Genomic DNA, 143,573 nt, shown 5'->3' with positions numbered 1-143,573 from the left:
TCCATGGTATAGATAAACCACATCTTCTTGATCCATTCGTCCGTTGATGGACACTTAGGCTCTTTCCATGTTTTGAGCTGACTTGACTTTTAAGCCTCCTCCCCACTCTCTCTTCTGGATGAATGGGTACGTAGATCGATTTCATTGTATTGAAAAGTATCTCTGTATGTTTCTAGCTAGCTGAGGGTATCACAGCTCCTGCCATCTGCCTGCTTACAAAAAAACATGGCAAGATTTTAAAAGATATTTCAGAGAATAAACCATGGGTGATGCCTTCTTAGCTATAGATCAAAATAGTTATATCAGCTTTTTTGCTGTACTTCGATGTTGATGCTCTCTACTGTCAAAATGGAGGCTTGTTGGATCTCAATTCTATAGAGTCCAAAAATGAGCAGCAAGGACACAGGCAGAGTCAGCCAGACCTAACTCGAGCTGCTTTCCTCCAGCTCAATACCGTGAGGGTTTGGGGAGGTGTCTCCCCACAGGGAGACCCAAGCTTAGGCTGATAGGCCACAGATGGACCCCGTGAGACATATGCCAGGACAAGAGATCAGAAACAGTCACTTGCGCCCAAGGACGCCCTCTCATTGTGCCGCCGTCCAGAAAACAAGGCCGAGTGTCAGGGCGAACCGTCCAGAGAACATTCCCAAGAACCCAGCATCCAGATCTGGGGATCTCAGAGTCAGAGAGAGACTGCCGCCTGTGTGGCTCGGCCGCAGCACGGGACGCACAAAGAAGGGAAGGTGCCACCTGGCGCCTGGCTCAGGAAGGCTCAGGGCAGACTCGGGAAGTGAAAACCCCGAAGTTCCTGCACATGCCGGTGACCTCACCAGGAATGGCTCAGCTCTTGGCCCACTCTTCCTCTCGCGGTCTTGCAGGAGGGCGGGAGGCACCTTTCCTCGGGGGAGGAAGACAACCTGCCCCAGGTCCCACTCCGGAGGGGACAGGAGCAAGACGGACACAGAGACCTGCCTGGCGCCGGAGCCCGGTTCGGCCAGCCCCTCTCTCTTCTTTCCCCCACAGTTCTCGGGAGGCCTCCAGGACCTCCTGCTCCCCCAGAACCAGTTTGCCATGTTCCTGTACTGCTTCATCTTTATACACATAATCTATGTCACCAAGGAGATGGTCTTCTTCCTCTTCTCCAAGCACTACCTGTTCTGCATTGCGGCCATTTTGCTCTGTTTGATTAAAACTTTATGGTCCTATTTCCAGGTGCTTTTGCTCCCTCCGTCACTGGGAACCTCCATGCTGGACGGTAATTAGGACATGATCCAAGTTGGTCCGTGGCCTCCCCTCCTCCTCCTTCCCTCACAGGAGGCTCCCTCCAATCAGAACTGGCTGTTAGGAAAGGCTCTGCTATCAACCATTTACATGTTAGTGTGAAGAAATGTGTTCAGGCCTTGTTCTAAGCCTGAGTTCTCAGTCTGATTGAAGATACTTCATGTCCTAAGAGGAGGAGTTTAGAAGTTATCAAGCTAGGGAGGTATCTAGAGAGAGAAGGGGTTTAGAAAGCCTTTCCAGAATCACAGAAATCATACTATGACCAGGTTGGTTTGGGATCCACCACATCTACTCACTTGCATAGATCTTCTCCGAGGTGGGGGCTGCCGCAGCAGGCCCGGGATAAGGCCCCCAAAGATGCACATGTCCCAATCCCCAGAACCTGTGAATACTCACCTTACATAGCAAAAGAGACTCTGGGATGTGATTAAAAGGCCTTACCATGGGGAGATGAGCCTGGACTATTCCACGGGCCCAACGTAATCACAAGGGTTTTTTACAAGAGGGAGACAGGATGGTGAGCGTCAGAGAAGGAGATATGACCTCGGAGAAGGGGAGGTAGGAATGAGCCGAGGAACGCAGGCAGCCTTTTAGAAAAGGCACAGAAATGAATTTTCTCCGAGAGCCACCAGAAAGAACGTAGCTCTGCCAACCCATTTTAGACAGACCTGTAGACCACCAGCACTGTGAGGGAATAAATCTGAGTTGCTTTCAGCCACGAAGTGGGTAGTACTGCGTTACAGCAGCAGCAGGGAACTCATACGGGAGCCAAGACTCCTCAAGCTCTTTCCAGTTCTGCAAACATGTCAGGAGAGCAGCACAGGCCACGGGCTAGAGTCCGTTTAACACTGGGCATGAGGAGGACTGCTAGGGGCCTGCCCTCAGGCAACAGGCAGTCGGGAGAAAGCCTCTGAAGCCCCAGGGAGCCCAGGATGGGCCTATCCCTACCTTTGAGCAGTGCCTGCTCCCAGGGAACCGGGGAAGGGGGCTCAAACGCCTGACCCCGCCTGGAGCAAGTCTGCAGTGCTCCTGAGTGAAAAGTAAGAGGAGAAAAAAAACAAACAAAAAACAGGCCACACAGCTCAACCCTCAAATCCCAGACACACACGCACACACAGACACACACGCAGATGCACAGCAAATAAACAGAGACACACATAATCCCCCACCCCCAAATAAACAGGCGGCAGCAATGGAAAGGAGCGGACCTTGAACATTAGAGGGTCCAGAATAGGCACAAGATGGAGTTCCCAGTATGTATATAACAAAGAGTTTAACTCCCCCATCGCCAACACCCTACCCATCCTCTAACACACACCACACACACATACACACACCACACACCCACACCACATACCACACACACATACACACACCCCAAACACACCACTAGTAGCCATCAGCTGCTCCGGCCGCACCAGCCCCACGGGGGAGGACTGGGACCTGGCTAAGGCACAGGACGCCCTCGGGAAAATGCAGCAAACGGAACGAGGGTGGACAGAGTTCTGTTATCAGTCAAGTCTGTCATAACCCCTCCTCTTCTGGAGCACAGAGCTCGGCCCGAAGAAGGACGAAAGAGTAGGTTCTGTCTCATTGGGCTCCGTGATTGATACTCAGTGGAGACACAGGAAAAAAAGAGCAGTGCCCTGGGATTCGGTGTCAGTACACATTATCGTGCCATCTAAGTCTGTGGTGACTCCTCACCCCCCACCCAGGTCAGGGCACCCACTCCCATTCACAGCTGCATGTGCCGGTTATTTACCTGAAAGTCAGAAAAGTCTCGTTTCTCATCAAACCCTGAATGATAGGCTATGGGCCCTCTCTCAGTCATCTTATTTGATCTGGGCTTCTGGGTGGGGGGTGGGGGAGACTGAGGTAGGAGGAGAAGGAAGTCAGGATAGCAGAAAGTCTAAGACCCGGGTATTTGTTATAGCAGATGGAACTGGGAGTTTGTGAAATATACCAAGTGCTGCAAAGCCGTTTAGTTCATCGCCCTATTGCCAGGTAAACGGGACTTAAATACATCCATTTTCCTTACAGATCTTCAGAGGAAGACTTAATTATTTCCCTTGATCAGTTAAGTTAGCATCTCATAAGGTAGCATCCCATCTTTACCAAGGGGCATAATATCTTCCTTCTATTCCTCCTCCTATGGCTGAAGACTGAAGCCCATAGTGTCAGATATGCCCTCTGGGAAAATGAGAACAGCTCATGGTCACTCCTCAAACTTGGTAACGTTCCCCTGGTTCAAATTCAGAGCAGAACATCAGAAGGGAGAGAGATGAAGGTGAAGAGAGTCGCACAGGATAGGAAGAAGGCACAGCCGCGGCGTTACCAAGCAGACAAGTCAACATCCAAGCATATCTTGAACACCTCCAATGTGCCAGGCACTTGGCTAAATGTTTTATGGAGACGATCTTCACCAAAACCCTGGGAGGAACACATGCATACTATCTCCATTTCACAGATAAGGATACTGAGGCTCAGGGAGGCTAAATGACTTACCTCAAATCATCTTAGATCTCAAGTCTGACTCCCAAGCACATGGCCTTTCTACACAACCATGCTCCCATGACCCTGCCTTGAAGGATTTCACAGCCTTGCTGGCAAGATGAGGTTAACATACACGAAAATGTAAGGACACTGTCAGCACACAGACCTCAGTGATGAAGGACATCAAAGGAGAGCTCCCTGGAGCCCAGGATGACAGGAAGACTCCTCAAAAGAGCAGCCCACAAGAGCAGGGAAGCCTGGGACAGGCAGAAAGGAGGAGAGGGAAACCACAGAAACCTAGGTCAGGGCGGAAGTGTATACAGTGTGCAGAAGAAAGAGAAGGCTCATCCTGCTCCAATACATGGTGTGAGGGGTAAGAGGCCTGGAAAATTGATAGAAGACCAAATGTTATGGTCTTGAATGTTGGTCTAAGGAATATGAATTTAATCCCTTGGGAAACAGGGAATCCTTCAAGATTATAGAGTGAGATAGAAACCTCCCTCCCTCTGCCAAATAAAGGGGAAAAAATATTTCCTTTCCCCCTCAGGACCATGTTCTTGCCTTGACCACCTGGAGGACTGCATTCAGCTGTAAAAGAAACTCAGCCATAACAGCTTAACCAGATAGAGATTTATGTTTATCACATACTAAGAAGCCCCCAGTAAAACAGTGTGTGACTGGTGAAATTGCTCTAGGAAATTAGAGGGGACCCAGGCTAAACACTCCACCATCCTTAGCACTCAGCTTTTTTCCTTCCCACCCCATGGCCTTCAGCCCCATGATCATAAAATGGTTGCTGCCGCTCCAGGTATCACATCCACAACTCCAGGTCAGAGAAGAGAGGAAAGAAAAGGGGCAGCTTTTAAAAGCTTTCTAGAAAGACTCACCTAGAGACTTCTGCTTACATCTCATTGGTCAGACTGGGTCATGTGGGGGCTCCTAGCTGCAGGTTATCTGAGGCGGTAAGTTTCTTACCTGGGCACTATTGCAGCCTTGAACAAAATTAGGATTCTGACAATGTGGGGGGAGGGCGAGATATGGATATTGAATAAGCAAATAACTATGTCTACCATACCCTGCTTTCTAAGACCCAGCTTCCATCTCAGCCCTGCGCTGGTCTTTGGTGGGGTTGAGACATGGGTTAGGGACACAGTCCGGGCCTGGCCGACTGCAGCACTACTGCCCTAAGGCCTCATTCACATACCACAGCAGGAAGGTCACAGACCTTTTCTCTGGACACATGACTAGAGCAGTTCTGCCTGCCTTCATCCTCCTGACCTCTGCTTGAGGTCCCACGGCCATACACATTCAGGACAGCAGCCCTGGCGGGGCGGGGGGGGGGGGCTAGGAGGGTACACCCCTCTGTGCTGAGTGCCCTCAGCAAAGCTGCAAGAGACAAGTTTGCTCTTAGAGTCCCTGCCCCTCCTGAGTCCCAGATTCCACAGAACTGAGCCCAATGCCTCCACCCCCCATCTCTCTGGTCAGCCCCCTCGCACGGAGCCGCTAAAGACAGGGTGTAACAGATCCTACACCTTACAAAGGTCCGCTCAGCTTTAGTCCAAGCAATCAGCACTAATAGTAAACTTTCAGGCAGGCTTGGGGAGGGAAAGATGGAAGAATGGGAGTCGCCACCCCAAACCCAAGGACAAAACCCGAATCCTGGAGACTGCTGGCGTCTGCAGGAGGGAAGAGGAAACAGGCTTGGTCCCAAAGGCCACTTCCTGGCGCTTTCTCTAACCCCACTTGAGCAGGTGACTGCAGGCAAATTGGTTAAGATTTCTAGGCTTCTTTCGGATGACCTGTAAATTACCGAAACTCTTACTCAGTTTGGGAGAGAAAGGACCAAAGTCTAGGGTCTGACTTCAGAATTCTGGTTTAATTGATCTGATCTGGGTTCAGTCGCTTCAAAAGTGCCCCAGTTGATTGCAATGTGCAGCCGTATTGTAAAACCTAACTCCTGGCTCCTCGACCTGTGATCTGAAGACCGGCAGCGTCAGCATTGCCTGGGGCATCACAGAAATGCAGCATCCCAGCCCCCGCTGGCCAGACCCCACTGTGACAGCGCCATTTAACAATATCCCTAGGGATTCTCAGGAGAAGTATTAGTCTAGGTGACGTGATTCAATTCGGCCTGTCCTCTGTTACGAAGATACAGCTCTTGGCCTGGAAGATCTTCCAGAAGGGGCTGTGGAGGCAAGATAGGTAGGAGAAAGAAGACAACCAAGGATGTAGCCCCTAGAAGTGCTGGAGGGGGAGGGGCCCGGGCCCGCAACATCTGGCACAGCCCAGGGTGGCCTTGCATCTGCCCCTCCTCCCCCTGTGCCTTTTCATGAACCGTGGCTCTGGGCTTCCGAGGAAACAAATGATTTCCCCCAGCACTCAGGGATTTACGAGAAACTTCCGGAATCCCCCCAGGCCTGTCTCTGCCTCTGTCCCTTTTTTGATCTAGCTTCTGTGTGTGGAGCTTGGGAAAATCTTGCTAATACACATTCATTCATTATTTAAAGGTCGCCACTGTTCCTTCAGGAAGGTTAAGCATGATTAAAAGTTGGGATTTTTCCACAGGGCACAGCAGCAAAGCTAGGGCTCCCGCATTTTTTCCGCTGTTTTAGCCAAGCCTTGTTGCATAATTTAAAGTCTGTGACTTATTTAGATTTAATTAGCCAAAGGAGCAGCAGCTGAGGCTCACTAGTCAGTATTTATTAAGCACCCTCAAAGGGCTTCGTAGCTCTTGAGAGCAAAGAGCAGGGTCAGCTTTGGACTTGCAAATTTCCCACACTTAAGCAGGCGGGGTCACAGATAGTGCCAGCAGGTAGCACTTTTGTTCCTCAAGGAGAACAGAGGGGTGACATCATAGAGCCTGTGGTCAAGGGACAAATGCCCACATAAGGCCTTTTCCTCAGCCTTGAGTCTTAGCTACCTCACGGGGCTGGAGTGACAGGGAAGTATGATGGGGCGGGGGGGGGGGGGGGGGGGGGGGGGGGGGGGGGGGAGGGGATGGTTAATGCAGAGCAATACAAATGAGAGGTGCTAGTGAGAGAGAAGCAGGGAATGTGTCGCGATCGCCACCTGACATGAAGAGCTAGGAGAAGTGGAGGGAACAGGCTCCCGATTTGTGACGCCCAGCATGAAAGACAGTGCCAGGTCCTTTGTTCAAAAGAGCCTGAAACCAAGTGTACCCTCCACCCCCCACAATGGCGGCGGTCCCCCTGAGCACAGCAGGGGCCACAGCCCTGCTGGCTGGCCCGTGAGGCCAGACCCAAGGTAGATGAGGAGACCCTCAGGGTACAGAGGCTATGTCCCTGGGCACCCCATCAGCCAGAGGGAGGGAGTGGGCTCCGTGCCTTCTGATAAAGATGCAGTGGGGGAGGGGGGACCCTGGGAGCAGACTCAAGAGGCTGAGTCTGGTGATCTGTGGGGAGGACAGGCATTCTCCCAGGCCAGGCAGGCCCCTGGTCCACCCACTGGCTGGAGAAGCAGAGTCCTGCAGGAGGAAGCTAGAGCTCGGCTCGGCTCGGGCTCCAGGCTCTTGCCCCAGGCTCCGCAGCTGCGAATCACAGGACCTCACCTCAGGCTCTCCAAGTCTTCCTGCGGGGCATTTCCCCCTCTTGGCCTCCGCCCCCAGCCCCACTCAACTAATCATTTTTCTCAGGACTCGAAAATCCCAAAACAGGAGAATAAAGCTCCACTTTTACCCCTATGAGCCTCACTTGTATCAAATGACACAGTCCGTTTCCCTCAAACTTTTCATCAAAGGAGCCATTGTAGGGTCCTGGGACAGAGAGCAGGCCTTGGAAGCTGGCCACCAGGAAGCCGTGCAGAAAGTGCTGAGCAAGGCGACCCTGGATGAGAAGGTGGAGGGGGAGGTGTTTCAGGAGCTGCTCCCCACCCCCAGGAAGGGCCCGGGCATGCAAGTGGGGGGTGGGGGGCGGGGCAGAGGGCCTCCCAAACACGGAGCAGCTCTTCTCCAAGTAACCCTGGCCAAGACCAAGTTGTGAGAGCAGTTAATACCTAATACCTGGGGACTTAACAGTGCTTAACAAATAAATGAACAATCCACTGAACAAAAGGGTGCAAGAGGCAATCTGAGACCAGCGGGGAGAGGTAAAGCATCATGTGGAAGGCGTCCGGGAGTGCCCTGTCCAGTGTGCTCCGTGTCTATTTCATCCCGGCCATACTCCAGGGAGCAAGCACTATTACCATCCCCACTCTGCATATGGGAAAACTCACTCAGGGAGGTTCGGGATTTGCCTGAGCTTACTCAGCCAGAGAAGGTGGCAGAGACAGCAAACACGGCAAGGGAGCTAAAAGCTGATTTTAAAAGAACAAATCAGGGTGCCTGGGTGGCTCAGTCGGTTAAGTGCTGACTTTGGCTCAGGTCGTGATCTCACAGTTGGTGGGTTTGAGCCCCGCATTGTGCTCTACGATGACAGCTCAGAACCTGGAGCCTGCTTTGGATTCTGTGTCTCCCTCTGTCTCCCTCTGGTGCTCTGTCTCTCAAAAATGAACATAAAAAATTTAAAATAAAAAATAAGAACAAATCTATGTCTTATCCATTCGGGTTTGTGAGTGAAGATTCAGAGCTTCTTTGATAACATATATAAAGAGCACCATTATTATATTTCCAGTCAACTTGTGCAGACCCACTGGGTCTCTCCAAATATGTATATCTAGGGGCAGCTTCAAAGCTATTGGCTTAAAAAGCTACCTTTCTGTTCCACCCAGTCTCTCCTTTCCTTCTGTGGAGGGCCATGTCTTTCTTTGAGAGGAGACAAGAATGTAAGTCTCCACTCACTGGCCCACCTGTTCCACACATACCCACCATTTTCTTGGGAGGTGAGTGGGAGCTCCATACTCAAAGTCCTGGAGAGCTTCCTCTGGACCCCACCCAACATCCTCTGCTGGGTCTCTCAAATCAGGTGAGGGTCTGTAGTTGGCCTGGGGGTCTTGAAGACCCTCTTGAATCAGTCATGCCTGGCTCTGTTAAGAACCGGGTACTATGACAGGTGTATAAAAGAAGAGGGAGGTGGTCAGACCCAGCGAGAAATCTTAGGGTTCACTCTCACCGACTTTCACTTCTGGGTGATTTCTATATCCTCACAAACACAAAGAACAACCACCCGCCCCCCCTCCCCCAACCAGCTCCATCAGCTGACATCAGAACTTGCCTGAGTGGCTTCCCAGAAAATGATGAGCTTTGACTGGAAGACCCCGGAAGCACAGCAAAGTGTAGAAAGCTGACATCAGGCTTCCTCCAGAGAACTCCAGATAAGTGCCCTAAGCAAACCACCCAGTGAGGAACAATCCTGATTCTCAAAACAGATCAGCTGGGGCAGGAATCAAAGACTGGGATGCCCAGAGGTCCCAGGTGGAGCCAGGAAACAGGAAAACCGGTCAGGTGTGTGGTCTGTGCAAGTGAGGTAGCTAGACCCGTGTCCAGATTAAGTACAGCCAGGAACCCAGGTCTTTTTTTTTTTTTTTAAAGTAATACCTGCTGATTTTGAACTGTTTTTGAACTGTTGGTTTTTTCCCCCTCCCACCCCATACTATGGACCTAACAGAAGTCTATGGGCTCAGTGGCTCACAATCTCTCAACTCGAGACATGATTTCCCTTATGATACAGTCTCTCACTCAGAGACCTGCTGGGGGATTTCTTTAAACAGAAAGCTTTCCTAGTACAAAAATAGAATGTGATTCACTCCAGCAGTGTTTAAGCACGGAAGCGGCAGTAAGGGATCCTTCTTCCCTCCACAATCGCCTCACCTTGAGGTGTTTCAAGAGACTGATTTCTTAATGCATTTCAAATCCAGTTAGAGTGGCAGAAATCTAATTTCCATACAACTTCTTGAAGGAAGATGGGAATTGGGGCTCCAGCCTGGATCAGGATTAAAGCAGGGGCAGGCCCCTGGAAGCAGGTAAGTGAGACAGGAGAGCGTGTCGAGGGTGGAGGGCTGGGCTGAGTACCAGGCTGAGTGATGTACAGGGAGGGTGGCAACGGCTCTGTGAGGTTGGTCAGACAGAGTGGTGGGGCCTGGGGACCAGAGCTAGCTGGAGAGGGGATGAGGAGGAGGGAGCATCATTAGTTGCCATGGTAACAGAGGAATAAGGAAAGGGGGAGTAAGAGTGGGGGGTGGATCTCAGAGAAGAGCTATGTTGTGCTGCTGCCTACAACCAGCTCTCCCCTCTCCACCCAGGCACCTCTCTATGACTCCTTGCCTACGGCTCTCCTCTCATCCCTCCCCCACCCGACTCTGCTCATTCCTGGCACAGATAAATTACTATGAAGTTACATGAAGGACATTTAGATTTGAAACATGGGTAGGATGGATGGGTATCTACTTACTGTGCCTCTGGGTCTCCAAAAGCCCTCTTGAATTAAAATGTGTTCTCCACACGAGATGCTGGCGAGGATGTGGAGAAACGGGCACCCTCTTACACTGTTGGTGGGAATGTAAACTGGTACAGCCCCTCTGGAAAACAGTGTGGAGGTTCCTCAAAAAATTAACAATAGAACTCCCCTATGACCCAGCAATAGCACTGCTAGGAATTGACTCAAGGGATATAGAAATGCTGAGACATAGGAGCACATGTACCCCAATGTTCATAGCAGCACTCTCAACAATAGCCAACACATGGAAAGAGCCTAAGTGTCCATCAATGAACGAATGGATCAAGAAGATGTGGTTTATCTATACCATGGAATACTACATGGCAATGAGAAACAATGAAATCTGGCCATGTGTAGCAACATGGATGGACCTTGAGGGTGTTATGCTGAGCGAAATAAGTCAGGCAGAGAAGGACAAATATCATATGTTTGCACGTATAGGAAGATTAGGAGGAACTTGACGGAGGAACAAGGGGGAGAAGAAGGGGGGAAATGGTGGGGGAAAGGGAGAGAGGCAAACCATGAGAGACTCTTGAATGCTGACCAAAACAGAACTGATGGATGGAGGAGGGAGGGGGGAGGGGCATGGAGGAGGGCACTCGTGGGGATGAGCACTGGGTGTTATGTGCGAACTAATTTGACAATAAACTATTTGTAAAAAAAAAAAAAAAAGTGTTCTCCATTGTCCCGCCATAAAGCCTATAATTCCACCAACAGGGCAACATTTCTTGGATAAGAATTTGTTCATGGTCAATTACAAGCCCTTTTTAGGAAGGAATATCAATTTCTAGAATCTCATAAGGAATTAGTCTATCACATGGAGCAGAGATCTCCACCTCAGCCTAGGTTTGTCTACCAGCAGGGTTTAGACATATCTGAACTTGTATGATAAACTCATGTGGCCGACCCCAGACAGGCCAGTTCGTGGGATGGTTCCAGTGATATCTGCTGTGCATGTCCAGCATTTATTTCCCCTTTTCTTATGGGGAGCTCCCTATTCCCTAATCTTAGTCCATGAGGTACGGGTGCACTGATTTCCAGTCAAGGGTGGGCCCAAGACCCAGACCAGCCAATCAGAACATTCCATCTCCTGGTCCAAATGATTAGTTCACGTGTGAACATGTGACCCAAGCCTGACCCGGGACTTTTGCTAGAGGTCTAGGAAGATGAGCTCTGACTGAGTAGACAGTATGCCCAGAGCAGCTGGTGGCCATCTTATTCCATTAGGGGAAAGCCTGCCTGAGATTAAAGACTACAAAGAGGAGAGTAGAACCAAGAAAGAGATAAGGAGACACTGACAGGGAAAGACAGGTGGGAAGGAGGAGGAGGAGAGAGAATGAAATGAGTCCTTGTTGGCAAGACTTGAGCTCCTGGATCCACCAAAAACGAGGGACATCCCTAAGCTTTTCAGATGCTTTTAACACTGAATTGAATGAAGGAAATATGGCATCTCTTGCCAGCCTGTCCTGTGGAGAAAGATGTGGAGAAGAACCTGAACCAGGGAGCCTGGGAGACATGGAGAGGGATGGAATTCTCATGTGCGCAACCTCAGCAGGAAAGGGAGCCACCTCCCCACTTCTTGTGGGAAGACAGCCCTGCTCTGGCACTATGAGGGGTTGAGGGGCTCATAACAGGGCCAGGGGAAATGGTGGCGGAGCCTCACTACGAGAGGACCTCCTGGGGGAAGCTCCCCTGAGCGAACATAGGCTCTGTATTACCAACACACAGAGCCCCGTGCTCACAAGTGGGCCCAGGAAAAGACTGTGAAAGGTGTGGTGCAACCCAAATGTCCATCAACTGGTGGGTGGATAACTAAAACCCGGAATATCTGTAAAACGGAATATTATCTGGTGATATAAAGGAATAAAGCACTGACACATGCTATGACATGAAGGAACCTTGAAAATACTATGCTAAGTGACTGAAGCCAATCACGAAGGAGCACATATTGTATGATTCTATTTATATGAAATGTCCAGAACAGGCAAATCTATAGAAAGAAAGCAGCTCAGGGGTGGGGGAATAAGAGGATTTGAGGGTGACATGCAGGCTCTCTTTGGGGGTGATGGAATGTTCTAAAATGGATTGTGGTGATGGTCACCCAACTCTGAATGTACTGAAAGTCATTGAACTCTACACTTTAAGTGGCTGAATTGTATGGTATATGAATTACAGCTCATTAAAGCTGTTACCCAGAAAAGGTCTTGAAATTCCCACCCAGTGTATGGTGGGGGTGAGAGTAGGGGGTCAGCCTCCAGAAGGCCCAGGACACATCTTGCAGCTGCTGCTGCTTGGGGAGTCAGTTCTGCCCTTAGACCCAGAGTACTCTGGACTGGGACCTTAAGAGGGCTCCATTCTGGCTCATCTCCTCCCCCATGGGGTAAGGAGCCTGTGGGGTCGAGTGGACACATCCACCACACTCACACCATATTCCTAGACCATACTCTGAGTACACAGGACCCAGAAACTCCTTGCCCAAAAGACCCCAAACCTTTTTTTTTTTTTTTTTAGAACCTGCAGTCTTATTCCCCAGGTCCATCTTCCCAGGGTAGACTGAACTGGGGGTGAGCATACCACCCATGGTGAGGTGAGAGGTATGATTTGAACATGGATACGTAGGCTGCAATGCCCATATCAGGCCCCTCAAATGGTGAGACAAGCTAGGGGTGAGAAGAGAAGTAGGGCAGGCCATGGGCCATGAGCGGGGGTGGGGGGGTGGGGGGGGGTCCTGTTCTAGTCTGGTGATCCGAGGAGTCTGAGAGTTCTCAACTCAAACTTGACCTTCCAGCTCAGTATGAAGACATATTTTTCAAGACAATTTTCCAATTGAACATTTAACAATTGTTGGCTTCCTTTATTGTTATAAGAGATGTAAATACATGGTTTGTGTACCTCCATTTGTCCTCTGGCAGCGGACCCCACAAATAGAAAGATCCGGCCTGCTAGGAGGTGCTAGTTTAAGGGGCCAAAAAAATCTTTCAGAGCTTTTCTTTCTCATGAATCCTGGTGTGGGCTATTCCCTGCATTTATGAATTTGGGAAACACAGTTGGTAGACCCCTCGCTTCAGGCTGAAGAGAAAGCTGACATGTGCCCGCCCACAGCCTGCAAGTTTAAGGACTCCTCTCAAAGTCTTTCACCTGAGCCACGGCTTTCACCTGAGGCTCGGGCTAGTAGCAAGGTGCCATCTGGAGCTGGGGAGGCTCCATGAGTCTATGTCTAAGTCCGTGAGTCTAAGGGCTTCTGTGTCTGTCTGGCTCTCTCTTTTTGTTTGTTTTGTTTTTGATTTTTAGGATATGATGTAATAGGGTTCCACTGGCAAGGAAGAATGGCGGAAGCTCACGAGAAACATCAGAGGGCAGGGCTGGGGCAGGCCGGAGGGTGTTCATTCATCTTCTTTCTGTATCTTTCTCATGGCCAAAATCCCCTAGCTAGAAGGACAGCGTTGCCCCACGTAGGGGCAACAGTGTGCTCAGAGGCAAGAGCGTACCCCACATGGCCATGCAGGTGCGTGTGCAACGCCCAGAGTGCCCAGCTGAGGCGACAAGTGAGAGCTGAAACGCAGCGCGCCCTCCCCCAGCCACGCCCGGCCCCCCGCGCTGGCTGCGTCAGCCCAGAGCAAGGGGAGCCTTTTCCCTGGTCCAGAGGTATTTTGTGTTCCCCACCTCATGAGCTCATGACGCTGGCTCTGTCCAGAGGGGGGCTTTTTCTAATGACACACGGGCGCCACAGAGGCCAGCCAAGGCCCCGTGACTGAGCACGCCCTGGGACGGAGAGGAGAGGCAAGCCAGTGAAGTAGCCCCCGCTCCCTCCTCAGCAACTCCAGCTTTCCCCGGCCCTGGTTGACCCACGGCACTTCTCCACTCCGGCCTGTGGGGAACCCCCCCAACCCTGTCCTGCTGGGGCCCTGCCCAGAAGAATGACAAGGAAGTTCTTTCAAGAGCTCAAAGTAGGCTGGACCCAAAGGAGAAGGAAAGCTCTGAGAGGAGAGCCTGGACCTGGAGTCGGACCACAGCCAGCGTGCGTGGGTTGGCATCACTGCCGCTACTGCCCCTCCGTGGAAAGGCCCTGCAGTTAGGCAACCGCCCCTCAGGAAGGAACCTCTGCCCACAAGCACCTCCCCTCCTGCAAAGAGACATTCAGAACCTCCAGGAACTGCTTGCCCCATTGCTTCCCTTTCTCTGCCCACCCATCCAGCAGTGGGCCAGTAGAAACCAGGGTGCGGGGGCTCTCGGAGGTACACGAAGACCATCACAGCGCACATATTTTGGCGTGGGTCACTGTAAGAGCCTCACAAGATGAGCCCTCAACTCCCACACTCTCTTTCCCCTCATGTGTCCTGCCTGGGCGCAGGGAGGTCACTGAGGTCACGGTCCAGGGATGCTGCTGGTTCCCCTCCCACTTCCCATTTCATAATCACCCTTCTGCCACTTCTTGAAAGAAAGGCACTCTTCTCACCCATCCCAAATATTACCATGGGGCATGGACTTGGGAAAAAATGGATGGTGCAAGGAAGCCGCAATCTGAATCCTGGTGTCCATATTGAGGAAAGGAATGACTAATGACTAGGCAAATCAACAAAGACTTCCATTTCTTCATTCAAAGCGAAGGAGAATCACTTCTCGTTGTCAGCTGACAGATTTTTAATGAACCACCCACATGATCTTTGACATATAACTCAAAAGGAATTTATAAAATTGATTGACATCGCTGTGACAAAACTCCTCATATTCCTTTGTACTTATGTATGTGAAAAGGTTTCTGAGCTCAGCACTTGTATCTATTAACACACACACACACACACACGCATAGAATTAACACTGAACCCTGACCTCATCAGCAATGAGTAATATTCATTCATGGATATATGAACTAATTGGGGCAGGAAAAAAAGCTTCATCTCTTTAAGAAATGTAGTTTCAATTAAGCTTTTTTTTTAATGCTTCCTTAGAATCTATTAAAATTCCTAATAGCATTTGTTTTGATTAGTTGTACACCAGTTGTCATGGTACAAACCCAGACAGAATATTCTCTAACATTTAGAATCTATGGTCCCAGAAAAGTTAAAAAATTAATTCATTTTATATACATGGTTTTAGGGGAGAAGAATGATGAGGCAATATATAGGAGTCATTCAATCATAAAAATATATGAGGATAAAATTCTGGAGGGGAAGTAGAATGAAAATATAAACTCAAGGGGAATAAAGAAAGATGACATTTTCCCTACAGTTAAGAACTTCACAAAATTTTTTTAAAAGGATGGTGGTGGACATTCAATCACTGCAGTATTTCATCTGGAAATATTTTTCAGAGTTCTAAAATAGTTTTATTTTTCAGTGCACACATCAGAGAGCACACCCTATATAACTATACTATGAAAAAGAAAATTGAATGTTTGCTCCCACAAATGGGCAAGGGGTAGATTTTCACAATCTTTTTAGGAGTCTGCCAGAAAAACCTTTAGAGCCCCCGGGGCCCCCAAGCTGGCTCTTGCCTGCAAGGAATGGGTGCCTAGAAAGAATGAAAACCCACAAGTTTGAATATGCTCCTAAATCTTGGGGACCTTGAGGCACCCTCAAAGCCGGGGGACTCTCTCTGGTGCTCGGTTGGTGGGAAATGGACCAAGGACATCTCCCTTCATCCAGTCAATACTTTCCTCCTGTCTTTTTTGTTTTCTTCTTCTTCTTCTTCTTCTCCTTCTCCTTCTCCTTCTCCTTCTCCTTCTCCTTCTCCTTCTCCTTCTTCTTCTTCTTCTTCTTCTTCTTCTTCTCCCTTCATCCAATCAATACTTTCCTCCTGTCTTTTTTGTTTTCTTCTTCTTCTTCTTCTTCTTCTTCTTCTTCTTCTTCTTCTTCTTCTCCCTTCATCCAATCAATACTTTCCTCCTGTCTTTTTTGTTTTCTTCTTCTTCTCCTCCCCCTCCTCCTCCTCCCCCTCCCCCTCCTCCCCCTCCTCCTCCTCCTCCTCCTTCTCCTTCTTCTTTCTTCTTCTTCTTCCCCTTCCCATTCTCCTTCTTTTTTTAAGCATTCCTCTAAAATCCCAGTCTCTCCACTACAGATGTCCTGTTAGGTCGGTGAGAGCTGTGCCCTGGTTTGCCCCCGCGGCCTCCACCTCTGCTCTCCCTTAGGAGCTGGAGAACCCCCAGCGCCGCCCCCCGCTGCCCCCCCGCAGCCACGCCCACGTTGGCTGGGCTCCCCGGGCGCGCATGCCACCCGCCGCTTGCTCCAGGTCTCCGTGACTCTGGGCTCGTCCCCACTCCCAGCTCCGCTGTGAGTTTTCTCAGCTGGGTCTCCAGGAACATGGGGATAATAAGAACTAAACGAGGGGAAATGTGTACCGCCCCTGCCACCGAGCCTTGCCCGCAGCCAGAACTGGGCACCCAGGTGCTTTGAGCGAAATGTGCGGTGACGGCTTCTCACTGATCAATGATTACAGAAGCCTGGGCTTCCTAGCGGCCCTCTTCTTCGCGCCCAGGGAACCCAGGAGGGTTCCCAAATCCCCAGGGCTCCTTTAGGTAACCCGCCAAGTAGGGGTGATAAGAACGCCCTCCCCCTCCTGCCACTGCAGGTTCTTTCCGGGTGGGCGGGTGGGATCTGGGAGCTATGAGGTCACGCTCAGGTCACGTGACCGCCGCCGGTTCCACCACTTTTGTACACTTACAAGGACCGTCGGGGCGTGTGACTTTCAAACCAGCTCTGTCTCCCTCCTCCCTCTCGCTAGCGCTGTCCCCTTTCACACCAAGGGACCGTGTCAAAAGTCTAGGATCCTGAAGGGTACCGCTTCAAATGCTAAGATTTAAGGGCTGGGAAAGAAAGAAAGGAGGGAAGTGGGAAAAAAGAATCCAAGACTACGCTTCTTGCTGCTGCAGTTTGAAAACCAGGCTTAAGCCCTGTTTTTTAACATCTTTCCTGCCAAAGCAATTTGGCATACGTATTAAAGAGTCATTTAAAAATCATCGTACTCTTAACCCATTAATTCCAGGTCTAGGATGCTTGCCTAAGGAAATAATCTAAACTGGGCAAAGGTTTAGGTACATAAATGTCACCGCCTTGTTATAGAAACAAAGAAATATATATGATGACTAGATTAGGGTAGAAAAGAACAATAACCAGGCAGGTGTTTAAAATGGTGATTTTTCAAGAATTTTTCATGACATGGAATATGCATGAAAAAAATGACCAGAGAATATTTGTTGCATTTATACTTGCCGGATGTTTCTGCTAAATGGTTTATATAGATTGATTCTTACAAGCACAGGAGACAGATTTTGTTATCATCCTTCTTGTAAAAACTGGCCTGCTGGAGGAACTTACGTAAGGTTGACTAGCAAATAAAGTGTGAAACTTGAAGCTTAGAGTTTATCCAAAGGGCTTAACTGAGTAAGTGGCAGAAACAGGATTTGAACTCGGAATCTGAACCCTGCGTCCAGCCTCTTAACTCCCATGCTCTTAACTACCTTCCACGGCAATAAGGAATCAGGATGAAACACTGCACTTGCACCAATAGACCACACACATACACACAAGCTATGCATAGAAAAACAATGTACGGCAGACTCCACGTTTTCACAATGTGGTACAATTACCTGTGCACAATCTCTCAGTGGACAGTTACCTGTGATTTAAATTTCTTTATACTACCCTTGATCTTTAAATTTTTCTACAGCGGGTGTATTAATTTAACAAGGAGACAAAATGTTACATACAGATTGATCCACTAAAAAGCCATGTGCTAATTACAGCACCATTTATTATAATGAAAACTTAAAGTAACTCAAACATAAATTACTGTTTAACTAGATAAAACCAATTATAAAACATATTAGGTGCAATAATTTGTAGGCATTGAAGGTGAAGTTTACAAAGGCCAAATGATTCCATATGGGAGGCGCAAAATGGTAGGCATCATGTATAATTACTTGAAATATCACTGTGAAATCTGAAAATAAAACAATAACTGTATCAAGATGGTAAAATTACATGTGCTTTATAAAACGGTTTTGACTTCCATAATGTTTTTCTATTTCTTGTATAATCAAAATTTTCATTGAGTTACGGTTCTTTTATCAAATTTAGCATGGACCACATATGTGGGCATCTCTTTTGCCTTTCTGTTTTATTGCATTTCATTGCCAAAACACCCCAATGAGAATAGGCATTTTCCCTCCCATTTTACTGATAAGAAAATTAAGGCATAGAGAAGGTGAGTTACTTTGCTAACCTAGCAAATGAATGGAACTAGACCCCAGGCCTGTAATCTCCCTCCCGAGGGCTCTAGCCTATAAACAACGCAGATTCGCTTGTGTAAGGACTGCAGAGTGTTGCCTAGAGAATAGAAACCACACTTATTAAAACCCCAAACTGAGATCTAAGTCTGGATTCTTTCCAATGGGCGAGAGCCTGGGGGCAGGAAACATGGCCTGTTGATGTTCTGGGGGTCCCGAGTGGGACTGCCTGAGACCTAAGGCTTTCTCCCACCACTCTCCAAACTCCTCCACCCACACCTCCACCCACACCTGGCCAGCCTTGTCCCAAATACGGACTCCTTGGAAACATGCCTTGCCATTGGCTGGAGAGAGGCCAGCGGATTTGTAGGTTACCCTCCCCCATGCCCTGTAGGGGACAGCCCTCCCCACGGCCCCCGTAAGAGGGGCAGAGACCCCAGAGGCTAGCATGTGTTGAACAAGGTAGGCATGAGAAGAAAGCCTGGAAAAAGATCAGAGGGGGTCAAGAGTCAGCAGCAGTGGGTTAAGCCAGCAGTGGGAAGCTGGGGGCTTCAGGGGTCCCAGGGAACCGGCTCGTCAGGCCTTTGTTTGTCACTTAACAGACAGAGATATAATCTGCCAGGGTCACACAATTGCCAGAGAGAGTAGGGGTGAGTCCAGTCCAAAGCCCAAGGGAATCAGTGGAAGACCAGCCTACGATTCTGCAGAGCCAGGCTTCATTCATTCAAGATATGCCCAGTGCCATCCCTGCTTACCAGATCTTTCTGTTCTTATGTGGCCAGAGTCAGGACCCAATCCCCAATTCCACCCTCCCCCGCGCCCTCCCGGGGTTAGGGGTCAGTAACGCTCAAGGCTCAAGGTGGGAAAAAATCTGGGAAGTCACAGGGGTGGGGGCAGCTCCCTCTCCATGAAAACAAACCCAAACTCCAAAATACATGAAACAAACCAATGGACTGAGAGTCCGGGGGTGTGTCCAAGTCCAAGAATTCCAGAGCCCGGTAAGGAAAAGTTCTAGAAGGCAGAAAGAGGCAGGGTTTGAGTAGTCCAGACACAGCATAAAGAGCTAAGAGAAAACCGGGTGATCCGTATGCATGCTAAGGGCACAAAGTGCTAAGAAGCAGTGCAGCTAAGCCCAGGTTGAGCAGTCCCAATGGCAGAAAAGTGTCCCTAATAAGGAAAAAAGGAGATGGGAGATTGGATAGGATGACTTGTACAAACAGTGTGTGTAAGTTCTGGCTACTGAAGAGAAAGGTGATGTTAAAGGTACTTTCTGTAAGTCACTGACCCCAAATGGTAAAGGGGAGTTTTCAGGGGGAAAAAAAAAAGCATTGCCTAGAAAGAGTCCTGTCCATCTGTCTGAGCTGGCTAATGACTGGATATTTGCTTTCCTATTTCTACAGGGTCTGCGTGGTTTCTTCTGAGCAGAGGAGGAGGGGCAAGTGCAATTCTGGGAGTCTAACAGAGAAGCGGGTACACCTTACACCGTAAAATGAGCTCATGTCCTGCTTCCGCCACTTCTGGGGCTGCTTGTGTGCTCCTTCACTGTAACCCTGGTACGTCTTCTGTGAAACAGCAGCTGAGGATGCTCCAGCCTCCCCACGGCTGAGGCAAAGCCAAAGGAAGGAGTCAAGACTGAGGGCAACCATCGCATTTGAAGGTGGCGGGCAGGATGGTTCTGTGGTGCTCTATAGGGTTCAGAGGCATCCAGCACTTAATACACCAATGAAAGCTTATCGTGAATGACACGGTTTGTCAATAAGACAGGTCAGATTGCAATTTGACAGGCAACCAATCAGTGAAACGTACAGGCCTGTACGTTTCCAATTCCACCCTTGGAAACCGAGGATGGGAATACAGTTGATGTGTCCCCGCAGCAGACAGGAGGTGTCTACTAAAAAGGGAAACTGCCACTTTACTCCAGAACTCTGTCCCTCCAGACCAAAAAGACATTCTCAGTGAAAACCTGCAGTTTGGATCCACCACATCCTGACTACTACAGTATAGTTTTCTCTATTCTTCCATTTTCCTCTCTCCATTCCTTTATTGTACATAAAGTGCATATGTACACGAGCAGATTGCATTTAAAAAAATTTTTTTAACGTTAATTTATTTATTTAATTTTTTAAAATGTTTATTTATTTTTGAGGGAGAGACGGACTGCAAGCAGGGGAGGGGCAGAGAGAGAGGGAGACACTCAAATCAGGCTCCAGGCTCTGAGCTGTTAGCACAGAGCCAGTGTGGGGCTCTAACTCACAAATGGTGAGATCATGACCTGAGCCAAAGTCGGACGCTCAACCAACTGAGCCACCCAGGTGCCCCATAATGTTTACTTATTTTTGAGAGACAAAGAGCATGAAGAGAGGAGGGGCAGAGATAAGAAGACACAAGATTCAAAGCAGGCTCCTGGCTCTGAGCTATCAGCACAGAGCCCATCACGGGGCTCAAACTCATGAACCGCAAAACATAACCTGAACCAAAGTCAGACACTTAACCGACTGAACCACTCAGGCACCCCAAGCATACTGTGTTTTTTTTTTAACTGAACGGCCCGTGGAATGTTTTGAGTGACATCAAATGGTGATGAGATGCGGAAAAATACTAATTTTATGAAAATAGCCCCCTTTTCCATTACTGGCATGCTCATTCAGCTCTTACCTTTACATCCTAGGAAGTTATTTTGTTCTCATTGTTTAACAATGAAGGAACAACATAAGAATTCTTTGACTGGAGAATTTTAATGTTTTTCACTTGTCACTGTAAAACCAAATTTTCTGAATTTCATAAATTATCATTTTTTTGCATGTAGCCATTACATCTGGGGCAACCCATCTTTAAGTAGGACTAAATTGGGGTGCCTGGGTGGCTCAGGTGGTTAAGCATCTGACTTCAGGTCAGGTCATGATCTCGCAGTTGCTGAGTTCAAGCCCCACATCAGGATCTATGCTGATGGCTCAGAGCCTGGAGCCTGCTTCTGATTCTGTGTCTCCCTCTCTTTCTTTTCCTCCCCTACTTGTACTCTGTGCGTCTGTCTGTCTGTCTCTCTCTCAAAGATAAATAAACATTTAAAAAAAATTTTTTTAAGTAGGACTAAATTATTCTAAAAGAAATAAATCCTGGGTAGTTTCCCTTCAAGTGTCTTGCTGTTTAAATAAATGTCTTGTTTATTAAAAATAATGGGGACGTGTGTCTTCCATGCTTGCAAGCCCTGAATAACTTCCAATTATACTTAGTTCAAATTCCTTACATGCCACCCACAAGAGCCTGTATGATGGGACACCGACCCTTCTCTCCCGCCATCACTCACTTAGTAAAGCCCCACTGGCCTCCTCTCTGCTCTGTGCCTGGCGCCTTATACTTGTAGCTCCGTCTGCTCATAATGTCCTTCCCTTCTGCCCACCCTCCCCGCATGTACAGGCACGGCTGGCCCCTTCCCATGCTCCAGGGACCCGGGGCCCTGCCTGAACAGGGGTCACTGAGGGCCTCACTGTCCAATACCTTTGACTTCTTTATGGCACTTAGCTCACCCCAAAACCACCAGTTGTCTGCTTGTTTGGGGTCCCCTTCCTAGCCCTGACCCCTCCCACTGCCGGCCAGGCCACCCACATTAGAATGTTCCTTTGTGAAAGCTGGGGCGTTAACTGCAAGGGACGCGCTGCCTGGCACGGCGCCTGACATTTGGTAGCCATTCAGTAAATATTTGTGGAATGAATAAATGAATGAATAAGTCTGCTGATTTGAATTCAACTGACTGAAGGAAAACCCAAGACTCAAATTCCAAATGGGGAAAGACGAGAATCTTCAAATATTCACTTTCGTTCCCGTTTTGCAGTTGAGTGACAACGCACAGTGCTTCTACTTTTTCGTCTCTTCCCTCCTCCCTCTCTCCTTCCCCTCCTTGCCTCCACGGAGGTCCACTAACACCTGATCTGTGCCAGGTCTGGGCTAAGTGCTGTGTGACGGCACCCCCTTCCCCCCACTCTGATCCCCAACATGTGCCCCCCAGCCTCCAGTCTTTCCCTGGGTCCCCCTCAAGTCATACCCCTTGTGCAGTCACCCACAGGCACCCCTTCTCTGTGGGCCTTCACTGTGACTGAGCCCTGAGGTCAGGAGACCCTGGGGAGGAGAAATGAAGGATTCTCCAAGGAACCAGCCATGGCCATGTGTTTGCTAACATGTTTGTCCAGAGTCAAAGTTCTGGGGGCTCTGTACAGCAAGTCTTTTATAAAATGAATGACAACAACCTTGGCTTTTCAGGTGTTCTCTTTGTAGTCCCAGGAGTCTTATCAGCTGATCATGACCCTGGGCTGCCTCCTTGATTCCTCTGAGCTTCAGATTCAAAGGGGCATTTGGCTCTCTCGATCCCTTCAAGTTCTAAATCTTCTGTAAGCACCAGGACACGCATCCATCCGTTCAGGCTTGGTAGCAGCCAGGATGAGTCAAACCCTCTATGGGCTCATCTCCCGGTCACAAAACATCATCCCAGAGTGTGGGGGAAGGTGTGGCGAGCTGGGCTGAGGGTCTGCCAGGACCCTCTCTCGGATCTGGGTCCCCTCTAGCTGTGCCTGCAGCGAGAAGTCTTCCAGGGTTCTGGATGCTGTCCTTCAGAAGAGGCCGCTGGACGAGCCGTGGGATCCTATGGGGAGGCATGGGGTGCTCTGACAGCAAGGGTTTATCACGCTTTGGAATCGAGTTTAGGGAGGTGGGGTGGGAGGCATGATTTCAGAGATGAGGTAATGGACTGAGAGGGCACAGGGAAGGGTACAGAGGAGCGCAGAGGAGGGAGGCAAAGCCCTGCGCGGTGTCCCCAGGAGCTCAGCAAAGGGCTGCACCTGCTCCCCAGAGGTCCGGGGAGTTGTGGTTGGCCCAGAATAGATCTACTGGCCCAGGGGTCCTGGGACCCCAGAAACAGGAAGCCCTGCAGCATTTTCTTTTTATTTTTTTAAGTTTATTTAGTCTGGAAGACAGAGAGAGAGAGAGAGAGAGAGGGAGAGAGAGAGAATGAGCAGGGGAGGGGTAGAGAGAGAGGGGTAGAGAGAGAGAGAGAGAGAGGGAGTCCCAGGCAGGCTCTACACTGTCAGTGTGGAGCCCGAGGCGGGAGCTCGATCTCATGAACTGTGAGATCATAACCCGAGCCTAAACCAGGAGTCTGATGCTTAGCTGGCTGAGCCACCCAGGCGTTCCCAACCCCCGCCCTCCCCCCCCCGCCCCCCCCCATCTTCCAATCTGCTGGTCTGCTTTTCCAGCTTCCTCTGAGATTCCAGCACATGCTCAAACATCCCCTCCATTTCTGCCTTTCCAGAAAACTCAGGATTGGAAAATTAAGTCTATGTTCTCCCTCCACCGAGCTGTCCCTGCCAACAGGATTCCGGGGTCCCTGGGGCAGAGGCCATAGTGAGGAGCTCTGGTGGGGTGTTCAGATTTCCCTAGCCGGCCCCCAGCAGGGAAGGAGCCCGCAGAGGCAGCCTCCCCATAAGCACGGCCTCTGTCTGCATCAGCAGCTAACAGCTTCCCTTGCACCTCGGGGAGGAAGTGTTAATGAAGAGAGCGGTGGGGAAGGGTTGCGCCTGCCTGTGGTTGTAACAGTTTGCTCCTTTTGGCTCACAGGGACTGAGGAGCTTACACACGCCTTCTTGAGGGTAGGACAGTCACTGCTAATAAAGAATGAGTGTGCATTTATACCAATCAACTAACCCAAAGTCCCCGGGACAAGCATTTCTAAACCAAAGACCCCTACAAGAGCGCAGCTGTCAGAAAGGTGGCAAGCGGCCCACGCCACAGGTCACGGCTAGTGTTGAAGGCTAAGGTCTGCCTCTCCCATGGCCGAGGCCCCCTGAGGAGGACCCAGCCTCTACCTCTCACCCAGGTCCAGAGCAAGACTCCTCCCATCCGGGACGGAAGGGATGCAATAAACCCACACACCCACCTGCAGCCTCCCCCGCCCCCCCCCCCCCGACGGGGTGGGGCACAGCACAGAAGGATGCTCCTGACAAGCCCTGTTCCTGGCACTCTTCCCTGGCCCCCATCTCACAGGCTTGCCTCTTTCTATGGCACAATCTAGGGGTCAAGAAAGGCTCTGGTGGCCTCCGTCCAGAGACCAGAGCCGGGCCAGGAAAGAGCGTTAACAACCACAAACATCAGTTCAGAACCTACCACGCGCGCACCCGAGGCCAGCACCGACATAACAAGGCAGCAGGAAGCGGGAAGAAGAAAGAATTAAGACACTGCCCCTGCCCCTACGTCTAAAACAGATGGAAGAAAAAGCAGCTAAGAGTAAATAAAGGTGGTGCGTGAAAAGCCCTCAATCAAGACCCGCACAGCCCTTGCAGCCAGGGACGGTGGCGGCGCGGTGCTCCTTAGACACCAGGTTTTGTTCCCCTGAGGGGACATTATAAGGGAGGAGACCGGAGCCCAAGGGTTGAGGCTGAGGAGGAGAAGGCTGGGGAGAACGAGAAAGTATTTGGCAGCCTTGGGAGACAGAAAGGTTTGGAGAAACAGAGATGTTTTAAGTGGGACTTGGGGCGATTGTGCCTCACAGGCACCGTGTAAAGCTCTCCTCAACTTCACACAAAACCTTCATAAAATCCACCTGTCAGTTGTTTTGGAGATGAAGTAACGTCAGGGGCCCCGGTGATGGACTGAAGGATGGCCAGAGCTGGGGCAGGCAAAGGGGGTTCAGACACTCCTGGATTACAGCAGGAAGTGGGGTCTGGGTTTCCAGGAGGGGAGGCGGCTGAGGGCTGGGGCAGGGAAGGGAAGGGAATCTTGCTGGGCCTGCCTGGCATGATGGCTAAGACAGGAGGGGGAGGGATCTGAGGAGCAGAACACTCTTATAAGAAAACGTTGTAAGATGATGCAAAACTGACAGAAAGCCGCAAGCCTGAACCAGTGAAAGAATTTTCTGGGGGGCAGAGGGAAGTGGTAAGACATAAGTCACTAATTCTAGTCTCTTCCAGCCTGTGTGTCAGTGAGTGTGGCCTATCTCACAAAAGAGCTGCAAAGATTATTTATCATCTTTCACTTGGGTTGGTGAATAACCCCCAACAGGGCTCCTGCCTCCAGCCTCTCCGTCCCTCCAATGTATTTTCCACACACGGTGACACTAGCATAAGCTTTTAAAAGTCCAGCTCTCATGATTTCACTCCTGTTTAAGTCCTTTACTGGGCACCTGGGTGGCTCAGTTGGTTAAGCGTCTGACTTCAGCTCAGGTCATGAACTCACGGTTGGTGAGTTCGAGCCCCACGAGAGGCTCTGTGCTGAGAGCTCGGATCCTGGGGCCTGCTTCAGATTCTGTGTCTCCTTCTCTCTCTTCCCCTTCCCCTCTCATGCTCTGTCTCTTGGGAAAAAATAAATAAATAAATAAACATAAAAAAAATTAAAGTCCTTCAATAACCACTCATCACCCAGCTACAGGAATTAACCTAACTCCTGAGTGAGGCACACGGCACCTCATAATCAGGCTTTGTCCATCTTTCCAGCCTCGTCCGTGGTCACTTCGCCCTCATCCCTCAAACTTCACCACAGCCGAACTACACACAGTTCCTCTAACACAATTTTTTTTTCACACCTCAGGGCCTTTGCATATGCTTCCCTCACCCTCCGCCGCCTTTTGCCTGAAATACTTACTTCAACTCAACCACCATCACCCCAGAACCCTCTCTTCCCATCCCCGTATTCTCACAGCACCTCTTATACAACTCTAGGCCGGCACTCACACATTGTATTCTTCGTAGCCAGCACCTAGCACAGGGCCTACCTCATTGCTGGCATTCAGAAAATGTTCAATCAACGACTGAACTCACAACCCAAAAAGACCCACACAGTAGACGCCCTTGGCAGAGTCTGTCTCGCTAACAAATACCCCCTTTTCTCCTTTTCTCTGAGAACTGCCCCCAGGTGTCCAGTGGACCAAAGGTGGGCATTTGACCGGAGCTGGGCCAGATTCCCTCTCAGGAAAGTGGAATTGGCCCCAAGGGAAGTAAATTTGTTTCTGGAATGACAAGATGTAAACTTTGGAATGTAAACTTTCTGAGGCCTCTCTACCCCGCCGTCCAAACCTTGCAGTAGGGAAGGTTACTCCTAAAAGAAAGAAAATGAAGTGGCCAGCTGGAGGAGTTTAGTAAATGAATAGTAAAATTTTAAATCATTAACATGCATTTTATCATTTATCTTTATATTGCATATAACATGTATAGAGAATCACCAAAATTATGCCATCTGTGTTTCTTGGTCTCTCCTGGAAGATATGCCAAACTGGCCAAAGAGATGAGTCTAAGTCTCCCGCAGGCACTGAGCTGTCTGATGGAGAATTCCATCAGGTACTGGGAGACTTTCCGGGGCAAGTGCAGACCCCGAAAGCTCCTGCAGTTCCCAATCTGAGACTCAGCTTCAGCACACTTGAACAGCAGCTGGGTCCTTTTTCCCATCAGCCCCCAGATCCATGTGCCATGTCCTGGCTGGAGTCACAGAGGGTAAGCCAGACATCTCCCATTACAGTAGACTGGCCAACCCAACCCACAGCAGACAGGTGAATCCCGGGGTCTTTAAGCCTCCACACCCGAATGTGCTTAGCATCTGGTGGGTAAGAGACTCACCCTCACCACGTCACGTGCTGAATGTGCCAGGGACCTGCCATTCTGGGGCAGAAATGGCAACCATTGGCCACCCTTGGCCCTCCCTGCATGCACACCGGCCCTCACCAAAGGCAGAAAGCAGCACTGTTCACTGGGTGAGGGAGGGGAGGCAGGGTCTCAGGGCACCAACAAGCTGGGAAGTGAGTGGTCAAGAACCCATCCCAGGGAGGAGGGTGGGCTTCGGGAGTTGGTACCAGTCATGAGCCAAAGCTCCAAGCCCCTGGCACGTGCACCAGAGTCCCATCAGGTTTCACTTGCAATATACACTCTCAAAGATAAAACTAAGTATTTCAAGGCGTCGGCTACAGAGCACTAAACTCTAAGTGCCGGGCTCTTCTGTGCATGGAACTGTGTATGACAATGACGCTCATATGCCCATGAAGTTGGCCCTGGACACACGAAAAAGATCACTAAGCCCCGTTCAATAACATAAGCACAGAAAGCTGAAGGAAAAGAAGGAAAACACACTTCAGGTAATAAAGAAATTTAGAGCACTCAGACCCACAAGCCATTAATATCAGTCCCATCTCGCCTGAAGGACAAGCTATAGAGCAGGTGTCTTTACTCCCTTCGACCTAGACTGTTGAATTGACCAGAAGACGTGGTGTGTGTGGATAAACCAGAAGGAGATTTCCAAGCCTTTTCAGGTTTTATTCCAAAATGTAATGCCGCTAGCCATTCAAAGGGTATTTAGTGAAAGTAGGCAGAATCCCATCAAAGCAACAAAGAGGAGCAAACATTACTAGTTTCCCTCCGCCCTAATAACCTAGGCTTTTAAGGCCTGACAATTCAGCATGAGCTTCCCTTCTCGGAGGCTTATACAAAAAACTTTCTGTTGGCATTGGCTCCAAACAGAGCCTTTCGTATTTCAGGCATCTTTTGCTGGGCTAAGAGATCCAGGCGACTTTCTAGGGTATTCGAAACCTTTATTCTCTGATTGCCACTGTAGACCTCCACTCCTCCAGCTGCATTGGTAGCCAGGTGCACCTCTTGATCCACTTGAACTTCCACACATTTTTGGGAGACCATCATGTATTCAGGGATGGCTCTTTGCACTGCAGCCGCCACCAGGAGGAGATCCTGTGGCCTGCAGCGTACGATCACCACGGGCTCCAGCAGTCGGAGCAGCCCCTGAAGCACTAACTTACCCAGCAGCCCCTGGTAGATTTCTGGGTCTGCCACAATCCTGCTAAGTCTCAGCTTTGCATCGCTCAGCAGCTCTGAGATGAGGTCATCTCGGGCTCTCAGGACTTTCAGCCTTGCCTGATTCCTCATGGTGGACATCTGGATCTTCTTCTGCTGCTCTATCTGCTTCTCCTTTTTCTCATAATACTCCATGATCTTTAATCGTTGGGTTTGCACAAGACGTCCTTTCTCAATGTTGAACTCTTCCTCAGCCTTGGCATCTATTTCTTCTGCCTTCTCATTGGCTTCCTGCTCAATGAAAGCCATCATGTGCTTAATCTGCTTCTGCACATCGACATCACTCAGAGCCATGGTTGATCGTGGGAAGGGAGGTAGAGGGAGAACTGGCAGGCCCTCTGGTTCCTTTGATTCGGGGCTGAGTTTGGGGAATGACTTCGGAGTTTCACTTCCTTAGCTCTGGAGTGCATAAAGGAAGGAAGGAGAGAGTCAGAGGCCAAAAGGAAGGATCGTAAAGACCATCTATTACTGCTCGTTTCACAGATGAGGAAACTGAGGCCCAGGAAGGAAAAGCAACTTGTCCGAGATCATACCCTATAAGTAAAGAGATGTGAACCCAGTTCCCAGAGTTCTACCTCTACTACACTCAACGCCTTTGCATCATAAAATAATAAGAAAGTTAGTCCAGAAGTTTTTTAGACAGTGATGGCTTAAGACTCAGATAGCAAACTGAAGGGATGAAATGCCAAATTAATAAAGAAATGGGACATGTTTGTCCATTTTGGTCTGGAGCGGGCTGGGGAGAAGTATATGAAACTCACTGTCAGACAGGATTCAATGCAGGAAGGCTGCCTAGAGGCAGAAGGGTTTCCAGATCCCTCAAATAATACAGAGTCAGAATACCGGTAGACAGATGGTGACATCTTGGAGAGAACTGGGAGGTGGGAGGGGTTGGAGGTATTCTTTTCCCTGGAAGTGTTTTCCAAACCTAGATGTACATCTGAATCACCTAGGGAAACTTTCAGAAATACAGATTTTCATGCCCCCCTACAGACTACTGAATTAGAGTCCCTACCAATAGGGTCTGAGAATCCACATCTTAAAAAGCCTTTCTGGGACGCTTAATGAGCTCAGAAAAAAGATACATGAACAGACTAAGAGTAGCCACAAAGAGAAAATATTTGAAAGAACCAAACAAATTTTGGGGCTAAAGAATATAACCAAATTGGGGGCACCTGGGTGGCTTAGTCGGTTAAGCGTCCGACTTTCGCTTAGGTCATGATCTCACAGTTCGTGGGTTCGAGCCCCGCGTCGGGCTCTGTGCTGACTGCCAGCTCAGAGCCTGGAGCCTGTTTCAGTCTGTGACTCCCTCTCTCTCTGACTCTCCCCTGCTCACGCTCTCTCTCTCTCTAGAAATAAATTAAAAAAACCTTAAAAAAAAATTAAAAAAAAAAAAAGAATATAACCAAATTGAAAATTCACTACAGGAATTAACAACAACCTTTATGTAGAGAAGAATGAACCAACAGATTCAAAGTCTGTTTGAAATTATCCAGCCGGAGAGATATACATTAAAAAAAAAAAAAAGGTTAAGAAAGCCTAAGGGACACATGGGATATTGTTAACTGGACAATATATGCAATATGGGAGTGCCAGTGACAGAAAACTTATCTGAAGAAACACTCCCCATGTTGGAGGAAGGAGATGGACATCCACATTCACAAATGAAAATGAGAAAGGAATCAAATCACGTCACTAGAACCAGTAAACAAAAACAAAGGAAGGCAGCAGGAGAGGAAGAGAGGCAAAAAAGCTGCAAGACATACAGAAAACAACGAACAAAATGGCAGTAGCATGTCCTTCCCTATCCGTCATGACTTCAGATGTAAATGGATTAAAGTCCCTGGAGTGGCTGAATAGGTACACTTCCTTTAAAAAGATTCAAATATATGTAAGACACTCACTTTAGATTTAAGGACACACACAGGCTGAAAGTGAAAGAATGGAAGGAGATATTCTATGCCACCAATAACCAAAAGAGAGCAGGAGTGGACATACTTATGTCATATAAAATAGATTTTAAGTCAAAAGCTGTTACAAGGGTCAGAGAAGGACATTATATATGATGAAAGATCAATTTACTAGGAAGATATAATGATTATAAATATATACATATATACATATATATACCCAATATCAGAGCACCCAAATATATGAAGCAAAAGTTGTCAGAACTGAAGGGAGTAATAGCAACACAATACTATTAGAAGATTCTAATATCCCACTTTCAATAATGGGTAGAATATCCAGACAGAAGATCAACAAGGAAACAGAGGGCTTGGAACAAAAATATAGACCAAATGGTCCTAACAGGCATATAGACATATACAGAACGGTTCACCCAACCACAGCAGAATCCACATTCTTCTCAAGTGCACACGGAATATTTTTCAGCATAGATCATGTTAGGCTATAAAAATAAGTCTTAACAAATTTAAGAAGACTGAAATCATAGCAAGTATCTTTTCTAACCACAATGGAATGAAACTAGAAATCAAGAGCAGAAAGAAAATTGGGGAATTCACAAATATATAGAAATTAAACAACACACTCTTGAGCAACCCATGGGTCAAAGAAGAAATCAAAAGAGGAATTAGGAAATATCTTGAGATAAAAATTAAAATACAATATATCAAAACTGATGGTAGCAACAAAAGCAGTACTAAGACGGAAGTTTATAGCAGTAAATGCCTACATTAAAAAAAGATAGTCAAGGGACACCTGGGTGGCTCAGTGGGTTAAGTGTTCGACTTCAGCTCAGGTCATGATCTCGGAGTTCACAAGTTCGGACTCTGCTTCCGGCCCTATGCTGACAGTTCAGAGCCTAGAGCTTGCTTCAGATCCTGTGTTTCCCTCGCTCTCTTCTCCTGTCCCACTGTCTCTCTCTCTCGAAGGTAAATAAACATTAAAAAAAGTTTTTAAAGATGGGCAAACAAGCTAACTCTACACTTCAAAGATCTAGAAAAAGAAGAATAAATTAAGCCCAGAATGAACAAAATAAAGGAAATAAAGCAATGAAACTAAAAGTTGGTTTTTGAAAAGATAAACAAAATTGACGCAACTTTAGCTAGACTAAAAAAAAGAGAAAGAAGACTCAAAATCAAAATGAAAACAGAGTACTACTGTAGCCACAGAACTACAGAAATAAAAAAGATTATAAGAGACTACTATAAACAGTTATACACTAACAAACTGAAGAAACTAGGAGAAATAGATAAATTCCTGGAAATATACAACCCACCAAGACCAAATTATGAAGAAACTGAAAATCTGAACATATCTATATAGCAAAGGGATTGAATCAGTAATCAAAAGTGTCTCAAAAAACAAAAGCCCAGGACCAGATGGCTTCACTGGAGAATTCTACCTAAAATTTAAAGATTCATGCTAATCCTTCTCAAACCCTTCCAAAAAACTGAAGAATGGGGAACACTTCCAAAGTCATAGATGAGGCTGGTATTACCCTCATACCAAAGCCAAAGACACTCCGAGGAAAGACAACTAAAGGCCAATATTCCAATAAACATTGATGCAAAATCCTCAACAAATACTAGCAAACCCAACCCACCAGAACACTGAAAGAATCATACACTATAACCAAGTGGTATTTATCCCTACAGTGCAAAGATGCTTCAACATACAAAAATCTCTCCGTGTGATACACCGCAGTAACAGAATGAAGGATAAAATCACATGACCATTTCAATAGATTCAGAAAAATATTTAACAAAATTCAACACCCTTTCATGATAAAAACAGTCAAACAACTGGGAATAGAAGGAAATTACCTCAGTATAATACAGGCCACCTATGAAAAGCCTACAACCTACATACTCAATAGTGAAAAGATCTGAGTCTTTCCTCTACAATCAGGAACAAAACAAGGAACAAAAAAAGTTGCCACTTTTGCTCAACGTGTTGTTGGAAGTCTCGGCTATAAGCAACGAGACAAGAGAAAAAAGTAAAAGGTTTACAAATAAGAAAAAAAAGAGGTAAAATGATCTCAGTTGACATAATTTTATATCTAGAAAACCCCAATTATTCCACAAAAACTTGTTGGAACTAATAAAATAATTCAGTAAGTTTGCAGGATACAAAATCAACATACAAAAATCAGTTTCTATACACTAATGATGAATAATGCAAAAAGGAAATTACAAAAACAATCATATTCAGTATAATGCTAAGTGAAACAAATCAGTCAGAGAAAGACAAATACCATGTGATTTCACTCACATATGGAACTTAAGAAATAAAACAAATGAATAAACAGGTAAAGAGAGAGAGAGAAAGAGAGAGAGAGAGACACAAAAACCAAGACTCTTAAATACAGAGAACAAACTGGTTGCTAGAGGAGAAGTTGGTGGGGGGGTGGGTAAAATAGATAAAGGGAATTAAGAGTAATGAGCACTGAGACATGTACAGAATTGGTTTTTTTTTTTTAATGTTTTTATAGTTTATTTATTTTTGAGACAGGGAGCGACAGAACATGAGCGGGGGAGGGGCAGAGAGAGAGGGAGACACAGAATCTGAAACAGGCTCCAGGCTCTGAGCTGCCAGCACAGAACCCAATGCAGGGCTTGAACCCATGGACCACGAGATCATGACCTGAGCTGAAGTCGGATGCTTAACTGACTGAGCCACCCAGGCGCCCCTAGAATTGCTGAATCATTATATTGTACATCTGAAGCTAGTATAACACTGTGTAACATACTGGAAGAAAAAAAAAAAGCCAGTTGATAGTGTATGTTTAGAACAATGCCTTGGTACATAAGAAATGCTATTATTATTTCTACTAATAAAAGACAGACAGGAAGGAAGGAAGGAAGGAAAGAATCGCATTTAAAATATTGTCAGAAAAGAACAAAAATACTGGGAATGAACTTAACCAAGGACACCAGATGCTTGTACACTCAAAACTACAAAACACTTCTAATAGAAACTAAATAAGACACAGATAAATGGAAAGACATCCTATGTTCACGGATTAGAAGACTTCATATCAAGATGTTCATACTAACCTAAGTGATTTACAAATTCAATACAATCTCTATCAAAGTCCTGATGACATTTTTTTGAAGAAAGAAAAAAATTATAAAATTCATATGGAACCACAAAGGACCCTGAATAGCCAAATAGTCTTGAAAGAAAAGAAAGCCAGGGGCCTCACTCAAAACATATTACAATACTACAGTAATTAAACCAGTATGGTACTGGCATAAAGACAGAAATATAGACCAGTGGGGCAGAATAGAGAGCCTAGAAATAAACCTACACATATACAATACATGATCTTTGACCGGTGTGTCAAGACTGCACAATGGGGAAAGGACAGTCTCTTCCACTAATGATGCTACAGAAACTGGAAATCCACATGCAAAAAAATAAAACTGGACCTTTATCTTACACTATACACAAACATTTAAAGACTTAAACATAAGACCTAAAAGTAGAAAACTCCCAGAAGAAAGCATAGGGAAAATCTTCATAATATTGTTCTTAGCAATGATTCTTGGCATGATACCAAGGCAACAGACAATAAAAGCAAAATAGACAAATGTGACTACATCAAACTCAAAATACGCACAGCAAAGAAAAACAATACGGCAACCTATGCAATAGGAGAAGATATTTTGCAAACTGTGTATCTGATCAGGGGTTAATATCTGTAATATATGAAAAGCTCCTACAACTCAATAGTAAAGAAAAAGAAAAAAAGAAAACAATTAATGAGCAAAGGATTAGATATTTCTCCAAAAACATATGAATGCCCCCAAGGAATGTGAAAAAATGCTCAGCATCACAAACATTAGGGAACTGCAAATAGAAACCAGAATGAGATATTATCTTATACCTGTTAGGATGGCCATTATCAAGAAGGAGAAGGAAGGAAGGAAGGAAGGAAGGAAGGAAGGAAGGAAGGAAGGAAGGAAGGAAGGAAGGAAGGAAGGAAGGAAGGAAGGAAGGAGAGAGAGAGAAAGAGAAAGAGAGAGAAAGAGAGAGGGGGGCAGGAGGAGGAAAGGAAGGAAGGGAGGGAGAAAGGAAGGAAGAAAAAGAAAGAAAAGAAGAAAAAACAACAAGTGCTGGTAAAGATGTGGAGAGATTAGAACCTCTGTGCACTATTGGTGGGAATATAAAATGGTATAGCAGCTATGAAAAAGAGCATGGAGTTTCTTCAAACAATTAAAAACAGGACTACCGTATGATCCAGCAACCCCACTTCTGGGTATTTAACCAGAATTAAAATCAGGATCTTGAGGAGATATTAGTCCCATCTGCATTGCAACACTACTCACAACAGCCAGGATATGGAAACAATGTAAATGTGCTTCCTCCACCAATGAATGGATAAAGAAAATGTGGTATATACATAGAACAGAATATTAGTCAAGCTTAAAAAAAAAAAAGAAAATCTTCTGATATGTTACAACATGGTTGAATCTTGAGGATATTATGCTGAGTGAAGTAAGTCAAGCACAGAAGGACAAATACTGCATAACTCTATTGACATGAGGTATCTAAAGTGGTCAAACTCAGAAGCAGAAAGTAGTAGGATGGTGGTGGTCCCGGACTGGGGATAAAGAAAATGGGCAATTGCTGTTTAATGGGTATAAAGTTTCAGTCATGCAAGATGAAAATGTTCTAGAGATCTGTGTAACAACATAGATACAGTTAACAATACTGTACTGTACACTTAAAAATGTATTAAGAGGGTAGATTTCATGTTATGTGTATTTCACCACAATTAAAAAAAAAAAAAAAAAAGATGCCCCAAAAAGATGCACCACTCACCGAGTTTGGTGGTAAAACAACCTAGTAAGACTATACTTTCAGGGATCATTTCTATAGTCTGTAAAACAACCTAGTGTTTGTGACAAATACCAAAATTTTGGGTTCAAAGTCTTACAAGCCGTCCCATTATTTCAGGATGTAATTTTGTAAGAACTGCACTTTTGTAAACAAAGCAAAACATTCTCTGCTCCTAAATAAGATGATGAAACGGGTTTTTTTAAGTCTTCCTGAAAAGCCCTCTTGGTCACTAGCTCCGGGAGCCACTAGGAATGAAAGCAGAGAGGGTGGGAGATCCAGGAAGCCCCAGGTTACGTTGTAGAGGAAAAAGTGTACCAGACGGGCCCTTACCAGCTTCCTGCTGAGGGTCAGCCTCTGCTCTGGCGCCGGGAGTCTGTGCACGGAATGTGGAACTTGGAACGCTCCCTGGAACCTGGCATTGTCGCCTCCTTCTTTCTGCAAAAGACCCTCACAGTTTGACCAGGCAACCCGAATCCAAGGAGCCAGGCTGTCACTGGGAAAGGCTGGCCAAGCCTGCCAAAAGGGCGCCAAGAGGGATTTCCTTGGCACACAGGCCAGGCTGGGGGCTACCCTCACACACTTGGAACTGCAATTAAGTTGGCACATGGTGGGCTTCGGCTCTGGGGTGGGCTCACTTTATCCAAGCCCGCAGAAACAGCTATGTGTGTGAACCAGGCAGCCGGCTTGTTAACTGACTAATGAAAACTACAGCTGTCATGTTGGCAGATCACAACCTCTTTCTCTGTGACTCACATGGGAAGCCAGATCCCAAGGTTATTGAATAAGAAACCGGAGTAAGCAAAATTTGCCAGATGGTCTTTAAGGGTGCCACACCCACCCCGGGGGCTGCTGGGCTCCACTCTGGTCCATGAGGGGGATGCCCTCTCCAAGACCAGACAGGGCTTAAGTGGGCATCGCCGGCTTCCATGGCGTGGGTGCTGGAGTTGGGCTTCTGGAATTCAGATCCCAGCTCTGAGTTGACCATTTATTTCCATGACTTTGGGAAGGGAGCTCACACCCCAAAGCCTCAGTTTCCTCATCTGTCTAATGGAAATACCAATAGCATCCACATCCTAGGATCATGGTGAGGATCAAACAGAAGAAGGGGGTGTTTCACATCATGCAAGGTGCAGGGTTCGTCTTCGTGCTTGGTAGTTGCTGTTACCATTACTACTACTGCTACTATTAGCTCTTCTCTGCTTTATTGTGCCCTTCTGCTATCTCATGCCTATCAAAATCCCTCTTTGTGTATGTACAGTGCTTATGAGGGATTTGACTTCTGCTCCCTAAAGTAAGTGGAAACACACCTGAGTATTGCCTCCTTGTATTAAACTCAGTAGCTCTGCCTGGAGCTTGGGAACCTCCCAACACTGTGTGGCCCCCTTACCCATAGTCTCTGGTGACCAGGCACATCCTTGGCGATGGAGAGTGAAGTCCCGAATCCCAGGGCCCTTGGGCAGCGGGTGTGTGAAGTCACCTCACACACTGGCACACAGGACCGTCCCTGAATCAGCCATCCTGAGCACCTGCCTCCTCCAGTACTCCCACCTCGCAACAGCTTATCGGGACCGAACAGCAGCTGCAGGGTGGGGATCAGGGCTAGAAGTCAGGGATTGAGCAAGCATCTCTGCAAGAATGTGGGTGCTGTGTAATGTGTCTGGCAGATAGAACTTCCAGCCTGTCTGGGATGGGGATTATGAGCCCACATGCGCCTGTGGCTTGAGCAAAAGCACAAAACAAAACAAGAAATGTGAGACGCACATGTCTGCTCTCGCTGAGGGCACGGCTTGCACTGGCACGGTGTCCACCATGCCCATGTCTGGGGCTGGGGGCAGCGCCCAAGGCTCCCTAAGGAGTTCTGACTCTCATGAACTATTCAGCACTGGGGTCTCTTCATTGCCCACTCCTGCCCAACACATCAGGCTCAGTCTCACCTAACAGCATTTTTTTAAGTTTATTTATTTATTTTTGAGAGAGAGAGAGAGATTGGGGGAGGGGCAGAGAGAGAGAGAGAGAGAGAGAGAGAGAGGGAAAGACAGAATCCCAAGCAGGCTCTGGCAGCATGGAGCCCAACTCAGAGCCCGAACACATGAACCGTGAGACCATGACCCAAGAGCAAGTCAAGAGTCAGACCTTCAACTGACTGAGCCACCCAGGCACCCCCTGCCCACTCCCCCACCCACCTAACAGCTTTTGATCACACCATTCTCTTGGCGAAAAGGCCCTCCTCTGCTTCTCGCCACTTACCTAAATCCCACCCCTATCTTCAGGCCCAGTTCGAGCCCCACCACCCCCTTGACCTCTGGACTCCTCAAAAATAATGACAGCATGGCCTATTTTCCAGATATAATTCAGAGCAGAGTTAGTGTCTTTTTTCTTGCTCCAGTTATTTTGCTTCCTCCAGGAAATTCCTTGAGGACAAGAAGCTCCTTCTCCAGTAGGGGCGGGATGAAAAGAGGCACTGGGTACACAGGGATGGATGGGACCAAGCGCTTGGGAGTGGAGCACAGGGCGGAGGAGCGGGGTAACTTCCTGTGTGTGTGTGTGTGTGTGTGTGTGTGTGTGTGTGTCTCTTATTGTGAAATATAGCACACCAAAAAAGCATATAAAACATAAATGCATGGCTTAATGAGTTATTATGAGGCAAATATCCTGTAACCATAATCCAGGTTGAGCACTAGAACCTTGTGAACACCCCAAAAGCCCCTCCTTATGACCGTGGGGAAGGAGACTTTTTTGAAACTGCTGATTTTGCATCCACAGGCAAAGGAGGGGTCCTTAGCGGAAGTGTCAGCTTGGACCTCTCGTCTCTGGCCCTCAGCTACGCAGCCTGTGCCCACCCTAGCAAGTGCAGCACCCCCAGAAACGACAGGGAGGCGGCGGGGGAGTGGGGGCAGGAGGGCTGGGTGGGCAAAGCGTGTCTGTCAGCCTGGGGCCGTCGCAGACGCCAGAGCAATTGTTCTTCCTTCCAGGGGCTTTTGTGAGCAAGTCTGAGGGCAGACGGCGTCTGGGTGTGGGCTCCCTACCCTAGCCAAAAGAGAGGAAGCACCAGACTTGGGGCTCCAGACACTTAGAGATGACAGAGTGAGGGAGAAAAGGGGCTTTCCAGAGCCTGGAGCATGGGGCAACTTGCAGCGCCCAGGAAGTGGATGAGGAAATTTAGAAGAATAATGACTCCTTTGGGGAATTTCAAATACTAAATCTGCAGCGAGGGGGCATCCCTGTGTTTTGTTCTCTTTTTCGTTCAACAGATGTGTGTTGAACATCTACGATGTGCCAGGCACTGGAGCTAGAGAACAAGGCAGACACCAGCTGTTCTGCCAAGCCCACGAGGTAATGGGGGAAAGGAACAAGCAAGCAGATCCTCACATTACAGTCTGGTATATTAGGAATGAGCACTTGCAAGAAAGCTAAGTGAATGAAGTTAAGGGCATCAAGGTTCTAAGCCTGCCTTCCAAGCTCATCATGCATTCTTCTACAACGTATGGCCCTTCAGGCAGGTCGACTGTGCAGTGGGTGCTTTGAGACATATCATCCGTGACAACAGATACCTCACTTTGGAGGCAGGTCCCCTGGAAAAGGTAGCGAGTTGGTAGTATTCCTTAAGGAGAATGTATCCAACTAGACAAGAATCATTCAAGTCTACATGGACATCCTATTCCAGGCAACACCCTGGAGTTTCCAGAGAGGACCTTCTTGGCTCAGAAGTGTAGAGAGGAGCCTGGGAGCCAAAATGGGTTGGGATGACGGCAGGCTGCAGGCTCCAGCTGGAGGAGTGGTCCCTGAGCAAGGGGCCATCTGGGAGGGAGGAGTCAAGACGGGCACGAAGGGTGGACAACTTCGACGCTCAGGAAGAGTGAGGTTGTCCAGAGAGGGAGAATGTTGTGGGCAAAGCCAAGATGCCGAGGATGTGAGTTTGGAGCAGCAGATAGACCCTCAGGGGCAGGGGGAGTGAGCAATGTCCAGAAAGAAGGTTGGAGTCCAGCTGCGGAAAGTGTGAAATGTCAGACTAAGAGCCGGGGCATTAGGTAAAGGCGACCCATCCGAGGTTACTGAGAAGGGTTGTAACTTGGCCAAATCTGGATGTAGGGAGGTTAGCCTGCTGCTGACAGAGGCAGGAGAGTCTGGCTATCAGCCAAATGCCAGGTCAAGACTGCGTGGATGAGCGCTCGGACAAGAGCACAGGAAGGGAGGCTGGGGACGGGAGGAGGTGTGGCAGAAGAGCCTGCAGCTTTGAGGACGCAAGGTCTGGCCCCGGGGGCACTTGCTGAAACTCCATGCAGGGGCCGAGCTGTTCAGCTCAGCGTAAAGATGTGGGAAAGCAGGCATTATACATTCTGCTCCCTCTGAAGCAAGCCGGGGAGACAGACAGCATGTGCCAGAGAGTTCATTTCATCAGAAAGTCAAAGGAGCCACCCAGAGAGAAAATCAGAAGTGGCCATGAAGCTTTATATCTGCTTCAGTGGCTGGGGAGGGATGGGCCTCCCATACCTTTATTCCAGGAACTCCGTCCCAGTGGCAAAGCAGGCTTTGGTTGGGGATGGTGAGAGCTGATGTCAACAGGAGCTGGGCAGGTTATATAAATGAGAGAACCGGGCAGGGCAAGAAATATCCCTCCCCAAATAATTTATATTAAGAATTCACAACTTAATGTGTCCTTTTCAAACATTGGCAGGAAGGTTTCTTCAAAGCAGTCAGGTTCTCCCCAAGAGCAGTTTGCTTCCAAGTTGCATAGCTAACAGGTTTTCAGTGATGGTCTCTCCCCAAAAGAAAAGCCCTGTGGCTCCATCCCTGACTAAAGGGCCCCTATCATCCTGTCCTTCCTAGACCCACACTCCTCGGGCTGCCTGGGGGGATGGAGGCACAGGATAGCAGTCTTAGCCCCAGAAAGTCCCCCAAAGGGCCAAGGGTGAGGGCTTAGTCAGCAAGAAGCCGGTGGCACAAGCACTTGGAGAGAGCTGACTGGCCAACCGTCCAGCCTGTGGGTCATGGTCAGGGACAGTCCCACGAGAGTGTAGGTGCCCTGCTTGCTCAGAAACACACAGGGGCAATGTTTGCTACCAGTCTTCAGCTCAGGGGACACATTCAGATGCCAAGTGCTGCTTCAGTATTGATTTAACTCTCACTGTTACAGGTCCTGACTGGCCTCAGCTCTGCTGAGAGACACAGCTCAACCCCTGCAGGAAGGTTCTGGTTTACAAGGAAGAGAACAGATCCATCCAACTCTGTCCCTCATGGTGCATAGGGACTTCCACGATGACCCTGTCAGAGAAGATGCTATTTCTGACCCCGCTATACTCATCTTAACACTTCCCACGGAGTCCAGTACACAGTGGTAGCTTAATAATAATCATTTGTTGGACCCATAGAGGAATGATGGGTGATGAGGAAATCATCTCCCCTGTAGACTGTCACAACCATAGGACTTGCAGCCCTCTTTCAGACAAAGGAGACAGGCATGTGAAGATGGGAAGAAGTTCTTCAGTGACCTGCCCTGGAGGGACACCTCCTTGTGTCCTGCCCGCATCCCTGGAACACAAAACTCAATAAGAACTCCTAAAATGTTAAGTTATTTAAATGAATTCACCCAGGGTCCTCTGGTTGACTTTATTCTACTCAGAGGGGTGACTGGGAGGCCCAAGCAGGCCTATCTCAACCCCCTAATCAGGGATGACACTCACTATATTTAACAGCTAACCAACCAGAGTGATCCTGCCTCAGTTGGGAGAGGGTCTTGAAAGACCTCTATTCTGCCAGGCATTAACTCCTTAGATGTTGAATCAAGAGGTCAGAGGGAGCCAGGAAAAGGCCTGGGATGATGGGGGCAAGGTGGGGGCATTCAGGGCAAGGGACATTTACCAACCAACGTGAAATTATTTCAGCACTTTTATAACCTGTTGGGCTACATGGTTGCAAAGGTTTTTTTTTTTTTTTTTTTTTTTTTAATTTTTAATTTTTAATTTATTTCTAGGAGAGAGAGAGAGACAGCATAAGCAGGGGAGGGTCAGAGAGACAGGGAGACACAGACTCTGAAATAGGCTCCAGGCTCCGAGCTGGCAGTCAGCACAGAGCCCGACGTGGGGCTCGAACCCACGAACCATGAGATCATGACCCAAGCGAAAGTCGGACACTTAACCGACTAAGCCACCCAGGTGCCCCTGCAAAGGGTTTGAAGGTTAGCCCTGCCCCTGTGGTATCTGCTGGAAATTCCCACCCTTAACTGAAGGTCTCAGGAACTGCAGTTTAGTACACAGCTACTGTGTTTCATGTTTTGTTTTATTTCTTCAGTCTTCTTGTCTCTGTGCTTTAGGCTGCATAGTTTCTATTGCCATGTCTTCAATGTCATAACTGTTTTCTTCTACAATGTTCAATCTCCTGTTAAGCCTAGCCAGTGAAATTTTCATTTCAGGTATTATATTCTTCAACTCTAGAAGTTCAGTATGGTAATCTCTCTCTCTCTCTCTCTCTCTCTATCTATCTATTTTTTTTTTTTTTTATCTATCTATCTATCTATCTATCTATCTATCTATCTATCTATCTAGAGAGATTCCCTTTTTCCCCATGTTCACATTTTCTTTTAAATCCTTATATAGATATAGGGGCAACTGGGTGGCTCAGTTGGTTAAGCATTGGACTCCTGATTTCAGCTAAGGTCATGATCTCACAGTTTGTGAGTTAAAGACCTACATCAGGCTCCATGCTAATGGCATGCTAATGGCATGGAGCCTGCTTGGGATTCTGTCTCCCTCTCTCTCTGTTCCTCCCCCTGCTTGCTGTGTACCTCTCTCTCGAGAATAAATAACTAAACATTATACACACACACACACACACACACACATATAATTCCTTTTTAAGTCCTCATCTGCTAATTTCATGATCTCTGTCATTTCTGGGTTTGCTGCTATTGACTGATTTTTCCTTGATTATATTTTCCTACCCTTTTGCATATTTGGCCACTTTTAACATTCTGAATTTTACGTTGTTGAATGTCTTTATTTTGTCATTGTCCTTTAAAAAATCATGAAATTGGTTTTGGCTGGCAGTCTTGGTCATTGTGGATGAACTTATTTTTTATGAGGCTTGTTTATAAGCTTTGTTGAGGGGACATCTAGAGGTACTTTTACTCTGGGGTTAATTTAGCCCTTCTACTAATATACAACTTTGCTGGAGTTTCTACTGAATTTTCTGGACATTCGACAAGGTCTCTTCACTTTGGCTGGTTGAAAGTCAAACATGTTCCAGCCTTGTGTGAGTCCTGGGAACCAGCCCATGCTTCCTGGCAGTTTAGCTTACAACGAGGAGTTTCACTGTATGTTTGTGCAACTTACTGTTAGCAACTCTCATGAGGATAGTGTTGGAGCCTGGTTGCTGTTACAGTTTTTCCCCTCCAATCCTCTGCCTTGAAAAGTCATAGAGGCACATATACCCCAATGTTTATAACAGCACTTTCAACAATAGCCAAATTATCAAAAGAGCCGAAATGCCCATCGACTGAATGGATAAAGCCTAAATGCCATCAACTGAAGAGTGGATAAAGAAGATGTGGTTTATATATACCATGGAATACTACTTGGCAATGAGAAAGAATGAAATCCTGCCATTTGCAGCAACGTGGATGGAACTGGAAGGTACTATGCTGAGTGAAATAAGTCATTCAGAGAAAGACATATATCATATGTTTTCACTCATATGTGGATCTTGAGAAACTTAACAGAAGGCCGTGGGGCAAGGGAAGGGGAAAAATAGTTACAAACAGAGAGGGATGGAGGCAAACCATAAAAGGCTCTTAAATACAGACAGTAAACTGAGGGTGGATGGGGGAGTGGGGGAGAGGGGAAAATGGGTGATGGGCACTGAGGAGGGCATTTGTTGGGATGAGTACTGAGTTTTGTATGTAAGCGATGAACCACAGGAATCTACCCCCAAAACCAAGAGCACACTTTACACACTGTATGTTAGCCAATTTGACGATAAATTATATTAAAACAACAACAACAAGTCTTCTAAGCTAACTCCTCAACTTAGCAAGGCCACTGTGCTCTGCTTAGTTTTCCCCTCACTGTGCAGCAATTCATAAGTACTTTCAGCAGAAATTTAAGGTGACAACAGAGCTTGCCTCATTTCTTTCTTCCTTTCAGGAATCACAGTTCTGTGGTATGTGCTGTCCGAAATCTGAAAATAGTGATTTCATGTATTTTGTGTAGATATTCAAGTAGCTTACATTAGGAAGGTATTACAGGCTAAATGGGTTACCCTCATCTCTAATGCCTAATGTGATGGTATTACTAAGTGGGGCGTTTAGGAAGTGATTAGCCATGAGGGCAGAGCCCTCATAAAAGAGGCCCAACAGAGCTCTCTCGCCCCTTCCTCCATGTGGGGGTACAACAGGAAGTCTGCAACCCAGAAGAGGGCCCTCACCCAACCGTGTTGGTATCCTGATCCCAGACTCCCAGGCTCTAGAACCATGAGAAATAAGTTACTGTTGTTTATAAGCTACCAAGTCTGTGGTATTTGGGTATAGCAGCATGAATAGACTAAGACAATAAAGTCTTGGAGCAGTTACTTGGGTATGGTAGAAGTGGGACTCTCCACTTCCTCTGTGGAAGTGCATACAATACAGTGATGTGCTCTTCCAGCCCTTTCTCAAGAGGCTAGGTTCTCAAGAAACAGAAGCTGTCTGTGGCTGACTGAACAGACAAGGAAGCTCAAAGGATCACGGTAGCTCACAGGATTGCGGAAGAGCCAGAGAAGCTGCTCAAGACTGTCTTTTTTGTTGGTGGTGGTTATGTTTTTGTTTTTGTTTTTGATGGAGAGAGAGAGAGAGAGAGAGAGAGAGCGTGAGCAGGGAGACAGGAAGAGAGGGAGAAAGAGAGAATCTTAAGTAAGTTCCATGCTTAGCATGGAGCCCAAGGCGGGGCTCAATTCCACAACCCTGGAATCATGACCTGAACCAAAATCAAGAGTTGGACACTCAACCTACTGAGCGACCCAGTCACCCCTCAAGACTGTATTTACAGGAACTATTCCCAACACGTGCCTCAGATGCTATCCTGATGAGAAAACCACTTCTGGTACCATTCTAGACAATCAATGTGTACAGCTGTCACTTCTGCACCAGGAACTCAATTATACCACAACCACCACTATTCTAGCCTACTGGTAGGTGCCACTTCCTGCGTCAGGAACTAGATTGTATACCCACCGCTAAAGCTGCAACCCCCACATGGAGTGTGCCCTGTGTTTAACTCGAGTTGCACTAGCTCTCAAGTCTGATGAAGAAAGCAAGAGTCTGTAATTTTCAGCCTCTATAAGGGATGATCTTTTCTTTGTGATGCTCAGCTAAAACACCCACCATGAAGGAACCACCATTAGTGAGTCTTGGATGGCTTTCTGGCACTCAGTACTGGAGCATGGCATAAAATCACTAATTTTGTTTCTGGAAAAGGGACCTGTGGTCCAGTCTCTTCTGGAGCTTGTGAGAGGGGGCCACTGCCAGATCATATGAGTGTTCCATACCAGCAGCCTCTAGAGAAGTGGCCTTTTATACAGTTCAGCAATTGGTAGCAACACTATCAGTTATAATGACTGGTCTTCTGACCTCAGGTTGCAGAAGAAGACAGGAATGAAGATGGCAAAACATTATGAATGGTTCTTGAGTCAGAATTCTCAGAGGCTGGGACACACTTCCGAGTTTTTGGTATGTAATGAACTGGGGTGGGGGAGGGATCTAGGTGCATTCTAGAGGCATAACAGGAAGTGAGCCAAGCCTATTGGATTTATTTATTGTTCTGATCGTTAAGGACCATTGACCAAATGGTGCAATGTTTAAGCCATTACTAACACTTAGGCTCAAAAAACAAACAAACAAAAAAAAACCCAAAAAATGTGCAGGGTGCATTATATCTGAATTCTAAGAAAAAAGGCTGTTGACAGGAGGTTTTAGGGATGGAAAGGAAAATAGGATTAGGTTTGGCAGATGAGGCAATGCTATGAAGTGGGCAACATGGTGCCTGGGAAGCAGGGGAGCCCTGGGGAGAGAGGAGGCTGCAGTCTAAAAATACTGGGCATGTGTGGAGGAAAGAAGAACAACAGAAGACAAGAGTGGCTCGGGTAAAAGAATGATAACCATTCTAACCCCTTGCCAATAATTCTAAGAAAGAAGTTCAGAGGGTGGAGAAGAGCACCTGCTATAAGCCAAGAATTAGGGATACAGAGGGAGCACAGATTCATGCATTGACAAACCAACTGGCTGAAACTTGGATCATATCATGGATTTGACTTGGATCCTTCTCACTCCCCTCTTCCCTTGAATTGTGCTTCTCCTAAAGTTCTTCAGACAAGCGAAGTGTCTTCTAGACAAGGGTAGCTTGGAGAGACCTGGGAACTTTCATGTGCAATAATCCTGATGGGATGGAATGGAACTGCTGGTTGCCTCCTCAGCACACATTCCCTCCATGGGCCTTGAGTGGGGCCTGATAGGTCCGATCAGGGTAGTCCCAACCCTTTGTCATAGCGATGGTTTCAGGGATGGGCAGCAGCCCAGGTGTAAGATAGCAACCATCTGACATCCTGTTGGTCACCATGCTGTTTAGGGATTAACTAAGCTGACCTGCTCAGAGGAAATCCAAGACTTTTGTGCAATGAGTGAGTCAAGAGAAGCTCTCTCTTCCTGGGCAGTGTGGTGTAATGAATGCCTGGACCTGGTACAGCCATTTGCCCTTCGGGGAAGAAGGCATCCTAAGTAGGAAATTGACCCAAAGAGAAGGGAAAAACTGAACGAAGTGTAGAAAAATGGAGCCAGAATTGTGATCAAGCCATGCCTGAAGCTCAAGCAACTTCTGAATGTCTTGACTAAAGAAGCCCATATGTTTCCTTTGCTGGTGAAGCCAATTGGGTTGACTTTCCTATTTCTTGAAACCAAAAGCATCCTAGACACAATACCAAATGATCTACTGGGATCCATTTTCCCATTTCTTGGGTAGATATGAGGGGACACAAACAAAATGACCAAAAACTGAAGATATTATACAGCCTTACTGTCCTTCTGGGGTTCTACTCTCAGCTTGGTTTGGGCAGGTGGTCACCTTGTTAGGAATAGGAGATGGGAAAGGTTTGAAAAGTGAGCAAGAAGCCCAAAGAAGGAGTAGAGAACATAAAAACAGGAGAGGCAGAAGGTCAATGGAAACAACAGAGAAGCCTCAGAATTATCTAATTCTCCCACATGATGTGTTAGCCAAGCCCAATGAATTCTGTCATCTGCATATCCCCAAACCCCACGGCCTCCTCTCTATTCTCACAGCAATGCTCGGTTCAGACCTTCATGACCTCTCTCCTTCTCGTGGTCTCTGTCTTTGCTCTCATCCCTTCCAAATTTATTTTCTACACCACGACCAGAGCGATCTTCTCAAAAGAGAGCTCTCAACATTTTCCTACTGAAAAACTTTTGATGCCTCCCTCATGTGGAACGTGGGAAAAGCTGAGCTTTGAAGACAGATCATTTTGAAATCTGTCTCTGCCACTTACCAGCTGTGTGACTTTGGGCAAATTTCTTCATTTCTCTACACATCACCTATCTCAACGATAGGCAGGATTCCTTTGATTACCAGTGACAGAAAATGACCCCATACTCATTAGGTAAAAGGGGAGGAGGAACTCATGAACTCAAGTGATCAGCTGAAGAACAATAGTACAACAGGGTCTCAGGAATAACTGGAAACAGAATTCACAAATACCCTGTCGTGTCTCTGCCTTTTTTGGGGGGGCGGGGTGGTAAGGGAGGATTTATATTCCTATTTTTGCTTGTCTCTGCATTTTAGCTTTATTTTCTTGGATTGGGTATTCTGTGAATGACTGGCACGTGAAACATAAATGGCCAACTTCCAGGCTCACATCTTCGAGTTTAGTTCACAGAACAAGGGAGACTCCTATTTTGAATCCCAAATCCAAGCTTTTGGAGAATGGCTCTGACTGTCCTATGTTGGATCAGGCACCCACCCAGGACTAATCAACCAGGGGCATGGGCAGGATGCGTAAGAAGACGGCAGCGGCTATTTAAACCACGTGATCACAGAGACTAAATCAGAAAGAACATCAGGCAGAAGCAAATGGTGCTGTTCTGGATAGACAACCCAGAAGATACTCTCCACAAATTTTATCTCGTGTGCTCATATAAATGAGCACCAAGTACCCAGACAGTACCTGGGCACAGGACACAGCTCTGCAAATTCTCAACTAAGTTCCCAATTTAATACAAACCAGTTCCCTTGCACCACTAATCCTATTCACCCGAGATGGCTCACCAGTCCCCAAAAGTTGTGTATGGTTTCTCCCTGCCCCGGTGCAGGGCTGTATTTCCCAGCCATTCTCATCTCACTCCTACTAGCCCCTAAAACCCAAGCCAATGGTACCCATCTGTGAATCCTTCCTCAGCACACCCAGAGCCAACAGCCTTCTCTGCACTTCAAGAAGCCTGTTCTTAGCCTCCAGCATAGCACCTGCGGCCTCACATGGTAATTACCTGTTCGCTCATCCGCTAGTTTCCTCCTCTCTCTCCAGAGATTGTGGCTTTCCAGCTCTTCGTCCCGCATCCAGGAATAAAGGCTGGCATCTAGCAGACCTCGGCAAGAGCTTGTTAAATGAAACACAGGATGAATCAATGAAGAGGAGGAAGCAGAGGGAAAAGAGGAGAAGGCTAAGTAGAGATTTCACTGTTCTCACACAAACCTGTGTGTGTTTTGACATTTGGAGTTTCAAAGCGAGAATAGCCAGCAGAGTCTGCGGGATGCTTAGAAACAAAGTTGCTTCCTGTCCCTCCAATCCCTGAAATTTGAAAGCTGTGTTTTTTGTTTTTGTTTTTTTTTTGCTTTGTTTTGACCACTTATATTATCTTCTTTTCTCCTGTAAGCTTTCTGTTGAGATCTATTTGGTCCTGCTGGCTAACCCATCCGTCCGTCCATCTGTCCATCCAGGTGCTGACCTGGGGCATCTGGGTTAGACCCCTACCCTTCCACACACACTGGTGGAATCAGCCCAGAGCTCTATGTATTCCTGGCAGTGAGTTTGGGTTTTTCTATGGGCCAAAGGGATGAGGTCACCATTGCCAGTAAAGTCACCACTGCATGATTCATCTGACACCAGCTCCCTACTTGGGGTCCCAGAGCTTCTCCCAGAGCACCCAGAACCGGGGTTCCCTGCTATTCTTCAAGGTTCTGGAGCTGATCCTCCAGTTTCTTGGATCCTTAGGGAACATCTGCCCCTCTGAGAAGTACTGGAAGAACTGAGAGGCTGGAGTGCTGAATGGGGGAAGCCTCAGAGAAGCCACGATCCTCCAATCCCAGGACAGACCTCGTCATCCCTCATAAAGGCTTCCCCATGTCTCCAGCAACGGCTTCCCCCCTTGTCTCAAAGCTTTTACCGGGGTCTCTAAGGACACATTCTGAAGGGCTCCAGAGTTCTCAAGGGGGAGACCTGATTCCATAGATGAGAAAGCTGAGGCCAGAAGAGAAGTGACATGCTCAAGGTAACACCGCTAACAAGTATCAGGGCTGGGACCAAATGTACTCCCCCTGCTGGAGGTACTCTGGTAGCTTCTTAACCTCTTCTGATAGACTTTCCTTTTAAAACACAAGTCTCTATAAATGCTGCCTGAAGAAATGGTAGGCAAAGGGGACAAGTCCTCCTTTCTTCCCCTCTCACAGGAAGTGGCAGACACTGGCCTTGAACCAAGGCCTGATTTCAGGGCACTGTCCTGCCTTCCTTACCCTGTCATTCAGAACTCAAAGCTAGCTTTCAGATTCACCGCATAATCTAGAGCAGTAGGGCAATGCCAAAACCCACACTTAGACCCAAATGTGGGGGGGGGGGGTTGTCTGGTGAGATTTTCGGTGTGATTCCCCAAGGACCTTCCAATAATCCAGGAAGTCTTTCTGGGACAGTGGAAATCAGATTGGGGGTTTGAGAGTTGAGTCCTGGGAAGTGAGGCATGGGGACATTCTCCAAAGAATGTTCCAGGTCTTTGAATGCTGGAATTAGCTCGAAGCCCTTGGGATAACCACTTTGCCTCTCTAGGTCTGTTTGCTCATCTACAACGTCAGGAGAGCTAAGGAGATGGTCCAGCTTCTCAACATAGCATAGACGGTCCAATGCACAGCTTCTCAACATGGCATTTTCCAACCTTGTGAACCAATGAAAGAAAGCACCTTCTCACATTCAGCAGGGGATGGGAGGCTGTGGGTCCGTGTCACTCTCCCCTGCCCTCTCCCCCACTGCCTAATGGTCAAAGCAGCACTGTAGGTCAGTGAAGAGAACCTGGGCAGATGGTGTTGCCAAGCCTTGCCCAGGGAGGGGTCAGGGGCTGCCCCCTGGATCAGGGGCCGAGTCTTAGAGCAAGGGTATCCTCAGGGATCACAATCCAACACCTTCGAAGGACACTCGGGACTGCAAGGGGACCTCAGAGAATGCTGCCTCCAGAAGACACACGGGTACATTTGCCTCATCCAGAGCCCACAGGGTCTCCCTTTACTGGCTGGCTGGAGGGATGCTTCGGAGGTTCAAGATGCTGTGACTCCCTTAGTCACCAGTGTCGAAATAAATGCTTCAAGCTCGTGCAGTGTTGGTGCTGGCGGTGGGGGGTTGGGGGGGGAACCAAGCAATAAGCCCAGAGTCCCTGCTTTCCAGCTATGGTGGTCCACCACAACCCCTCCTCCACCACCTCGCGCTCCTTAAAAAAAAAATTTTTTTTTAAACCTCTTGGCCTTTCTTCCTTCCCGATTTCTAGTTCTGTTGTGCACTTGGAGGCCGATAGATTGGATCCTGCCTTCCGGGTGGCGTTTAAACATCTATGTATAATTTTGCATGACTATTGCGTCATCGTTGAAGTCGTCGTGGTTCCCCAAGAGGCCTCCCAGGCTTCTTCCAGCACCGGGCCTTTGGACGCTTCCGGGCGCTGCGGGCACTTGCGCGAGGAGCCCTCGGCTCCTCCCGACCGCTTCCCTCTCGGCCTCCTCCCCCAGCCTCACCTTCCCCCCGCCACCGCACACCGCCCCAGCTCCGCGGCTCCTCCCCGTCACCCCCTCCCCAGCCCTCGCGGGGAGTCAAGCTAGGGTGAGCGGGCAGGGCCGAGCGGCGGGCGCGGGCGGGGGCCCGGGCGCGGGGCGCGGAGCCGGCGGGCGGGGGCGCGGGGCGGGCGGCCGGCTCCCGGGGAGGCGCCTGGGCCCGCCCTCCTCCGGGGCGCAGCTGGGAGGGGGCCCGGGCCCGCGCGGGGCGGGGAGAGCCGCCTGGCCCCTCCCCTCCGCCGCCCTCCCCAAAGTTGCCGTCTCCCCCGGGGCCGGCCAGTCTTATGATCCAGCGGATCCTCCTGGGGAGGCCGGGCCGGGGAGAGGGCGCGGGCGCCGAGCGGCGGGGGCAGCGGGCGGGCGCGGCGACCGGGGCCCGGGCGGGGATCCGGGCAGCGACCGAGGCGGCGGCAGCGCCCCGGGCCCGCCGCCCCCTCCCCTCGGGCGGGGGGAGCCGCTGCATGGGGCCGGGGGGGCGGCCCTGCTGCGCGGAGCGGCGGCGGAGGCGGACCCCCCAGGCGGGCTGGGGCTGAGCCCGGGGCCGGGGCGGGGGCTCCGGGGGGACCATGCCCGGAGGCCGGCCGGCCGCAGCATGGCTCACGGGCCCGGCGCGCTGATGCTCAAGTGCGTGGTGGTCGGCGACGGGGCGGTGGGCAAGACGTGCCTACTCATGAGCTATGCCAACGACGCCTTCCCGGAGGAGTACGTGCCCACCGTCTTCGACCACTACGCAGGTAAGCCTCGGAACTGCTGACTAAGGGGCCGCTCCCCGGGCCGGGAACTTTGGAGCAACTTTAGCGGAGCCCCCTCGCCGCCTCCCCCGAGCGCGCTCCCCACCCCTCCCCCGCCTTGCCCTCCGCCGGGCGCCCGGCCCCACCCCCTGACCTACCCTCCCGCCCTGCCAGTCGCGGGCTGGGGAGACCCCTCTCCCTACTCCTCCCCACCCCCCCGGCCCAGTCCCGGCTCACCGCACCTCCCAACCCCCGGACGCACGGGGCCGACCTCCTTGACCTTCCCACGGCCTCCTCCCGATTGCCCCAAACCCCCGGGGGAAATACTTAGGGCACCGGGTGAGAAGTGGCTACGGGACTTGGGAGAAGGGAGTGGGCAGCGGGGATCACATCACACCCCGGCCTCACGCCACTTAACAGTGAGTCGGGCACAAGAGAAAAGGGGTGACATCTCCCAGGGAGCGCCGCATGCTGCCGGCTGGGTTGGGTTAAACGAGGATGGGGAGCGGGATTGCCCCAGACCCTAGATAATTGAGCTTCTCTCCCCGCCCCCACTTCTGCCCTTGCAGTCAGCGTCACCGTAGGGGGCAAGCAGTACCTCCTGGGACTCTATGACACGGCGGGACAGGTGAGTGTCTTGGCCCCTGGCCGACACCCCCTTGCCTTTCCTCAATTCAGGGTGGCTGCAAATGGCCTTTGGAAACTGAGGTGTCTAAGAGGGAGGGTGTGTCTGCGAGGGGCCCCTCTGGATCAAGTCTTTATTTCTTTTCTCAAGTCCGCAAATTAGGAAAAGGAAAAACACACGCACACACAACCCATCAACAAACCTAGCCCAGCCCACCCCATGTGAGCCCCTGTGCTGTGAAAGTTTTTTTGCCTGTGTGTGCTTTCTGTATGGTGCCTGGTGTGTGGGTCCCAACTCCTGTTGCAAAGTGGCAGCGGCCAATCATGAAGCGCCCTTATTTTTAGTTGCAGATGACCAGGTCTCCCCCTCACAGCCTCTGTCTGGTCCCTCATTGGTGAGTGGTCTGCCTGTCCGAGGAACCTGATTGGTGCGAAATGGCATCATCTAATATGATGGGAAGGCATTTGGTCCTGGTTATGTTTATTACAACATCATTGCACTCTGGGACTCGAGTCCCTGCAAACGTAATTTGTGGTGTTACCAGAGGACCACAGGGAAAAAAAAAAAGAAAAGAAACAACAACCATCCAGCCACTCCCTGGGGTAGGGAGGAGGAAGAAGGGTTAGGAGTTCAGTATGAATCTTGGAGGAAGCTTTTTTTTTTTTCCCCCTTCCATTGGAAGGCCAGGTGACTTCGTCTGGGTTTTCTTTGGGAGAGATTATTGTGCAGAAAGAAAATGCACACTCCTCCTTAGCAAATCAGAGGTGGCTCCTGAAGGATTAGTCTCCTCCTCACCTCTGTCCCAGCCGCCCTCTTCCCAGACCCACTTTTGCTGCTGGGATGATTGTGTGTAATGAAGTTTTGCAGAACCCAGCCCTGTGATTAGACATGAAGCCCTGGGCAGAAATTTCCACGTGTCATGCAAACTTGAGTCTTTGCGGCCCTGTGAACAGCTGAGGGGCTTAGAGAGCGCTTTGGGGGATGTCTGATAGTACAGTTTCCTTTTCTAGAAAACGCCTTACAAAAATTCCCTGTTCATTTATATGCCAGATGCCTAGCACTGAGTCAGGCAACACAGGTGCTCGATAAAGGGGAGCTATTCGTTGTAGCTTTTCTAGATTTGGATTTCAGAACTGTGGTGCCAGGTTAGAATCTGGAAAACGTTTACTGAGAGTATCTCAGTGTGGCTTCTGGTTTCCAAACTGTTAAGTTAGAGGAGCATCCAAGGATAGAGAAACTGTTGGCAGTGCAAGGTGCCAGAGGCTGCCCCCTTTCACCAGACCGCCCCGAGTGGGTACAACCAGTTCTTAGCTTTCCAGGGCTCCTTTGGGAGGCCTGCCTTCTTCTATTATAGTTGTTACTTACTCTGTCAGAACATATGGAAGGCAAGAGACAGAACTCTGTCAGTTAAGTAGGACCAACTTTTGAGCCACACAATAGATAAATTACTGGTTGAAAGGGGAGAGGGTTTTAAACGTCGTCTCTAATTTTAACTTCTTTCACTAGCACCTCTTCCCTTTTCTCCTGTAACTTGTCACCATGACCATTTGTTTGACCACGAGCCCTGTTCAACAGGATGTGTATACATCAGACCTCTTCTGTGCACCTTCAGACCCAACTCATATTTAGTGAGTTCCTTCTGCATATCAGGCATGGGGCAGCCACATGCAAATACCTTTTTATTTTCTCCACAAAACAACCCCATGAGATAAGTGATATTCTATCTTTGCAGATGAGGAAAACGGGACTCCAAGAAGCTAGGTAGCTGACCTAAGGTCACACAGCTACTGACAGGCATTGCTGGGATTAGGACACATGTCTGAATTTGCCCCAGTCTGAGGTAGTGATAGCCACAGGAAGCAACAGGAGAGACTGGGTTGATGGGATTCCTTGGTGTGTCTATAGGGGACACGGACCTGGAATCTTGATAGCCATTCTCTGAGTTCGGGTCGTATGCAGCCATTACTGAGGAGGGAACCCAGATCCAAAGAATCATCCGAAGTTGGATCTACTCGTAAAACTGGGGCTTCCCATAAGTCATTATGATTGCTGTTTCCCATGGAGATTGTAAGATACAATACCAAGTGGGATCAAACTGTTAGTAAGGTTCAGGTATTACTGTTTTTACCCCGTGGTGGGACACCTGCTCTATTGGCCAAGATGTGTTTTAGGCCCCCGTGGTGTTTTTCCCCGTGTCTGGAACGTTTCCTTTTAGGTCAAAGTTAACGATAATTCACTTTTCAGCATTTAAGTGTTTATTACTAATAAGCCCTATCTTAGCAATGTAATCATCAACGAGATGAAGTGAGGAGTGCCCACTGGATCACTAACTAGCACTTGTACTAAGCACTGGGGACTACAAAAGAAAAAGTTGAAGGTAGGGCCCTGCCATGGCTGATGATAGGTAGAAGTACCTGAACCAGATATCCGTTCATGTTTGTTACATAGGAAATTCCTGTGTTGTCATAAGATCCCATGCCTCTATGAGGCTTTATCAGGTTACCTTCTTACAATAAAAATAACGATAAGCAAACACACAGACATGTGTACACAAACATACATACACTTTTAAGCCTTACGGACAGCAGAGGAAAGCCCACGGGCTTTAGAACCAAAGACACCTGAGCTCAGGTCTCTACCTTGCTGTAGTGGTCATGGCGATTCCAGCTTTATTTAACCTTTGTGAGTTAGTAAAATATGCGGACCGTTGGAATCCATGCTGCAGTGCTGTAGACTGGCTTAAACTGTTCAGTGGATGTAAAAACAGCTGACACTGTTCTTCCCTAACAGTAGATGGGTATAAATATTATAAGAAATTATTGTACTGCACTCTGGGCAGTTTTGTTAGGGCAACGGGGTCACAGGTGGAAGCGGAGAGTATGTTGTGTTGGGAGTCGGTGATAGAAACTCCACTAGATGCCAGATCCTAGGACCTTTTCACTGGCGGTGTGGAGTCAGCTTTGTACTTCCTGATTCCCACAGTCCCCATGGATGCTGTCCAGTGTTCCCTGCTCTGAATGCCCTGTCATATCAGATGGTTTCCTTTCTTGCTCAGAGCCTGCATCCCTAGTGATGTGAGAGAAACTTAGAAAAACTAAGAGCTCGGGACACGCTTTGAGAAACAAGTCGGGTGTGTAGGTTTCAGTTGATTCTACTTTGGGAGGTAAGAAGCGCTGAGGAGGAAGTGCATGGGACTGGAAAGTGTCGCTTTCTCTCCAAAATGTTCCCCCAGAATGTTCACTCGCTGTATTTGAATAACAGCCGTAGGGCCTCCCTTGGGTTGGAACTTAAAGTCTGTGTGCTTATTCTTGGTCTCCTCTTTGGCCGTAGTCAAGTTCAAAGCCATAGGCAACATTCACCCGGTTTATATATTGGGAACGTAAGAGATGACCATAGCAGATGACCTTTTTCGCCTTCCAGAGGAGGCTGCTTCCCCCTTGCCCTCTACCGCTATTGATAGGGAGTGGGGTAGTGGGGACAGGAATGAGTATGAATGTGAGTGTTTGGGGCAGCTTTGGTCCCTATCGTGGGCTCTGCCTGGGCACCTCCTCAACATCCCCAACACCAAAGGGGAAGCCCCCTCTCTTGGCCACGTACCCGGGTGGCCCAGGAGCAGCCCTGACATTGCGACTGCCCAGCAGTTCGGAGTGGAAGTTGAGGACAATGGTGCCTTCCTCCTCCTGGGGGCCTCGTAGAGGGGTCTGGCTTCCGGCCTGGGCCTCTGCGGAGCTTCTCCTTTCTTGCCCTGCTTTCAGAACTTCAGGGTAGGCTCCTTTGTCCGCTCAGGGAGGGCCTGGAGAGGCAGTATTTTCCCTCTCCTGCCTCTGTACTGCTTGGAGCGCAGGGGAGGTGGGAAGAGCTCTCACTCTCTGTGCAGACGAGCTGGCGGGGAGCTGCCTGGCGAGCTGCGGGCTCCAGGCTGATCTCTTAATCCTTGGCAGGAAGGCAGAACTCGATACCCTAAAGAGGGAAGGACCAGCGCCCAGTTTATCCCAGGTCTCAGAATACCCGCACTCAGGAGGGTGTGTGTTGGGGGTGCTTTGGGGTTCCCTTAAAGTTCCAGATGTAGCCACTGCCTCGGTGAGTGGAAGTCCATCTGTGTGCTTTCGGGTGTGCTGCTGCTACGTCTGTTCACTGCAACACACAGATTCAAGGATGCGTACATGAGAGCTATAAATACCCTTCACTTAGGTGTCCCTGGGGTTGGCTTTTCAGTGCCAAGGGAGATCTGTTTCTTACTTGACAGAGCCCAGCAGCTGTGGCTGACCTCCAAGCCCTCTGGGCAACCAGGGAAGTACTTTCCCTCCAGAAGGGAATATCCAGGGGAGGCAGCGTTGGAATGCCCCTGCCTTCTGTGTGTTTCGAGGGGCAGCACCTAAGGGCCTAATGGAATGGAAAGGGGCCACAGGGGTGGGGGGCGGGGCTGGCCACCTCAGGCTCCCCCTGCCTTCAGGCAGGCACCCTCCCAGTACCTGTGTAGGTACACGCTTGCCAGATGAAGAAGTTGAGAGTGAGTAGGTGAATGCAAAATAGACAGAGATGTAATTAAGACGAGGGTTTTCCTTACTTTGGAGGGGGACTGCGGGGAACCTCGGGAGGGCTCGGAAAACACCCTCAGGCTGCAGGTGTCAGAAGACCCCCACTGTGTCCCTGAGGGGCCCCCTCGGGAGAAGTCACAAGAGTTCCCCCCCAGCACAGCTTCAACAGGTGAGCTGCTGGCACCAAGCATCCTGCTTTCCCTTAGTAACCTACTGTAGATTTGTCGTCTGTGCATTTTTCCCTAACCTTTTTAGAAGCTATTTATATCCCCAGCCTGCACCGTATTACACTGAATGCTGGTTTCCTCCTCTGCGTTGGGAAGGTGGACGGCCTTTGTTGGCTCCAAAGCCTCTGCGGTGACTGAATGCCCTGTGCTCCCCTTCTTGTCGCTCTGATGTGGCTTTGGGATAGGTTAGCTCAGAGCCCAGTCCCACCAGCAGGAGCCTCAGGGTGGGGTGATGGGGGACAGCCTGCATCAGTTCCGAATGGTTGATCTGTGTGCCGAAGGGCCCTGTCCCCTTCCTGGCCGGCTGATCTGGCTGGCTCCTCCACTTCTGTCATGATTTTCTTGAGGCTTACCGCCATTTACACCCTGGGAACCAGAGCTTCCCAGCGGGTGTCTCAGAAGTGGGTGGCACAGGTGTGCTCGGACCCCCTCCTCTGGGCTCCGGGACGCGCCGAGTGGGGAGGGGCCGTGTGCAGCCTCAAGGGCCCCGAGCCTCTGTTGTCATTTGGGCGTGTGCCAGGATGCCAAACAGTGTTGTTTGACAGCTCATGGGTCAGGGGCCTGTGGCAAACTGGGTGTTTGTGGTTTTGTTGTGGAATTGGGGGCTTTAGGAGATGAGACCTCATGGCATTAAAATATGACAAAACAAAGCAGCTTTCCCCGGGGGTATCAGTTTCTAGCAGGGACGCATGTGTTGTCATGCGTGGGCACTACTGCCCAGAGGTCTCAGATACAGAAGAGCAAACTGCAAGTTGGAGGGAAGGGAAAAGCAGTTACGAAGGAAGAAAACCTAAGACCACACAGGTCTTTCGAAGCTAAAATTCTTGAGTCGCAGCTGGATGTCCATTCCCTTCGAGGGGCTTGGCTTGGCTTTGCCCTAATTTGGCAAGCCAGGATCCAGGAGCCGCTTTCCTTGCCCTCAGCACTTTGCTGTTCCTCTTTTAGTTTCTGGCAGGCAGCTGCTTTGTACGAGGAAGCGAGGGAGCGAGCATGGGGAGGCCCTCCGAGGAGGCTGGGCAGCCGTGGCCGGTTCCCGGGAGCGGGCCCGGGGCTCCCCGAGTGGATCCACTGCCTGCCAGTCCCTCTGGGGCCGATTCCTGCTCTCTCTGAACTCCATGAGGACTGAGAACCTGGTCCTTCTTTTTCTCCACCACGTTTCCTGCACTTAGTCTGGTGCCTGGGGCATGGAAGGGGCACAACAAATATTTCTCAGAGTGAGTCGATTCTCATTTGGCTTCAATTCATTTCTGCTAAAAGGTTAACCAGAGACTAAGGCGATAGCCCTCAAATGATAGCCTCAGGCACACCCGGTTTCTTGGAGAAAAGTTTTATTTAATACAGAAGCCTCCAAGGTTCAAAGGAGTTCTAGGATGGAGGTATACAGCAGGCATCGGTTACACCCCCACCTAGAGCCTGGGGGCTCAGTGGTCACCGGTGCACGGTCTCCCAGTACTTCCCTGAGGCCTCTCACATCTAGAGCTTCTGACGAGGAGGCAGCTTGGCCATGAAAGGGTGGGTTTGGGATTCTTCCCCAGACCAAATCTGAGTCCCAGCTCCTCTTGTCTGTAGCTGTGAGGCCGTCGGTCAGCTGGCTCTTCCCTCCCTGCACACGGGGGAGATAATGTCTACCTCACCGGGTTGCCGTGGGGATTAGAGATGGTGCGTGTGGTGGCCCTGGTCACTCTCAGCTACTGTGGGCTGAGTACCAGGCCCCTGCTGACAGTGATGTTCCAGGCCAGCCCCCACATTACTCTGCCAGGGCCCACCCCCCAGCGAGGGTCTTGACCTCTTGGAACCTCAATTTTCCTCATCTGTAAAATGGGGACTATAGTTGCACCTCCTCGTGGAGTCATCAAATCTGAGCTTCCCAGCTCCTAGGCTCAAGGCGTTGGGGTAGGGCCAATAGGCAGCCCTGGGCTTGGGCTGTCCAGCCTCTGTCATTTCACTCAAGGCCCCTCCACCCTACTGTGTGCAGAACACATAATCTCTTCCCTGTCTCATGAATGAAAGCCTGGGGAGCGTTGGATTAAACGAGGTTGTGCAGGCAGAGGGTCTTGGGGAGCTCATATTCTGGGTGAGGAGGAAGGGCATGGGGAGCACAGGCCTGGGGGGTCCCAAATGTGTCTCTGTGGACCCCAGATCCCTGGTATTGGTGTCAACATATAGAACAGAGCTGATAACCAAATTATGGAGTTTTTCACTCGGTAACTGACAACTCCGTAATTAGAGAGATATTAATCTGGTGCTGTGTTGCTTGTTGATTTTAATAGAAAGAACACGAAAGTAGGGGGAAGGGATTTATTGTTGTCACTGTTTCTTTTCAAGTGACTGGTGGGAGTAGGGAACCAGCCGCTTCTCTCCCAATCCACAGGCTTGCCAGCCCCGCCCAGACTCAGGGTAGAATTTGGGTTTTAATAACGACACACTCTTCGCTGAGTGACATTTTTACAGAGCACAAAGCATGTTGCATTTGGTACCTCCCAGGGGCCTCTCTCTCCCCTGCTCTGTGAGTAAAGGAAGCAAGCGGTGTGTGCCTCATTTTTCAGGTTCAGAGAGGTTATGACTCGTTCCAGGCCACGAGGCTGGTGACAGGCAACAGCAGGATTCCAGGCCAAGCTGTCCCACCCCAGGCCCTGGGTTCCTTACATTAAATTGCCCACGCTAATCGGCATGATGGTGTGAAATGTCTCTTGCATCGCATGTATTCTGTTGTTGAATGTTTCACACAAAAAGTACATTCTAAGTGCATCGCTTTTCTATTTTTTTAAGTTTATTTCTTTATTTTGAGATAGAGTGCACACATACGTGTGCTTCCGCACGGGGGAGGGACAAAGAGAGAGAGGGAGAATGAGAATCCCAAGCAGGTTCCGCACAGCCAGCAAGGAGCTGGACGCAGGACTTGAACTCATGAGCTGTGGGATCGCGACCTGAAGTCAGGTGCTTGACCCACTGAGCCACCCAGGCGCCCCTGGGGTATGTTGCTCTTCTAGCTAGAAGGGCTGGTAGAATGTGTGGCTATAAGTGGAATAGTTCAGGCTGCCGCTAAAATGACTGCTGTAAACACCATCCCCTAGAAGATTAGGGTGTTTTGTTAATTTGTTCATTAACCTACACTCTTGCTTAAAAAGAGGCCTCCCCCTAGGCGATACAGGTACAGATGGCTGAGGTGCTGGTGAGGGTGTGGAAGGAGCTCGGTGCTCTTTGTAGACAGGTGTAGCCTCTGCCTGGGAAGGGGACCAGGGGACCAGGAAAGTTCTCTGCTAACTGATGCTGACTTTCCTCCAGCCGAGGAGGCGGGACACCCTCCCCACTCTTCTTGACCTATTCTGCCTGCTGGCCTTGACTTGGCAGGAGCTTGCTGTTTGTGGGCTGGGCTGCCGGGCAGGGCGGCTGTGGTGCCTGTAAAGGTGCCTTTTCTGTCCCATAGGGACTGCCCTAGGCCTTTCTTTTCTCCCTCTAGGGGAAAACTCTTTCCAGGTGAAACAGTTTCAAATCTGTGTGTCCCACTTACCACCGAATATTCCCTGTTTCCCACCAGAGACTGCCTCTCCCACCTGCCGCTCGCTTTGCTCACCTTCCTGAGCTGTCCCCGTTGACACCGCATCTGCCTGGACCCCCGCATCCTCCAGCTGGTGCTGCCGACGCTGCGGCTGTCACGATGCAATGATGACATTCATGCAGTTGGTCAGCAAACATTCCCTGAGTACCGCATCTGGCCGGGGGACCTGTGCTAAGGACAGGGCTTACAGGAGAGGCGGGCACTGGCCCTGCCCCGGGGAGCTCACGCTTTAGCCAACACTGAGTGATGGGAGGGGAGCTGGTGCCCCGCCCCCTCAGTTCACTGCGGGCCAGGGGGGCCAGAGAGGGCTGGGTTCTGTCCACAAGAAATGAACTGCTCCTGAGAGCTAAGCTCAGTAGGGGTTCTCCAGGTCAATTTGTAGGTGGAGAAAGTGCTCAGGTTGGATTCTTACACGTACTAGATGCTCAGCAAAAGTTTGAATTACTGCACTGGTACTCAGATGGGCTTCTCGAACCAAAAGACCTCTCCTGGGAACTTGTTAGGAATCCCGGTTCTTGGGCTCCACCCCAGACCTCCTAAATCAGAAACTCTGGGATGTGTCTGTTACAACAGACCCTCTGACGTGGGCTGTAAAGTCCGACTGCTGAGTTAATGAGTATTTGTGCACTTACTACATCCTCATAGCAAGCCGCCTCCCCCTCTCCCCCGTCCTCGCCCACACTCCTCCTCATTCCACTGCTCCCCACACTCCCCCCTCAGCCACATATATACCACACACATATGCACACCACACACACACACACACACACACACATATACACACAGACTGCATACACACTGCGCACACACAACACATGCACACACACGCACCCCTATCTTAGACACTGTCCCTGGAGTGCAAGGAACATAATTTAGTCACTTTTTAACCCCCACCCCAGCAAACACACCTCCATACACCCTGTTTCTAGTTCTTTACACAAGGTTGGGACTCTCCATATTTGTTGGAACGAACCGAAGCTCCCTACTCAGCTGTCTGGTGGAGGGCGGGCCGAGGGCACTTTCCAGAGAAAATTGAAGCAGAACTTCCTAAGCTGCCCCTGGCTCCATTGGTGTGCTTTCTGGCCCAGGACTGTGCACATAGTAGACTCCACTGGTATTCTTTGATGAGGTGTAAGTGCCAAGGCATTCTTTTCTCCTCTATTTTAAGCAGCTAGACAGATTGGGGCCTGAGCCCTGCTCTGTTCACCGTGGCTGAGGTTAGCACTCTGGGTGGTGACAGACCTGCCCCTGAGGACCATGCCAGTTTGGTTTGTGCTAAATTAGTTCCAGAGCAACAGATGGGCTATGACGTCCTTTTGTATTAAAACTCCCCAGGCAGGTCACCAAGAGCAGTTGGAGGAAGGGCTGTTACTCAAACATGCATCTGGGCAGTTATTACTCTGGCTGACCAAAGCTTTCTGTGTAAGTGTCCTTCTCTCCTGTTCTCCTGGCCGGCCAGCCGGTCCCTCCCTCCCTCCCTCCCTCCTTCCTTCCTTCCTTCCTTCCTTCCTTCCTTCCTTCCTTCCTTCCTTCTCCTCTCCCTCCCTCCCTCTCTTTTTTTCCAAACTTGTTCCCGTATAAGAAAAAACGTCCTTTCTCAAGTGGCGTAATGGTTGGGATTATAAATGTGTCGGCTCAAAGTATGCCCCCTCTTTAATGCTGCCAGTGAGAGAGAACATTTACTCCCGATTGTCTGGTTCAATTAAAATTCCATTTATCCCAGCTTACTTTTCAAAGGGCTGTCTTCCCCCAGTGAGCTGGTTCGGGGCCCACACTTACTACCTTAAGGTGTTTCTAGTGGGCTCTGGCTCTGCAGGGATGGGGAAGGGGCTGATGTGAGGGGAACGGAGGAGATAGGTGGCAGGGTCCGTGCCACACCGGGGGTGGGGGGGGGTGGGGGGGTGGCGGTGTCAGGTCTTTGTCCAGCCTGCGCAAAGTGAGAGGGTCCTTCTGAGGCTGAGGCATCCTGTGACCTCTTCCTCTGTGACTCCAGCCATCTTGCAGCTGAATCTCCTCATTGAATTTCAACTGAGAAATTGTGTATAGGTCCCAGTCTAGCATTTGGTCTTCCTCATGAATAAATCTTCACTCAGCACCCAGTTTATAAGCCCTCAGAAGGGGACTGCATGTGGTGCATAGCACTTAGCACAAGGTTGGGGGATCCCATAGGAGCTAGGTGAGTTGTGGGGCTTAGGCAAATCTGTCGGAAAGATTATTATGTAAAGAAACTTTCTGATGACTTGACATTGCCCCCATATTGGCTTTCTAATCAGCTCATTTTAAAGGGGATTCTGATCTGTCTGGACATCATTGAAGGTCTTTAAAATCAGATTATACGTGGTCATTTTAAAGCATGGCCCATTTAAGTATAATAGAACTCATTTCTTAACTCATAGTGTCCATTAGCAGAAACGCTGCCGGGGCTATTTGGATAAAATATTGACCAGGATGTGAACCATTTTCTGGCAAGTGTAGGAGTCCTTGAGTGTGTTTTATGTGAGGCACCCCTCCAGAGTGTCCTGTGGCACTCTGTTAAAGGCAGGCAGGAGGGGGAGGGGGAGTGGGCTGACTCCGTGACTGAGGAAGGGAGACACAAATGCTGTCTGCTCCCCTGGGGGCAGCTGCGACATCTTGCGGCCCCCACCCAACAGGGGAGTGCGGAAGCATCAGTCTGGCAAGCTGGTGTTAGGAAGAAAGTGATTCCTTAGAAATTCCTGGAGGACCAAACTGCTCAGTGTATAAGTTCACTTCTCCTCCCTTTTGAAAAATTGAGATTCAATTCACCTTCGGTGGCTTTTATATATTTGCGAAGTCGTGGGACCATCACCACTATTTAATTCCAGAACATTCTCATCATCCCCCGAAGAAACCTTATACACATTAGCGATTCTATCCATTCTCCTCTCCCCTCAGCCCCTGGCAACCACTAATCTACTTTCTGTCTCTGTGGATTTGCCTGTTCTAGACATTTCCTATAAATGGAATCCTACAATATTCGGCCTTTTGTGTCAGGCTCCTTTCACTTGATGTAATGTTTTCAAAGGTCATCCATGTTGTAGAATGGATCAGTAGTTCATTCCTTTTTATGGCTGAATAACCCTTGTCTTTCCTTTTTATTCCTTTTTGTCAGTCTTTCTTATGTGGACACTCTACCCAAGGCTCTGGGAACCAGCTTTTGGGTTCCGAGGCAGAAAGTAAAGGTCTACTGCCCGTGTGCTCCTGGCACTGTTTTCACCCCTTCCTCAGGGAGCCATGGGACAGTCTCCCCTCTCCCGTCCCAGTGTTCTGGTTCTGTCTACACTTCTGTTCATAGTCTCCTGCCCCCCACCCCCACCTTTATAACTTTATTCACCAGATATCAGAGTATCTGTTAAATACAGGTGAGGTGAGGAATAAAGACCCATCAGGTGGGAATTTAGAGTCAAGTGGGAAGAGAAGATGGATACAGATAACCAAAATACGAGTAGAAATGGGATGTGCCATGGGAAGGTGGAAATGGCAAAACGTGAGGGCTGACATAAATTGTCTTTATGGCTGGCTGCTTGCCCAGAGCCCCACTGATAGCGGGGCCGTTGAGATTCAGAAACACGATCCCAGGCCTCCCGGATCATTGTGTCCATGGGTCCGATTTGTGTTAACTCCTAAGAGACCCAGATATAAATAAGGTTGCCAAAGGATTAATTTACCATGTGCTCTCGGTGGTAAAATAGACATACGACATAAACCAAAACCTCACACAAAGAAGAAAAGCATACCATAGCACCCCCCATCTGGGGTTTTGCTTTCCACAGCTTTGGTTACCCGTGGTCAGCTGAGGTCTGGAAACATCCTCCTTCTGACATGTCGTCAGAAGATCAGTTAGTAGCCTCACAATGCCTATGTCATTCACCTAACTCCGTCTCATCAGGTAGGCATTTATCATCTCACATCATCACAAGAAGGGGAAGGACAGTACAGTGAGACATTTTGTCGGGGGGAGGGATCACTTCACATAAATGTCATTATAGTAAATTGTTTTAATTTGTTTTTATTGTTAATCTCTAACTGCACCTTATTTATAGCCTAAACTGTACCATAGGTCTGTGTGTACAGGTCTAGTATCGGGTTCAGAACTCTCTGGAGTTTCAGGCATCCACTGGGGGGTCTTGGGCTATATCCCCATGGGGTACTGCTATAGCCAGGGAACATCCAATATTCAGAGGTACGCAAATACAGACTAGTAAGCAAAGATATGCAAATACGGACTTTTGATTTTACCTATCAAATTGGACAAGATGAAAAAATTGCTACCGAGGAGTCAGAGAACCTGATGCTCTGGGCACCGTTATTGGGAGTAAAACTGGACCCGAATTGTTTGGGGGTTAATTTGGCAAAGACCATTTCAGTGACCCATTTCTACGAATTTATGCCACGGAAGCGTTCAGAGCACACAGAAATTTACGTGAAACTATATGTTTCACAGTGATTTTTATAATAGTGATAAATTATAAATGCATTAATGCGTGGTAAAATGGGATTTGTTAAATGACAGCATGATGTATATTGGAATAATCATAGCCATTAAAAACTGCTTTCAACAAATATTTAAAGATATGTGAAAAGGCTAATGATGTGTTAAGTGTGAAAAGCAGGAATCGAAACTATATATAGCATGATTACAACTTTGAAAAATATGCACATATATAATATGTGAAGAAAAAATTGGAACAAAATTGTCAAAATGTTAGTGTTTGGCTCTACATGGTGATATTGAATATTTTTAGAAATTTACTTCTTTATACTTTATGCTGTTTTTTAAAAAGCCATTTCATTTGTATTGAGTTGTATATGCACACAGTTTAAAGACCCAACAGTTTTATGAGATCTTATTGTGGAGAAACAAAAGATCACTCTCCACTTCCCCTACAGAAAAGCCATTTCCTACTCTCATTTAACTCTTAGCTTTTGGGGCGCCTGGATGGCGCAGTCAGTGAAGCATCTGACTTCAGTTCAAGTCATGATCTCGCAGTTCGTGAGTTTGAGCCCCATGTTGGGCTCTGTGCTGACAGCTCAGAGCCTGTAGCCTGCTTCGGATTCTGTGTGTCCCTCTCTCTGCCCCTCCCCTGTTCACACTCTGTCTCTCTCTCTCTCAAAAATAAATAAACATTAACTCTTAGCTGTTTATTTTGGTAAAAACAAAAACTGTCTTTTGACTTCACACCATGAATGATGAGGCTTTAGCTCTTTCACGCATGCCTTCCACTTCCCATCTATCCTTGCACCGTAGCTAGAGCGTAATTTCTGTTGGACCACTGTTCAGTGTTTGTATTTTGATCACTATGTTGTCTTAGCTGAGCCATGTAGTGTACTATAATTATTCTTCCCTTCTTGTACCACCTTTTGTTCCCTGGAATTAATTATCTTGCTTCTTCCCTTGCTGTTTTCACTGCATGTGTCTCTGTTCCACCCCGAACTTGCCTTTCTGTGCAATCAAACATGTCATATATTCTATCAGTTTCTTCTTGGAGATACCTGTCGTGAGACTTGTGATGTGCTCCAGTCTGGGCTGGTCTCCTCTAGCCTGCTGCACAGCTTGGGATTGTCCTTCATCATTTTGGGCGTTCCCTTGGGATCTGTGTCTTGGATTAGATCTCTGTTTTTCTTTTCTTTTCTTTTTTAAGTTTATGTATTTTGAGAGCAAGGGAGCATGAATTGGGTAGGAGCAGAGAGAGGGAGAGAGAGAGAGAGAGAGACTCCCACTATCAGTGCAGAGCCTGCTACGGGGCTCAAAACCCACAAACCGTGAGATTGTGACTGGAGCTGAAACCAAGAGTTGGATCCTTAATTGACTGAGCCACCCAGGTGCCCGCTACTTGTATTTTTCAAGTCTTCTTGGTTTAGTCCCTCATTCTGCTGGAGCATATCTTTTATTCGTTTTCTCAGAAAAGGTACACTGTAGGCAAAGCTTTTGACACCTAGTGTTTTTCAAAATGTTTTTATTTTCTTCATGGCTGATTGACAGTTTGAAAATAGATTGGAAACCTTTTTTTTTTTTCTTCTTCTTCTTCTTCTTCTTCTTCTTTTCCTCTCAGAATCTTGAAAGCATTGCTCTGTTGTGTTCTAGCCTCCATGTATGCTATTGAAAAGTCTGATGCCAATCTGATCCTTGATTTGTTGTCAAGAACCTGGTTTTCCTCTCTGGAAACTTTTAGAATCTGCCATTTTGCCCTCCTGAAATGTCGCAAACATGGGCTTTGGGATAGGATCCAGCTAGGTTTCATGGGCCCTTTCAATCTGAAAACTCATGTCCTTCAGTTCTGAGAAACTTTCTTGGTTTATTTCTTTGATCTCTTAGTTTCCAGTTAATCTTTCCTGTTATACTAGAACTCCTAGTATTTAGATGTTGGCGTTCTTGGGCTGGTCCTTATATATATATGTTTGCTCCCTCTGTGTCTTTTTAGTTTATTTTGGGGAGAGTTCCTCAATTTTATCATCCACCCCTTCTATTGTTTTCTTAAATGCGATTCTATCTTTAATTTTTAAGAGCCTTTTCCTATTCTTCAGATGTTCCTTTTTTTGTTTTCCTTCTTTTGGCATCTTCTGATGTCTGGTTTGTCTTGTTTTTTTTTTTTTTTTTGATTGAGCATCTTCTCTGATTTTTCTGGGGCTATTAATGAGTTATTTAAAGTTTTTGTCTCCCTGCAGAGTATCACATTTTGGTCTCTGTCCTTCACGGTCGTTCCTCAGGGGTCCATTCATTTTTGTGACAGTGGCAGTGGGACATGTGGGAAGCTCTGTGTGCGAATCCAGCCGGCTGACTCTAGCCCTTACTGAAGGTCAGGGTTCCCCCACCTCACCACTATTGATATTTTCACTGGAAAACTCTTTGTTGGGGGGGCTGGCCTGTGTATTGTAGGACATTTAGCAGCATCCCTGGCCTCTTCCCACTAGGTGCCTGTAGCACCCCACCCCAGTCGTGACAAGCAAAAGCATCTCCAGACATTGCCAAATGTTCCCTTGGGGCAACGTCACCCCTCACTTTCCCTGGCACCCCCAGTTGAGAACCACTGCCAGAGGTGATCTGTCAGGGACTTTTTGTTGGGGAAACTTGAACATCAGATTCTGGTCTTTCATCTTGGGCTGCCGCCGTTCTGGGAGGCGAGCGCCGGAAGCAGAGTAGGAGGCTTGACTTGTAGCACGTGCCCTGGCCTCGTGCTCAGTATGTTCAGCTGGACCCCGTCCTCCCATCCAGGGAACGCTCTGTCTATCCTTCCCAGACGCTCCCACCTCTGCCTTTCGTCAGGGTCGGGGAGCGTGCTCACTGTGATAGGGGAGTGGAATCTGGGATTTAACTGCCTCTCAAGCAGACTCATTCCATCCTGTTGTTTGTGGCTCCGGCCTCAACCCACGTGCAGAAGAACATGCCACCCCTGTGCGTGCACCTTCAGAGCTCCTGTCGTGCAGGATAGGTGCTTCCTGGCCTTCCCCTCCCTGCTGGCCCCCCCGAGTCCGCTAAGTCCCTTCCTACTCAGTCCTTTGCATCCTAGCTTCTAAAATTGGGTAGCTTTTGTCTCCTTACTGGTTTGCTTGGTTCCTGTGGCTTTCTGCCTTTTTTTTTTTTTTTTAATTACTGTAATTGTAGAGGATTTTGGAGCGATCTGAGATAAATGCATGTGTTCAGTTGGCTGGGATTTAACTGAAGTCATCCCCACTTTTTATATACAATTAGAAAACATGACTCTGAAGAACTGAGTTATAGCGGATGCACATTCTTACCAGGGCCTGCTCTCCAGTGTGCCTGTCCTTAGCATCGAGGGACCTGGGAAAATGAATTCAGAAGAGGCTTGCTTGGGATGGAGGCTTTGGGGCACACACGGTTAGAAGTCTGAGAGGGACACTATATTTTATCTGCATCCTGGAAGCCGTGTTGAACTTCTCCTTCCATGTGAGAGTGCGGCCTTCTAATGACCGGGATCTTTGTGTCCGCCACTTCCAAGATCTTACCGTCAGGCCAAGCTGAGGGGACACTGATACTCTAATTGTGCAATTTCTCCTTTGCTAGACTCTGCGTACAGTCTGTATAGACCGCGACTTTTCACTTAACCCGTTTTTCCGCTGGGCCAAAACATACCGTGTTAGGTTACAGGCTTTCCTTGGTTATGTGTTAGTCCCCTTGATTCGATTTAGGTGTTTTCTGGTGTGACCCACACTGCAGATGACTAAGAACGATTACGGTTTGATTTTCATGGATTGAATTCTTAGGGCAGCCTAAGACATGTAGCCTCATGTCAGATTCTTAGGGTGCCCTGCCACAGTCCCCCTTGATTTGTTTACTATACCTACAGGTGTTAACGACAGTGGGAGGCGGGAAGGAATACTCCCAGCTCGGGGGATGGTGGGGAGAGGGTCCCGACGGTTTCCTTAGCTGAGGAGATGGCCCGTGTATGTGGCTTGGGGTGAGGAGAAGACACAGGTGAGACGAGGTATTCCAGGCCAAGAGGAAAGCCCAGAAGGAGGCGCACAGGAACGGAAGGAGAAGAGCAGGCTGCCTCCATCGGGTGGTCCCCAGAAAAGCCCGTAAACAGAAGTTAGGAAAGAGGGGCGCCTGGGTGGTTTAGTCGGCTAGGCATCCGACTTTCGCTTAGGTCATGATCTCACGGTTCGTGGGTTCAAGCCCCGCGTCGGGCTCTGTGCTGACTGCCAGCTCGGAGCCTGGAGCCTATTTCAGAGTCTGTATCTCCCTCTCTCTCTGACCCTCCCATGCTCATGCTGTCTGTCTCTCTCTCTCTCTCTCTCCTAGAAATAAATAAAAATATTAAAAAAAAAAAAAAAAGTTAGGAAGGGAATCTGATGTCAGCCGTGGCTAGCCTCCAACACCAGGCTCAAGGGTTTGGACTTTCTAAGGGGTACAGTGGGGGGCCAGGGAAGTCTTCTGAAGACCTGTGCTGTGGCTGGGAACTAATACAGAAGCATTAGGTAATATGGATTTTTCCATGCAGCCTTTTCTAGTCCTCGGGGGTGGACGAATTGTCTCCTCTCCAAATTCCTGTGCCACTTAGTGTATGCACCTCCAGTCATTAATTTTGTGCCTGCATTCAAGGCCTTCTTTGGACTCATTCATTCTCATTTAACCATCACAACGACCCTGTGAGATAGGTGATATTAATCTGCCTGTCCCCTGGGAGATAAATGAACGAGAAAACAGACTCAGAGACCTGAGTCTGAAACAGCCTGTACAGGTCACATGCACGGCCCACAAGAGGCAAAGCGGGACCTCAGGCCAGGACCTCTGGCTCCACATCTGTAATTCACTGTTCCAAGGCCTTCCCCTTGATGCCTGCGTCTTCCTGGATCGCCTGACCTCCCTTAAGGGAGAGGTGCGCTGCTGGATCTCCCAGGCAGCACATAGCACCCTCAGTGAAGGAGTCGCCTTGCTGGTCCGCGGGCCCCGACAGGACTCACCTTAGTGGGGCGCACAGGGCAGGCTCGGAGCTGGAGCCACGCAGGTTCCTGTGCAGTTTGGCTGGACCGTAGGGCCCACACCTCTAAGTCTGAAAACCACACTACCTCCTTCCCCCGCCGCCCCCCGTCCACCCCCCGGCCGGCCCTGCTGTTCCCGGGAACCTTTCGACACCACTTCACTTAGTGCCCTGGGCTCAGCTGCCGTCCTCGGTGCCCTGGAGGGCGGGATCGGGGCACCCGTGCCGACGATGCCTCCAAGGGTTTTGTGAGGATACACCACGGAGAAGGGCATTTATCTGGTGCTTTTCCTACCAAGTTTTATTGTTGCCAGCTTCCTCATCTGCCTGTAGTGTTACTTCTCTTTGATTTTGTTTCCCTGGCTCTCCGTGTGTTTCGATACATGTCCCATCTCCCTAGTCAGGTTCTTTACAGGGGGACGTCCCGCTTCTGGATTGGCTGAGCCTCTTGGAACCCACGGGACTGCTGGCACAAAGGTGCGTGTCCCGTTGCCATTTTACAGCCAGCCACCAAAAACGGACTGTGGGTATGTGCACCGTGGTGGCCGTGTCATAGTCCACGTGTGTGTGACACTTTTTCACTGTTCAGGTCTCATTAGCCTTTGTTTTAGAAAATATACTTGAGGGGCGCCTGAATGGCTCAGCAGGCTAAGTGTCCCCACTCTTGGTTTTGGCTCACATCATCATCTCACGGCTCTGAGGTTAATATCTGAATCCCTGCTTGGGAGTCTCTCTCTCTCTTCTCTCTCCGCCCATCCCCTCCCCCAAATAAATAAATAAACTTAAATAAAAAGAAACATGCTTGATGTGTATTGGTGCAGCCGTTTTCAGGTATTTTAATAAAATGCCTGAATTCAGTCCTTGCCTGCTATGTAAACATGCATTAATTAAATTTTTTTAATGTTTATTTATTTTTGAGAGAGAGAGCGAGAGTGAGCGTGAGCAGGGGAGGGGCAGAGAGAGAGGGAGACACAGAATCTGAAACAGGCTCCAGGCTCCAAGCTGTCAGCACAGAGCCCAGTGTGGGGCTCCACCCCCTGAACTGGGAGATCGTGACCTTAGCCGAAGTCGGACGCTGAACCGACTGAGCCACCCAGGCGCCCCAAAACAAATGCATTTATTAAACCTGCAAAAACCACTCAGTGTGCTTTTCACAAAGTCGATTTTACCTCAGTCCTCATTTGCCACCTGTTCGTTCCTCTGCCCCACATCGGCTGAAACTGAATGGAGACAGAGCGCCACTGGGCATGGTCATAAGCTAGCAGCCACCATGTACACTAAGTGCCTTTCATACCAGAGCTCATTCCGTCTTCTTCCCAAAGCTTAGTCCCTAGTGAGTAGCTTGCCCAAGGCCGCATAGCTAGTAAGCCTGTGATTCAGATTCAAAAGGTCTGTGTCTAAAACCTACGATCTGGTTAAAATAAAGGGGCTAAGAGGGACCTAAACTAGTTCTTAGGAATGCATTCCTGCCTCACTTCTGCCCCACTCGCCTGTGCCTCTGGACACGTGACGGGCTCCTTCGAGCCTCGGCTTCCTCATCTATAAGGTGGGAGCTGCCCTACGTCGTAGGCTAACGGTGCTGGGTCAGGGAGAGTTGGATCTCTCATGAAAGCGGAAGCAAGCTGCTCTTCTCGGGGCTGGGAAGTGAAATAGGCTGCAGTAAGGTGTGCGGTTACGTGCTGCGGGCCTGGAAGGGCTCTGCTGGGAACCTTCTGTCGTCCAGAGTGGGGGTGGGAGGCGCGGATGAGGGAAGTAGTGCAGAACAGGTCGTGTCAGGGGTCTAGAACATTCACAAAGGATAAGCCTGCTCAACCCTGTGGAGGAATGTCATGGTGACCTAAGCCCGGTCCCAAGGGGTTGATGTGTTGGATGTTTCTGCCATGTGTAGTATCTCCCTGAATTTCAGAAATCTCCCTGAGTGTGTGTGTGTGTGTGTGTGTGTATGCACGCCAGTGCATACATATGTGTGAGTACCCACAGGGCCCCGGCTTTGCATACTTGTGGACCTGTGTGTATTTTTCTGGAATGAAAGTGAAACTCACACAACATAAAACTCCTCATGTTAAAGTGTCCAGTTTAGTGGCGTGTAGTACAGTCACAGGATCGCACAACCACCCCCTCTGCCTAGCTGCAGAAGTGGTCATCACCCCAGCGAACAGTGTGCATCTTTAAAGGATCCGTTCCATGAAAGCGTGTGTGTAAACTACGTGAGGCTCTCCTGATCTTCACCGCCTGCCCAGAGATCTTCCTCGTCCTCCGATGGCCGACTGCACCGTATGTTTGGCCAAGGAGTGTGGTTCACATACTCAGATTCCAAATGGGCCTGTTAGTCACGGTTTCACTCCTCCACGCAGTTTGACTGGCTCATCCAGGCATGGAGAATACCAGCATTTCAGGCTTAATCGGAGTGTAGTTCCTAGGGTCTGCTCTTGCTGTTCAGCTTCCTAGGAGATCGAAAGCCCAGGAGTAAGTGTATATATCAATGAGTCTTCAGGCTTCCTAAGTGTATTCCCTGGCCGCAAAGGCAGAGGAAGGCAGGTGTTAGTCCACAAATGGTGTTTCCTCTGGCTCTGGCCCTTCCATAATCCCAGTTCTGTGTTGGCTGTCTTGTGTTCCATGTGTGGTCCCCCACAGTCCCTCCCATGAGACGCCCCAGTCACCTGTAGCCCCCGTCCCGATGCCGAGGGCTGCTCCGTGGAAGTGTCGGTCCTGGTACTCACATATGCCTCCCTCTGTGTAGCGCGTCCTGGGGTAACACCTACTCCAGTGTGATACAGGGACCACAGCACTGGCTGATGTGGGGGGGGGATCCCCATACAGTCTCCATGAGCTGCAGAGATGGGGGCCGTGAGTGGCAAATCCTTACAGAGTGGGAGGAGGGAAAGAGAGAGAAGAGGAGGAGGGTAGCTACCTTGGATAATCTCAGGAATACTTCATTCTGATTGGAGTCCGTAGGTCACGTGCCCATCCAAGAACCAATGATGATAGCGCAGGGGCAGGCAACAAGCCCCTTGGAAAATCCAGGGGCTACTTGATTCTGATTGGACTATGTAGGGGGGTGCCCGCCAGGAACCAATGGCTTTGACCAGACGGTGGGGAATGAAACTCCATGATTGGCTTAACCCACTAGGAATTCTTTTAGCTAAGTATGCAGTCAGAGTCCCTGGAGGCATGTGTCTGGGTAGAGGAAAGATGGGTCTAAACTCCACTGGTTTGGGAAAGGAGGAAGTAGGAGAAGGATGCTGGGTAGACAGTCAACAATAGCCTCCTTACCTAGGTAAGGTAAATGTCAAGGCAATGAGAAGGGCAGTGGTCAAGAACAGTAGCAGGAACTAAAAATGCTGTGAGTGCCTCAGTCCGAGGCTCTACTCTTTAGAGCTCCCGTTATTCAGGTGGGTGGGTTGGACCCATTGATGCAACATAGAAAAATAGCCCCGAATTGCAGGAGCCAGTTTGACTCTTGGTTGAAAGCAGTGGCAGCGATGTAAGAAGTTAGCCTGGAGAATTGAGACACTTGATCTGCCTTCTCCAGCTTCGTAGCAAGCCCATCGCAGGCCAGCCGGGAGCCGGCTGCAGTGTACCTTTCGGACTTCACCTTCCCACACACCACCCTTGTTCAGTTCAACAAGAATTTAGTAAGCGACTGCTATAAGCCAGGCTTTGAATTGTCCGCTGCCTCAGGCAATCTGTGGAGGGTACAGATGAGAAGAGAGGCAGTGCTGTTACACTGTAAGAAGTGAGACGGCAGGAGAGGCCCAGGGTGCGGGAAATCCAGAGCAGTGGACTCATAATCTGAATTGTGGGCTCAGAGAAGGGTTGGATACAGAGATCTTTTTTACCAAAGCCTGGAAGATGAGTAGGAGCCACCCAGGCAAGGAAGTCTGGGAGGGGAAGGGCAGTGAGCAGCTGGGCAAGGAACTGTCTTGCCAGGTATTGGGGACCGGCTCGGGTCAGAGTGGGTGGTGATATCTTTTACCGAGATGGCGAACACAGGAGGGGTTGCAGATTTGAAGGGGAAGAAATACGTACAGTGCAGAAATGTTGCATTTGAGATGCTTCTGATTCCACCAAAGGGAAGCATTCAGAGCTGGGTCTGGAATTCAGAAGGCAGAGGGCTCCTCCAGATACACTTCTCTGACCATGTACTTGACATCTCCAGCTTAACGCGTCCAGCATCGGTCTCTTGAGTTTCCTCCTTGCTGTGCTTCTCCACCCACAGGCCTCCTTCCTGTAAAAGACATTGTCCATCCATCCAGCTCCATGAGCTAAACCTTGGATTTGTCCAGAGACCTCCCTGACATTCGTGAATCTTTCAATGACTTTCCACTGCAGGAGGCTCTAATGATCCAGGATGACTACCGCTCCTACCCTGCCTTGTCTGTCACTCTGGCCTTTTCCCAGGTCCCTCAGCGTCTGCCTCTGCCGGGGCGTTTCTGCCTCAGGGCTTTTGCACATACTGGCCTGTGTATGGTTCCTTAAAGTGTCCTACAGATCTCAGGCTAGGTGTCACTTCCTCCAAGACGATTTTCCAACTGACTCTGGTCTTCCTGACTATTCTCTCTCCTAGTACCTGGCTCCTGTCCCTCATAGTAACTCTCCCGATTTGCATTTCATGTCACTTCTGTCTCATCTTGTTAAATGCACTGTATCAGGCCCATCTCTCCTTTTTATAACAAATATGTCTCCTATCCTTATCCCCAAATGAAATCTACAGGAGGTATAACCTCTCTCTACGTATAATTTTGGATCAGTGTAACATCATGCGATATGAAGGTGAATAAAAGGGAAGTGATTCATAATAAAAATATTTATTTCCATATTAAATTCCTAAGTTCCGAGGGCTGAGTACTCCTCAAGTCACAATGAACTTGTCAGAAGCCTACCCCTATAGGTGGAATTACCATGAACGCACAGCTATACATGTTGACTGATGTAATTGTGTTTTATTGGCGCTTCCACGCTAAGAGGGATACTGCCGGTGGTGTGCAGTTTTCTACAATGATAAGCAGCTCCTGTAATGTTTTGAACAAAATAAAGTACAGCCTACCTTTCTCCTTCAATTTATCCTGAAATTACCTTCCTAGAAAATTCATTAAAGCCGCACAACAAATACTTTCTGCTTTTTATATGCAACAGAATTAGGTCCCAGATTCAGGTTATCATAAAAGGGTTTTTCATATTCAGCAGCACACCTGGCGGTACACTCACCAATCACGTGGGACCCGGGAGCGCTTCTCATAATACAAGTTACGTAGCACGCAGACTGCCATCCCTAATACCCGCAGAGTTCCCCCACTCGTGTTGACGATCAGACACACCCCCCGCATCTCCAAAATACCCCGACATGGACAGTACTGCCCAGTGGAGAGGCACTTGCCTCTACTCTGCTCTACTGTGATTTCACGAGGGCAAATGTCTGTCTTTCACTGTAGCGTGTCCGGTGCTTGGCGCCTCGCTGGCAGATACTCGGGGGAATAAATGAATGACCAAATACTCCACCAGTATGAACTTTGTGCTGAGAAAATGAGAAAAGGGGGACACTGCATGGAAGTGTGACCTGACGTTTACCTCCTTGCTGCATGCCTTAGGCCAGCCGACTTCTGTTTTAGCCGAAGAGACTTGTAATTACAGCTGCAAATGATGTAGCATTTCGGCCCTAAGTCCTTTACAACAAGGGAAGTCATCTCACGGTGCACACAAGAAATCGCAGTGGCTCTGAGGTTGTGGTTTGTCTTTTTTTGGAAAGTCAGGCCTGTCTGTTGAAGAGCTCAAAACACTTGACCAGCTCTCTCATTTATCTTAACATGTGTATGCTATATTTACTCTCCCTTCACAGATGGGGAAATGAAGCTTGCCTGAGGGCCATATTTAGCTAAGTCTTGATCCTCTCGGCCTTGTGGGGTCAGCGCCGATAAAACAGAATCCTAATGCTTGATTCTGAGCCGGTAGTTGAAACCTCCTCCCACACGAAATCTGTTCCTAGGGCTGCTCACAAGGGTGAAGAGTGTGAGTTGGGCATTTCTAACCACGTGACATGGCCCTCTAGCTCGGGCCTCTCCTTCTGGAGACGAGGAAGTGCTGGTCATAAGAAGTGCTGGTCATAACCAGCCGGTTCCCTAGGGCGCTGTCGTGCTGACGCCCCACGACTCATTTCGTCTCATTTTCTCTTCTTTTTCTCCAGCTCATCCCAACAGGACTTAGGATCAGTCAGGTGGTTAGAAGGAACATAGTGATGGAACAGAAGCCAAAGAGCCAGCTCACTAGCTCTCAAATCATTGTTAAGTTAATTGGAAGACGGACTTCTTTTGAATCAAAATACATGAAGATGACTGTCACCAAAAGTTAGAAGCTAAACCTTCAGTTTTAAGAATTTTTTTTTTTTTTTTACCCACAGCTACTCAGGCCAGTGATCCAGAAATAGCATTTCACAACAAATTAAAGATTAAATAATAATAATAATAACCATAAAGCCAAATATTTGGAAAGCTTTTGGAAAACAGTGATCTGCTAGGAATGTATAGCCTTTGGCAAAATTCTTCCTCCTCCCTCAATTCTCTTTAATCCACGGAGGGGGTGGGCAAATTCAATAAACTCCTCACTGATGCTTGTTGAACTAAACTTAAGCAAACGCTCCCCAAAGGGACCCAGCCCGGCTTCCTCGAAAAGCAGAGCTATTTTTAAGGGGGTGAAAAGTGATACTTTCATTTCACAGAGTTAAATGCAAAATGAACTCGAAGGTGACCAGAAAACTACACAGAGAGGCCGAGGCTTCACAGGCCGCTAGCACCGAAAATTGCTGAGGGAGTGTTTGTAAGTTGGATTGAAGACAAAACACTTTTCATCTTCTTTAGCTGGTTGGAGTGCTTGTGGCCTCTGGGCACCCTTTGGGGGCTGGAGGGTTTCAGGAGCCTTGCCTGATACCTATCTTGGGCTTCTTACTAGAAACAGATGGTTGGATTGGAGATTGCTGCTGTGCACTTTGGAAGTGACCGAGTTACTCCTTCATGTTCTGTAAGCCACCGGTTGTAAGGGGCATTCTTACCTGCTTGCCTCACATTTCATCTCTCTCTTAAAGCAGTCAGAAGCTATTCTAGACTTTTGACACCTGGGGCCTGTCTTGTTAAAGAATTCTTCTGCTGTGGTCTCGCTTTTTCTCAACCTAGGACGTTACAGAGGAAAACTCTTGTAGGTTTTGACCAATGAGTGTTCCCTAAGTGGAAGTAACCTCCTGGCCTCTTTGGCAGTATGTCACATTGTTAGAGCACTTCGTAACCTTCCAAGCATTTGTCACTGACATTCTCCCATTTTGGGGACAGAGAAACTAAGCCTCTAAGAAATGAGCTGACCAAGGCCACGTGGCCAGGTCAAATATGTGCCAGTCCTTTCCATTTGGTAAGGCGCTACTCAGATGCTGCCCCTTGTAAGTCGTGTCTTAGCATTGCCTAATTACCGTAACTCTTGGCGTTTACCCCATTCTGACTTGTGATGAAGTGTTGGCGTACGTTTGACTCCCTTACCAGGAACTGCCTCTGGGCAGAAGCTGTTAGAAATGTTTGTGTCTCTCCCCACCTACCCACTCTTCCTCCTCAAAGCTAAACTTCTGCGCGTGGTCACACCAGCACTGCAGTATCTTCTTCTAGGCTGTGGCCTTGAGGTCTGCTCAGTGCCTTTTTTTGGACGTACAGATATCTGAAGAGAGAGTTTTCTACATGTTTACACGGTGTTTTACAAATCAGCTCTGATCCGAATCTTCTCCTTCCTTAATTTCCCTGATGTTGGCACCATTTGGGGCACATAGTAGGTGCCTTTTAATGTATCTCGGATGAAGTATTTATATATTCAATCTCCTCTAATTTACATTTCTTTCATTGTGTATGACTATCTTTTTTTTTTTTTTAAGATTTTATTTTTAGGGACGCCTGGGTGGTTCAGTGGGTTGAGCATCTGACTTCGGCTCACGTCAGGAGCTCATGAGTCGTGAATTCAAACCGTGCATCAGGGTCGCTGCTGTCAGTGCAGGAGCTTACTTTGGATGCTCTGTCCCCCTCTCCCCCCGCTCTGCCCCTCCCCCCCAAAAATAAATTGAGAAAACATTTAAAAAGTGATTTGATTTTTAAATAATCTGTACACTCAACACGGGGTTCAAACTCACAATCCCGAGATCAAGAGTCACACGCTTTACTGACTGAGCTAGCCAGGCATCCATGACTATCTTTCATATGCATACATCCTGATTGATTCTCAACTAAACTACAGGCTCCAGACAGTACAGTTGTTTCCTTTCTTTGCGTATACGTATCTTTGCAACATCTCCCATGTTCCAATGGTATGGGCTCAATGAATCTCTGCTGATTGATTTGAAATGACCAGTGTGCCACAAAACGTGGCAAGGACTGCGCTGTCCACTGTGAGTGGTTTTGCTTAAGCTATATGTTTTAGATACGCATTTCAAATAGGCACACACATCCTAAAAACATGCATTTTACACAGAATTCACAAAAGTGGGAGGGAGCACCCAGGTCCCCAGGAAGGGGACAGAGGTGGTGCAGAACTAGGGGCGCTCAGGGCACCGTCGGCTGCGCTGTATGTGAAGAGAGGCCTCCCTACGAGGAGGCACTGGCCGCCATTCTCTGTCACACATAAAGACCTCTTGTTTCCTCTCGAGCCCATTTCTTGTCTCTTCTTGTTGCGGATTCCAGTCAGGTTGTAAAAGTACGATAGTTTTCAAGGGTTGAGGTTGTCATCACCATGGAGCAGACTCTTGACAAGAATGGAGAGAGCTTATTTATGAAGCTATCAGGACACACTTTTAAAAAATTGATAGTTTGGGGGCGCCTGGGTGGCTTAGTCGGTTAAGCGTCCGACTTTTGCTTAGGTCATGATCTCGCGGTTCGTGGGTTCGAGCCCCGCGTCGGACTCTATGCTGACTGCCAGCTCAGAGCCTGGAGCCTGTTTCAGAGTCTGTGACTCCCTCTCTCTCTGACCCTCCCCTGCTCACACTCTCTCTCTCTCCTAGAAATAAATTAAAAAGAAAAAAAATTGATAGTTTGGGTTACCTTGCCGGTTGGGTAAGAAGTAAAAGACTTCACTAAGTAATCCAACAATCCTGTTGACTGAACTCACCATTGTTTCTCGTGGTTTTGATGTTAAGGTAATCGTTTTTAATACGCTTTTCTCTATTCCTGAGAATGTTCCAGTTTCCATGAGGAGATACTTAAATATCTACCTTTTTAAATTGATTGGTTTAAATACAATTGATTGGTTAATTAGGAGGACACCGGAGAACCAGCTCTGAGGAGTTCTGACTTAGGTTAAGTGGCTATTTAAAAGTAAGGGCTGTGGGGCGCGTGAGTGTCCCAGCCGATTAAGTGTCCCGCTTCGGTTCAGGTCACGAACTTGTGTTTCTTGAGTTTGAGCCCCTCGTCGGGCCCTGTGCTGACAGCTCAGAACCTGGATCCTGCTCAGATTTTTTGTCTCCCTCTCTCTCTGTCTGTCTCAAAAATAAGTAAAGATTTAAAAAAACCTTTTAAGTAAGGGCTGCTGTTCCACATTCAACTTCCCTTGTGTTGCCAAATTGCAGATGTACAGCTGGAAATTAAAAATTCTGTGTGCTTCAGCTTATTGATCCCCCAATCCAAATCTTCATTGCACATTAAGTTCACTCAAGATACTGCACAGTGGCAGGGATGCTGGGTTGGTTCAGCCAGTTAAGCTTCCAACTCTTGGTCTCAGTCAGGGTCTTGAACCTCAGGATTGTGAGTTCGAGCCCCACATTGGGCTCAGTGCTGGGCGTGGAGCCTACTTAAAAAAAAAAAAAAGCTGCTGCTCAGTGGACATAATATACAATTTCATATGGTGATTCAGGCTCCAGCATTCATAGGGGATAATTTTTTTTTTTTTAATTTGCCTTCTATTATTGGACTTCTAATTACTCATGCTGAATGGAAGCAGAAAGGTCTTCTTATAAGAACTGCCAATTATTTAGCTTGCAGATTAGAGGCAGAAGTTCATTTTCAATAGTTCACACATAAGAAGTAACATTGCCTTCCAAGGAGTTCTAAACATACTAGCCTTTGTTTTTTGTTTTTTAATAACCTCAATCTATCACACTTTAATAATTCCAACAAAATCTGCAATTTAACAGGTGTCTGTCCAGAAATGATTAAGCTAATTTCCTTCCTATATGTCTGTGTGTCTCTCCTTGGTGAGAGTCAGTATTTGTTGTGGTTACGAAAGGAATCTTTACAGCAGACCTGTGTTCCGTAGAATGTTTGCATTAATGGTATTAAGCATTTCTAAAGAACTTGACATTCACTTACTCTTTATTTCTTGTAATCCCCTTCTGGAGAAAGAGTGCACATTCTGTTTCCCTGATGAGGTCAATTTGCTTGAAAAATAAAAATGTTTCATTAAAAAATATAATTTGACTTTCTTTCTTCTTTCTTTCTTTTGGGTTCCATTCAAAATAGTCTTAAGTCTCTTGAGTTCCAAAATGACTAATTAGTACAGTGATAATATAGCATTCTCTTTCATTGATCTGAAAATTATACTGTCCTCAGGAGACCTTAGTTGGATTTGTGTATTTTGATGCCAGCGGAGAAAATGTTCTTTCTCACAAAAGAGTTTCTTCTCTGTGATGTGAAACCAGCCCCTGTGTGAGACGGAGGGGACCTGGCGTGGATGTGCAGAGGCAAAGGCGACTTGGCTTCCCGTGGGATGTAGGATTGATGTTGCAGCCTCGGAAGAGTTCTCGCATGTGCCTGGCACCGTGCCGAGTGCTTTAGTTGCATTATTTCATTTATTCCTCAGAATCCTATGAGATGGTATCCTCATATATGGGAAAACTGGATATCTGTGTATGAGGAGAGATTTTTTTTTTAATGTTTACTTATTTATTTTGAGAGAGAGAGAGAATGAGCATGAGCAGGGGAGGGGCAGAGAGAGAGAAGCCTAAGCAGGGCAGGCAGAGCCGGATGTGGGGCTCTGTCTCACAAACAGTGAGATCATGACCTGAGCAGAAATCAAGAGTTGGACGCTTAACTGACTGAGCCACTCAGGCGCCCCAAGGAGAGACTTTTAACAAGAGTACCCACCCATCTACTCCCTGACCGTGCTGAGCCCATGTTTGCTCAGCATCCTAGAGTGCGAGGTAGGATGCTCAGAGTAATGCTGTCCTACTTCCCATCATACAACAACCTGTGGTTATATAGGCAGCAGAGCAGAAAGTATATTTATTTCACACACCCATTCTACTGTTTGACATTCAAACTGCTTTGTAAAAACGTGTTGCATTTTTCATAGTAGTCCTCTTTTTTTTAATTTTTAAAAAAGTTTTTAATGTTTATTTTTGAGAGAGAGAGACAGAGCATGAGCTGGGGAGGGGCAGAGAGAGAGGGAGACACAGAATCTGAAGCAGGCTCCAGGCTCTGAGCTGTCAGCACAGAGCCCGTCACGGGGCTCGAACTCACAAACCACGAGATCGTGACCTGAGCCGAAGTTGGACGCTTAACCAACTGAGCCACCCAGGCGGCCCTGTAGTAGCCCTCTTAAAGTAACCAGCTGGGGTACAATGTGTTTCACACCCACTCTGCCTGATATCTTCATTAATTAACGCCATTCGTAATGCCAGAGCACTGTTCTATTCAAAACCAATTAGAGGCCCCCTGGTGTAAAAATGAAGGGTAAAGAAGATGGGGGATGGCATTTCTCCTCTTGTCTTGTAATTAATAGCCGATACCTGAGAAATCTTCCACTGCCCCCTCCCCGGGCTCCAGACTGGCGGCGTGCTTTTTGAAAGGGTCACAGGAAAACTGAAGGGTTAACTGCAAAGTCAAGAACTGGAGACATTAACACGCTTGCGTGGAACCTTATATTAAGAAAAACGTTGGAAGAGCACATGGAAAGAGAGTTGTCCTGCAAGGGAAATGTGTTGGTGAACTCTGCGTGGAAAGCGTTTTTAATACAACTTCAGCTCCATGTTTGTGCCGTTTTAGTTGTGAAGGGTGCTGGCCGAGGTCAAGGATAGTTTTCCCTGAAACCAGATGAGAATCTAACTACGACAAAAATAGGGTTCTGACTGCTCTCTCACCAGAATGTAAATAAGCAGAATATTTGTGTCATAGGGAGTAGTGTAAGCAAAACAGGATCCTCTGCCTTTTGTGATAGAGAGATACTAAAACAGCCATCGATAGGGCAGCCCTTCTGTGGAAGTCGAAGCGGCAGGTTAAAATTTTACAGCAGTCTAGCGGCGCCTGAGTAGCTCAGTCGGTTGAGCATCCAGACTCTTGATTTCGGCTCAGGTCATGATCCCAGGGTCGTGGGATAGAGCTCTGCATTGGGCTCTGTGCCGATTTAAGATTTTCTCTCTCTCCCTCTCCCCCTTTGCCCCTCCCCCACATCTGTGCACATGAACATGCTCACTCTCTCTAAAATAAAATAAATAAGGGGCGCCTGGGTGGCTCAGCCTGTTAAGCATCCAGCTTCAGCTCAGGTCATGATCTTGCAGTTCATGAGTTCAAACCCCGTACTGGGCTCTGTGCTGACAGCTCAGAGCCTGGAGCCTGCTTCAGATTCTGCGTCTCCCTGTCTCTCTGACCCTCCCTTGCTCACGCCCTGTCTCTCTCTCACTCTCAAAAATAAATAAACATTAAAAAAATTTTTTAATTAAATAAATAAATTAACTAAATAAATAGATAAGTGAAATCATATAGCAGTCTAATGTATTCTCATTTGGAAAGATCTCCAGGAGATGCTGAAGGATGCTGCTTGATCTCTTCTGTCTACAGATGTTTGAATACGGACAGTTGTGGGCTGACACATGCATGCGAAAAGAACCAGAATGGTACCCACAAAAACACCCACACGGGGGGAAGGGAATAGAAATGGAAGAGGAAAGGGGGAGTTTTGTGCATTTACTTTCTATGTTTCTATCTTTAAATTTACACCCCGCACTCACGTGTAATTAAGAGAACTATATAAAGAGGGAAAGCAAAGATTGAAGGTCTCGGTGAAGATCCGTAGTGGTTAAGGCATAGCTTTCTGAGTAAAACTGCCAGGGTTCGAATCCCATCTCCGTTCCTCTGGCCGTAGCTCCTTCCACAGGAGAGTTAACTTCCGTGCCTCCTTTTACTCCTCTGGAGAACAGGGGTATCGTACTTCTGTCATATGGTTGTTACTAGGATGAAATGAGTAACGGAGGGGAGAGCGTCCGGACCACGTCCTGACACACGGTACACATTCAGCATATGTTAGTCATTAGCAGTCAGAATACTCGGACAACGTCTAGCTTTAATCAATTCTTGGTGCAAGCTTTCAGTCTGAAACGTTTCTAGTTTAGTAGTCACAGCAGATTTCCTCCAAGTTTGGTTGTAGTTGTTGATGATACTGTCACATCCTTAGCCCACTGGTAACCTCAAAAGGAAGAATAACAAAATCAAATGAAATTGCCTTGTATTATGCGGAGTGTCATACTTCCTGTTGGTGGAATTCTCCGGATTTTGCTGCTTTGACCGCGTGATCTTACATACCTGAGAAACTAAAGAAATGGGAATAATGAGGTTTTTCTCTCTTCCTTAGGAAGACTATGATCGTCTGAGGCCTTTATCTTATCCAATGACTGACGTCTTCCTTATATGCTTCTCTGTGGTAAATCCAGCCTCGTTTCAAAATGTGAAAGAGGAGTGGGTACCAGAACTTAAGGAATACGCACCAAATGTACCCTTTTTATTAATAGGAACCCAGGTATGTCTGCTTTGATTTTACCCGCTGAAGAAGAGTCTCTCTGGTATATTTTGTGGGGTTGTTCTCAAATGGAACCAAAGGTTAGCAAATGATATGCACGTTGAATCTCCGTTGCAAGTTATAATGATAACACTCTATATTTTATACAAAAATAAGGATTTGGGGAAAAGTAGTGCCAAAGGAAAGCAGTCATACTAGTCGGGGTTTTAAAAGTGAAGTTCTCTTGTTTACTCTCTTTCTGGTACGTGGGGATTGAATGGGACTACATGCTTTAATTTATCTTTTAAGAGTTGTAACATTATGGGACATTATTGACCTTTCTTGATTAGATTGATCTCCGAGATGACCCCAAAACTTTAGCAAGACTGAATGATATGAAAGAAAAACCCATTTGTGTGGAACAAGGACAGAAACTAGCAAAAGAGGTAATAGAACCTTCACAGAATTTAAAAATGAATGTAAGACAAGCTTAGGTAATAATAGAAGCTAACATTGATTATGCATTTGCTGTATGCCAGGCACTGTGCTGAGTGCTCTACATGCGTTATCTCATGGAATCCTTGCACCTCCTCGGGTAGGTCTGACTAGTTCCCTATTTACAGAAGGGAAAACGGGGGCGTGGCGATGTCAGAGAACTTGTCAGGTCCCATAGCAAATAAATGGCGGAGCTGGATTGCAGGGAAGGCCCGGCTGCAAGCCCAGGCTCTCACACCCGCACAACGCTGCCAGCATATTTTCCTAGTAAGTCACGTGTAGAAAGAGGCATCAGAAGAAGCCCTTTCTAATCACTTACTCGTTTGTACTGTGCCAACACAGGCTTTGTCTTCGGTTAAGACGCATGGAGTGGCATAGGTTGAGTTTAAATCTGCAGTTAAAGGCAAAAAAATATGACTGGGTTTGAAAAGAAGTGTGTTGAATTTTCTTCCACCCTTTTATGAAAGATTGAGAATATTAGCATTCTAAAAAGTATACGGCTGCTTTGCACATAATAACTTGTAACTCCTATTCTTCCCGTCCCTGAAACTAGGCTTACTTTTTTCTCTATTTGGCCCAAACATAATTGGATTCTATTTTTTTAGCTGTGACTTTAATAAGCCTTTCGTGGAAACAGAATCTAATAAGGTCTTTTTAAATGTACTGTCAGGAGGCGGAAGAAAGCAAGAAAACTTTTTGGAGGACAGTTTTTCCTGAAACAAAAAGACAGACAGCTTCCCTGACAAATCGGTGTAGAAATTCCATGTGTTCCATTTTGTAATCTCAGGGAGAGGAACAATTTCTAAGTGTCTTAGAGGTCAAAGTGGTAAATGAAATTATTGGTAATTTAACTATGTAAAAAGTCAATATATCAAATGCCAGAAATAAAAGTGAAAGTCATCAAATAAACTTGACACGTATGGCTGAAAAATGGGTTTAAATGCTTAGTATAGACAGGAGTTCCTTTCATAGAAATTAATCAGAAAAAGACATACGTGCCACAGTAGAAAAAATGGACTAAACGTCAGTGGAAAGTATGCCCAAAAATACAGACTGCAATTGAAGATAGGAGCTATGTTCAAAGTCCTTAGTAGGCAAATATAAGTTCAATTTCCCCTAATAAAACGGATGGAAGAGAATTATGATAGCCACTGTTCCAGGGGTGCAAGGAGACGGGCACTCTCTTGTGCCACTAGTGGTTGACTAAAGGCAATCTTGACAATATGCAAAAGCTTTCAGGTCATGCACACTTCTGATCAGGCATTCCACATGTAGGAATTTATCTTCAAAAATGTATTACAGATGTGCTTAAAGAGATGCATTGTTTATAATGGCAAAACAAACCCCGCTTCGATTAAAAATTTCTACTAACACATCTGTTGAGGTGTTTATATTCATTATGTAGTTTAAGTGGTTGCAAAACACTAGGTTCTCACCTGGAGGCCTGTTGGCCGCATTTAGGACAGCTGGGTCCTTCTTGAAACACTTTCACCTGGCCTCCTCCCACGCTCTCTCCTGGCTTTCGCCCCTGGCGATGGCCTCTCCTCCACGTGTCATCTTGTCCCTGCATTGCCGGGGGCCCGAGAGCAACGGCTTCTGGGACAGCCTTTCTTCTGCAGCCACCCTCACTAGGCCTAGGTGGGTTGCTGTCGGTCCTGTGGTTTGAGAAGTTCGCTACGGAAGATGCCCAAATTTCCATCTCCAGCCTGCCCTCTTCCCTCCACCCGACTTGGCGATCCAGCTGGTCACTGGCCCGTCCGGGTGGCTAAGCATCTGCAAAGTTAGCACGTCCTCCAAAACAGAATTCCTGATTTTACCCGCCGTGCCTGTCCTCCCAGTTACTACACCCAAACACCTTGAGGACACACTCGACTTTGCTCGCTCTCCTCCCGTACAGGCATCCCTGCAGCCAAACCTGTTCTACATCCAGCACCCAAAGCCTCCTCACCGTCCCTTCCTCTAACAGTCTGGCCAGGCCCCTCCATCTCTGGCTTGGATTACTGGAACAGCTTTCTGACTCACCTTTCTGCTTGTCTGTGACCCCATGGCAGTCTGTTCTCAACACAACAGCCTGAGTGAATCTTTACGAGGTCTGCTGAGAACTGCCCCCCAGTTCATTCCCAGAGGCCAGTTCTTACCGTGGCCTCCAGGCCCCTGCTGCGTCTCCGCCTGTAGTCTAAGCACATGGCCTCCTTGCTGTGCCCCCAAAGGCTTGTACTTCAGGATCTTTGTAGTTTTGCTCCTCCCTCTGCCTGGGCTGTTCTTCCCTATGGAACATTATGTTCTCACTGTTTTCAGGTCTCTGCTCAAGTATCACGTTCTCAGTGAGACCTTGCCTGGTCTCGTCCCCCCTACCTCCCTTCCCGTTTTCTCCAGACCACAGAGCACCTTCTGACTGTCTACCTCTATTAGCTTATGGTCTTCTCCCTCTAAAATGTAGGGTCGACTTAATTTTGTTCCTTGCTGTATTCTCTCATTTGGCACATAAGAATGCTCAGTAAATTTCCAGGGAAAGAAAGGATGAATAGAGCCTCTCTTAGAGTAGAAGCCAAAGTCCTTATACTGGCCTTGAGGCTACCTCACTGGCCTCATGGCTCGCCATTCCCCCCTGCCCACTCTGGCTTTTGTAGCATTCCCTGAGTGCTGGAAGCATGCTCCTGCATCATCTTTCCGTCTCTGGTTCTGCCTAGGTATCCCTCTCTGTTCAAACCTCACCTTGTTGAGAAGCTTCCCCGACTACGACTACCACTACCTCTGCCCTGTGCACTTCCCATCTCCCCCCACCCACCCCACCTTTTTCTCAAAGCACCCACCACCATCTGCTGTTCCCTCAGTGTGAGAACTTAAGCAAATGGAAGCATCACACGGTAGAGACTTTGGTCTTTTCTTCCGTTCTTTGACACTATCTCCAGCGCCCAGAACAGTGCTTGGCATATGGTAGGTAACCAGTAAATACTTGATGCGATATATTTTCATAGAATAAATGTGGAAGGATGTAGGCTTACTTTGTAAGTTAGCTATTCCTGAGTTTTATGATTATGAATGATTTCATTCTTTTTGGCTGTGTTTTACCATCTTCCTTACAATGGTGTGTTGTGTCATACCGGATGTGAACGAAAGAGTTGATGTGTTTGTGGTGTTTTTTCTCCTTCCCAGATAGGAGCATGCTGCTATGTGGAATGTTCGGCTTTAACCCAGAAGGGACTGAAGACTGTTTTTGATGAGGCTATCATAGCCATTTTAACTCCAAAGAAACACACAGTAAAAAAGAGAATAGGATCAAGATGTATAAACTGTTGTTTGATTACGTGAGAAACCTCTTCAGTGGCCAAGGAAACTGTCCATTTCTCTCAGAAAGCATAGGAGATGCTACAGCTATACCCAGATGAAGCGGTTTAAACCTTGAAAGAAAAACAAAACAAAAACAAAAACCAAACCCTGTCCTCAGAATTCTATAAAATTCATTAAGAATGTTTCTTAAATAAGGTCCAAGAAGCAGCAAACAGCATCTGAAGCCACAATCTATTATAAATACTTTATTTCAACTAGAAGGTACGATCTCTCAGGGGTTTCATAGTTTAAAAAGCTACAATCACATCATGTTGTAACTACATAAAAAAACAAACAAAAAACAGTGCTGTAAATGGAACTGCCTGGCTTAGACCATATACATTTCTGCACAGTCTTTCTGGAATCTGCACAAAGAAGTATCTTCTCCCTTTGCTCCAATTAATTGTTCTTGTATGTAAGTTGCTTTCTATTCCAGTAGATCCAGAGTGGTGAAATCACAAGGCCAGCCATGTAGCCAAAGGTCGCTCCAAGCGTACAGGAGATGGGCCATACCTGAGGAGAGAATGTATGAGCTCAAAAGAGAACAACTGTTTTATTATTACTTGAGCACAAGTTAAGTGTAACCTAAATATTTCTATATTAAAGCTTAATGTGCTTTCTTAAAGAATGCCAACAGTGTAATAAGGTCCTAACTGCATTTGTCACGAACACTAAAAATGTACACATTCTAGTTAATGTGCATTCGACTGTAACAAGGCTTCTGGCAACTGTAGATTTAGTCTGATGCTCCCCAAACTGCATGAGATACATCCTAAAATTACAAATTAAAATTCTGGGTCAGACTTTGTCATAATCCTGGACTTGATATAGCTGTCTGAAGTAGCTGGCAATTTTGTTCTTTAATTTCCACCTTGGCTTATATATCAAGTGAAATGAGAAGCGTATGCTGCTCAATGTATGAGAAAGTTGAAATCGTGCTAAAGAGAACCTAGAATTCAAGCATGTTACACAGAATCTATAACAAAGCAACTGCTTCTATAATAAAACTGATGTCACCTTTCAGACACAGGTACTGGAACCACAGCAGGGGTTCTAGAATCACAGCTTAAGTATACACCCAGAGCGTCAGTTAAATGAAATACTGGCTTCTAAATGCCTATTTTCTCCAGCCACATTACATTTCGCACAGTTACATCAAGCAAGCCCGAAGTGTAAACAACATTGGGATTTCTTTCATCCACAAGCAGTGCATGCTAGTCCCTAGGTAAAAGGCCCTACTTTGACAAAAATTTGTGTTCATCCGAGGAGCTTACTTGGTATACTGGAGCTGTTTCTAATCTGTCTCTCAGGCCATAGAACTGTGTTAGGGGTGAACCATCTTACGTAATGACTAGTTCTGTATACAGCCTAATGAAGCCTCCTTGTTTGGTCTGCTACGGATCCGCCTTGTTCCAAGTGCCATGCAGCAGCCAATAGTGTTAGAGTGTCAGTGTGAGCCAATTCATGCAGTTCTGAGAAGCATAATCTAACCCATAAATTCCCCACCCCCCCGTCTTTCTGACATTTAAACTTGCTGTTAACTAAATTATGATTTATTTATGTCTTTGGTGAGCTTCTGTTAATTTCCATGACTTGAGCTAACAGCTATGTCTATTGCACAGATTGGGTAATGGAACACTAAACTTTTATACTTGAAAATGACAGCCTTAAATGCTCATATCAGTCACAAATCTAAGATGTACTGTCTTGTATGTGAGCTTTGTAGAGATTTTTAAAAATATAAGCATCATCTTCCCCATTGAAGAGTGGAGAGTCTACTGGATAACTAGTCAGGAACTTTCTCTCTGAACTGGACAGTGGATGTCTTCCTTCTCCCAAGAAGTGATGGTTCACATTGAGTACCATGGCCTTATGTACGCTCCAATGGAATCTTTATGTACTTTCTCTTTAATTTGGGTCTATTGATTATTAGCTCTCTTTAGATAGAACTGAAAAGAACTGCATACGTCAATTAGTATATGAGCTAAGTTGTCCAACACATGGTATAAAGGAATTAAGACAGTAAAGTATTATACATTTCCAACTTGCCTTTGGGGATTTGATGGGGATTTGTTTTTGTTTTTTTTTTTCACTCAAATTCACCTCTGAAACTTTTCACACTTGGGTTTACTAGCCAGTTAAAATTAAAAGCTAGACTTTGCCCTGCCGTAAGAGAAATGGACTAGGAATTGGGAAACACAAACTCTGATGTCACCTCTGTTTCCTGCCTGGGCCTCAGTTTCCTCATCTATAAAAATGGGAGGTAGAATGAGAGGATCTCCGACACGTCTCCCATTTATCAACTCTTGTGATTCTCTTCTAATTTTTGGACATTACCTTTTTGGCTGCACATTCTTAAGATGGTAAAAATCCTGTACATAGATTATTAGAACTCTAAGCAAAGATGATTGTATCATCTGAACCTGAGGTGCCTTAGGTACTCTATTGACCTTGATGGGGTTTGGAGTTTCCCATTGCTTATTAAGAGCCTTTTCATTGCTTTGGTTCTTTAGGATTTCTTTTTGCACTCAATCCTTCCTGTCACTTTAACTAAAAACCAAAGATTTGTTTTCTATTCATGAGCAGATTATAGAGAAATTGCCTTATTTTCAGCAGCATGTCTACATTAAAGACTTAAGTTTCAGTAGAAATTGAGACTAATCATTGGAACAACTAGTTCAAAGTAGTCAAATATCTGGGAAATAAAATACTTCAAAAATATCTTACTGACATGAATTTTGCTAGTTAATGCAAATACACTGCTTCAAATAAGGTCATGTATGAATGAATTTAAAAGAAATGTGCAGTTAAGTTTTTTTTGCATATAATCAATTCTGAAGTTCTTAAAAATAATTTTAGGGACTCCCTGAAATCTTATTTAATACTTTGCTAACCTGTACCCTTTTTCTGTCTCTACAGATACATTTTAGATGAGCCCATGTTGAATGATCTTATTTTCAATAAGTAGAGCCTGAATTAATGGTTTTTATTGTGAATTAGTTACTTTAGGCATTGCTTCCATTTGATTTCTAATTATTACTTTTAAGTACCAAATTAAATACTGGTTTGTTGGTTGTTGCTTTTTAAGTGATTGTTACTTTAACAGTGTCCCATCTTAACACATGGGGTTATAAATAAAATAATATGCATAGTTTACTATCTATGTAAAGCATTGAACTTCTTACCTTAGTTTTTATTTAACACCCAATGTAAATATTTGGGATAATACTCCTCTGTTTGTCCTGCTGTGAGTCTGATCACTAGCCAAGTGTGAGCACCTGCACTTTGTTAAAAAGCACACTGTCAAAGTGTAGGGAGAATAATAATCCCTCGTGAATCCCAGCCAGATTCCAGTTTGGGTCACTAAATTCTACTTGAATCACTCTGTAATTTCAGTATGGCTCTTTGTTTCCAAACACGTACATACAGTCACACGCACATTCTTTAAGCAGCTGCCGTACCGCACCTCCAGTGGAATGCCGAAGATGAAATATTAATCCAGAAGTTTTGTCTAATGAGGGGCGAAGGCTTAGAGCACTTGCTGTGTATTCAGTTCTCAAGAAATCCAAGCCATCAGCAAGTTAAAATGTTGGACTGGCTTTGAAGACTGTTTGCTAGTGACGGGTCAGGCTTTCCTGCTGGACTTTCCTGAAATGAGTAGCCCTTAGCTGTAACACACTGGTTTTTAAAGGAGAATTTCTTCACTTAAGGGCAAGCTTCCTGCTTTTTATTCTCAGGACAGGGAACAGCAAAAGGAGCCCCTGAAAGGAGTCAGGGGAGGCTGCCACCTAAATCACCTTTTCTCTAAAGTCCTCATGGTGGAATTTCCTACCGACCTTCTTACAACTGCTTTAAACAATTTTTAACTACACAATGGCAAGAGATTTCATGTTGACTGATCAAACCATCCCAGCTTCACCACGCATTTTCATACTTTGATCTTGGGGTTTTCCATTTAAAACTGTGTACTTGTCTCACACACAGATGCTTCTGTTTAACATTCATGCCACAAGTAGGCTTAAAACAAAAACAACTGTGGTGTCGTCTACTGAACAGACAATCCAACTGCAGTGCCACAGACATTTCTCCAAATTACGGTCATCCGGGCTGGCTATACATATAATTATCCTGTTTTGTTTAAGGAAAATAGAAAACTCAAAGGCATTCATGTAAAGAAAGTCATTCACGAGTGTTTGCCACCAAAATGACCACCTTCTTTTTATCTAGTTTTTTATATATTAACAGAATGTTTTAACCACTAAATGGAAGAAACAAATCCTGTTGCATGACACATATAATCCAAGTGGGTAAAATTATCACAATTAGCTGTTAAAAACCCCATTTTAAAAAACGAGTAGCTACATCACATGAACAAAGCATCTTGCTTAGAGTACTACTATTATCCTTTCTCTGAACCAAATGACTCCTTTTTAATTTTTTTTTCATCACTTAAACCAAAAAAGGTCAGTGGTCCCTTAAAATACTCACCATTAAGAAAGGCCTAATATTACAGAGTTTAGGTACATGGTATCAGCAATAAGTTGTGTTAACCTCAGAAATAAAACAATTCCACCCTAATAAGCTAAAAAAACAATTTCTCAATAAATAATACAGATTTAACTTTGTATGCTTTCTCGGTTCAACAAATCAATGTTATTGCTGGTTGAACGACATTTCAACATTATACAAGCTTATTTCCACCTGAAGACCACACTGCTCTCTCCTGATCAGACATTACTGATGTATCTAAGTAGTGTTGAGACTTTTCAAAGCGTGTTCTAAGTATTACAGAATGATTTAAGGACTCTAATTTTTTTTTTAATTTTTAAAAATGTTTTATTTATTTTTGAGAGAGAGAGAGAGGCAGCATGAGCAGGGGAGGGTCAGAGAGAGAGGGAGACAGAATCTGAAGACAGGCTCCAGGCCCTGAGCTAGCTGTCAGCACAGAGCCTGACATGGGGCTTGAACCCATGAACCGTGAAATCATGACCTGACTGAAGTCGGACACTCAACTGACTGAGCCACCCAGGTGCCCCAAGGACTCTAATTTTTGTTATTAGGCTGAATTTGAATCTTGGCACTGCCATTTATTAAATATGGGACCCTGTGAAAGTCAGCTTACCTCTTTGTACGTTGGTTTCTCACCTGTGAAACGAGGATTATCATAAAACCCACCTCACAGGGATTGCTGTACTGAGTAAATGACAGAATGCACCATGTGGTACTTAGAACCATGCCTAAAACAATATGTGGCACATAGTACATACAAGCTATAAACTGATGATAATCTTTTAGTTCACATTCCTAGTAGGCACATGTAAGTTGCCACTATAATCTAGAACACCATCATTTCCCCAAATACACCATCTCTGCAGCTGATCCTATTAAAAAATCCTTCCTTGAAAAGTATTTTTCAAGGACTTTAAGAATATTTTTTAAAAACTACATCTAACTGAACCCATGTTTCCTTCTTGTCAAACATGATGTACAGATTTTGAATGTATGTCATAGAACTTCAGGGGCTCACAGACCCCCATCTACGGACTCCTGGTTAAGGACTGCTGTCCTCTTCATCACTCGAACCTAACAAGTATTATTAACTGTTCTAGTCGGCCACAGTAATATAGTGACCCTCTACATTGTGGTTCAAAATTTTAAGGATCAATTTCAGTAACGTAGATGGCATTTGTTAGGTGATATGAGAGTAAAGTAATTACATATATTTGAGTTATAATCTGCACAAGAGTACTTAGGTTCCTATAATACATGTTAAATGCAAGTAGATGTTCACCCTCGTCTTGTTGCCAAGATGACGTCCACAGGTTTTGATGCCACCACACGACAGTTAGTCGGTTAAGTCACTGACTGGCAGTTTAGGAGCTGCTGCAGGTTTCCTAAAGTGATGATCAGGTATTTGAAATTAGATGAGGATTTTCTTCTGAAATTAGCTTCAGATATTCAACAGAAGTTTTAAAATAACTGTATAAAAACATGAGGCCACTTTAAAAATTCCTTAATACTTTGCTTAGGAGCTTTCTTTGGCTCTTCTGGGGAGTAACACAGTCCGTGGAGTAAGAACGGGCTGTGCTGTGGACCCACTTCTGGCTGCATGGCCTTGGCCAAGTCACTTGCCAGTGGAGCCTGAGTTTCCCAATGGGCAAAACAGGGATAATAGTACCTCTCGTACTTAAAACATGGGGCTGCTGTATTATTTTAGAATCTGTCACAAAAGCTGTGAAGTACCATGCATCGCTATCACTTTGTATATTCTATATTTTAACTTGTAAAACTTCAACTTCTGTGATCACTGGGGTGCCTTAGTGGCTCAGTTGGTTAAGCATCTGACTCTTGGCTCAGGTCATGATCTCACTGTTTGTGGGATCGAGCCCTGTGCCAGGCGCTGTGCTGTCAGTGCTTGGGATTCTCTCTCCCTCTTTCTCTGCCTTTCCCCCACTCACATGCACATGCGCTATCTCTCTCTCAAACTTTATTTAAAAAACCTTTTATGATCACTAAGTATTTCTTAGTAACTGACACTGCAAGGTAATAATTAGAAGCGGCAGTTCCAAAACAAATAAAATAGTTCATGAGGGGCACCTGGGTGGCTTAGTCGGTTAAGCGTCCGACTTTTGCTTAGGTCATGATCTCGCGGTTCGTGGGTTTGAGCCCCGCGTCGGGCTCTGTGCTGACTGCCAGCTCAGAGCCTGGAGCCTGTTTCAGTCTGTGACTCCCTCTCTCTCTGACCCTCCCCTGCTCACGCTGTCTCTCTCTCTCTCTCTCCTAGAAATAAATAAAACATTTAAAAATAAAATAAAATAAAATAGTTCATGAGCAATGTTATACTGTTGTAAGAACAATTCCCTTGCCCTGGTAATCCTCTTTAATACATGCCAATCTTTACATGAAATGTCTGGGGAGCATAAAAGCTTACGAGAAGACTCTCAAAAGCCGTACAACACACTGCATTGTATTCACCATATGTAGCCTCATCTCAGAAAGAGAAGGGCACTCCCTGCTCCTAGCTGTCATTTTTCATAAATTTTAAGAAGCATAATTACAAAAACTGATTTTAAACCAACCACTGGTAGATATGTGTGTCATTTTTAATAGTCTCTTACAAATGACTCCATTCATTCAAAACTATTAGTCCCTACTATAAACCAAGCAATATTAAGTTGAAATTAAGATTATTTGCTTTTGGAGATTTAATTTTTAAAATAAATTCTTAAAAATATGTGTTGCAATGGAATTATAATTTTCAGAAAGGTATATGATGTCATAGATATATCATAGGGAAACTGATCTGTCTACAGATCAGAAAACCTAGAAACAGAACAACTCACAATCATTAGTATGACTGGCTCTTCCAGGTTAAAAAAGGAAGATAAAACCCAGGCAGCTAGTTCTAAATTTCTCACAAGCTACTTTTTAATATTTATTTTATTGTGCTTATTTACCACGAATGCCCGCTGGCATGACAGAGAGAATTCATCTTTCAAAGCCCGATGACACTTCTACTAGCTTTAAATGACCATTTGTATTTTCTTCTGTATTTGATTGTGAGTGCTGTGTTTTTCCAGATGTTCTTAAAGCAGATAGTATTTCTTGTCTGATGCAAGAAAACATTAGAGATGAATCTACTCACCCGGATGCATTTCTCTGGTTTAAGTCTGCACTGATCCAGGCATACCCTGCCGCTTTCCTATGACCAAGCAAACATACAGGAGGAGCTGTTTGTGGAGAGGTGTGTAGTTTCCAATTTTGCTGAAGTGATGCTAAGCTACAGTGGTCCTCTCCAAGACCACGCAACTCAGTGAACCTGGCTAGCACCCTTCTCACCCACGTGAAAGCCCTGGCAAGAGTTATTATCAGCATGGTTACCATACAGTGAGCCCACCTTTTAAATACAAAGCCATTTTCTGTCTGTTAAGTATTATAGGGTTGTTTTTCTTTTCCTCATGCTTGAAACATAATTCCTATTCATATAAGTTAATGTTTTATTTTGGTCTACCTAGGACACCATATAATACCTTTGATAAATGAAACACCAATTAACCTAAAAACATGCCACCCTTTAATAATTAAAGCTGTGATCTTAGTTTTATCCCTTACTCTAGCAGTATTTCTAGTAATCCTTATGATCTCTAGCTTCAATTTGTGAATTAACTGTAGCATCTGTGACTTTAGAAAATGAATATATATTTTTCACAAATGTTACATTTTTAAGCTGCTAAAACTCGAGAAAAAAAACGGTTTTTAAATATAACAATGCCTAATGAAGATGTTATGGAAATAAGTATGAATATTTTTTAAACAATTTTAAATTGTTTTTAAAAATCCTCAATCAATATTGCTTTTTAACTTTATAGGAAATAAGTATACTCAGAAGAGATGTGATTATCTGGTTCAATTCTGTTTTAGAGCAGCACTCAAGTTCAGAGTGTAAAGGCACTTGTAGGTTCTCTAGACACAAAAGCTCTGCATTGTAACTTCAAATTGTCTCCTACAAGTGTCTTAAATTTTATGGTCTAAAATACATACACCAGCAGTGGTCATGGCATTTATACAAATTCTTACGTGTGGAAAGAAATGCAATATAATAACTACTCAAGCCTTTCCAAGGAGATCTAAACTACAGCCTTTCAGAAAGAAAGGAAAGGAAGAGAAAATAAAAGAGAAAGAAAGAAGGAAAGAAGGAAGAAAGGAAGAAAGGAAGGAAGGAAGGAAGAAAAGGGAGAGAGAAAAAGAGAAAGAGAAAGAAAGAAAAAGAAAAAAAGGAAAAGAAAAAAGGAAGGAAGGAAAGAAGACAGAGAAGGGGAGGGAGGAAAGAAGGAAGGAAGAAGGGAAGGAAGAGGAAGGGAAGAAAGAGGAAGGGAAGAAAGGACAAAAGGAAAGGGATGGGAGGGGAGGAGAGGGAGAAAAGCTGTTTCCGGAGTCCCCAGCAATGAAGAGAATCAGGGTTAGACCCTAAGGCTGGGCAGAACATATAACACAAGGAGACAATCAATGCATTCTCTAACACTCTGAAAACCCAAATAATGGAATTTGCATTTTATGGTAATGCTAAAAATATAGTCCTTTTATATGTCACAAATGCCTGTAACATTAATTAAGCAGTAACTATGTGTCAGGTTCTGAACGAAGTACTTTAGAAGGATTATATAATTTAATTTTCACTAGTAAGTGGCAGAACCAGCATTTGAACCTAGTAATCTGATACTAGAGCTCTTAATCATCACATTACCTACCTATTCATAAAACAAGGGGGTTTAAAAACTTTATGGCAAATTTCCTTTCCTCAGAATAACATTTCTTAACCTCCCATTATTTTTTTTAAATGTTCATTTATCTTTGAGAGAGAGAGAGAGAGAGAGCGCGTGCCCGCACGCAAGTGGGGGAGGGGCAGAGAAAGAGGGAGACTCAGAATCCGAAGCAGGCTCCAGGCTCTGAGCTGTCAGCATAGAGCCCGATGCAGGGCTCAAACTCATGAACTGTGAGATCATGACCTGAGTGGAAGTCAGACACTTAATCAACTAAGCCACCCAGGTGCCCCCATTAATCTTTTTTAATAACATGAAAAACTGGCCTATGTTTTGATAAAGACATTTTCCAGATGAAAAACTCATTAACTATTCTATAAAACATTTAGAGCATATTAAATCTGAATCTAAATTATTGTTACCAACTATTTAAATTTCCATCCTGTGTAATATTTACATGTTATACTTACACTGCATATATGCTTTGTACACAGTAAGAACTTAAATACTTACTGATTAGCTTTTAGCTACAGCAAATAATTATAATGTACAAAGGTTTTCCACAGTCAAAATGTGTAAATATAACAGCAAATATAACAGCATTCTCTGGGAGTAAAGGGAGCTACTTGGGTTACAGGAAATTTAAATGTTTATTTTCTTGCTGATATTTAAAGGCAAATAATCAAGGTAGGGAAGAGAAGATGTCTTGCAAATATTTTTTTAGAAAACAATAAAAATGACCAACATGGTTGTGGGTAGCCACCATACCATATTTTCTTTAACAAAGCCTTTTCCTGCCTCCTGCAAGAGAAGGCTTCCTCCAACTATAAAGATGCCTACTCTCTTTTTTCACTGGTCATTAATTACTTAAAATCATCTAAAACTCATATTAGTAAATGGAAAAAAAACTTTTTTCACTGAGATTACAGGTTTTTTAAAAATTTTATGTTTATTTTTGAGAGAGAGACAAAGAGCATGACCGGGGGAGGGGCAGAGAGAGAGAGGGAGAATCTGAAGCAGGCTCCAGGCTCCAGCTGTCGGCACAGAGCCCGACTCGGGGCACAAACCCTTGAACTGTGAGATCATAACCTTGAGCAGAAGTCGGACACTTAACTGACTGAGCCACCCAGGCGCCCCATATTTTCAATGGGCCTTTTCAGTCATTTGGTGATGAAATGATTTTAGAAATATACATATGCTTGAAATTGCTCAATACAGGACTCACATCATTGTAAGTTTATGTCTGGCCTCTGGAACTTTATACAAAGTCAGATTTGACTTCAAAGTACAGGAAATTGAACTAATACATATAAACATTTCTTGTGGGGTTGTTTGTACTTGTGTTTTTAAATAAGAAACACTCACTTGACCAGATACTCTTGTTCCTCTAACTAGAATATAAATAAAATCAGATCACAATCCAGAAAAGCTTGCTTTATCACGAATTCTCATATCTGTATTGGGCTATAAGGAACAGAGAACCAAAATGTCTTCTTTATACGTACTATATTTTAGACAGTATTAAGTATATACTGTCGTCTCTTCTCATGAAATTTTGCTCTAGAAAAATCTCCATTTTGAGATAATGCCATATTTCTTTATCAGGCTTATTGTTACTCTGGCAGAGTCTGTCAGTATCAAGAGCCACACTGAGCACTTGCACTGTGTAGTTACTTATGAAGAACAGAACAAAACAAGACACCTTGTTTGCTGAAATTAAAAAGTGAAAGAAAAAAATGAAGCATCATTTCTCTAGTTTATCAGTAAATAGCTGCTGAGAGAGGGGCAGGTGATTATGATATGAATAAAGATGATTAATCATACATTCATTCTATCATTTCACCAACAGTAGGTTTCATACCTTTAAAAAGATTACAGTGAATAAGTAGGTCATTAACTTGGAACACTCTGAAAACAACCTAATAGTAAGGATAATTAAAGAACCAGTAATATTCCAGTTGAATCAAACATCTTAATCAGGACCAGCACTTTTTACAGAAATTAACAAGCTGGAAAATCTCTTTTCAAAGTCAGTAATTCAAACAGAAACCTCACATTAATTTAAAAAGTGAAACCATCAATTTGGATCCAGATTACCTCTTACTGTAAACAAGCACTGAGGTAGGAAAATGAGAGTCAGTAGCTAAAAGCCTGGACAATCCAAAATGGATAAATGGGCTGTAAATCATTAACATATATATTTTCTATTCAAATCTAAACTCAGATTTTACAAAGGCACATCTACTCCACATAATTCAGTTTCTACTTCTACTTATGATTTAGACAGGTGTAAAATGTCAAACATTTACATTCTAAAATATTCCATCTATATGCAAACTGACATGTTAATCACATATTACCTTACCAACTCATTAAAGGTGGCAGCCCACGGTGCTTTATATATCAGTACTTTGTATTTAGATTTAATTGCATGTATCTGAAAGTAATGAATCTACTACAGACTAAAATACAATTTTCTGTGTATACTTTTCAATGATTTGGATTGTCCTGCTCCAATTGAGAAATCACTGATCCTGCTGAATGAAACTAAGTTCCTTAAGATGGATTCTCCATCTCCTAGTGATCATTGAGATGGCCAAGGAAATGTAAACAAAACCTGTATCAGTACTAAAACCTTCAACAGGGTATCAGTGACACCCAAAAGCTCCAGGGATTTCTGTAATATATAATAGATAAATATAATAGGCAAGGACAAAGCCACCACACTTACTGAACATAAAAGAACAACTTGTCTGTCTAGGAGACATAACATCTACTACAAAGCACAAAGAATGGACTCAAAATGGGCATTTAAGTACAAGACATATAATCCAGATCCCTTTAAAGCCTTTGGAAAGTGAGATACATATCAAAAATTTAACTCTGCTCTTATCTAGGCATTATACTAGAGAAAACTGGACAAATAGGCAAAGATGTATGTTTAAAAATGATTATAATCACCGTAATTAGTAATAGTAAATCAATAATTGCAAAACTATAAACAATCTAAATGTTCATTTATAAGAAACTGATATATGATTTCACCGAGATAATGGAATATTATATATATATAAATTTTCACTGATGAGAAATGACCTCCATAACATACTGCTGAAGGGAAACAAAAAGATTAAAAATGACATATAATATACATCACTCATCATCAGGGAAATGCAAATCAAAACGACAATGAGGTATCACTTCACACCTATCAGAATGGCTAAAACTGAAGACACAAGAAATAACAGGTGTCAGCGAGGACGTAGAGAAAAAGGAACACTTGTGTGCTATTGGCAGGAACACAAACTGGTCACTGTGGAAACAGCCACTGTGGAAACAGTATGGACGTTCCCTCCAAATTTAAAAATAGAACTATCCTACGATCTAGGAATCACACTACTGGGTATTTAATCCAAAGAACATAAAATCAATAATTCAAATCAATAATTCAAAGGGACACTTGCACCCCTATGTTTATAGCAGCACATTACTTACAACAGCCAAATTATGGAAGCAGCCTAAGTATCCGCTGATAGATGAATATCCAACATAAATATGGCATATATATACAATGTTATATTATTCAGCCATAAAAAAAAGAATGAAATCTTGCCATTTGCAATGACCCAGATGGATACAAAGTATAATGCTAAGTGAAAGAAGTCAAAGGAAGACAAATACCATGTGATGTCACAGATATGTGAAATTTGAGAAACAAAAACAAGCAAAGGAAAAAAGGAGAGAGACAAACCAAGAAAGAGACTATTAACAAAAGAGAACAAACTGATGGGTTACCAGAGGGGAGGTGGGGGAAGGGGGATGAGGAAAATAGGGGGTGGGGATTAAAGAGTACACTTACCATGATGAAAAAAATTAAATGATGAAAAATAGGCATACCCAGAAATTCCACTTTAAGAATTTATCTTAAGGAAATGATAGTACTATATTCCAAAGACTTATAAATAAGGATGTTAATTATGAATTACGATAACAGCTATTTCTTACATATGATCTCATTTAGTCCTCACAACTATTACCTCCATGTTACAGTGAACCTGTTCAATCACACAGCAAGTGGAAAAGTTGCGATCTGAATAACACGCCCTACGCATCTAAGCAGAAACAAGATCATAGAGGCCTTATAAGCTATGCCAAAGAGCTTGGACTTTATTTAAGGCAAGCAATGAAGCAACTGGAAGATTTTAAGCAGGAGAAATAACACTATCAGGTCTGAGGTTTGGCATGTAAAGAATGGTTCAGTAGGGATGACATAAAGCAAGATGAGAGACACCTGTACAAGTTACCGAATTAAATGAAAACGGAGAGAAGATAAATCCAAGAGATGTTAAAAAACTAGAATCAATGGGGCACCTGGGTAGCTCAGTCAGTTGAGCGTCTGACTTTGGCTCAGGTCATGATGTCATGGTTCGTGGGTTCAAGTTCCGTGTCAGGCTCTGCGCTGTCAGCAGAGCAGAATGGAACCTGCCTCAGATTCTTTGTCTCCCTCTCTCTCTGCCCCTCTCGCTCCTGTTGACTTTCAGGTTTCTGACTCGAGCAAATGGGTGGATGACAGTCTACTTATATCACAGGGGGATATTAAGCACACTGAGTTCAAGGTAGCTATGGAACTTCAAGAGGAACACACTGTTGCATTTATGAGTCTGAAGCTCAGAGGCCCCAGGCAGGAGATAAAGATTTGGAATTAAAGAAAAAAAAAGATTTGGGATTCATTAGCCATTTTTTAGTTGCAGTCACGGCAATGGATAAGGTCATGCAGGGAGAGTGAGAGAAAAAAAGATGTTAGAAATCAAGGGAGTACTGGTATCTTAACAAGAGGCAGTCTAAGCAGCTCTCAGGGAGGCTGAGGAGAAACTGGAGAAGCAGAAAGAAAAGCAGTGGACACGGTAGTTGCAGAAAGTCAAGAAAAAAGTTTCAAGCAGGGAAATACTGTGTTTCCAGTGAGTTAATGCTCAGAGAAGCCCTGACAGTAAGGTCTAAAAAGTGTTTCTTTAATTTAGCAATAAAGTGACTCTGGACAGGGCATTAAAAAAAAAAAAATGACACATTATAGTTACACACAGAGAGAACTGCACAAATTATCACCAAAATACAAAATGAAATGAGGGTCACCACTGTGTGATTGGGATATTTGATAGTTTTTTACTTTCTCCTTTATAATTATTAACGTTGCTTAAAATTTCTAAATAAATATGTACTGTTTTTGTAATAAGAAACAATTCTCTTCATGTTGAAAAAGAAAGTATGGTTTTTAATACTACAGTTCCATCTGGCGAAAATGATCTTAAGAAAATAACTGGAAAATCCATTCAAGGTGTTAATCAAGGTGTTAATCACAGCACTGTCTATAATAGTGAAATACTGGCAATAACCTAAATGATCACTAGTGAATTTGCTAAATACATTTGGGAATAACTATATAATGGCGTACTACGAAGCCATTAAAAACGAAGATAAAGATATATTCATTACTAGTTTGGTGAGCTTCAACATGTTACATAATGTTTCTTCATCTGTAAGATGGGAATAAAAAGAACACTTACCCCATAGTGTTTTAACCTAGCTTCTTAGCTATTTCCTATTGTGATCAGAAACAAAAACTTGAGGTTTATGAGTTTCCTCATACCCGATATCACATACTCAATATCACGTACCCCTATTTCAAAACATACTTTGCTATACTCTTTTTAAAAAAATCTTTCAAAATCAACATTCAACTTGGCTATAAATCATGTTAAGAAAATATGGATCTAAGACCACAAAGGCAATGAACATATAGGATGAAAATAGGCAATTCCTGCATCTCTTCCTTATTTTTAAAAAACTCCTATAAATATTCATAAACTAAGTTTATTTACTCACTTGTACATGTAGAAAACACAGTGCTGGAAAGCAGAACCAGGCTGATCTGGATGCCAATGGGCCCTGTGGCCAATAAGTCTCCCAGGTTACAGTGACAGGGACATGGCATCCCTACAACATAATTTATACAGACATACTGGCTAGCTTCCTCAGTTTTACCATCACTGTACAAACGCTTATTTTGTTGTTTTAAGTAGCTGAAACCAACCTGCCATGGTCTTTCCCAATCGAGTGGAATAGGGAAGGCGCCAAGCCATGTTCCTATAAAACTAGAAATCGTAGTGATCTGAAGACTGTTCTCCCAAATGGATGTAACTCTGTAAAAGACAAATGTGTAAATCATTAGTGGTATATATCTTAGCTGCCAGAGACTCAAACAGTGCTGCAAATGGACACCAAACGTATACGCTTTGTTCATTTAACAATCATCTCGAATTGACGTGTATTTACCATGAACTATTAACAACTAATCGGGAAGATGAGATAAATGGTTTTCGGTGGGAAAGGCAGTATGTGTAGCACATGGAGAAAGCCAAACAACAGGGAAGAGAATCTGCAGTGAAAGCTGTCTTCCTCCCACCCTTATCAACTTTGGGTCCCTTCTTAGCAGCAGCTGCTTTCACCAATGTCGTACATATCCTTCCAGAAATATTTTATGCATGCACAAATATATACACAATTTTGTTTGGAATGGTACGCATCTATGTATACATCCTTTATCAAAATTCAAATGCATCATGTTATAAACCCAGTTTTGCCGTTTTGTTTTCCCTTGTTAACTATACTCGCTGCAGAAGTACTCCACTGCATGGGAGGGACATCCCTCATTCAGCTAGTCCTTCTGATAGCACATTTCATTTGAACAAATCAAATCTATTTATTTGGTGGAGGAGGAGTAGAGAACACCAGATTTCAAAACAGCCAGTGATTTCGCCTACCATCCTTATCGATTAAGTGTATATCTTGGAGTGTTAAGGTGAAAAGACAGAATTCTGCCATTCTGAGCCGGTCTGGGTTTCAGCCTGCCTCTCACAGTGTGACCACTTAGCCGTAGGGAGCATGAGTCTCGTTACAGGAGCGTAAAACCCCACGACAGTGCAGAAAGTGGGGTACAAATACTCGCTTGTTCAAATTGAAAGGTTATTATATGTAAAGATTGTGAAAAGCGGCTTCTTCCAGCCAGTGCAGGGAAAAAAGGGAAGCATTTCTTCTGTTAGATGACTTCTTTCACTATAAACAGGCCATTACACACAAAATATACACTGAATTAAAGTAGCCCCAAATGACAAGTCAGTTCATAAGCCAATCCCTCTGCCACCTGTCTCTCTCATTACTCCCCCTTGTTCACTTATACAAGGTAAGAGCTCTAGCTTGAGTGAACTGAAAATCAGGACTGGAAGAAGGTTGGAACCAATCGCCATGGGTCCCAATCTGTGTTGTTTGCTGGGCTTCACTGTTCTTTTTATTTTACAGAAGACCTAATAATGCAAGTCAATTTCTTCAGCTAGCATTCAACAACACAGAGATCTGTCCCAATCCTGGAGGGGAAAAAAACCCCCAAAAACTGATGAGTGGAATGTAAAGAAGGAACTCTAATGTTCAGGCAACTTAAAGGATTTTCTAGGGTTAATTTTTTACTATCTGTGGCTGACAAATGTTGACTATCTTTCACTTAAGACATTAATTCCTATATGTTGCAAGACGTAAAGGGGTGTGCCTAGAGACATGAAGGCTGGGAGAGGTGGAGAGCAAGGTTTACTTTCTGCTGGGAGGAATTTACTTCTCCCATTTTATGGAGGAGGAAGCCCTACCAGAATTGGGAGAATGAGTGGCATCTGGGCTTGACAAGCTGGAGACAGAGCTGCTCTGCAGACAGAAGGAATGCAAGTAAAAGTAAAAATTGAGTGGGAGAATGGGAAACAGGCTAGATAAGTAGGTTAGAGTTAGGATTTCTACAAATAGCACCTTTACTGAGTACAGTGAAAGCCTGACCCGATAGCCCTTTCTCAGCCATACAATTCACTCACGTAAGGTGCACAATTCAGTGGTTTTTAGTGCACTTAGAGTTGTGCAACCATCATCTCAAAATGACGCCCTTGTACCTGTCAGCACTCACTCCCCACTTCCCCTTCCCTCCAGCCCCAGGTAACCACTTTCTCTCTCTAGGGATTTGCCTGTTCTGCACATTTCACATCAATGGAATCACACAATGTGTGGTCTTGTGTGACCGGCTTCTTTCACTTAGTGTAATGTTTTCAAGATCCATCCATTTTGTAGCATGTGAAAATACTTCTTTTTTATTGCCAAATAATATTTTGCTGTATGGATATACCACATTTCTTTTTTCCACGCATCAGCTGAACATCTGAGTTGTTTTTGAGTTTTTGGCTACTATGCATAATGCCACTATGAATGTTCATGTACGAGTTTTGCATGGACATATGTTCTCATTTTTCTTTGGGATATACTAAGAGATGGAGTTGCTGAGTCATATGATAACTATGTTTAACCTTGTAAAGGAACTGCCAGGCTGTTTTCCAAAGCAGCTGGGCCATTTTATATTACTACTCGCAGTGTATGAGTACACAATTTCTCCCCACCCTTGCTAATACTTGTTATTTTTTTATGTTTATTTATTTGGGGGCGGGGGGGGAGAGCACAAGCAGGGGAGGGGCAGAGAGAGAGGGAGGCAGGGGATCCAAAGCAGGCTCCCTGCTGACAGCAGACAGCCCAATGCGGGGGGAGGACACACAGAGAGAGAGAGGGAGGCAGGGGATCCAAAGCAGGCTCCCTGCTGACAGCAGACAGCCCAATGCAGGGCTTAAACTCACAAACTGAGAGAGCATGGCCTGAGCTGAAGTCACACGCTTAACTGGCTGAGTCACCCAGGCGCCCCTCTAATACTTATTACTATTGATTACAGACATCTCAGTGGGTGTGGAGCAGTATCTCATTGTGGTAGACTTAGGGTTAGGATTTTAGAAAAACCTGAAAAGCAAACTAAAGAAGTCACGGAGGTTTTAAAACAAAGCAGATAAGATCAAAGCTATATTTCAACAAGGGTTATGTACATGTCTATCTAACCTTGAAGCTCTAAGTTCCTTGGGGTTGAGGGACAAGACCCATGTCTTCACATTTTTCACTTTCATAGCACACTGAGGCCATCTGATATTTGTTACAGAAAGGGCAAACATGCATGAGGCTGTCCTCTATTTTATTTGATGTATCCAATGGAATTTATGATCTTACACATAATAAATATAGAAAAATAAGGAACCAGGAGCTAGTTTTAAAAATAGAAAAACTCTGTAGCCTATCTTTGTAAAATTAAAATTTTGCATTTATCAAAATCATAATGTGTATAAGCACCTTTAAGGTCCCACATCGTTATCAGATGACGACACCTACTACCAATTCCTCCCTACTCCTGAAATCCGCTCCCAAGGCAGACATTATAAACTCTTCAGTGTTTCTTCTATGTATCTCAGAATTTAAAGAACTTACATTATATATAGACTTTGCAAGACTGTTACTCCCTGCTTTCTACAATGGAAGAGGACTTAGCACTCTTTTCCCACAAGCCTCCTGTCGCCGTGTGCTCATTTGTCCCTGACTCGCCATCCCCTCCTCCCGACTGAATCCACAGCACAGTACCTACATTAATATGACTATGAAAATGTCACAGCTGAACCACGCAGTAAACCGCAGTCACATTTCCTTTCTTACAGATTTTCATTTTCTTTGGATGTTAAAAACTGCCTCTTTTTTAACCTCATTTGCTTAGGTACCTGTCACTAAACCATCCTCAAATATTCTAAAGAAACTAAACATCACCTCTAAATACTTGTTTATGCTCTTTGTTCTCCTGTTTTCTCTTGTGGAGGGCACCTGGACAAGCCAGCTGGACTGGCTGCCCTGTAAGCCTGAGGCACAGCCGCTGTCCTGTAAGCTCCCTATACCATCATCCTTTGAATTCCCTTTGCCTATTCCAATGCTTTTGGGTCTCCTGCTTCCCAGATTGCAAGACTTCCTCCTATCCCCCCCACCTTTTTTTAAAGCACCTCCTTCAATAGATTCCTGAGAAAGGGTAAAATAGATTTTAAAGATTGTTTAAAGTCTGAAAATGACTTTACTGTAATTGTCAGAAGTCATTTTGCCTCAGAATTTTGAAGCCATTGCTCCATTATTTTCTGTTTCCCACCTGAAAAGTCCAGACACTCTGGCTCCCAGGCCTCTCTAGGTTAACATGTACCCCCTCCCTGCTCCCCCCACCCCACCTACCCACATGTACCCCCTCCCTGCTCCCCCCACCCCACCTACCCACAACACATACTGCCCTCTCTGGTAGCCTAGAGTCATCTCTTTATTCCTGTTATCTAAGATTTCACAATCTTGTGTCTTGGAGTGGGGGGTCTTTTCAGCCATGATGCTGGAAACCAATGGGCCTTCTTTTTTTTTTTTTTTAATTTTTTTTAGTATTGTTTATTTTTGAGAGATAGGGAGGGACAGAGAGAGATGGAGACACTGAGTCTGAAGCAGGCTCCAGGCTCTGAGCTGTCGACACAGAACCCAACACAGGGCTCAAACCCACAAACCACGTGATCATGACCTGAGGAAGGAGGATCTAACTGACAGGCCACCCAGGCGCCCCACCCATGGGCTTTCTTAATCTACCATCTCAAGTCTTTTGGTTCTTGACATTTTCTCTTTAAAGATTTATAAAGTCTTGGTTTTTCTGCCCAGATCCCCCCAGAATTTTCTGTTTTTCTTACTCTTCTGCTGGGAATACTACCATTTGGAATTAACCCTCTGATTATTTTTAAGCTTTTAACCCATTTCCCATATTTTTGCCTTTTCTGTTTGGCCAAGGGATCTTTATAACTTTGTCTCTACTTCTTTTGAATATTTTTTTCTCATTTCTTAATTTCCAGGAGCTTTCTTGTTCTCTGAATATTTCTTTCAACTGCCTTCATATTTTTCGTATCTTCATATTTTCAACTGCCTCTTCATATCTTATGGATGTAAAAACAATAGACATTTTTAAAGTTATCTTCTGGTCTTTAGATCGCCTTTGTTTCCATTGAGTTTCTTTCTTATTTTCATTTCTGCCTTTCACTTCAGACGTGTTCCTGAAATGTCCAGTGATTGTTCATTTCTCATTCTACTTAAAAGTAAAAACTACATTTGAAATGTCCAGAATAGGCAAATCTAGAGAGACCGGAAGTATTTTAGCAGTTGCCTGAGAAGGAGGTGAGAGGGTGTGCAAGGGTGGGCAGGAGGGGGACAGTTTCTTTTTGGTGTGGCGAGATCCTCTAAAATTAGATTGTGGTGATGGTTATAAAACCGTGTCTATACTTAAACACTACTAAATTGTACACTTTAAATGGGTGGTTTTTATGGTCTGAAGTTGTATCTCAATAAACGTATGCTTTAAAAAAACAACAAAAAAGTGAACATTCAACAGATGACCAGATGTCCACTGTGCATGAGTGGGCTTCACTGTCCCAGGGACTGACTAGGGACCCTGGCTTTTCGAGAACCCCCAAATGTCAGTATCTGCAGATTCTTCTTTTACACCATTTCCCCCTGAAAGAAGTATCTCCATACTCTGCCTAGACTGCACAAGCCTGGCTGTCAGTGTTTTGGGCCAAGCAAGTGAAAAGGAGTAGGCAGAAGGTGAGGATTCATTATTCAATACATAGAAATTCATTTAATCCTTATTGCCTTAAGAGTTTTATCAAAAAGGATCAGGATCTGGGGACAGCCAGAGTAGTTGGGGCATACAGTTATATTTTCTCCATCTTCCCTTCCCCACTGCATAACTTATAATGCTTATATTATTTGTAGAGTGTTTATATTCTGTTCTGTAACCCTAATTTTCAACTATGTTTTAAATAGTTAGTGAGTCCCCTTAATGTACTGATTTCTTCATTTGGGGAAACTGTCTTCTATCGTATTTCAAATTAATTTCTGTTTTGTTATTTTAGGGACACTACTAACTAGTCTTAAGCTCATCTCCTTTGTTCTCTGCACTTATTTCTTTTCTAACTGCTTTACTCTTCCCTATCCCTCATTCATTTTGATTAGCTCAAACCTTACCTCCAAGCTAGAACTTGATTTTCTAACTTGTCTATGTTTCTAATTTTTGACAAGAGATGGTGTGGTTTGGATTCATTTTATTTAATTAATTCTATAATCTCCTTCTCCGCCTCATTTTTGCCCCATCATCTTATCTTTGAGCTCTTATTTTATTGAATTTATGTCCTTAATAACATTTTTCTATGGTAAACTGAGTAGTTTGTTTTTGTTCCTTGAGTACTACTATTTTCTTCCAGGATGGATTCTTTTGTCTTCCACATGCCTTTTTCTTCTTTTTCTTCTATAATGTGTTGTTAGATTGCCATGCCATTTCTTTTCGTCTTGCTCACACTTCGCATGGGCAGGCTGCTCACCCTACACATTTGCTCAGATACCATGAGTGAATTATCCTAGAAGCTGTCTTCTCATCTTAACTAGACCAATTTTTTCTGGCTTGAAGCTGAATTTTGAGGACTGGATGGTATTTTTCTACCCAGTTTTCTGTAATGTGAGGCAAAAGAAAAGGGAGGTAGTGTAAGGGAAATGCTATCCCTGCAATGTAATCAGTAATATTCAGCTGAAATTTAATAAATGTTCAATAGATCAAACTTGCAAAAATGTCTGGCCAGGGCTTATGCATCTCATTAGAAATGAGATGAAGCTATGGTGGTAGCAGTCAGCCCCCTTGGCAGAGCCCAGTAGGCAACAGCCCTCATAAATTTACTTGATTACGAAGTAAATAGTCCTGATTGGGATTTAGGGAAACTAGCACTCTATTGGTAGATATATACATATACTTCCAATTAGAACTTTCGTTTGGCAGTGTCTGTCAACTTCTTTTGATGTAGGAATTCTACTCCAGGAATGTAGTCTACAGAAACTGTTATACAAGTATATAAAATTATATGGTACAAAGATATTCATGACAATATTATTTATAAGCCTAAAAATTTGAAAATACTCTTCAATAGGGAATTAATTAAACCATGGTACATGGAATGCTTGCCCAACGTTCATCCCATCCCTGATGATCAGATTAATTAAATCATGGTGATCCCCTTCTCTCTCCCAGTGATGAGCTTAGGAAGACTCAAGGGAAAGGACTGCTGCCATCTCACTAACAGCCTGAGGATAAGAAGCAGGAAAATCCATGAGAAGCACAGCTACACCTTGACTCTCTCTCTATCTGTATCTACAACCATACAGTCTCTGCTATGTGAGATAATCAGCTTCCTGATCGTTCAAACCAATATAAACAGAAGTATTCTTAAGGATAAAGATATACTAAAGACATTATTCAAGAAAAATTAGATTATATACACATACAGTTACAGATGTTCTTAATAAGTAAAAAAAACCGTAAGTTATAAAGCAGTGAGAGTGACAGTATCACCATTTTTGCTTTTAAATTGCAAACGTGATATGTGTAGACATAATTAGACGAAAATCAGTCAGTGATGGCTGCTTCTTTGGTAGGATTACTAGGATCTAGAACTTCCTATATTTTTCTACTATTCAAATTCTTACATATTCTTTTGTAATAAACAAGATTAAAAAAATAAATTCCTTTCTATTATAGAATGTCTAGCACTATAGGCACTGACATTGGGTTATTCGCCTTTATTTATAAGTTTCCATAATATAGTCATCTGAATTCTATGGTTTTTGGCTAATTTTTTCATAGTTAAGGAATGTATACACGTAGTCAATAGGGCTGAGAATAGAATGAACGGCCCACTGTTCTGTGGACGAACCTAAAAAGTGACTAAAGCAATACTACAGTCAATCTTCGTGATAATGAGCTCTAAGTAACTGTCCATATTATTCGCTTCCACTGAAATTCACTACTATATGCCAGACACAATCAGGTGCCTGGGGTAGCTAACAGTGAGCGCTGCGGCTCAGACAGGCTGTCATCAAAATAGTGCTTGTTTAGATGGAGCTGATCTTTTAAACTATTCATCTTTTCATCTAAAAAAGAGACCCCACAGAACTCCTGGCAGCTAAAGATATTTTACAGAATTCTTATATAAACTTTCCCCAATCCCACTGAATGAATAATAAAACCAGTGCCTCTTTGCGAATAAATTTTTGTGCCCACATGAAGGCTAAATTACTATTTTTTACAATGTATAAATTTTTGGTCATTCACTATCTTTTCACTCTTAATGCCCATGGTGGTTTTTCAATATAGAATCCATTTCAATACAAAGATGACAAAAAATGGCTACTGTGTTTGTCTACACAAACAAGTCCTACTATCTTCACCTTGGCAAGATAACCACAAATTCAGGAACCTATTCAGAAATTCAAGTTTTTCAGTTCACCACAAGTGGTCAGATTCTAACTTACAACATGCTAATAACAGCATAAAAGAACTGATAAATCAAAAATCAAACTTCAATGAAAAATATAGCTTTAAGGTAGTCAGAATATTCTTTGCCTTTACAAGAGAGTCCACAAAAGAGGAAAAAAAACCCTGTAAAATAATTATAACACCAAGGTAACAAATTGAATTCTATTAGTACGAATTGAGTTTATTCAGTAGTAAGTGTACCAAATAGAAGTTGGTAGAATTTAAAAAACCAAATTATTTTTCTACCTTCAAGTTTCTTTAGTTTCCTTTTGTATTTTTTAAATCTAGAATAACTCTTTAAGGAAAAATCTTGTTAAACTAGTACAATTTATGTCATTTACTTAAGTATTAAATCTCAATAGTGTTAGAATTGGTCCTTTACTCTCAGGATATAATTCATACAAGGTTCTCACAATCAAAGCTTTTATGTTTCTCAGTCTCCATCTGTTTATCATCTACTCAATATTAAACATGCAAATAAATACATTAAAATTTTGGATATAATACTTATTCTGACAAAATAGTATAAAATATTTTTATCGATTCCATACTGAGCGAGATGAGCTCAGTTCAAAACTGGACTGTTTGTTCTGAACATCGTACTTGTATTTTAATAATACTAAAACAAAACAAAAAAACTCCACTGTGTTTTATTCACTAAAACACAGGACAAACAGTAAAAATATATAAAGCTCTAAAATCTTGAATCAATACTTTATAAGATATTTTAAGGACTTAATGAATTAGAACTACAGCATAAGAATTTCAAATGAGAACTTCAATTTCTGTTATAAATAATTATTGGGTAGAAAGAAAAATACAGTATTCATGTTTGTATAACCTCCCTAAATAATACTAGAATTCTCTGGAACCAAAGTTATGATTCAATGTAAATAACGCTAATTGTATATTGGAACAATTCTGATATAACTACAAGTTGTTCTTATGGGTATTTCATATGATCACTGCAGAGCCACAAGATCTTTGAATTTTTAAAATATTTTTGCATACGGGCGCCTGGGTGGCTCAGTTGGTTAAGCGTCCGACTTCAGTTCAGGCCATGATCTCATGGTTTGTGGGTTCGAGCCCCATATCGGGCTCTGTGCTGACAGCTAGCTGAGAGCCTGGAGCCTGTTTCAGATTCTGTATCTCCCTTTCTCTCTGACCCTCCCCTGTTCATGCTGTCTCTCTCACTCAGAAATAAAAACAGAAAAAAAATTTTTTTAATAAAATATTTTTGCATAACAGTGAACATTTGAGAAGGCCAACTCTAACATCAAACAAATTCATATACCAAATTAACTATTCCCTGACTTATTCAAATTTTGACATGCTTTTTATGCTAAATTCTTAAAATATGGTAAAAGTACTAGGAAACAAACAACTATCGCTAAGGTATGGTGGAGGAATGAAGACTTGAGTGACCCTCTCATGACAAAGCTCAAATTAGTTTTATACTACATCAACGGAAAGAATTTCCTCCTTCTCTGTGGCTGTCTATGCTGTGGCTGTCTATGCTCTGCACTCCTGGGTCTGCTACCTAAAGCAGGAGGGGGTAATAAGACAAACAGCAGTCAGCACTGGGAGTGTGAAACATACAAATGCTCCCTGACATTTGTATTAATCTGTCTGACAAACATTTCTGAAGCATTTGCTATTTGATTTCACTCATCACCTCACTCAGTTCTGACAATAACCCTACAAAGTGCAAATTAGTATTGTTCTAAAAATATCACATATGAGGATCTCTGAAGTTAAATAGCTTGTCTAAGATCACTTGGCCACTTAGTAAGGAGAGGGCAGGAACTCATTTTCTGACCCTCAGTTAATATAGCCTTCTAAAACCTTCTGTACCATCCGATGATCTGCATTCAAGTCCCAGCTTTACCTCTTACTGGCTATTCGAGGGCTTGGGCAAATCATTTAATCTGTCAGCTTTCTAGTACCTTCACCTAGAAGATGATGAAAACAGGAGTACCTCACCAGTTTGCTGTGAGAATTAAATGCTATAAGACACATGAAAATGCTTTAACGTTATTACTTTTGCATATTACTATGTCATTCCCCACCCTAGGTGATGTTAACTAAAATGCTTCAGATTACTAGCTGATTATTTTTAGCTACAGTCCTCCAGCAACTGAAGGATATTTCTGCAGCCTACCGAAGTTGAGGTGGCATCAGAGAAATCTAAAAACTTCTTGATACAGGACTAACTTTCAATGCCCCCCAAATAAGCTAAGTATTAGCAAAACCTGAACCACTATAATTTTCATTTTGACTAGGTAGTGTATTACTTTGGTTCATATTTCAGAAGACAGCAAAGGGTAGTCGGTGGGAAGTCTTCTGAGATGAGCTCCTATCTTCTCAGATCCTCCCCCAAGAGACAACCAATAATTTTATCAGTTTCTTATGTATTCTTCCAAAGTTATACAGGTATATCTATTCTCTCTTGCCCACTTTTTACACAAATGGTAGCATCTTGCACACATTTCTTCACCTTGCTTTTTTCCACTAACAGCATATCAGTAAATAAATGGTTGGGTTGTGGTGGTTGTTGTTGTTTTATAGCTGCATTAAATTTAACTTAATCTGCCCCTTATTAAAGGGCATTTAAGCTATTTTCAAAGCTACACATTCAATATTTTGTAGGTACTGAAATATATTGTAAATATATGAAAATATATCTAGTACATAAAATCTTATAAGTGGAACTGCTAGGTCAAAATGGGTATTTTTTTAAAAGCAAAATGGGTTATTTTTAATCTTTATAGATATTACCAAACAGAGCTTGAACCAATTTATATTCCCATTGGCGCTTACTTCCCCAAGCCCTTATCACTACGCATTATGAAATTTACATATTTTTGTCAGTCAGCTAGCCGGAAAATGGTACTTCCCTTCCTATAATTTTTAGTTTCACTTTGTTACAGACCCTTCTGTAAAGTGCTGACAGGTACAAAAACAAGGTGACAACAAATTTACTCTGCAAATCTCAGAAGATTCAAAAGGCAAATTTTATAATAAATTTTTACAAAGCCCCTTTCAACCCAGCAGAAAATGATAGGCATTTCTCTAAGACATAGTTCAGGCTAAATACAGAAACAAGATTAAAGCAGTATCAGAAAATATATGCATTATTAAAGTCATGGTAAGTTACGAAGAGAAATGAAGGATAGATAGCTTCTTTGTTTCCCTTGAGTTTTAAAGTTTGATTTTTTTCAGTTTTAATATATTAGAAATTTATATATATAAGTTCTGCTAAAACGCTTGTTTTGACCATTGAAATCTGTTCCAATTTGACTGATATGCTAGAGAATATGAGCAAATTCATCTGTGAGAAACAAAAAGTGAACACAAAAAAATTGCACCCAATCACACTAAGCAGTATGTGAATACACAAAACATGCACATCCTTAAACATCTACCAGATAATCAAAACAGAGTGGTACTGACATAAGGATACATATATAGGTCAATGGAAAAAGAAGTAAAGATCATGCGTTTACAATCAACTGATTTTTGACAAGCGTGCCAAAATCACTCAAAGGAGGGGAAGAACCTCTTCAACAATGGTGCTGGGACAACTGGCAAGCCACACACAGAAGAATGAAGTCAGACCCTTACCTCACACATTACACAAAAACTAATACAAAATGGACCAGAGACTTGAATGTAAAGCCTAAAATTATTTAACTCTTAGAAGAAAACATAGGAGTAAATCTTTATGACCTTGGATTTGGCCATGGATTCTTAGAAATGACCCTAAACGCACAAGCAACAAAAGACAAAAACAGATGAATTAGATTTCATCAAAATTAAAAACTTTTGTGCTTCAAAGGACACAATTAAGAAAATGAAAAGACAACCCACAAAGAGAAAGAATGTGTAAATTATATATTTGATAAAAGACTTGTATCTAGAATATATAAAGAACTTAATAATAAAAACGACAAATAATCCAATTAAAAAATGAGGAAAGGATCTGAAGAGATATTTCTCTAAGGAAAATATATAATTGCCAATAGGCACATGAAAAGATGCTTGACATCACTGGTCAGTAGGGAAATGCAAACAAAAAACACAAGGAGGTAATACTTCACACCCACTAAGATGGTGGTCATCAAAAGGCCAGATAATAACAAAGTTGGCAAGGACGTAGGGGAATTGGAGCCCTCATACACTGCTGTAGGAATGTAAAAATGGTGCAGTCACTTTGGAAAACAATCTAACAGCTCCTTCAACAATTAAACAGAGAGTTGTCACAAGACCCAGCAATTCCACTCCTAGGTATGTACTCAAAAAAAAAAAAAAAAAAAAAAGTCCATACAGACACCTGTGTACAAACGTTTACAGGGCCTTAGTCATAACAGCAAAAAGTAGAAACAACCCAGATGTCCATCAGTTGATGAGTGGATAGACAACATGTGGTATACAGCCACACAATGGAATGTTATTCAGCCATAAAAAGGAATGAAGTACTACATAGGTGAGCTTTGGAAATATTACGGTACATGAAAGAAGCCAATCACAAAAGATCACATATTATATGGTTATGTTTTCATGAAATGTCCAGAACAGGCAAATCTATAGAAACAGTAAGGAGAATTAGTAGTTGCTTAGGGCTAGGGGAGAGGAGATAAGGAATTGGTAGCTAAAGAGTATGGAATTTCTTTTTGGATGTGATGAAAATGTCCTAAATTTGACTGCAGTGACAGCTGTACAACTCAGCGAATATATTAAAAACTACTGAACTGTACACTTGAAATAGGTAAAGTGAATAGTATTTGAATTATATCTCAATCCCTCCCTGGGTTGCTGGAGGAGGGTGGATGGGGAATGGGCTAACTAGGTGATGGGTATTAAGGAGGGTGATTGTTATGATGAGCACCGGGTGTTACATATAAGTGATGAATCACTAAATTCTACTCCTGAAACTAATATTACACTATATGTAACTAACTAGAATTTATATAAAAACTTGAAACATAAAAAAGCAAAAACAAAAACAAAACAAAACCCCATCTCTCAGCTCTCGCAGTTTCCCTCAAGTGTATGGGTCACATTTTCCGTATTTGGTCTTTAACTTCCTGTCAGACTTCCAACAAACCTCCTTTACCACTTCATAATAATTTACAAGTGGCAACTCCTCCCACACCTACTTCCAAAATTAAATTTCAGGGTTTTTTCGAAGGAAAAGTACCATATTCATCTTAATGTTTATAAATTTCTTAACTATTTAACATATACACAACTGTACTACCATTTTTACTAAGTTCCTGTCTTTTTTTATGTGTTACTGTCAAAGTTGTTGAGTGTTATGCCTCAATCCTGTCTTTCCCATAGGCTCTGTGTTTTTTATTGCCCAATTTTGCATGGTGCAGGGATTTCAAGGAATGCAAACGCCGTATTACAGCACAACGTACTGCAGAATGAGATGACAACATCTCCCACAAATACACCATTATCAGAAACACAGTTCAAAGCTGGAAAAATCACCAATCCAAACCTATAACATTCCGACTGGTTTTCATTCTTTAAAAATTTCAAATTAAGGGGCGCTTCAGTGGCTCAGTTGGTTAAGTGTCCGATTCTTGATTTCAGCTCAGGTCATCATCTCACAGTAGTGAGATCCAGTCCCGAGAGGGGCTCCATACTGAGCGTGGAGCCTGCTTAAGATTTTCTCCCTCCCTCTCCCTCTGCCACTCCCCTACTTGCGTGCACAAGCTCTCTTTCTCTCTCAAAAAAAATAATTACAAAATTTTTAAAAATTTCAAACTAAAAAGCTAAAACAAATGAATGCCATTAGGGATACTACAGTAATGATGTGGGGAAAAGTTTTCTTTTTTTTTTTTAAGTTTATTTAAGAGAGAGTGAGAGTGAGCACACGTGCACGAGCAGGGAGAGGGGCAGAGAGAGAATATCAAGCAGGTTCCTATCAGCGTGGAGCCCAACACAGGGTCAATCCCATGAATCATGACCTGAGCTGAAATCCAGAGTTGGACACTTAACTGAATGAGCCATCCAGGCTCCCCCGGGAAAAAGTTTTCAGTGCTTACACTCTTATTTTCTAGAGACCTTGTCAACACCAGAAGATGGTTCTGAAGGGGAACAAACAATATTCATTGCAAAAGGATAAGTCAATAACTTATGGAGCCTATTGAACCAGGATATTTCCTCTGCACTATTTGGGCTATTCCCTTCCAAATCAGGAAAAATACCACTTTTCTTTTCAGTTTCTATGGCTTCATTCATTTCCCTAACATGGGTGTTGTTCCCTTTTTCCTTCATTTCACCAAATGTCACAGTGCTGATCCAAAGCCTTTATAGATCATTCCCCCTTCCAGCTCATTTTTCATTGGTTTCCTAACCCTCTGAGTTCCAACAGCACTTACTGTATGATTTACACAATTTTAATCTCATATTGTTTGCTCATTTTATTCCTGTCCCTTGAACATACAGCTCCTCAAGCGGAGAATCATGGCTAATACTTCAGAATCCACACCAAGCTTGCAGAGCATGGAGCAGAGTAAGAGCTCAAGAAGTTTTTGCTACGGGATGATAAACAGGACAAAATCATGGACATCAAATAACTTTGTAGCTTTTTTGGTTACAATTTAACCATTTCTGTTAGGAAATGGTTCATTTGAACATTCATTTGAATGCCTTTCAAGAAGCTAAAATTTTAACTTAGCTGTGTTGAATATATATGTGGCCAAGAAAACCCTGTATAACTTGCACTCAGATGTCTTAACACAAAGAAACTAAACAAGTAATCATAGCTGTTTGGCTAAGCATTTTTAGATTGTAGACCCCAATTCTACATTATAAGATGTATGGAAGCAATTTTATCTGTAGCAATTTTATCACAGTGACAAATCATCCCTGAGTAGTGATTTTCAAAGCTGCCTTTTGGTAGCAAAAGCCTTTTTTCAAACAAAAGGCTAATCCTAGCAAACAGAAGAAAAGCAGAGCTGATCTTGCTAAAGCGGAAGAAGGCACCTGTAATTCTACCTGCTCGGGTCCTCCTCAAATGCATACCACCTCTCCCCTGTCCCCAGTCCTCAACTGCAATGGGCCCTTAAGGCATCCCTGAGAACCATCCAGTGCTGGAAAAGACTCATAAAACAACCAGCAAGCTGCCACGAATAGAAAAATACTACATTAATTTTTAAAAATTTCAAACATCATCAAAATGTAAAATTAAAACTTACCCATTTCTACTGAAAACTCTTAGCCAAGCTTTGATATTTGGTCCTAACAAACACAAACAAGGTATGGTAGTAAAAGTAGACAAAATAACCGCAAATAAAAATGTTTCCAACACCAGCCTAGGAAAAAAAAAAAACTTTATTAATTTTTTTAAAAGTATGAAAGGTTCACTTACACACATAATCTTTGTTAAATAGATTTAATATAGATTTAAATAGATTTAAATAGATTTAATATAAAGACATGTCCTTACCTTGAAAGATAACACAGGTCCTACCAAAATAACTATTAAAAAATATATTGAAATGCAAGCTCTAAAAAACAATCTAGCAAATATCTGGCTTTAATGATAGAGTTCAGAAGTGTTAAATGCCCTCTAATCCATACAAGAGTCTCCACTACAAGAAACCCCTTTTCTAGATAATTAACTTTCTAACTGAATTGTGTCTGGAACTTTCTCTGCAGCCACAGGTTCAATTCTAGCCTGTATTGGAATCACTTGGAAAGCTAGATAAAGTGAAGAATGGGGGGCTGTGCCCCTAGAGTTTCTGAGGCCTAAGAATTTGCCTTTTATAAAATGCTGATGCTGGTCTTAGAACCACTGCTCAAGACATTCAATCTACTCTAAAACGAATTAAAAAGAAACTACCATTTCCTCATTACAAAGGTCTTATCCTCCCCTCTCTAGGAAAGAATTAACTGTGACTTTAGTGTATGTACATACAACTATGTACAAATATGTATAAAACTATATACATAACTGTGTGTTTGTGTACCACATCACTTGTTTCACTGTAATCATTAATCACTGCTAAATGAAGTTTCCCCATCTATGATGAACATATATAAGAAATATTCATGAATTGAGTTTTTTAAAAATATGGTCAGCTTTGAAAAAGTGTGGAGTTAAATGCTGCCTTTAAACTATAAACATCAGGGGCGCCTGGGTGGCTTAGTTGGTTAAGCGTCCGACTTTCGCTTAGGTCATGATCTTGCGGTTCGTGGGTTCGAGCCCTGTGTCGGGCTCTGTGCTGACTGCCAGCTCAGAGCCTGGAGCCTGTTTCAGAATCTGTGCCTCCCTCTCTCTGACCCTCCCCTGCTCACGCTGTCTCTCTCTCTCTCTCTCCTAGAAATAAAAATATTTTAAAATAAATAAATAAATAAACTATAAACATCAGTTTATTAAATAATTAAATGCAGGGATTTATTGACTTTTCTTAAGAAAACAAATAGTTCTCAAGCACTTCAGAATCACACTTCCTAAGAACTGATATGCTAATTGTAATTAATTTAGACATATCATTACAGTAAATTCCCTTACAAGTCCTAAGGGCCACGAAATAATTGGTATAGTATAGTTTCTCATCTACCTCCCCAGCCCCCATATGCATTGCAGTAACAGAAGGCTAGCTGATAGGAGAATTTAATGAATTATGTACTTATACTGCTTTTTAAAAGAATAACACTTCTAAGGAAGGGCAATCATGTCAGCATCCTTCTGTGATCCAGTAATTAAACATACCACAGTTCTTCTTTAATCACCAACAGAATTAGCGCTTTGTTTAGTAAATGAGCATTTTAGAACATAACTGCCTTAAGGTAAAAATTTCAGACTTACTCAATGAGTGGTGCTCCATATAGAACAAAAATCACATGAAAGAAGAAACATGACATAAGAAAGTAGATACAGCATTTCAAAAACCTGGTTACCTAAAAAAGAAATGAGAACAAGTTAAAGACTCAAGACAATGCCTAGTGGAAATGCTTCCACTTTATCTACAAACACAACTTATTCCCATGTGTGAAACAGCTGAACGTTCTTTCCTTTAGGCAGCCTGAAGTCAGATCCCATGTCTGGTGCACATTCAGGTGCAAAGCCCTCCATACAGCTCCACAAAGCAGCTTACGAGTCACAACCTGCCCCCCATATTCCACCCGCCCGATCAGCACTAGAATCAAAAAGCATTTCTGTTCCTAGGGTATGTACCGAGCTATGTTATTAATCAGTGTTTATAAAATATTTACCAACAACAGAACGCTAGGATACAAAACAACAAACACATAGTCCTAATTACGTGATACATGAAACATATGCAGAAAATAATGACTATTTTTTTCAATTAAAAACAAAATCCTTAGGAAAACTGTACTAACACTAAATTATTCCCCAAATTATATTCATGTTATTATGTGATCCATTTGAAAAAAGACCAGAATGTCTGCAAATCAGCATGGGACCTACTTGATTTGGAGCTTAAAAAGAAATAATTATAAAACATATACTGAGTTTTTTAAATCATAGAGCAGTAAATGTTCTAAATTACCCAAGAGAGCTTATATATAGCATTGGATAATGTTAAGTGAGGACTTTATTAAAGTAATAGTTAAGTATTACATGCTAGTAAATATTTCAGAAAATAGGATCTAACATCTGAAAACTCTAACACTGTTTAGTCAAGGAAGACCATGTTTAAAACAAAGCTACCACAGGAGTGCCTGGGTGGCTGAGTCAGTTAAGCATCTGACTTTGTCTTAGGTCATGATCTCATGGTTCGTGGGTTCGAGCCCTGGGTTGGGATCTGTGCTGACAGCTAGCTCAGAGTCTGGAGCCTGTTTTGGATCCTGTGTCTCCCTCTCTTTCTGACCCTCCCCTGTTCATGCTGTCTCTCTCTCAGAAATAAAAAAACATTTCTAAAAAAAGCTACCACAGAGGCTTTTGTTTGGTAATTTCTGAAAAACCCACTAAGTTTCTTTCAGATATGCAAAAAATAAATGAAAATAAACTAAATGTCTTATAAAGTTTAAAGATAGGACTACTATATCATGTATTTATCTTCAATGGTGACTTAAAACTTGACTATATAGGTTAATAACGCGATAGTATCCATTGAAGATGCCCTAATTCCACATCTGATGCATAGCAAGGACCTACTGAACATTGTAGGCAGTCTTCCAGCAATAATAGGCTACCCATCTGAAGAAAAAAAATCATGTCTTCTTTACTCACTGTAAATAACCCCATGATGACATGACTAATAATTCATTCTTTCATTAAGAGAAACACCACCTCTATCTAAAAATCAGTTATCAAGAAATAAGCCTTACCTTATATGATAATGAACTTCTTTTAGAGGATGCATTTGGTTTCACTACTAAATATAATACTAGATTGACGGCAGTTACAAAAACAGAACAGATGCACAACCATGTCAAGTGTGTTTCCAATATTGAGAAGTTCTCCAAGAAGAATGATGGAATGAAGATGCTTAGGATAATTGAAAATATGCATAAAAGATGAGTATACAGTAGTCTCTTGATATCAGTATCTTTCATGGTGTTTTCTTGAGTGGCTATCTAATGAAAAACAAATTAAGAAAAGAGCATATGCAATAATGACTTTCTCCGTTGTTTAAATGCTCCAACACCTAAAAGTAAGCATGTTACAACTTTCTTTTTTTTTTTTTTTTTAATATTTTTTTATTTATTTCTAGGAGAGAGAGAGACAGCGTGAGCAGGGGAGGGTCAGAGAGAGAGGGAGTCACAGACTGAAACAGGCTCCAGTCTCTGAGCTGGCAGTCAGCACAGAGCCCGACGCGGGGCTCGAACCCACGAACCGCGAGATCATGACCTAAGCGAAAGTCGGACGCTTAACCGACTAAGCCACCCAGGCGCCCCAAACATGTTACAACTTTCTATGCACAATAATGTATTAGTTTCTGAGTATGAGAAGATGCATATGTATAAATGCACATGTAGAGTAATATGGTTCAAAAAGCTTTCAGAGCCTTAAAAGGACAAATTTACTAGTACCTTAAATATTTGTAACTGGTTTCTGAAAAAGGGTCATGTGGGGCCCCCAGGGGGTGCAGTTCGTTCCACTTTGGCTCAGGTCATGATCTCATAATTTGTGAGTTCGAGCCCTGTATCAGGCTCCGTGCTGACAGCTTGGAGCCGGGAGACTGTTTCAGATTCTGTGTCTCCCCATCTCTGACCCTCCCCTGCTCATGCTCTATCTCTCTCTGTCTCTCAATAATAAATAAAACGTAAAATTTTTTTTTTTTTTTAATTTGAAACAGGGTCATGTACTAGGCCCAATTAAGGGATCTGGTTGTTTGGTTTTTGTTTTGTTTTTTGTTTTTTTCCAAAATCACAGAGGTGAAAACAACACGCATGGTTTAATGATTTGCCCTTATTGGAAATATAACCTATGCATTCTAAAAACCCCATGAATACACTCTGGCTAAACTGTTGGTATTTCTTTTTTTAACCAATGTGGACTCCTGTCTAACCCTTGCCAGTAGTTCACACCGTCTGGTAAATGACAAGTGACACCAAACGCACACTTCAATACTCAAATGGTGGCCAGTGTAATCAAGAAAGTCCAAAGAACATTATGCTAAACTAAGGCAGCCCAATGCTTCAGAAATACCAAAATGACAATGTCTGTTACAGGTGTTAGGTTCCAATCAAAACTAGAGCATAAATGGAAGGGGAAAAAGTCAACTTTCTCCTTCTATAAAATACACATTCTATGTCATATAATAGATATTTAACAGGGTTTATACATAGTATTGGCTACTGTTACGTTAGGGGCTTTATTAATTTAAAGTAATAGTCCACATGTTACATTGTGGTGAATATTCCAGAAAAACAAAAGGGCAAGTCCAGGCCTTGTCCTAACAGCTCTCAGATAATTTGCACTGCAATTTTCAAAGGCAAATAGTCTACTGATAAGGAAATAGGCTAATACATTTTAGGAGACAGGTCCAAGGTCCCAAGCTCTCAAGCGCTAGAGCTATGTCAAAGCTTCGCCTCTTTGATATAAAGATATACAAAGGTTAAAAAAGAAAAAAAGGGAAAGTTTCTTGCTGCTCCTACCCTCTGCGGAGCGGTCAGAGGATCTGGAATACAGTCTCAACAGCCACCTCACATTTCCTCGGCTATTTTTCTGGGCTACTCTCAGAACCCAAATGACATGAGCAGATTTGGACCTAATACAGTGAGCAAGTACCCAAACTCAAATGCTTACTGAATCATCGAACGAACAAAAAAGGAAGAGGATGGGTCAAGTGTTTGCCTCTCCTGAGAAAGCAGCCCTGGGGTGGACCCTGTGAGCCTGCGAGGACGCCCACAGGGCGCGCTCGGGGGGTCACGGTCCCGGCCTCCGGGGTCTGACCTGGCCCACGTCCCCAGGTATTGAGCCACCTTTCTGGGTGGCTCGCATAGGAGCCTTCGCGGAAATCGCGGGGCCGGTCTCTTCAGCCCCACCCCAAACTCGTTCGCTCGGGACGCTCGCTGCCCAAGCCTCAGCAGGCGCGAGTGTGAGCAGCGGGGGACAAGCTGAGAGGCATAATCAAAGAGCACCGGCGTGGAGACCAGGAGAAATGAAGGGTCACACACAGAAAGTCGGATCCAGAAGAGGGCCAGTCCATCAGGGCAGCCCCTGGGTCACGCCGGAAGGGTGCGTTCGAACGGACGGGGGCACAGACGCTGGCGGCCACAAGAGCAGCTGGTGGGGGTAGCTTGCATCCCCGAGAGGCTCGCGTGCCGAGAGGGTTCGGCTGGGCTTACCTAACTCTCCCGCCAGCGGAAGATAAACGGGGGTTACTACCTCCCACCATCAGGTACTACCGGCCGCCCTGACCTTCGCGCATGCGCAGGCCTGTGGGGCGGAGACCCAAAACTGCACAGCCAATTGCAGAAGTGGAGGGGCGGGCAATGGGAGCAGCCTCTTCTTCCCGCTGGCGTTTAATTCCTCCCGCTGCTTTTCAGGTGTGGGATAGGCGGGGTGGAGGGCGGAGGGCCCGGAAGTGGGATTTCGTAACCCGGAAGGGGAATCCTTTTCTGGCTGTTGTGTTGATATTTTCAAGCTGCTGTTGTTTCTGTGGCCCAGGGAACCGTCGGAGAAGGATGGTGTGCGAAAAATGTGAGTTAAGAGGCTACATCGGGTCCTTTGCCTTTTGTTTGTTTTCCTTTCGGCCACAGTTCTCGGGTTCCAGCCTGTCCTCCTACCCCTTTTGACCATTCCTGTCCATCCCCAACAACCGTATAGTCGTTTTGCGTTCAGAGTGGTCTCAGTTTTGTACTTGCTTGCGTATTTCCTTTGCCTTCCCCGCCAACCCGGGATCTCACCCCATACAGGTCTTGACTGGCTGCTTCGCCTTACAGACCCTCAGGGTTGGAATGGATCTTAAAAGTCCTAGAGTTGCCAGATTTAGCAGACATTTTAAAAGAGGAATGCTTTTTTTTTTTTTATTTCTAGAACTATGTCCCAAGCAAGATTTGAGACTTGTCTTTGCTTGCTGTCTTTACTACTGAAAGTACCTTTGACCGACTTTTAGGACATGACAGTACTAAAACACCATTCGTTGTTTTGAAATTTAAAATTTACAGGGCATCCTATCTTTCCTCTAGCAGCTCTTAAGTTAGCATCCTGTCAAATGGCTTAGATACTCTTTGCTTGAATACTTGTGGTATTGAGGCAGGGTTCAGAAAGTCTCATCGCCTTCAAAGCAGTCTGTGTAAACTTCACTAACTTTTAGAAAAGGCTTCCCTCCTTGTAGTCACCATCTGGTGATTCTAATGCAAACCCTTAAGGTTTCTAGAAAATTTCTTATGATTTTTTGATGTCATAGACTGTCTATACATTTTAAAACAGCTGTCATACCCCTAAGTCATTTTTTCCTCAGGGTGGTATCTCTGGCTCTTCTAGGCAAGGGTTCAAGTCCTCTTATCTGTGTTAACATAAACATGATCAATTTTGTTTATATCTCCCCTAGTAGATAAAACTTTAAACACAGGCACCCATGAGTTTGAATCACAATTCTTATATTAGGTAAAAGAATAATCATGGGCAAGTTACCTAATATTTCTTGGCCCCAGTTTCCTCATCTGAAAAATGAGAATAATACATAATTTATGAGTTTCGGGATATAATGTAGGTAAAGCCTGATACAAAAGTGCCTTCGTGTATACTCAAAAACTGGTTATTTCTATCATAATCCCCAGTATGTGGCACAGAGAATTAAACTCTCCTTCATTTTATGAGGGGTAGTGTGGAAATAATATTTTCATTTTTCTATGCTTTATACCATCATCTCACATTAAGTTTTTAAAAACTTGTTGAGGGATGCCTGAGTGGCACAGTCAGTTAAGTATCCGGCTCTTGATTTTGGCTCCGGTCATGATCTCACCATTTGTGAGTTTGAGCCCCACAATGGGCTTTGTGCTGACAGTGCACAGAGAGGGAGGATTCTCTCTCTCCCTTCTCTCTCTGCCCCTACCCTGCTTGCTCTCTCGCTCTCTCTCTCAAAATAAATAAACTTTAAAAAATGATTTTTAATTAAAAAATAAAAAATAATTATTGCAATGTAATTGACATAGGTACAATTCACCCATTTAAAATATATCATTTTGTTATTTTTAGTATGTTCACAGGGCTATGCAACCGACACCACAATCAATTTTAGTATATTTTTATCACTCCAAAAAGTACATTAAGCTTTTTGACATTGATGTCCTTTAACTCTATTCCATCCTGTACTTAAGCGATTTTTTGGTTTTGCTTGTTTGAGTAAATATGGCTTACACATATTTCGATTATGCACCTTCCATAATACCTTTTCTCTCATGTAGTGTAGTTCTAAACATATAAATTTGGCCTTCTGTGTAATTTGTGTTAATGCTGTACATTTTAGCTTTAGAGGACAGGTATTCTGCCTGTTAATTTGTTTGTGTGATGTGCTTTACACTTTAAGTGCCTTTTCCCCAGGGAAATTGAGGATACTGGGAAAATTGTGGGAGTTAATTTCCTAAGGCACATAAAAATTTTGAGAACCCAGGACCTGATATGGTATTAAAATAAATACACATAGTTTGTTCTGCGACATGATATGTGTCATAAAAGGCCTTTTGCTTTTCTACTTCTCTGCATGGCTAAAAGTCCAACTCTGTATATTTCTTTGTTTTACTACCGTTCTACCTTCTATACCATCTTATTCCTCAAATAAAAATATACTCCTTGTGGGGCGCCTGGGTGGCTCAGTCAGTTAACCAAGTTAAGCATCTGACTTGGTTCATGGGTTCGAGGCCTGCCTCCAGCTCTGTGCTGACAGCTCAGGGCTGCAGCCTGCTTTGCATTCTGTGTCTCCCTCTCTCTCTGCCCCTCCCCGGCTTGTGCTCTGTTTCTGTCTCTCAAAAATAAATAAACATTAAAAAAAAATAAAAAATGTACTCTTTTTTATTACATATTTCATATCCTCCATCTATCAGCTCATTCTACTCACCCTATAAATAAGCTCATATCTCTCCTATACATAAAGGTACACTCTCAAGCAACTACGTAGCTCTCTCTTTGCCGTCATCATAAAATATATTCATATTTTCAGTTACTTCTTAGTGCTTTCCAAACTTGCACTTTGCCCCACTACTGGAAGAACTTTCAGAAGTTCACTGGTGGTCTCCGAAACACCAAATTAAAAGACCTTTCTCTCAGTCTTTGTCTATGCCTCCAACTTTGAAACTTGGTTTAGATCCTCTTTGAATTTACCTCTCCCTGTGCTTCCTTTCTTTAAAAAAAATTTTTTTTAATGCTTTATTTATTTTTGAGAGAGAGATAGAGACAGCATGAGCAGGGGAGGGTCAGAGAAAGAGGGAGACAGAATCTGAAGATAGGCTCCAGGCTCTCAGCTGTCATCCCTGTGCTTCTTTACCATTACAATTTTCCAGTTTTCTTATTCTCCTTTTCCCCTTAACGTAGATGTTTCCCAGTGATCTATACCTGACCTTCTTTTGACCCTTTTTGCAGAGTTTTAAAGGGCTTTTGACTCTTTCTTTTAGAAATGTCTGGCTTCAAGTAGCAGAGCCATGCCAGTACATGTTTAATCCACATCTCCAGCTGACTTCTCTCTAAACTAAGCACCAATAGAAAAATTTTCTCCCAACAATACCGGGACCCTCTATCTGGTTGTTATCTAATGGTTTAGTACTTCCAAGACTGGATGTGTCATCCTGCTTCACAAACCTGTACCTTCTCTTCCATCATTTAATGGCATCACAATCCTCCCAGTCACCCAGTGACAAAGCCTCAGTCATCTCTCTTTCATTCTCCGATCCCTTTGCGAATCTGCCTCCAAACACTTGCATTTCCTGCTTATTTACTCCCATTCAAGAGCTCCGATTTTCCCTTGCCTTTCAAATACCCTAACTGAGGTCTCCATCACTCTGAGTTAGACGAATATGATCTTCTACCAGCCCCTTTCCCCTCAAACCGTGCCCTTCCTGCCTTCCTGGCTCTTCTGTCTCTAAAACGTTCTGCATGCAAGTGAAGGCCACTGGGGAAAACGGCACAAATGAACCAGTTGGTGCCACTAAAAGTGTACAGTTCCTAGTATCCAAGATCTTTAATACTATTCATCAATCTTTTTTACTTCTCTTAAGTCAGCCCTCTCGTCCTCTGTCTCTAGTGACTATTCCAAACTCTTCAGTGCCTTAAACTTCCCTCACCTTCACGTACTCCATCCTCTGTTGACAAATCCCTCCTTACAGGTATAAGAAAAGCAAGGTAATTAAATGGGAACATTCCCAACATCTCCTCTTACTTTGACTGTTTCCATAATCAGATCTGTATCCATACGCATTTACTTCTTTCCCTTTGTTTTTTCAAGAAAAATTCTGTTTGTGTCCTTGTTGCCGTCCCTCCCTACCTCTTTTAGGCCCTTTATTTGTCTCTATATCCTTTGGAATCTTTAATCAGTGTCTCTTCTATATAAAAATGCTCAATTAGGGGCGCCTGGGTGGCTTAGTCGGTTGGGCGTCCAACTTTTGCTTAGGTCATGATCTCGCGGTTCGTGGGTTTGAGCCCCGCGTCGGGCTCTGTGCTGACTGCCAGCTCAGAGTCTGGAGCCTGTTTCAGAGTCTGTGACTCCCTCTCTCTCTGACCCTCCCCTGCTCACGCTGTCTCTCTCTCTCTCCCCTAGAAATAAATAAAATATTAAAAAAAAAAAAGCTCAATTAAACCCTAACTCCACCTTCCATTCTTGTATTTTGTCGTTTTTGTTTTCATTCATGCAACAAGTATTATATTCCTACCAAATGCTGGATAGTAGGACCAAAGGGTACGTACTTTGTGTTACCATCCTTCATCATTATGCCATATCATTATGAGATGACTTACAGTAATCACAACAGATATTTGAATTGAACCTAAATATAAGTGCACTCTATCATTTCCCAAATTTAAAACCTTGAATAAATTCTCAGTGTGCAGAAAATAATTTTGGCTTTCTATGTTTGAAGCCTGACATTCAAGATGACCCTCCACAATGAGGTCCCAGCTTATCTTCCCAATTTCATTTTCACCCAATTTCATTTTACTCTTTGTCCAAACCGAACTACTTTGCATGCCCGTGAGCTAGCCTTCTATGCCTTTCTTCAGGATACGTCTTTTATCTAGTTTGCCTTCATCCTCTCTTCCCTTTCTTCCCAAATCCACTGTAACATCCAGACACTCTTTACTTCCTTCTCCAGAAATTCCCTGGACTTCCTTAGCCAAGGTTATTTCTTCCTCCATGCTATTTCTTCTGGTGCTTTCATTGTCAATTACTATACTTTTTGTTTTATAGATTACATTTTAGTTTGAATGGTTCTCTTTCAGGGGTATCTAACCACTTTAAAAATCTGTGCAAGCTATGGACTCTTACAAGAAGAAAAATGGATATACAGTAGTAAGGGTACAACTTCATCTTTTTCTTTTCTTTTTTTAAAATTTTTTAATGTTTTTGTTTATTTCTGAGAGAGAGACAGTGTGAGCAGGGGAGGGTTGGAGAGAGAGGGAGACACAGAACCCAAAGCAGGCTCCAGGCTCTGAGCTAGCTGCCAGCACCGAGCCCGACACGGGGCTCGAACCCACGAACCGTGATATCATGACCTGAGCCTAAGTCGGACGCTCAACCGACTGAGCCACCAGGCGCCCCAACTTCATCTATTCATTTGTCGTCTGAGTTCTACCTGTGGAGTCCAGGTTAAGGATTACTGTTCGAGAAAATAGTGTGTTGGAGGTCCTTTCAAACTAGAGCTTTATCCAATTTATCATTTTCTTTTTCCCTAACTTTGTATAGTGGTCTATATATCTTAAATGCTTAGTATATTTATGGGATAAGTAGATGTATGAGATTTGTTTCAAGTATACAGGTACAGGGAGAGCCTCTCATAAGCCATCGTGCTGGAAAGATTTTACTGAGGGTCAGTTATCCATTACCCACAGTTAGTAACTTCAGTCTCAGCTTCCAGCCCCTACCGCAGCATGAAAAGGCTTCGACTGTAATAAGATGGTTGATACCATTGTGAACTTTAGGCACAAAGTAGTGTACATATCAGACAGTAAACCCTAAGTCCACTTACTTTTACTGTCTTGTTATAACAGGTGAGAAGAAACTTGGTACGGTTATCACTCCAGACACATGGAAGGCCGGTGCAAGGAACACCACAGGTATTTTCCTCTTTAGAAATCAGAAGTTGAATCAAATACTTCCTGTGACTGATGTTTTAGCTTTTACAATATTTGTAAAAGGAAATGTTTTGTGCACAAAATATTTCATCTATTAAATATTATAGAATTCTAGATCCACCCCCCCCCCTCCCAACGATTTATGATCTTCTATTTAGTTTTCTTGGTTACATGTTAGGGGTTCCTAATCTGTGAGGTAAGAGAATGCTAAATCATTAAATGATTTTCATCCAATGAGTATATCATAGTAATTGATTTGATTCGGCTTTATTAGAGTATATATTGAATTCCCCCTTTCTTCACCTGACTTTAATATTCTTAAATCATTTACACTGTTGTCACCTTCATATCATTATATGCAGTTAAGATATTTTCAAAGGGAAGGAAAAGAAACACACTTGCTTCTAGATTTTACAGTAGATAAATGTAGACCCATTCTTAAAGTCCTGTTTTGAGTCTGAGAAATAAATTGATTATCAAGAATTTTATGGTTTCATAGTAAATGCTTCCTTTTTAAGCGATGTCTTAAAAACATGGCTATTATATGAAGATTTTGAAAATGTTGATATTGGCTAGTCTCTTGGTAGGAGGTCAAAGAATGAACTCTTTAACAATTATTAAATGCAGATGTGCAGAAATAACCCACTAAAATATGTGTATTTTTGGTATAGAAAGTGGTGGAAGAAAGCTGAATGAAAATAAAGCTTTGACTTCAAAAAAAGCAAGGTAGGTAAAGGAGCAGCTATACGGTGGGCATATAACTTTCCACTCTTTTTAATCTTAGGCATACTGAATTTGGGGTGTGTCATTCTATCCTGATGAAACAGTTACATAGTTCCCAGCACGCAGAGCCAAGCTGTTTGTTATAACCTGCTGGTTTCACCCTGATCCTCCTCACTTTATCAATATATGAAGATACTACTACTATTTTTTATATATAATTTCACCAGAAAACATGACTTTTACTTCATTCTTTTTCTTTTTGTCTCAAAACTATGGTTCTGGCCTTACCCCTAAAACTACTTTGCAGTTTCACTTGAGTGCTTCAGTGTGGTATGGAATAATCTTGCCTGGTTTGTGTTTACTCTAGGTTATTTTATCTAGATCTTGTACAAATTGGAGGCAATAGAGAGATGTGGACAGACCAGAAGCTCTGGAGTCAGACCTAAATTTGAATTTAGACTCTGTCTCTCTCTTGCTCTGAGGCCTTAACAAAGTTAGGCCAGTTTTTTCTGAACTTTATTTTTTCATCTAAGAGTGGAGATAAAAATGTCTCGTACCCTAAAAACTACTTTTTGACACCATGCTTTATTATTCCCAGTCAAAAATTCCATGAACTCTGCCAGCTGCCACCCCATTTCCTTCCTTCTCTTCACAGCAAACATTTTCAAAAGCTTTATGTAGATGCTTTCTCAATGTAAGTTCCATTCTCCACTTCTGCCACCCCATGAGTCTTCAGCCCCACCAACGCTCTGCGGCTGCTCTCGGCAGGATCACACCTAATGGCCACTTCTCTATTCTTATCTCACTTAACCTTTTAACAGCTCTCATTTTTGCAACTTTCTGTTTCCTCTCTTTTTCTTCTCTCTTTCTTGTTTTTGTTTTTGTTTTGTATTTGTTTTGTTTTAAGTAAGCTCTACCCCCATTGTGGGGCCTGAACTCACAGCCCCAGGATCAGCAGCCGCACGTTCCATTGACTGAGGCAGCCAGGCGTCCCTGCAACCTGTGTTCTCTTGGCTCTGGGCTGCCACACTTTTTTCCCCCCAACTCACCGTTCCTTCTCAGTCAAGTGTTTCTGGGCGCAATCCTAGACCTTTCTCTTTTTTTTCTATTTACAAATGTATAATCTCTCCTCAAGTGACTTTAGTCTAATGGCTTTAAATTCAAACTGTATGTTAATAACTCTCAGATTGATAGCTCCTGTCCTGACTTCTTTGATTTCCAAACATATATCCAACTGCCTACTTGTCTTACCAATTTGATGTCTAACAGGCAACCTCTTGTTCCTTCAGTCTTCTAATCAGAGTCTTACTCTACCACTGTCCAGTCCAGTTGTGCAAACCTGAAAGCTAGAATTCTGCATTGATCCCTCCCTTTTCCTCACTTCCCTTTCATCAGTAAATTTTTAGCTCTACTGCCAAAATATACCCTGAATCCACTTGCTTCTGTCCATCTCACTGCTCTTACTGGTTTCCAAACCACTGTTATTTCTTACTTAGATGCTGTAGTAACTTTCTCTTTGTGCTTCTTCTCTAGTTGCCTATAGTTTAGTGTCATAGTAACCAGAGTGGTCCTTTAAAGCACATAAGTGCTTTTCTCAGAACCCTGCATTGCTTTTCTTTTCACATAGAATAGAATCTAAGCCCCCTTCCACCTTCTTACAAGGCTCTCCGTGATCTGGCCCCTCCCACCTCTGTGACTTCCTGTTGGACCTTACTCCTATATCAGAGAGGCCAAGCCCACTCCCATCTGCAGAGGTTTATGCTTGTTGTTCCTTCCTCCTAGAGCTCATCCTGCAGAGTTCACATAGCTGGCACCTTGTTATCAGAATCTAGCTGAAATGCTACCTCCTAAGAGTGAGTCCCTAACTGGTATCTGAATTAATGTCTTCCCCTCCTTCCCCTCATGTCTGCCACAGTATCCTGTTTGAATTTTCTCTACAATGTGTATCACTATCTGAAAGCCACATTTGTTCCTTTATTTATTGTCTGTCTCCTCACTACAATAAGGAGGACAGCTTGAGAGGGCAGAGGCTTTGTCAAGTTCACCTCTGGTATATAAAACAATAACAAGCACATAGTAGCACTCGTGTATTTGCTGAATGAATTAATACCTATTTATGACATTGTCCCAAGGATTAGAAATTAATAATAATAATAATAATAATGAAGCTTCTACTACCTACAGTGCCTGACACATAATGGTGCTTATTAAATAATGGATATAAAACAGCATAATAAACTTGGTCTTCAGTGGAGCATCTTACTAAGTATTGCTCTAACTTATTGATGTCTCCTAAGACTGTCCAGTTATTATTAACCACTTTTTAATTTTTATAGACAGTACAGGTTGAGATACCTCCAGTTCCTTTATGCTCTCAGCCTTACTACAATATCATTAATAAGTAGCTATTATTTTTGCATACTCTAAATGTCTCACGTTGGAAAGCATACCATTATATTGTACTGAATCTAAGATACCAACACTTAGAAGATGTATCATAACTTTAAGAAAGAAAAAGCTCTGCCATGAATTGTAAGATGCCAGACATATTAAAATGTGCATCTTATATGAACAGACACTTCTCCAAAGAGGACATCCAGATGGCCAACAGACACATGAAACGATGCTCAGCATCCCTCCTCATCAGGGAAATACAAATCAAAACCACACTGAGATACCACCTGACGCCAGTCAGAGTTGCTAAAATGAGCAAATCAGAGAACTCTAGATGCTGGCGAGGATGTGGAGAAACGGGCACCCTCCTACACTGTTGGTGGGAATGTAAACTGGTGCAGCCCCTCTGTAAACTGGTGGGAATGAAAACAGTGTGGAGGTTCCTCAGGAAACTAACAATAGAACTCCCCTAGGACCCAGCAATAGCACTGCTAGGAATTTACCCAAGGGATACAGAAATGCTGATGCATAGGAGCACATGTACCCCAATGTTCATAGCAGCACTCTCCACAATAGCTAAAACATGGAAAGAGCCTAAGTGTCCATCAACAGATAAATGGATCAAGAAGATGTGGTTCATCTATACCATGGAATACTACATGGCAATGAGAAACAATGAAATCTGGCCATGTGTAGCAATATGGATGGACCTCGAGGGTGTTATGCTGAGCGAAATAAGTCAGGCAGAGAAGGACAAATATCATATGTTTGCACGTATAGGAGGATTAGGAGGAACTTGACGGAGGAACAAGGGGGAGAAGAAGGGCGGAAATGGTGGGGGAAAGGGAGAGAAGCAAACCATGAGAGACTCTTGAATGCTGACAAAAACTGAGGACTGATGGATGTGGGGGGGAGGGGGGAGGGGCATGGAGGAGGGCACTCGTGGGGATGAGCACTGAGTGTTATGTGGAAACTAATTTGACAACAAACTATTTGTAAAAAAAAATAAAAAATAAAATGTGCATCTTAGAATTAAATATGGTTTTAAGCAAAAGTAATCTCCAGACATATGGATAAAAACAAATCGAGCTTATTAAAAAGAGATATAGTGTCTACCCTCTCTTCCCTTGTGCGGAGTAAGGTGACATTCTTTTGGGTTTGGAAAAGTTAACCTTCGAAAATGAGGTGTTGTATTGTACCCCCAGAGAAGAAACCAGGTCTGGGACAGTGTTGGTATTTGGTGTATGAGTATTGTTATGAAGGTTATGGCCAATTTAAGAGGAATTATTTTCTACTCCAGCCACTGTAAAATGGCATTTTTATATAGTAGAAACTCTTTTATGCAAAGGGATTGGATCAGTTCATTGAAAATGTAGCTAAAGTAGGCAGTCATTAAAAGATACACATACCTTATTGTAAGTTACAGCACATACATGTACACGCTTCATCAGTCATATGGCACTGAGACAGGCTTTTTGAGTATGAGTCTACTGATAAGAGCCCTTCATCATTTTCCTCACATAAATCATAACCAGAATGCACATTTCTGGTGTCTTAAAGTGGAGCAAGAATGACACTTGCAAAGTGCCAAGTCCTTCCACTTATGATGTAGCACCTATTTTGAAGTTGTCTCACCTAATTCAGTGGCAGTTCAGTGCTTCACATTTATCTACCCATCCTCAAGCAGTCTTTCATAGAATTGGTCACTTTTTCCACCCACATTTCATCAGTTTCCATAATATTTAACTATATCACACAAATATATTGGCAAATACAACTTGTAGAAATAGGCTTGGGATTAAGTACAACTGACTGTTTATAAGCTTACAACTCCTATGGAAGGGGTAGGGGTGTGCAGGAGCAGTGAGAGAGGGTAGCTGGCTGCAAACGTGCTGTGTCTAATCAATGGTAGAGTTGCACAGAGGGTACAAAGCATGGATTAATCCCATTTGTTGTTTAAGGGAAGTCATTTAAGTGTTTCTACTTTTCATTTTTCTTTCTTTAAAAAACAACTCAAGATTCGATCCGTATGGAAAGAATAAGTTCTCCACTTGCAGAATTTGTAAAAGTTCAGTGCACCAGCCGGGTTCTCATTACTGCCAGGGCTGTGCCTACAAAAAGGGTAAGTTTCTTTCAATACCGTTTTTCCTGTCCTTTCCAGCCTACTTTTGTTCTGAGGTAGATAACAGAAAAGGAGTAGCCTTTCATCATTTCATAGATCAGTCCTGTTAGTCAAGTGCTCTTTTTTCGAAGGCAAGATGACACTTAGAACCCGATTCATAGTTGCCAGTCCGTGCTTGCTTTTTCTCTTCTCTGATGCTGTTAAATTATGTTTTAAGCCTCAGGAGTGACTTAAATAAACCAAAGTGTTGATATTAGGTAATTGGTATTATGAGTTGGGATTATGATTTGATTGCTTACATGTTTTGTTTGTTTGTTTTAGGCATCTGTGCAATGTGTGGAAAAAAGGTTTTGGATACCAAAAACTACAAGCAAACATCTGTGTAGATGTGTCGATGATGTTTCTGGCTTTCTATGTGATTTTACTCTTTGCTTTGAATTTCCACGGCATAACATAGATGTTCAAGTTAAAAATAACACGTTTTAAGACAGTGAATATTAAACCATTGATTAGTTGATTAGTATTCTTTTTTTTGCTTTCAGGAAGTTCTAAACAACAGTGTAACTAGTTTTCTGCCTTAGTTCTTTTCCTCACAAGCATCTCGTTGAACTAGCATAAATGCAAATTTAATGAAAAATATTTTCCCGGTTCTGTATACACTTTTTATTTATCATTATGTGTATAAGTCTTATCCTCACTGTTTATTTATAGATATCACAGAAGTGAGAAAGAGACTACTGATGGACATTATGCTCTGAATTTTGTATCAGACTTGTAACTTCCCTCATTCCCTTCTTAGTCACATGGTTCTTAGAATGAGCAGTCTCTTTATTAATTGTAAGTTCCCAGGCCATTGAAATATCCAAGACCATAATTTGCTGAAGAGTTCCTTAGTAATTAGCCTAGACCCCAATCACAAGTTGTAGTTATGATGCTTTTTATTTATTCTTTATGCCAAAGTGCCAGTCCCTTTCCTACGAGAATACAAGGGGCAGCCCATGTAGGTCCAAATGAACACACTGAGTTTCAGAAAAATACAGGTTATTCATATTACCTCGAATTCGAATGGTCACAAAATCCAAAACAACAGTGTTCTTCCATGGTAATGTGTAACAAATGAGTTACTGCTCTTTAGGAAGGCTCCTGGAAGCAGAAAACAAACTTTTTTTTTTAACCTTCCCCTCCCCACCCCCTAAAAATAAATAGAACAAAACCAACATTTTGACTCTTTTTTTATATATAACATAGACTGCTAAAAGACTACTCTGAGGTTCAAACAAAGATTTTTCTTGTGCTGCCTTCGGAAGTTTTGGACTTCTGCTTTTGAAGCCTGCAGTCTACTATGGGGAACCAAAAACATTACCTATTGCCAGGTGCGGTATGTGAACATACATGACTATAAAATATGCAGGAGAGAGAACATGGTACACATGGTGTAGATACTATATTTCTGTTTCTTTTAAAATTATGGAAAATATTTAAAATTTTAACCTTAATCTATAAGGTTTCTGAAATAGTGTTTTTCTGGGATACATTGTTATTCTTATCCAGAAAGATCATAAAGATGATGCAAAATATAATAAAAAAGCTCTGAGAGCAAGTAGTATCTTCTCACGCTTTAATCAATTAGAGGTTTTTCATTAAATCTACACAAGGGACCCATAATAGGATCAAGTTAGAGAGTGGCCCAGATCCATTAAAAATTGGGTTGGTCGATTTTAGGAAAGTACATTTCTCAGGTATCAGGTGGGATCTTGACTTCCACAACTCACATTTCACATTCGTGCCTTGCAAAACGTCCTTCCATAAATGACCTACTGGCCAGACTCAGGTTCTTCTAGAAGATTTTTGTTAATATTATACCTCAGAGTAGGCTATATGTATTATAAATCTTCATATTGTTGAAATAATAATATGACTGCCACCATAAGTTGAATAAAAGTTGGGGCTCCTGGATGGCTCAGTTGTTTAAGTGAAACCCAACTTCTGGTTTCAGCTCAGGTCATGATCCTCAGGATTCCTAAGATCAAGCTCTGCATCACACTCTGTGCTGACAGCATGGAGCCTGCTGGGGATCCTCTCTCTCCCTCTCTGCCCCACCCCCCACTTTCAAAATAAATAAACACGTTTTTAATTGAATAAAAGTTTTAAGTGAGAAGGAAAATCCCAAAACAAAACATGAGCATAAAATATTTTTTAGAGGAACCTGGGTGGCTCAGTCCGTTGAGTGTTTGACTTCGGCTCTGGTCATGATCTCGTGGTCTGTGAGTTTGAGCCCCATATCGGGCTTGCTGCTATCAGCACAGAGCCTGCTTCAGAGCCTCTGTCCTCCTCTCTCTCTGCCCCTGCTCCACTTGCACTCTCTCTCTCAAAAGTAAAACATTTAAAAAATAATAACATATTTTTTAAAAAATAAGGCATAAAAACAAACTATAAGATGACAGAATTAAGGCCAAACAGCTTTTATCAAAGTAAATGCAAAAATGATGAAATAATGTATTTTATAAACCTCAGATTGTATTTAAAATACATATATTAGTGGGGCGCCTGGGTAGCTTAGTCGGTTAAGCATCCGACTTTCGCTTGGGTCATGATCTCGTGGTTCGTGGGTTCGAGTCCCGCATCGGGCTCTGTGCTGACTGCCAGCTCAGAGCCTGGAGCCTGTTTCAGTCTGTGTCTCCCTCTCTCTCTGACCCTCCCCTGCTCACGCTGTCTTTCTCTCTCCTAGAAATAAATAAAAAACATTAAAAAAAATAATAAAACATTTTAAAATACATATATTAGAAATAGCTTAAATACCAATAGCATACCTTTAAGTACATTCATAGAATATGCAGCCCTCAAAATGATGTTAAGAAGTACACATGTGCAGAAAAGCTAGTATGCACATACAAAAAACATCTGAGAGCAGTTAGTACTGTTTTCTCTGTGGAGTGGAAATGAAGGTTGAGAAAAGAGAGACTTAATTAACCCTTTTACCCTAATGGAAACCACCTAATAATACATTTTAGTTCCTACTTCCTTATATGGGAGAGCAGGAGATTACTAGTTATAGTATCCTAGAAATATATATATTTACATGCACATATATGTATATGTTCTGAGGGTTTTTAAGAAGAAACATACGTTCTTCTGCATTTGACCTCATTTTTTAAAATGTTTTTATTTATTTTTGAGAGAGAGAGAGACAGAGCAAGAGCTGGGGAGGGACAGAGAGGGAGACACAGAATCCGAAGCAGGCTCCTGGCTCTGAGCTGTCCACACAGAGCCCGACGCGGGGCTCGAACTCATGAACCATGAGATCATGACCTGGGCCAAAGTCAGACGTTCAACCAATTGAGCCAACCAGGTGCCCCTTGACTTCATTTTTAATGTTTGTCATGTTCAGTTTGTCATTTTCTCTCTATCTCTTGTTATATATTTTTTTTCTTGGCCGATTTGAGAATACATTGCAGACATACCTTTTCACATTTAATGTCACATAGGCAGTTCATAAGAACACATGTACTAAGTACAGTTATAAAATTCAGGAATTTAACATTGATAGAATGCTTTCATTTAATCTACAGCCCCTATTCCACTTTCAGTTGTTGTTCTGTTGATGATGATTTTGCAGCTACAGAATCTAGTCCAGGACATATGTTAGATTATCCTGATTCTGTCACCTGGAAGAGGTCTTTTGTAGCATTGATATGTTGAAGAATACAGGACAAGTATACGTTATCCTTCAGTTGGGATTTTTTTTTTTTTTTTTTTGATGTTTCCTTGTGGTTAGCTTTGGGTTATGCAGCGTGAACTGGAAATACTGAGCAATGCGTCCTCCTGGTGTCACACCAGACTCGCACAATATCCCTGTGCCCCATATTGATGTCCATTTTGATCACTTGGGTAAGATGTCACCCAGTTTCTCCAATGTATAGTTACTATTTTTATTTTTGCAATCAGTTGATAATTTGTGCAGAGAAACTTTTTTTTTTACATTTATTTATTTTGAGCAGGGGGAGGGGCAGAGAGAAAGGGAGAGAGAGAATCCCAAGCATGCTCTGCACTACGTGTGCAGAGTCTGATGCAGGGTTCAATCTCATAAACCATGAGATCATAACCTGAGCCAAAATCAATAGTCAGACGCTTAACCAACAGAGCCATCCAGGCACCCAAGAAATTTTTGAGACCACGTTGAAACTCTAATCCTCATCAAACCTGCCTCTTAGAGATTTAGCATCCTTGGATGATTCTTATCTGAAAACATTTTTCACTGTGATATTTACAAAACTGTGATTTTCTGTCTTTTTTTTTTTTTTAAGATAAGAGAGCAAATGGGGGAGAAGAGCAGAGGGGGAGAGAATTTCACGCTGAGCATGGAGCCTGACATGGGGCTTGATCCCATGACCCTGGGATCATGACCTGAGCCAGAATCAAGAGTCAGGCACTCAACTGACTAAGCCACCCAGATGTCCCCAAAACTGTGATTTTTCTAACTACATCATTCTTTCTGTGTTAACTAGTTGTCATTCTACACTAAGGAAGAGGTTTCCCTTTATCAGTATAGATATCTGTATAGAATAAAAGCTTTTCTTCTGACCATTGGAGTGTTTGTTACAGATATGATGCCTTTTTACCATAATTAAGTGTGTGTTTTCTAAGAACAAGGATATTTTCTTATATAACCATATCACAATTCTCAAAACCATAATATTAATATTAATACAATACTATTACCTAGTCTTTTCCATATTTCACTAGTTGTTCCAGTAATGGCTTTTGTTAAAACAAAGAACTAGTCCAGGGTCCAAATCAGGATAACACATTACATTTAGTTGCCATGTTTCCAGTCTCCTTTAATCTAGAACAATTCTTGACTTTGTCTTTCAAAAACGTCAAGGTCATGAAACATGTACGTCAGTTATTTTATAAAGCCTCCCTTAATCTGAGTATTTCTGATGTTGTTTCACAAGTAGATTGAGCGTATGCATCGTTGGCAAGAATATCATATAAGTGATGCTACATCCTTTTCAGTGCATTTTATGGTGTCAGTTATTCCTTACAAGGGGTCGATTTGGATGACTTGTTTTAGGTGGTCTCTGCTAAATTTCTTCACTGTAAAATTTCTATTTTGTCTATTAGGTTAAGCATTTTTGTTGGGAGATTCTTTGAGACTGTAAATATTCTGTTTCTCAGCAAACTTTTACACACTAATTTTAGCGTCCAGTGATGTTTTTTGGCTAAATTAATTGTTACCCTGAGAGTTGCCAAATCGGTTTCCAATTCTATCATTCTTTTTACATTCATTAGTTGGTATTCTGCTTTAAGGAAAAGCTTTCTCTTTATTCAACTTAGTTTAAAGTCATGGACTGCTATTTTATTCAGGTCTGTTGCTCTCATTTGCTTTGATGTCAGGTGGTCTCAGATTTGGCCAGTGGGAGACCTTTCAAGGTGGTTCCTGGGTCTTTTAGACATGTTCTCATCATTTTTTGAAGAATTCCTTACTTTCTAGCACAAAATGTTTCCAATTTACTTTATATTTTTCCTACCCAGCCCTGGAATCAGCCACTTCTCCAAAGATCCCTAGTTTCTTTTAGTGGAGTATGGTGTTTGGATACTAAGATACTTGCTGGGTTACCATTGCCTCTAGGCCCCTTCAGTAGAAAAAGCTAAGAAATACAGATATTAAAAAACAAGTGTTACTAATACCTCCAATTCCAGTTAAGGAATTCCAGGTTTCTTTTTTGTCCTTCTTCAGTCTGACTTTGTATCTTCCTTCACAGTGAGAACCCAGGCTTCTAACATCGTCCAATCATTTGCAGAGTGACTGAATTTTTTTACATCGGTCATGTATTTTATAAATAAAATAATTTTTTAGGCCAAGCCCACAGAAAATTTACACATATGAATGTCATTCATCAGTCTGGTATTACAGAAGAAAAAAAGGTTGGAAACTTCGTGTGCATATGCTGCCTCCCAGATAAATCTGGCAAATGAGCAAATGGTACTAAATCACTTTTTCAATTCAGCTGAAGTTTATTGAGCCTCTACTTTCTTCTCTCTGTTTGTCCCTAGGCAGACTGCTGCTATTGGTTCCAAAATGTTTTCTCACTAGTGAGAACTTGATAACCCATTGAATTAATGTGAAACGGTGAGGTGTGACAGGAGGAAGAAGGAAAATCTTGAAAGAATGGCGACTAAAGAGAGGGGCTGGTTCAAAAGCAACAATCCTAGCCAACTAGGAAGTAGACTAGGTGGTACTAGAAGTGAAGGGAAAGATTTGAAAACTTGATAAGGAAAGTTTTTCAGGATTTGTTGACTGAATGGGGGAATGAGGAGGTGAGTCACAGAGGGTCCCATTTAGTTGTGGTAATAGTAGGTCTTTCCACCAGATGGCAATAGTGTTCTTGGTTTTTAGCTTTTCTAATCTTTTTTGCTAAAAGATTGGCAGTTTTAGCAACTTCAAGATCAAACAGATGGATTTGAGTTTCCAGCAACATTGTGAAGAATTAATACAGTATGGCACCAGCACAGAGACAGAAACAGAGAGACCAGGCCCACACATGGAAAAGGTGGCATTGTAACTCAGCGGGGAAGTTCTTCAGTAAATTCAAGCTGGATCCCATACACAAGTCAAATGTAGACAGAGTACACTTATCATGACGAGCAGTGAGTACTGTATAAATTGTTAAATCACTGTATTGTACACCTGAAACTAATATAACGCTGTATGTTAACTATACTTGAATTAAAATAAAAAACTTAATTAAAAAAAAAAAAAGTAAAATCCAGGAAGTCCTGAGCTGCCTGTTTATCTAACATCAGAAAACAGTTTTTTAAGTCTTGTCCAGTTTTCTAGTTGTTTAGAGCAGGAAGGTAAATCTGGTCCCCACTAATCATGGTCGTAAGTGGACGTCAAATATCGTTTTTTAGAGTTTTCTTCTTCCCACAGTTTCATTTTCCTTTTTCCAGTTGCTTTTATCTAGTAGTTTATATCTCTATCTTCCTTGTTAGAAGTTTTGCTCAGTTGTCTGGTCATTTTTTGTTTTCTGCTCACTCTTAATAGAGTAGGAGACTTAGAAAACGTTGCTTGTGTTGATAGGCAAGTTGACCATGAATTTCATGTAAGGTACAGTTTATCAACAGTGACATTACTGACATTTTGCACTGGATAATTTTTGGTTGTGGGAGGCTTTATTGTGAATTGTAGTATCCTTAGCAACATCCCTGGCCTCCACCCACTAGATGCCAGTAGCACCTCCGTCACAAAGTTTGTGACAATCAAACATGTTTCCAGACATGTGACACTAGTTGAGAATCACTATGTAAGATAACCTATCTGGGCTGTTTGTGAGGGGACTCTTAAAGTCAGTATCTTTAGATATTTCCTCTTGAGATGGTCATGTTCTCCACAGAACTGTCCTTCAGTTTCCCTTGCCTGAAGGAGAAAGTGGAAGGTGGGAGCAGGGAGCCTTCAATATACTCTCCTGTTTTAAATACTCTCCACCCACCCTCAGCTGTGCCTGGTGTTCCTTCATTTAGAAACCGTCTGTTTTCCCATCTCTGGAACCTAAACCTCTAGGCTTCGTCCAGAGCGTGGGAGGGGCAATCAGCCAGTGTTATGGAGTAGGGAGCGGGGAGATCCAGGAACTGTCCTGATCCTCAGCCTTCATTCGACTAGTGCTCCTTAGTTCAGCATCCCAGTTCACTCCACTTTCAGAGTTGCCATTCATCCTGGAGTCTTCTGAGTATTCTGGAGTGCATATTGAATTTGTTTGTATCTTTACATACTGTCAGTTTACAGTGTGGTCTTTCAAGTCTGCCAAGTCCATTACCATTTGTCTGCTTTCTACCCTCTCAAATTTAGTCCCTTTGGTATCTTCTTTCACTCTTTATCCCTGGGATTTACGCCACCACCCCCCCCAAAATATCTTTAATGTAGTTTTGTGTGGGGAGGTTCAAAATGACAAAACTTAGATGTGTGTTTCATTCTGTCATCCTTATCCGAAGCTTCAGTTTCATACTCTTTTTATAGCTTTGTCATGTTTCTAATGGTCATCAGACATTAACTATTACTTTGGAATGTGGGCTGTCAGGTAGAAGAGGACAGATGCAGCCTTCATTTCCTTCTGACCCCCTCTCTTTCTTACAGATAATACTAGATTTCTATTTTTTATAAATAATATAATTAGATTTTGATACAGGGAGGAGATATTCTAATTTATAGGAGAAGTGGTAAGGACAAAAATAAGCAAAGACATAGAAGTGGGAATGAAGAGTGAGATTAGTGGAGGATTTGGGAGATGAACCTCGCTGAAATTGACATTCATGTTGAAGGGTCATGGGAGATATGAATATAATAAACAAGATAAGGTGGGACCAGATTATGAAACCTAAAATATTGGTTTGAAGAGATCAGACTGGATCCAGGAGGGAGTAGGGAAGCATTACAGACTTTTTGTCTGATTGATGAAAGTAGATTTGTAAAAATTACTCTAACAGCTCTGACAACAGATGGATAAGAATAGGGAATGGACAGAGGTAAAGGAGCTTTCTAGGAGACTGTGGCTGAAATCCAGGTAGTGATAAGGTACTAGGCCTTCGTGGAGGGATGGGAATGGAAAGGATAAATTGAAAAGTCATTGATCAGGAGAATTTGATTGGATTTGTTACTGGCAGCTGATATGGAAATTAAATAGATCACAGATCTTACGTTCACGGATGGCAGATCTAAAATGCAGTAAATACAGTTTTGTTGTGGCAAGAAATGTGCCTCCTAGAGCACCGTGCGATTTAGTTACTGAGAAAAGACCCAATGAGCACAACTCAAGAAAAAGGTAGGAGAGGCTATTATAAATCCACAGAGTGGCCTCACTGGGACATAAGGATTCCTGATGAACAGACAGCCTTCATGGATCGTGGAACTGAAAAGAAACTGGAACCCTTTCTCTGTTTTACTCCTGCTTTTTCAGTGAACACATCCTATATAAGGCACATGAGGGGCCCTTCCAACCCCTGAGGCCCATATAACCTTTCTGGTTACATCTCTGCCACTAACGTCACCTTCCCTCTAGTCTCTGTTCAAATGCATGAAAGAGAATTAGGGCACAGCTCAGGGCACAAGTTGTACATACCCAAGCGGCCAGCTGTGACAGAGGCTGGGTCGGGGACGGAGTGGTTACACAATGATGTTCATTTAGCAGCAACAATGAGTATGGCAGGGACACTGACCTGCCCAAGTGAGACAGCTGCTTTAATGAATCTGAATTGGAAAGGAAGCTGGAACGTTTTGGTGTCT

The 143,573-nt window shown here is 44.2% G+C and overlaps 5 protein-coding genes across 12 annotated transcripts in view; 3 read left to right on the top strand and 2 right to left on the bottom strand.

Moving 5' to 3' along the window:
- The window catches only part of TMEM247 (transmembrane protein 247), a 4,931-nt gene extending 3,668 nt beyond the window's left edge, over positions 1-1,263 (top strand). The window contains exon 3 of the mRNA XM_039245916.1: positions 1,024-1,263. Within this exon, the coding sequence (XP_039101847.1) occupies positions 1,024-1,263 (240 nt within the window). The remainder of the gene's footprint in view (positions 1-1,023) is intronic.
- Positions 1,264-27,647: 26,384 nt separating this feature from the next.
- Positions 27,648-35,406, bottom strand: ATP6V1E2 (ATPase H+ transporting V1 subunit E2). Its single transcript, XM_039245948.1, has 2 exons — positions 35,361-35,406; positions 27,648-28,619 (listed from the first exon to the last, which is right to left on the bottom strand). Exon 2 carries the CDS (start codon positions 28,512-28,514, stop codon positions 27,834-27,836), a length of 681 nt encoding a protein of 226 aa, XP_039101879.1. The 5' UTR covers positions 28,515-28,619; positions 35,361-35,406; the 3' UTR covers positions 27,648-27,833.
- Positions 35,407-50,486: 15,080 nt separating this feature from the next.
- RHOQ (ras homolog family member Q) lies at positions 50,487-86,962 on the top strand. 2 transcript variants are annotated; one of them, XM_039245924.1, is made up of 5 exons: positions 50,487-50,817; positions 51,384-51,442; positions 82,797-82,961; positions 83,291-83,386; positions 86,592-86,962. In XM_039245924.1, the coding sequence occupies exons 1-5, from the start codon at positions 50,676-50,678 to the stop codon at positions 86,745-86,747; spliced, it is 618 nt and encodes a 205-aa protein (XP_039101855.1). In that variant the 5' UTR covers positions 50,487-50,675; the 3' UTR covers positions 86,748-86,962. The 2 variants fall into 2 exon arrangements, with proteins under 2 accessions (XP_039101855.1, XP_039101854.1); XM_039245923.1 differs by lacking the exon at positions 83,291-83,386 and having other exon boundaries at positions 50,580-50,817.
- On the bottom strand, positions 86,946-123,200 carry PIGF (phosphatidylinositol glycan anchor biosynthesis class F). Of its 7 annotated transcripts, XR_005530810.1 has the most exons (9): positions 123,120-123,200; positions 120,654-120,902; positions 119,167-119,258; positions 117,551-117,667; positions 102,114-102,222; positions 101,906-102,016; positions 97,559-97,735; positions 92,557-92,659; positions 87,215-87,278 (listed from the first exon to the last, which is right to left on the bottom strand). XR_005530810.1 is itself a non-coding variant. In XM_039245917.1 (7 exons), exons 2-7 carry the CDS (start codon positions 120,879-120,881, stop codon positions 87,165-87,167), a joined length of 771 nt encoding a protein of 256 aa, XP_039101848.1. In that variant the 5' UTR covers positions 120,882-120,902; positions 123,120-123,200; the 3' UTR covers positions 86,946-87,164. The 7 variants fall into 7 exon arrangements, 4 of the variants coding, with proteins under 4 accessions (XP_039101848.1, XP_039101850.1, XP_039101849.1 ...); XR_005530811.1 differs by lacking the exon at positions 92,557-92,659 and having other exon boundaries at positions 87,191-87,278; XR_005530812.1 differs by lacking the exon at positions 101,906-102,016.
- Positions 123,201-123,370: 170 nt separating this feature from the next.
- Positions 123,371-135,510, top strand: CRIPT (CXXC repeat containing interactor of PDZ3 domain). The gene is made up of 5 exons (XM_039245922.1): positions 123,371-123,474; positions 128,971-129,036; positions 129,726-129,780; positions 134,190-134,293; positions 134,615-135,510. Exons 1-5 carry the CDS (start codon positions 123,459-123,461, stop codon positions 134,677-134,679), a joined length of 306 nt encoding a protein of 101 aa, XP_039101853.1. The 5' UTR covers positions 123,371-123,458; the 3' UTR covers positions 134,680-135,510.
- The last annotated feature ends 8,063 nt before the right edge of the window (positions 135,511-143,573 follow it).

This window comes from Hyaena hyaena, unplaced genomic scaffold, assembly GCF_003009895.1.
Source record: "Hyaena hyaena isolate Hyena2069 unplaced genomic scaffold, ASM300989v1 scaffold_274, whole genome shotgun sequence".
NCBI lineage: Eukaryota > Metazoa > Chordata > Mammalia > Carnivora > Hyaenidae > Hyaena > Hyaena hyaena.
The sequence above is the reverse complement of the archived record's forward strand: the minus strand, read 5'-3'. Positions and strand labels throughout refer to the sequence as shown.

Bases quoted from the DNA above. Each gene is read 5' to 3' on its own strand.
- ATP6V1E2 (XM_039245948.1), bottom strand. From the start codon at position 28,514: ATGGCTCTGAGTGATGTCGATGTGCAGAAGCAGATTAAGCACATGATG.
- RHOQ (XM_039245924.1), top strand. From the start codon at position 50,676: ATGGCTCACGGGCCCGGCGCGCTGATGCTCAAGTGCGTGGTGGTCGGC. The intron at 51,443-82,796 runs GTGAGTGTCTTG...TCTCTTCCTTAG, and splicing joins TCTATGACACGGCGGGACAG to GAAGACTATGATCGTCTGAG. The intron at 83,387-86,591 runs GTAATAGAACCT...TCTCCTTCCCAG, and splicing joins GACAGAAACTAGCAAAAGAG to ATAGGAGCATGCTGCTATGT.
- PIGF (XM_039245917.1), bottom strand. From the start codon at position 120,881: ATGAAAGATACTGATATCAAGAGACTACTGTATACTCATCTTTTATGC. The intron at 102,223-117,550 runs GTAAGTTTTAAT...TGTCTTTTACAG, and splicing joins AGAGTTTTCAGTAGAAATGG to AGTTACATCCATTTGGGAGA. The intron at 102,017-102,113 runs GTTGGTTTCAGC...ATTATGTTGTAG, and splicing joins ATTGGGAAAGACCATGGCAG to GGATGCCATGTCCCTGTCAC.
- CRIPT (XM_039245922.1), top strand. The intron at 129,037-129,725 runs GTATTTTCCTCT...TTTTTGGTATAG, and splicing joins CGGTGCAAGGAACACCACAG to AAAGTGGTGGAAGAAAGCTG. The intron at 129,781-134,189 runs GTAGGTAAAGGA...AAACAACTCAAG, and splicing joins TTGACTTCAAAAAAAGCAAG to ATTCGATCCGTATGGAAAGA.